This window comes from Anabrus simplex, chromosome 1 (assembly GCF_040414725.1).
Source record: "Anabrus simplex isolate iqAnaSimp1 chromosome 1, ASM4041472v1, whole genome shotgun sequence".
NCBI lineage: Eukaryota > Metazoa > Arthropoda > Insecta > Orthoptera > Tettigoniidae > Anabrus > Anabrus simplex.
The window spans coordinates 556987302-557131480 of record NC_090265.1 but is presented as its reverse complement, the minus strand read 5'-3'; the positions used below and the strand labels follow the sequence as shown (position 1 = coordinate 557131480).

At 40.9% G+C, this 144179-nt stretch overlaps 3 protein-coding genes across 3 annotated transcripts; all 3 read left to right on the top strand.

Moving 5' to 3' along the window:
- Positions 1-42191: 42191 nt before the first annotated feature.
- LOC136869406 (glucose dehydrogenase [FAD, quinone]) lies at positions 42192-53455 on the top strand. Its single transcript, XM_067144846.2, has 2 exons — positions 42192-42315; positions 51485-53455. The coding sequence occupies exon 2, from the start codon at positions 51495-51497 to the stop codon at positions 53397-53399; it is 1905 nt and encodes a 634-aa protein (XP_067000947.2). The 5' UTR covers positions 42192-42315; positions 51485-51494; the 3' UTR covers positions 53400-53455.
- Positions 53456-68961: 15506 nt separating this feature from the next.
- Positions 68962-102120, top strand: LOC136877433 (glucose dehydrogenase [FAD, quinone]). The gene is made up of 2 exons (XM_067151507.2): positions 68962-69070; positions 99564-102120. Exons 1-2 carry the CDS (start codon positions 69068-69070, stop codon positions 101481-101483), a joined length of 1923 nt encoding a protein of 640 aa, XP_067007608.2. The 5' UTR covers positions 68962-69067; the 3' UTR covers positions 101484-102120.
- Positions 102121-122347: 20227 nt separating this feature from the next.
- LOC137499359 (glucose dehydrogenase [FAD, quinone]-like) lies at positions 122348-141596 on the top strand. Its single transcript, XM_068227119.1, has 2 exons — positions 122348-122399; positions 138603-141596. Exon 2 carries the CDS (start codon positions 138627-138629, stop codon positions 140520-140522), a length of 1896 nt encoding a protein of 631 aa, XP_068083220.1. The 5' UTR covers positions 122348-122399; positions 138603-138626; the 3' UTR covers positions 140523-141596.
- Positions 141597-144179: the final 2583 nt, after the last annotated feature.

The window sequence follows — 144179 nt, the reverse complement described above, 5'->3', positions numbered from 1 at the left end:
TGACCCTCTGCAGTCTCCCCTTCAACTTTCGAATTGGGTGACTAAAGTTTCAACTTCCAAAATTTGAAAATCTTGTCTCGGCTCTTTAGTTTTCCACATTCTTTTTGCTAGTTGCTTTACGTCGCACCGACACAGATAGGTCTTACGGCGACGATGGGACAGGAAAGGGCTAGGAGTTGGAAGGAAGCGGCCGTGGCCTTAATTAAAGTACAGCCCCAGCATTTGCCTGGTGTGAAAATGGGAAACCACGGAAAACCATTTTCAGGGCTGCCGACAGTGGGGTTCGAACCTACCGAATACTGCATACTGGCCGCACTTAAGCGACTGCAGCTATCGAGCTCGGTAGTTTTCCACATTTAGTCATCCTTTTTAGTATGGGATTATCCTCTGTGTCATTGGGCCTTAAGTCCACTTAGGCTCTCTCCCTTCCCGAAATTTCCATAATGAGTGCTGGTGTTTTGCCTCCTTGCCTTTTGTCAATGGCCTGATACGTGTAACTTTTTCTTTTTTTTATTAAGGCCTTGTAGTATCGATAATTATGCCCCTGTGTATTCTTAATTGCCGGCCCCGTGGTGTAGGGGTAGCGTGCCTGCCTCTTACCCGGAGGCTCCGGGTTCGATTACCGGCCAGGTCAGGGATTTTTACCTGGACCTGAGGGCTGGTTCGAGGTCCACTCAGCCTACGTGATTAGAATTGAGGAGCTATCTGACGGTGAGATAGCGGCCCCGGTCTAGAAAGCCAAGAATAACGGCCGAGAGGATTCGTCGTGCTAACCACACGACACCTCGTAATCTGCAGGCCTTCGGGCTGAGCAGCGGTCGCTTGGTAGGCCAAGGCCCTTCACGGGCTGTCGTGCCATGGGGTTTGGTTTGGTATTCTTAATTATTCTTAGAGTACTGTGTCTTCGTTTTGGTTCGCTTTGGGAACAGTAATTAAACTTGTTGTGGAACCTTGCAATTGATAAGCCCACCACGGAGCAACCATGTATTACCACTTTGAAGTGGGGTCACCGTACGGGTTGCCTAGTGTAATTTACAGTGTCAAAAGCAAGTGATTGCCTTACGAGGCTAGACTCTTGTAATCTGGAGCTGAGACTCCCATAAAGTGTACCTGTCATGAGCAATTATGCTCTTTCGTATGTAATTTAGCGACTGGGAGTTCCTCCAAAGTTATTTTGTACCTGAATTAGGTCTTCTAAGTCCCAGCCATTGTTAGAGCTGATGAACTCGTTAACATAATTTTCAACTGTTCTTGGTTGTACTATTAACATTTCTCTCTCCCAATTTTTAGAAAGGAAAGAAATAAAATTTCCAAACATCTTATACGAAAAGTTGCTCTAAGCGATCACCTATCCAGCGATTCAATTCAGGCGCTTCCTATACCTGTGTGAGCTACGGGAAACCAGGAACAACAACAACAATAATAGTAATAATTTATGGGTTTTACATTCCTTTTAACTACTGTGGCATTACGGGCCGTGGGGTGCGGGAATTTTACCATGAAAGTGATCTATAACGTACGTAAGTAAATCTACTGGCACTGCTCTCTCACATTTAAGAATCCTCAAATGCCAACTGACTGCGCCAGGATGCGATCCCGCGTCCATGGGCACAGCATGCGAGAACGTTACCACTAGGGACTAGAGGCCGCATTTTGTGTTCTCCCTACCCCATTCTGTTAAGTTATATAACTATACATTTTAAGCAGTGGCGTGCGGTGAACACGTTCGTTACCCCAGTAAAAAAAAATAGATCAGTCGCAGCCGCATCACATTACAGTTTCCAACCTGGTTTTCACGGCACCATCACAACAAGAACTGAAGCAGATTTGAATATATTTCACTGTTTCACCCGGTGATGCTTCGTAATCGTATGGTCATGGTTTTCAACAGAAATATATCAGGACTTATTTTTTATTTTTAACTTAAAAAACCTAACCTAAACTGAGTGAGGAAATTTTAGCGGGTATTTTATCGTAGGCGAAGTTTTACAGTTCACTCGCTTACTGCATGCAGGTATAACAACGACAGATGTGGGAAAATATTCCTCACGACGAATAACTAAACTAAACCCATGGCACAATAGCCCTGAAGGGCCTTGGCCTGCCAAGCGACCGCTGCTCAGCCCGAAGGCCTGCAGATTATGAGGTGCCGTGTGGTCAGCACGACGAATCCTCTCGGTCGTTATTCTTGGCTTTCTAGACCGGGCCCGTTATCTCACCGTCAGATAGCTCCTCAATTCTAATCACGTAGGCTGAGTGGACCTCGAACCAGCCCTTAGATCCAGGTAAAAATCCTTGACCTGGCTGGAAATCGAACCCGGGGCCTCTGGGTAAGATGCAGGCACGCTACCCCTACAGCACGGGGCCGGCTCACGACGAATAACACTCTTATACTCATGAAGAATGCCACACAACTCACGAGAATTCCACTTATTATCCAAGAAGAAGACTATAAAAGTGGAAAATTCCTACCACCATTACGGGAAAATGGATTGCAATAACTCGTTAAAGAAATATGCGAATTGTGTAGGAGTAGGCAATATACAAAGGAACAAACACGAACACGATGATAAAAATGTGTACTTAACGTTAGTTTTATAAACGCTTGGTTCAAAGTGTTCGATGTTGGTGTAAGATGATCCAGTCAGCCTTCAGACTTAGCATGTAGACAGACGTTGAACCCTTGAACTTACCATTCCATCGTTGGTCGGCCACGGCTGCTACAGTAGAACAATATAGAACTCTTAAATCATGGGTCGTTGCAGGAATAAATTCGGTCACGATCTTAACCAAACGACGGGGTTCAGAAGAGAGCCTAACTACTTGAAATGAGGAGCAAATATGTGCTTACTAACTTTTATTAAACTCGAAATGGCACGACAACATTATTATTTTAATATAAATCCTTGAAAAAAATTATAAATCATTTATTATTCAATATTTCAAACGCAGTCACATTGCATAACGTTTATTTATTTCTCACAATGTCGAAGAGTTGCTTCGGAGAAATTAATACATTAATGGACAGCGAAACTGAAAAACTGAAAAAGGAAAGACCTGAAAACCGGGCACCTATTACTCCAAACGAGAACTGAGAATTAATCCACACGATCCATGGAAAATCTGACTTTCAACAAGTAGAACGCCTGATTTCCTCTCAATTAAGGTTATCCACCAGTCGAATACCCTTGCGGATACGGAACACCCGCCGAATGGACCCTTAATCGAACCAAATTCATTATCAATTGCTTTGGATAGGTTGCGAAATATTATGGGAAAGCATGGTGTTCACTACGAGTTAACAGCATCATTCACAATTGAAATAAAATTCCACCATGTATTTGTCATATCATGACACCCTTAAGTGATAAAATAATCCCGATGCTAAATGTGCATCACCCAAACAACTGTTCGGAAGGAACCAACAACAACATAATCCGCGAGGATCTTACGTTACGTCGTTCTGAAGGAACAAAACTGCGAAATGCAGGAAACACTTATTCATCGCGCATTTAGAAGAAATGCCAAACACTGAAGTTAATTAAAAAGTGGTAAATCACTTGAAAAGTATTATTATCAAACCGATTTTCAGGTTAGAAATGGTTATGTTACGCTTAATAAAATTACCAGTCCACATTGAAAAATACAATAAGTTTAAGGAATTCTTTCCTTTCTAAACAATGACTACCATTAGAGATCCATTTACTTATTGTTTGTCGCAACACACTACCTATAAAGTGATCACTTAATCGAATTCAACTACGTATAAAAATGAAAGAACGACAAAGATTGAAAATAAAATAATATTACCGGCTGACGAATCGAAACCACATTCGCAGCTCAAGTCTCACACTAATACATTGAGTGTCAATATGCACACTATCAAAACGAAACGGACGTCAGAACCACAAAACAATTAAGTCCGTAAAATAAAATAACATATCGAAGTCATTAACACTCAACACGCATGGAGAATTACAGTAAAATATTTAATCACCATCAGGTTGATATCCAATGTTTGGGCAACCCTCATTCGCCGATAACGGTCCCATATCTTGGGGAGCACCTTTCAGCTGTTGGAGCTGCGCACTAGTTGGCCTCATTATTACCGATCTAACCATCTTCATATTTCGTATTTTACTGTGGATGCTACCTTCGCCCCGGTCACTTCGCAAAAACAAAAACAAAACAAACATCTAATCTGAGACTTGAATATGTACAACTGACATCTCAGACCTATCGTCGGGCTCACTTAAAATCTGTACATCCTAACACCAATCTCTATGTACACGATACCTTCCTAATTCTGTCGTCGAGCGTGAACTAGGACGTCTCATCATCAGTATACTCCAAGGATAACATGTGACGTTCTAAATCTATTGTCGGGCGGAAAACTGGGTCGTATTACGCATCCCCTAGCATATCAGGTGAACTAGCAAATTCAAACAAACTCTGACATTTCAATTGTAAACTTGGTCAGACTAATAACACACACGGAACAACGTCTCTTACTATTAAACGAATGTAAGTCGGAAAATGCAGTAAGTCTTTATCTCGGTACAAAACGTGAACTCGAAAAATAAATATACGTGACGAACAATCCCCCAACTCAAACACGATCTCAGCATGCGCAATAAAGTTTTAGGGAAGAAATAATAATTCCCAACACCCGTCTACCATTTTGTGGATGTTGTCCAAAAATAATAATCATCACTACCGCATTGGAAACCCTCAAATCGCCTACCGTTAATTTCAAATATTTATATCTATGACTATCCAGTGAAACGAAATTCAATAAATTCACACGGTCACGCAACACCAACCATGTATTCTAAATGCTCTTTTATCCTTGAGGTCACATTATCTTAATATTCATACTACCAAGATTTTTAATCTTTAATAGAATCGTTTTCACTTGGGATCTTACTAGAAATCTACGGTGCCTCACACAGTAATCGTCTCAATTTTCGGATTGTTAGCGGAAAACACTACAGCCTGCCACAATACAGCCTGTCTCACAACTCCTTCCTCGGCAAACATGGCCTGTCTCAAAATTCATTCTCCTCGCCTTATCCCAGCGGTATTACTTAAAAATCCAGGCTGCCTTTCATCTTCAGTATTCCTATCACTCTTATCTCCACATATAAATTTAATTTCATGTAGTTCGTACAACGTGCAGACAATCTACAGCACAAATATTGGCCGGCAATTAAATATTTAATTTTATGTCCTACTTTATGCAAGAGGGTTTATTTCCCCTGTGGGTGTAGGCGGTAGAATAACGCCCACGGTAACCCTTGTCTGTCGTAAGAGGCAACTAAAAGGGGCCCCAGGGGCTCTCAACTCAGCTGAGTCCTGGCATTGCCTCCACTTATTTGTGTCAGGCTCCTCACTTTCATCTATCGTATCCGACCTCCCTTAGTCAACTGTTGTTCTTTACCGACCCCGACAGTTAGATATCGATGCCTAGGGAGTCTTTCATTTTCACGCCCTTCGTGGCCCTTGCCTTCCCTTGGCCGATACATTCATTTTTGGAAGTGTCAGATCCCTTCCATTCTTTCTGATTAGTGTTATATAGAGGATAGTTGCCTAGTTGTACTTCCTCTTAAAACAATAACCACCACCACAAAAGCGTTTTGAAAGAAAGCTATCTTCTGTGCAGGCCACTGTTTGTGCGGTTGAGAGTACATGGACAATTCTTTTCGCTTTCATTGAAAACTATCATATTAGTTTTATTTTTTAAAGTAATATGAGCTTTCACACCAGGCAAATGCTGGGGCTGTACCTTAATTAAGGCCACGGCCGCTTCCTTCCAACTCCTAGGCCTTTCCTATCCTATCGTCGCCATAAGACCTATCTGTGTCGGTGCGACGTAAAGCCCCTAGCAAAAAAAAAAAAATAATAATAATATGAGCTTATGAAGAGAGAGTAATTACGAAGCTGCCTAAAAAGGGGGACCATAAATGAGCTATAACAGTTCTCCTTGCCACATATTTCCTCGTGAATGGCTTGGTCGAGACTAAGTCTATGTGCATGTGTGTTACTGGTGACTCAACGAAATTAATAAAGCCAGCTTTTATACTACTTTAATTTATTAATTTTTCAAAGTAATCTTTTATTGTGTAGTTTAATGTAGTGCAATCCAAGGTAACGTATCCAATGTTTTCGCAAAATTCAGCGAAACAGTACGCACGACGTTAGGTTGTATTCATGTTAAGTCATATGCTCTCTGGGTGAGAGTGTATAATTATACAGAGTGTCCCAGGAGGAATGGTCAATATTCAGGGATATGACAGGAACGACCATTTGAAGCAAAAACCTCATATGGACATGTGCCCAGTTCCGAACATTTAACGTATATTGTTTCATTTTGGGCTAGTGACTCGCACGCATGCGCCTTACTCACCCAACCTCTTTGAGGTTTTATTTTAGCTCAACCTACCTCGTTGTTTTCAACCTCTTTGTTTGGGATGTCTTTCTGCCATTAAACTAACCCGTTGAACGTACAGTTGTCCCTGGTGTGTTGTGAGTCAGGTAGTGCGAGGGATTGAGGGTGCATCAGAGGGATTCATCGGTTAACTGTGTTTGTACACGAGCTGGCTAAATTTCACACAACTACAGTACTGAAGAATATGCAGAAACTTACGGCTTCTGCGATGGTAGTGTCCCTGCTGATGTCGAGGAATACCATCGGCGCTTTGCACTGCGTCGAATTCCTGATCATACAGTGTTTACCGGAGTTTTCAGCACATTGAGTGAAACTGGTAGTCTTCCAAGTTCCCATTTTTCTTCTTAACGTGTAAGTTCAACAACCAGTGCAAGAACAGCAACACATTGTTGAAATGGTGCAGCGTAGTCCTACTACCAGCGTATGGCAACTTTTTGCACGTACCAATGTCCCATGAACACGTGCATGTGCAAGGAAAACCTGTATCCACTTCAAAACATCAAACAAGTTGAGTGGGTACGCCACATACGTGCGCGCCATTTGCCCAGAAACAAATGTACATTCTCGGAAACTATTCGGAATAGGGCATATGCCCATATGAAGTTTTCTGCTTCAAATGATCGTTTGTGTACTATCTCTGAATACTGACATTGTTCCTGGGACATCCTGTATATCTAAATCAATAGTGTTTGTTCGGTAGCTGTAGGTTAGTCAAAACCACGCATCTCCCGCAAATTCTGGTTACGACTATTGTATGGTTATAGGAATTCCAAGAGAATAATATCTCAGCATCTGGAAGACAATCTGTTATGTTACTACTGAGCTTTCTAATGAGACACAGTTGAAAAATAAGCGTCCGTTAAGAGTGTTGTAATATAATGAGGTAGAACAAGGAATGGACAAGGTCGTTACAAAACATAAGTAGTAATCTCAGCTTCAGTGTCTCCGCAGACCTGCCACTAGGTGCACGCTGTTCTCACAGCGAGTCCTGGATTACTGATAAGTAGTATCTTGTGTAATGTAAGTTAATACCAATACGGACAAGCAATCTTCCTAAACTAATTTCAAAATTTCACTTGTAGATTCGTGTTGAAGCTTCTACGAAGTTCATCATCATCATCTGTTTACCCTCCAGGTTCGGTTTTTCCCTCGGACTTAGCGAGGGATCCCACCTCTACCGCCTCACGGGCAGTGTCCTGGAGCTTCACACTCTTGGTCGGGGGATACAACTGGGGAGTATGACCAGTACCTCGCCCAGGCGGCCTCACCTGCTATGCTGAACAGGGGCCTTGTGGAGGGATGGGAAGATTGGAAGGGATAAGCAAGGAAGAGGGAAGGAACGGCCGTGGCCTTAAGTTAGGTACCATCCCGGCATTCGCCTGGAAGAGAAGTGGGAAACCACGGAAAACCACTTCCAGGATGGCTGAGGTGGGAATCGAACCCACCTCTACTCAGTTGACCTCCCGAGGCTGAGTGGACCCCGTTCCAGCCCTCGTACCACTTTTCAAATTTCGTGGCAGAGACGGGAATCGAACCCGGGCCTCCGGGGGTGGCAGCTAATCACCCTAACCACTACACCAAAGAGGCGGACTTCTACGAAGTTACAAAATATAATTTGCCTTCGTTGAACCAAGCCGTAGTTTTTGAACGTTTATGTCGTTAATTTTGCCGCACAATCAAATATCGTAGTTTACTATAGCAACTTTTTCAATTTCTTTTACGTTGCACCATACAGGTAGGTCTTCTAGCGACGATGGGATAGGAAAGGCCTAGGTTTGGTAAGCAAGCAATCATGGCCTTAATTAAGGTACAGCCCCAGCATTTGGCTGGTGTGAAAATGGGAAACTACGGAATATCATCTTAAGGGATACTGACAGTGGGGTTCGATCCCACTATCTTCCGAATGCAACCTGTTAGCTACGTGACCGAAACAACCCAGCCACTTGCTCAGTAGTGAGTGGTTTGGTAGCCTAATTGCAATACTGGTCCTCTCGCGGTTTAGGGTTAGTATCTTTTAATACTAATTTGAGAGTTTGAATGGCCTTCAATCAGAATCGTGAGGTCAGCTGAAGAGCGGTTGGTATGACAGGCACCGCCGCCGGTGTCGGTCGTTCAAACAAAGTTGTACTGTTGAGGAGACGTTACAAAGTCTCCCCGTAATATCATCAAGCCATCGAACTGAGCTGCAGTCTTCATTGTAAGTCCATGTGCACTAAAGGCCACTGTGTTTTCTATTTGTTTAATGTTGCACCATCACAGACAGGTCCCATGGTGACGAACGGATAGGGCAGGTCTAGGACTGAATTGAGGGAATCTTTCGTGGCCTAAATTAAGGCCTCAGCGTGTGCCTAGTGTGAAAATTGGAAACCAAGGTAAAACCATGTAGGGGTCGAACCCACTGCCTTCCGAACGAAATCTCCTAGCTACGTGAATCACAAAACGTGGCCTACTCGCTCAGTGTTTTGCTATTTTTATAGGCACGACATTCAAGAGTTCTATTCTTGATATTGTGCCATGCATGGGGTTTGGGACAGTTTGATCAACAACTCCGCTTACTTGCAGTCTTTCTGGTGACCTGTACAACTGTATCACTTGTAGTGTTGGATGTATTTGTAATTAGGTGCTGTGTTATCACTTACCAGGAGTTTAAGTAGTAAACCGCAGGAATCCACTTCAAAGTAGCTTTAGAGGGATTTGTACCCATTCTTCTTATTGGTTAGTAGCGTTACTCCTGTACTCCACTACACGTAAAATTCGCAGCAAGTTTTAAAAAGGAAGTTCAAGGATAAATATACATTACCAATGAAATGGTCGTGTGATATAACAATTTTGTTGAATTTCCTGGTTTTTTTTAAAAAAGAATATTGCGAGGTATTAGTTTCTGAGGTACCAAATGTTGGTTACTCATTAATTCACGTCTAAATTCTTAATGCCTACTTTTAAACGTAACTTTTTTTTTTTTACATCTGTTTGCTTTTCATTTTCTTTCACAGCAGAGAACACGCAGCCTAGGCCACCTTTTCTGAAATTGACTATTCCAAGAGTATAATGTGTGGTGTGTTTGCTCGGCACCTGATTTGTTCGTAAGGAAATTCGTCTAAAGCCTGGCACTACGAAATTTAATGGCGTATAATTCCCAAATATTTTGTACCATAGTCACTACAATGTAAATGTGAAAAGATTCGTTGTAATGAAGGATACAGCGATACCAAACCGAAGCATAACAGTCGAAACTCTTCCGAATTATATTTCCCTGAGTACTTACATTTAGCATATAGGTGTACGTAAAGAAGAGACTAAAGAATTATCTCTCAAGAATTTCCTGGTACAACGAAGAAGAAATTCATCGGGCTATTGGTGAGTAACTGAAATTATTTTAAGTGTAATATTAATTTAATATCTTATGGTATGTTAAGATAACATTTAAAATAAGCCATTTTAGTAGCACGGGTAGTTACGTTCTTGTTTCCTGTGCTGAGGGGAGGGATCACCTCATCGCCCATCGTTCTTGAAATTCGAACGGTGCTTTTTTTCCTATTTGCTTTACGTCGCACTGACACAGATAGGTCTTATGGCGACGATGGGACAGGAAAGGCCTGGGAATTGGTAGGAAGCGGCCGTGGCCTTAATTAAGGTACAGCCCCAGCATTTGCCTGGTGTGAAAATGGGAAACCACGGAAAACCATCTTCAGGGCTGCCGACAGTGGGGCTCGAACCCACTATCTCCCGATTGTTGGATACTGGCCTCACTTAAGCGACAGCAGCTATCGAGCTCGGTCGAACGGTGTTTACCCCGTTCCATAAAAAGAAGCCACTTTTCCCTTTGCGAAAATCAATCATCATAAATATGTCTCCCTATCATGGCCACCCATCGACGGCTGTTAATTTCAGTAGGCAACCAGCCATAAGACATAGTCTACACGGTTGGTAGGTAACGTTATCTGGCCATCCATCCATACCTTACATAACTGCCTGCATGGTTGCTATGGTTGCACTTCGTCACACATTTTGTCGCATCACGCTACACAAACTTTCACATAGCACTCAGCCATATTTCAAAAGTACTGTACCGCGTACAGATTACATGGCGTGCGCTCGCGCTGTTGCCGGATTTCTACTACCGTTTAACGAGATTGAGGATTCAGGAGCTGAATTGAACTTCCTTGAATGATTACAGTATTGAGTGTATTATATAATATAACTAGAGATAGGAACTTAGGTGCAACATTTTGGTTGAAAAGGTGCAACAACGTGCGTTAGTATAGTAGAAAAGGGTACATAAAAGGAGCACATTTTAAATGTAAATATTCATACAAACATCACCAAGACCAGTTTTACATTATATAAAAGGACACAAATTGACTCATATTATTATGTACTAAAAATGCCTAAAACAAGTCTGAGAACACAATGTTACTAAAATCACATGTCCAGACAAATGTCAGACAGATAACATTTCAATGTTATTTAGAGCGAGATTGCATTTCCTGTCACTAAGTAAATACTTATACATAGAAAAGGAATGCTCAACGTTAACACACAAGTGTTGCATATTTTATAAATGCCTATTTGTTGCAACATCCTTAACATCAGGGTTTTTGGCTAAGCTCTGTTCTACCATCTGCTTTGCAATGCCACCCAGTGCTTCCTTCACAACCATCACAACAGCCCATTCAAGAAATTTCATATAGCCTCCTTATTCTTCACATGTTTTGCCCTAGCTATATACTGCAAAACATGACTGCATTGATGCTTTTTCTTGTATCGATTGTCATTGATATATCACAAACATTGCACCTGAGAACTAATCCATCGCTCTGAATACCATCAAGCACTAAACTGTTCAGCACTATCACGTATTTTCTCGGCGTTCATTTTCTGTTTCAGCATACTTGATACTGATACTACAATAATAGCAAATAGCTTTATATTACGCTATTTGATAACAGGACAAGGGAAGACACCATACGCATCAAAGAGTATTCTGAACCGTTACCTACGTAATAATAAGGCAGGCAGATAAGCAGCTGATGAAGGGCGGGAAGCTAATAGCTCAACAATCAGCACATTCGTACTTGTCCGGCCCCGCGGTGTGGGGGGCAACGCGTCCGTCTGTCATCCGGCGGCCCCGGGTTCGATTCCCAGCCGGGACAGGGTTTTTTAAAATTGTAAATGATTAATATCCCTGGCCTGGTGACTGGGTGAATATGTAGTCCTTAACGTTCCTTTCCTCACATTCAACACTTTACACTTCCGCAATCACAATTACAATAGGGAACATGCATGATCCGGGGTTTTAATTAAAAATATGCTAATCTGATTCAAAATTTCGTGCAGAATTCAAAAATGTGATCAGAATGTACAAATAATAACTCCAAACATGATAAAAATCTACGAAAATGTCACGTCACGCAAGTACGCGATCTCATTGGTCTGACGTCATCGTACAGGTTGACTGAATTAGCAGACGAAATAACACATAGTGCGCTGTGAGAAGCATGATACACTTCGCGTATTTCTACTTTACGTTAGTGTCTAGTATGATTAAATTCGAGGTCTATACATCGGATAATAATCTGAGTGGTATATTTTAGACTTAAAATGAATCCTGCGCAGACAGTGAGGCAGAAAACTTATAAATGGTGTAGAGTTCCGATGTGCAATAGCACATCGCATACCATACCAAACAAATTGTTTATACATGTTCCAAAGACGCTAAAACTAGGGAGAAATGGATTTTGGCGAGCCGGAAAAATGCTGGTGATATATAGGAAAAGTCTACAGTTTATTATTTTGAAGATTTTAACGTAAGATGAATTTGTTTGAATTTTCAAATCATGTTTCCATGTCAGCTGTTCTAATGGTAAAACTTTAAATTTTAATGTATGATGCTTTATTTAAATGCTTCAATTACATCTTGGAATATGAAAGTAATAAACAGTGCATTAAATAATGCTGATTATTAAAGTATTCTCCAAACCTAACCTATGTTTTGGGTGATTCATGTCAAGATAATAAATCAAAGGGGTTATGAACCATTTTGACAGCTGTAATTCTACCAATATATCTTGGCATGGGACAGTTATGTATGTCTTTATTGAAGAGCTTAATTGGTAAAGAAATTTAGGCTATATCTAAATAGTCTATAATGTAACAAAGAATAGGCGTGTACATCATGAAAGGAAACAACGTGAATTTAACAAATGTATAACTCTACACAAAACCAATGCTTGTTTGTTGGGGTCTTATAAGTTAACAAAGCTCAATTATAATAATTATAATAATATTAATGAAATAAATAACATAATTGCACACAGGTGAAAATAGTGATGTAGGTGTTTAAAATATTATCCAACTTAGCCTAAGTTTTAGGTTATACAAGCCAAGTTATTAAACCGAAGGGTAAAAATACCGCGCGAGTTGGCCGTGCGGTTAGGAGCGCGCAGCTGTGAGCTCGCATCCGGGAGATAGAAGGTTTTGAACCCCACTGCTGGCAGCCCTGAAGATGGTTTTCCGCGGTTTCCCATTTTCACACCAGGCAAATGCTGAGGCTGTACCTAAGGCCACGGCCGCTTTGTTCCCATTCCTAGGCCTTTCCTGTCCCATCGTCGCCATAAGACCTATATGTGACGGTGTGACGTAAAGCAAACAGCAAAAACAAAAACAAAAAAAAGTAAAAGTCACAGCACCCAAAGACATTCCTGTATTGAGCGACTAAAATGTCACCAGGACACTTTTCTTTCCTGATATGCTCAGCTTGTTAAAGGCCAAATGTAATTAATGTTATTGGCTTCACGCCCCGCTAACTACTTCTACGATTTTCGGAGACGCCGATGTGCAGGAATTTAGTCCTGCAGGAGTTCTTTTACGTGCCAGTAAATCTACCGACACGAGGCTGACGTATTTGAGCACCTTCAACTACCACCGGACTGAACCAGGATCGAACCTGCCAAGTTGGGGTCAGAAGGCCAGCACCTCAACCGTCTGAACCACTCAGCCCAACTTGTGAAAACTAGATGAAGTCATATTTATCTTTATCATGTTTAACTTTTTCCCTCCACAAAGATATTTAATTCTCTTTCATGGGCCCCGGAAGTGGGTAGGCCAGTTGCCCCAACCATAAATATATATTTTTTTAGAAATGATAGGTTATAGACCTACAGTACTATGATCTTTCTTTCTTTCTTTCTTAATCAGTTTATCCTTCAGGGTTGGTTTTCTCTCGGACTCAGCGAGGGATTTCACCTCTACCACTTCAAGGGCAGTGTCCTGGAGCGTGAGACTTTGAGTATGGTGATGAAACTGGTGAGGAGGGCCATTACCTCGCCCAGGCGGCCTCACCTGTTATGCTCAACAGGGGCCTTGTTGGAGGATGGGAGGATCGGAAGGGATAGACAAGGAAGAGGGAAGTAAAGGGCCCTGGCCTTAGGTGCCTGGAGGAGAAGTAGGAAAATGCGAAAAACCACTTCGAGGATGGCTGAGGTGGGATTCGAAACCCTTCTACTCAGTTGACCTCCCGAGGCTGAGTAGACCCCGTTCCAGCCCTCGTACTATTTGTTTTCAACTTTCATGGCAGAGCCGGGAATCGAAACCGGGCCTCCGGAAGTGGCACACATTAACCACTACACCACAGAAGCGGACTAGTACTATAATGCTACCTATATGTTTATGTTAGTGCTGAAATCCGATTTCTTACTTTACTAATGCTGAAAGCCCGAAAATGTAATGTTATTCTTTAATAGGGGAATCAGTCCAGAAGGAAATATTGAAAGTGATGTGATATCTATCCAGGTTCGTTGTTATCCTAATACTATGGGTTACAGTACATTGCGCATATATAAAAGACGCCACTTACAAACTTGCTTGTTATCCGCTAATTTCTGCGGCCACAAAAGTCACATTTTTCAAGAATGATGACATCTACACATGGTAGATTGTCTGACTGTGCTGTTTTGAACCTTTCTTCTGTCATTTCGAAGTTATTCGCGATCATGAATAATAAACGATCGGCTTTTAGCAACGGCTGATGCACAACGGCTGGTAGAGCTCCATGCGGTACTGGATCGTGACGTCACAGCGCGCCGCTTACGTCAGAGGCCGTTTCACTCGCCTTGCGGAAAGGCACTATTAAATATTTTTTTAATGGTAGAAAACAAGGCAACATACCACAATGTAATACGTTTACGTACTATTTCATTGGTGTACTTTTCAAAAAAATATTTTTGAAAATGATGCATGTTCCCAATTATACGCAGGTTCATAACATACGGTGGCAAGTAGGGGCAAAACATTTTTCGAGGTCGACGCCCCGAACAAATAACAATTAAAAAAAAAGCTCCTGCGATTTTAGCAACGAATTGAGGAGCTACACAGAACGTAGAACCGAGATTTACAGACAAATGTTCGGCTTTTCTTGTTTAATTTCTTTAGGAATAAAATGCGCCAACAGAACCAAAAATGAATTAAACAAGTGGAAAAATGGCACTGGCATTAAGAAAAGGTGCAAAAAGGCGCTAGCATTGAGGAAAGGTGCAAGAAGGTGCAACTAAAAACACACTGACGGGGTGTTCATTTCATATTTACTTTGGACGCCAAGCTAATTTGGGCATTTTGGGCATTTTAATAGCGGAAAAAAAAAGATGCAACACCTAAAATTCCTAGCTCTAAATATAATGTAATGCGTTGATGATGTGTAATTATTAGTTAAAGCTTTTGGAGTAGTGGAATATAGTTGGAAGTTTTAATTCACTGCGAAGAACACATCGTGAATTATTTTTTTGCTAGTGGCTATACGTCGCACCGACACAGATATGTTTTATGGCGACGATCGGATAGGAAAGGCCTAGGTGTTGGAAGGAAGCGGCCGTGGCCTTAATTGAGGTACAGTCCCAGCATTTCCCTGGTGTGAAAATGTTAAACCACGGAAAACCATTTTCAGGTCTGCCGACAGTGGGATTCGAAGCCACTATCTTCCGGATGCAAGCTCACAACCTCGTGCCACTGACCGCACGGCCAACTCGCCCGGTCTGTGAAATTTTAAAACGCATACAAGCAGTTAACGTTTTATATGCATTAAGATTAAGCAATATTATAAATTAGTTCATCACTAGAGAACCCGTGTTGCTACGTAGCATTCGTTAAAAGTAAGTCAAATAACGATTCTTCTTCTATGCGTTGCTCGAGTAAGTTTTTCGAATGTTTACTTTTAGGATTTGTATTACCTGTTAATCTTGTGTCAAGTGAATTTTTTACAAATTATTTCGTAGTTTTACAGTTATTTTGTTTTTAATTTGAAGTTTTAAATTTAGATTATTTTGTTTCGCGTGGAATTTTGTCCTTGTTGCTGCCGATATTGCCTAGGAAGTATAATAGAAATAAGTAATAATTGTATGTATTTACCCGTCGCGTTATAGATGTGATGTACACAATTTCAGCTGTCATTGGGACTCTCACCAATTAGCCTAGCGAACCCGGGAACTGTGGATTTAACACTAATCTCGGTAATTCTGGGCATTTTGAACCCTTCTAAATGGCATCAAGTGTTTATCATAATTCATTTCAGTGACCCCAAAAAAGTATGGATTCGGCTCTAATATCGATCGTTTTTGATTATTTTTACATGTCAATCCTTCCCAACCCTAGTACCGTAGGGGCGTCTTAGTCCCACAATACTTTTCACCAGTTAGTAAGTCGTATGTGTATTAAGTTTGGTTGAGAACTATGCTGGAACATACACACATACATCCATAATCTCGATCATTCTTGGACATTTGCGTTTTCCACCCCTTTTCACCCCAGTGTCGATGGAAAATGGAACAGCATCCGGAGTGCCAATATTCATCTCAGCCAGGCTGAGTGGTTCAGACGGTTGAGGCGGTGGCCGTCTGACCCCAACTTGGCAGGTTCGATCCTGGCTCAATCCGGTGGTATTTGAAGGTATTCAAATACGTCAGCCTCAACTAGGTAAATTTACTGACACGTAAAAGAACTTCTGAGGGACTAAAATACGACACCTCGGCGTCTCCGAAAACTGTGGAAGTAGTTAGTGGGACGTAAAGTCAATAACATTATTATCAGCTATTCATCTTAGCCACCCCGAATAATATGGATTCAATATTGATATTGGTAGTTTTTGATGATTTCTTCATGTCACTCCCTCCCAATCCCCAACCGTACGGATGCTATGGGTGTCTTAACCCCACAGTGTTTTTCTCCAGATAGTAAGTCATAGGTGTACAAAGTTTGGTTGATAGCTACGCTGAAACATACACACATACAGTACATTCACCACCTCGGTCACTTATGATATTTTCTTTTTCACCCCCAGTGCTGATAGATACTTAAATGACATCCGGAGTGTCACTATTCATCTCAGCGACCCCGTAAAACACGGATTCAAAACGAATATAGGTCGTTTTCAGTTATTTCTACATGTCACTCCTTCCGCTCTCCACCCCTATGATGCTGGGGTTGTCTTACCCCCCCCCCCTCCCTCACAGAATTTCTCTGAAGATATTAAATCGTATGTGTTTGATTATAGATGCCTGCCATTTTTAACCGTTTAGCTTTGCCTAATCTTTATGTAATGATATTGCTCCTGAACTGTGTGCAACCTACTAAGTACAGAATCCATTGCGAGTGTTGCGAGAATCGCAAAAGCAAGGGCACATCCGAACAGGCCATGAAGACCCTGGGAGGGGCAGGTAAAGGCTTCCACTATACGTAACCTAGGGGTAGAGCGATTAGCTGTGATTTTTCTCCCTTTCCTCCGTCCAGGCAGTTGTGGTTCTGAACTTTGGTTGATCAGAAAAATGATGTTTGTTCACCAAAGTTATAAAGCTAGGCCTGTCCCATATAATTTCACCTGTTATGCTGATTTCTTGGAGGTCTTTTTCAATTTTGATTATCCAATTATTCTTGACTTTTAGCGAGCAGGCATAATTAAATATCGCTTTAGTCTTTTATGGTTCATTCTATGAATATGGCCACAAAACTTCCATCGTATTTTTTTCTTATATTGTCTGATGTTTTCTCAGAATGTAGGTATAATTCGGGAGACCTCCTTTTCATCTACACCCAATCTATTGCGCGGTTCCCGCGTCCAGGCATGGACACAAGAGATCCTGACTAGCTCTAAATTCAATTGGTCCGATGACTAAGTTTTATGGGTGTGAGTTCCGTAATAGAAAAACGTCCAGGTCGGTTAATGGTAGATTCTAACTAACGTTGAAAGACGTCTCTTACTCGTAATTAGTTAGATACCATACTCTTACTAGCTCTTAGAGAAGTTGTCGTCAACTGAAACTACTATAGTCTTACAACTAATACTTATTCTAGGAACACATAGAAAGAATGTTGAGGTTTCACTATCCCATATTTATTCAAATATTAAATCAGACATTTAATAAAAATTATCTCAAATTTTACCAATGAATACTTCTTGAAGTGAGTGACTCATTGTCATTCCTACAGTCTATATCCGTCATCAACATTTCAGAAAAATTACGTCTTCCGAATTCATCATAAATATATGCCTCCTCGGATTACATTATTTCACTTAATAAGTCCATTGATCTCTCAAAATCATATAATATTAGAATAAATATTATGTAACATTTGAGAACTATTGAGAAACATGTGTTTTCATCCGTATGCAACTCACTTACGAAGTTGGGCGATAACGAATTAAATTAATGTGAATGAAATTAATTACATTTACATGAGCCGTACTGGCAAGAAAATAAACATTAAAATCAAGAATACTAAGAGTATAGGATGCATCCGTTAAGAAGAAAAATAAAAATTGTATCAATTACTATTTGCAATATCTCTGTCTATACTCTATTAAGAAATAAAGAACGCTTGTGGAATCGTCGAGTTAATGTTCAGTTGAGAATTGGAGTTCAAGTTGTCTGAATATCAGTTATTCTTGGAATAAATATGAAATAGTGTTCGTTACCACCTATTCCTTACTCTTTAAACTGACACATTATTTAATATTCACTAACTGTCTGTCTCGATGCAGGTTTAAAATTCTCAATAAAAATTATCACAAAATTTTCTTGACTTTGAATCGAATCACGAGATCTCACTTCGCACAACTATGACTATCTCTCTCGAAGAAACTAATAAATATGACCATCATAAATCACTATCATCCTTATACCATATCTATAACGCGTTAATTATTACACACATTTCACGTATAACAAATCTCTCACTTCATCATATTCAAATCACTTCCTTAAACCGCACTTCAACGTGCCGTGACATTCATAAAATGCATACTTTACTTCCTAGTGTCATAGTGCCAAATTTAACATCATAACTCTGAGTAGTCTACTGCCTTATTCCTTCATAAAACACTTCCTATATACGATCTCGCGCCGAGTGACTTTGATTAAAATAGGGCACACTGTATTAATGCCAACTTCACTCTTTACTCTTCACTGATAATAATAATAATAATAACTCTAACTATCTATCCTCACATATCACTGGAAACATTACGATCGGAATATCACTTGGTGACCACGCCTACTAATGGAATTGACATTTCATATAGATGAATACCTACTTCCAATCATCTCAGCTAGACGTTTATCTACGCACTGTCTTCGCACAAAACACACATATCAACATACAATAATAAAAGATAATATTCTCTTACTTACGAAAAACGACTTAGATAATGGACTTAGCTTTGTTCAAGGTGGTCTCGATGTCTTCTCATCTCCGGTCATCTGAGATTAGGATCTCTCCATCTGGTTCCTCCACAAGTGATCGGGTACATCGTAGCTCCTCAACACTGATTACTGGTCATCCGGGATAGCCAACATCGTATCGCCTCATCAGGATCCAAATAGCGTTGCCTTGCTTCTTTACAGGCTCATAGTGGAATCTCGTACGTATGTAACAGAATAATAACAAAATGTGTGATTCATTGCTGTCATTCTTCAACTAATATATCTCTTGTGAAGCTCAGATTGTATGGATTTCGTTATGGTACAGTTAATCCAATAAACTAGCTCCAAATCGACTAATATAGATGTTAAATATTTATTCCAATTTGAAAATGAATTTCTTTCCTCTATATTTTGGTTGGTGTGAATGCACTCAACAGCTGATCAGTAAGTTTCCTTCCCTATAAAGCGGTATCGGGCAAATTTATTGAAGCTCTGCGCCACTTCGTGACGTAGTTCTATTGTAATCTGTTTATTTCCTTTTTAACGTATTTAATCTTCCGCGCAGTGATTAAATCTTGATAACAGCTGTTTGGCGTGTAGTCGCGAATTATATTTCGTTTCCAAATTACAATATTTAGTTCAGCTGGATAATCCATTTCAATCTAGTCTTGCGTCTTCTTACTGCTTCGAGGTCAGATTATATAGTAGGTGATGAGCAAATTTTTCTCTTGAATAATAGGTTTAAATAATGTCCATTTGTCATTCTTTTCCTGCGCATTCTATACATGGTTATTTCCGTAACCGACTGATGAAAATACTTGCATTTCGGCCCGTACTGACGTTAAATGCATTTTATTTAACATTTTGATCGCAGAGACTCCATCTTTGTTCCTACAGCTCTTATAAAGAACTGTGAAATGGCACACTATGCATATTCGGCCAAATATTTTCCTAACGATTTCCTCTTCTTTCTTCTCTAAATGTTTAGGTAGTGATCTGCCTCCAATGATCAAGGTTTCTGATAGGTACAATGCTTCAGATTTAATTACCGTGTTATAGTGTTTTAATTTAGGATTCCCAGATATTGATTTTTGTCATACCTGTTCCATATGATTCTATAGGTTTTTTGTAATTTAGAAATTCTTTCTCTCTCTTTGCTTCAGAATGAATGAAGATGGCTGGATGATTCCCCTAAGTATTCGAAATTATTTACCTGTTTAAACTGACATCAGATTAGATGGCATACCGAATTCAAAGAGGGACTCGCAGGTTAGGACAATAAATGTTTTTGCTAGCGATTTGACGTCTCACTAACACATCGAAGTCTTTCGACGACGCTAGGGTGGGAAAGGGCTATGAATGGGAAGGTAGCAGCCATAGGTTTAATTAAGATACAGCCCCAGCATTTGCCTGGTGTGTAAATGGGAAACTACGGAAAAACAACTTCGAACCTACCAGCTCCCGAATGCAAGAATGCAGACTGGGTGGCACACCAGATTCAAAGCGGAAGTCCCAGTTGTCCAGCATTACTAATCCATGTCAGTAGTCTAGTTGGCATACCGAATTCAAAGCGGGAATTCCATCTGTCGAGCATTGCATATTATCATATGATTCTTAATCTGATCGCAGGCTATTCTGGCACATAAAATCCAAAGAAAATTCCTAGTCCTGAGGACTATTAAATGAAATAATTTGGGCTTTGTTATAATAATTTAAAATAGTAGGATTTAAATACAGAGAGACCACGTTGTGTCGTATCTGCCATCTGCTGCAATATCAGCAGGATTCTACTTATACTCTCTAGGCTGGGGAATTGCGGGTTGCTTATGTCATAACATTAAATTCCATCTCAGAATCAGGAGTAGAATCAGGGATTTTGTGGTCAGCTTTCAGTTTATGTAAACACTAGGCCAGGAGTGGCCGCCATTACAGAACATTTATTTAAACTGTGCCCTTTATGTACAACCAGATATGAAATGAAATGGCGTATGGCTTTTAGTGTCGGGAGTGTCCGAGGACAAGTTCGGCTCGCTAGATGCAAGTCTTATTATTTGACACCCGTCTCTACTATGGGATATTAATCGAAGAGTAGCATTCTACGTCTGATACACGGCACATCATAGCTTCACAGTTCTCGGTTCGAAAATACAACGTAACTCACGTACTTTCGTGCCGCGTCACAATCAAACTATAATTCACACATCGCTCTCACTCAGTTCAGATCTTTACTGATAATTCACATGGAAATTATACTTATACCACTCCCATTTACTGCACATTTATTATTCACAGAGCGGGAAAGTCCGACCACAAACCGACCGTCTGGTCACGCCATAGAGTCCCTGAAGACTGTCCTGCTACCCTCTGAAGTGCAAGCATATATGGATTCACATGGAGTAGGGGTTGAGCTGAGCTGAGGAACTCCTCCCCACCATAATTTTAGATCTCCAGATCCACTGAGTTTATGTAAATCAGCGATGCGGAAATTGTGTGGCCCGCCACTCAGAAATACAAGATGTAATGCGGAACTCAAAACCATCAGTTGTTTTATCATAATTCGGTCGTCTAAATCAGAGTGTTCCGGGGAATCCCTGTTGGCCGTCAGGTTTCATCGCTAGCGTGGGGAACACCTTTAAAACGTAACTTCAGGACTGATATTATTTTATTATCTTTCATAACTTTGTTGACGATCCAATATTCAGACTGTTTCTTCGCCGTGTGCATCGAGCTTAATTTCAGCGTTATTATGCCGAAAGTACATTCAAAATCACATCCTCATGTCTGCTTTACTGTAAGTCGGCATTTGTTTTAGGGTCGAAGTCAACAGAAACTATATTCTTTTTTGCCTTCTTCCTTCACGCGCGTTCACTTCGGGGGTTTTATAAGCCATCATCTGCGTGCGTTAGGCGCTAGACTGGCGAAAGGTATTGCGCCACATGATGCAAGTGAGCTTCCACACAAATAAAGAAGCTCCAAGCGTATATATTGCCCACATATTAATTTACGAATGACTATTCAATGTGACGATACGGTCCCAATACGTGTAAACTGTTTTGCCTACATTGTAAGTGCCAGAAGTGCCAGTCCAAGAAGTTATTGACTGTAGTACATGAGTGTACGCCGTATTGCATACACTGTAGGTGCCAGCCCACGAAATTATTGACTACAGTTGTAAATTATATTTGCGTTTTCGATTTGATGGTAATAAATAAGCTGATTATATTTAAAAGAATGTCAGTTTGCTCCTATAGCTGCTAAACATGCCGAGTAAAATTAAACATCCGTTCTGGGTTAAATTATGCCGAATTAATAGCATTTTATTGCCTAAAAAGTACTTTTTTCGTTTATGAGCGCCTACTTTGGGTTAAATGATTATATAAACGTCTAAAACGCTTTCAATGTTAAAAAATCGTTATATCTCATTCGTGGACAGAGGATAACAGGCCACTTATGGTTGTAGGAACAGACTGGCAGATAGCAACTGGCGCGAATGAAATTCCTGCAGAAACGGGCAAAGGCTTCAGAAGGTGATAGTGCCAATTTCTGGCTGAAGAAGTTCGACAGAAAATATCATTGAATCGTCTTACATTATCTTAACCAGGATTCCTTTGCAAATGGCCCTGTTTAAGTATTGCCTAACCACATCCATTGAGTCGAGATGACGTTCTCTCAATTTGGAAATATCCCGACTAAAACGAGGTTTGATTGTGTGTGTGATATACACTGGCGGAAAAATTTCCAAACAACAAGAAGAGCTTGTGCTAGATTAACGAACGTTGGCAGGCGTGTTTATACATCTGAAAGATGGCGTTGATTCAAATTTCCCAAAAATCGCATTAGCGTGGCGCTAGTAGCGGCCCCATGACGTTGTACATCAGGTTTGCTTTAAGTACGGGCTGTACTGTGCGAGAGCGTCACTTACCTGTGAGATTGGACGGAGTGATTGTGAGTGGGTCAAGAATATCGTTACGACGAAGAGACCAGTATCAACAGCTCGCTGCGGTTGAACGAGGCCGTATAATAGAGCTATGGCATCCGTGCAAGCAACACTGGTCACGAGAAGGCACGCTTGCAAGAAGACCGTGGCCTATGACTGTGGCGCAGCGGACTGCGTCTGCAGCAACAATTCGAGTGGCAGTTGGCACCACAGTGACGCAACGAACTCTTCAAAATCGGTTACTTGAAGGACAGCTCCGAGCCAGACGCCCTGTGACGTGCATTCCACTTGCCCCAAACCACCGCCGTCTGCGACTTCAGTGGTGTCAAGCGAGAGCTCATTGGAGGATGCAGTGGAGTTCAGTTGTGTTTTCCGCTGATAGCCGGTTCCAAATTGGTTCCAGTGATGACCGTGTGTTGGTGAGAAGGAGGCCAGGCGAGCGCCTGCATTCTACCTCTCTGCGGCGTCGAAAAACTGGACTTACACCGGTAGTTCCGGTCTGGTTAGCAATTTCCTATGACAGCAGGAGCAATCTTGTGGTTATCGCATGCACCCTGACTGCTGATGTGTACGTCCGTCTGGTGATTAAACCTGTTGTGCTGCCATTCATGAACAGCATTCCTGGGGGTGTTTACCAACAGGATAATGCGCGCCCCCCGCTGTTGTAACCCAATGTGTTCTACAGAGTTTCGACATGTTGTCTTGGCCTGCTTGATCCCCCGATCTGTCCCCAATCGAGCACGTATGGGAGATCACTGGACGAAAACTCCAGTGTCATCTACAACCGGCATTAACCGTCCCTGTATTGGCCGACCAAGTGCAACAGGCATGGAACTCCATCCTAAAAGCTGACATCCGGCAACTTTACGACACAATACATGCACGTTTGAATTCAACAGTTATGCGATTACACCGGTTATTAATGGACCAGCACGGCACATTTGCGATGGCTTTTCTCACGCGGATATTAACCTGTATTCTTGTACCTTTTGTCAATTAAATATGTTATCTCGACGAATGTATTGCCAACATTTCCGTACTCTACATTCCTTATTTCATGGTATTTGTATATTTTTCTCACCAGAGTATTTATACAAGACAGCAAAATACACCTTAGCCAACTGTGATATTGGTAGAAATTATTCGGTAGTTTCAGTACAGTTTCATTCTATCTTCACAAAATTGCTATCAATAAAAAAGCAGCTCTTCCGAATACAGTAAAATCCCTATTAAGATTATCCAAGAGATCATTTAAATTTTAGTGTGTAATACAAGTTTAACCGAGCGGAGTCTTCGCGCGTGTTAACGCGCTACGGCTATGGAGCCAAACTCTGCATTCTGGAAACGAGGTGTTCGAACACCACCGTCTGCTGTCCAAATAATGGTTTCTGTGGTATCCCATTTTCACTTCCAGGCAAAGAGCGGGACAGTTCTTATTCCGCTTTCTGAGCCCAAGTTCGCAGTTTCGATCCGGCTCAGTCCCGTGGTATTTGAAGGTGTTCAAGTACGCACAGAAACTCTTACGGGACGAAATTCTGGCATCTCGGCCTCTCCGCAAACAGTAAAAGTAGTTAGCGGTACGTAAAAGTAAGAAAATCATTATTAGTACCTATTCATAGGACAAAGTCGATTCTTTCCACTTCGTCACGAAGTTTCACTCACCATAATTAATTTTCGTCTTTATTTGCTCATGAACTGAGGTTAGCGTCAGGAAGCATACCCGGTCATAGAAACATGTCATGTAATTTCATCTCACCGTACGTCCCCGACCACGCATCAGGGAAAGGGACTAACAAGTCTAAACAAATTTTGATAGGAACTATCTAGGCTGCCTAACACATGAAATATTGTGCCTAAACGTTCTCATCTTAGTGATGTCTAATTTACTTATTAACAATTACGTGCAGTATGATGAAGTAACGGCTTAGATGTGCTGTAATGGTGGATCCCGTGTAATCTAGGTTATCTTACCTCTTGTTCGTTTACTATTTCAAGATTTGGGAGACTAAGTTAATTATGTCCATGTCTGTAAGGGGTCTGTGGATAATGTCATTATGTTTGTTTCTGTAGTGATCCTCCAAGGCTCACACCTTGCGCGAAACGTGTGTGGAACTCATCAGGACAGTTTTAGATTCGTGAGCCATTAAGATCCTTTTGTTTTCCAATATCTCATGTCCATCGCTGTCTTCAAGTAGTATTATCATTCTTCGAGAGATCGGAATTGCTCCTACTTGGAATAGTGTTTAGAAGGGCTAATAACCTGATTGCTTTGACCTCTAGAATAAAAGTCAGCAGCACGATTATTTTCTATGTTAATTGTTCTAGAATCAAGAGGATATGGGCAAGGATTCGGAAGGAATAAACCGTTTTTAGAAATTTTTTTTTGCTAGGGGCTTTACGTCGCACCGACACAAATAGGTCTTATGGCGACGATGGGATAGAAAAGGCCTAGGAGTTGGAAGGAAGTGGCCGTGGCCTTGATTAAGGTACAGCCCCAGCATTTGCCTGGTGTGAAAATGGGAAACCACGGAAAACCATTTTCAGGGCTGCCGATAGTGGGATTCGAACCTACTATCTCCCGGATGTAAGCTCACAGCCGCGCGCCTCTACGCGCACGGCCAACTCGCCCGGTTTTTTAGAATTTAACTGGAGTTGAAATGGAGAAATCATTTTAAGACAGCGTTACTGGGAAATGGAATCGTCAGCCTTCCAAATCCAGGAGTAGTCGCTACGCTGTGTTGAACCATCCTGTTTGGCACAATAAAACTAAAAGCCAAGATAACATTGATTTAACAATAGACAAAGAGTACAAATCTAATATAGACCGAGCGACCGACCGACCAACCAACGACTGATGTATCAATCAATATAAGAAACAGAAGAACAAAGAATTTAACAAACAAATTAATTACTAGTCTACACATTGAAGCAGTCACAAAGTCAGTGGATCCGTCCGCAAGTATTATGAGCCAATGAATATATTAAAAAATTAAACAAACAAACAAAAGCCTATTAGAACTATCGAACCAGCCAAAAAGCCAACCAGCAATCAAACAACGTAATTAACTCACCAACAATCTAAACCCACCTTTAGACCGCTAAAGCAATAACTGAATTGTGTACTGAGGGAGAAAACTTCATCATAAACAGCACTGCTCACGACGTTCGGTAAATATTTACACGTAGTGTAGTCTGTGTGAGGCTTGTTTATTAACTTCTATGTGTCAGGCGGGGAGTTGGCAAGCAATGTAGAAATTAATAACGTTACTGCTTGCCCCGAGATATGGTCAGTGGTTCAAGAGTCATTTGATGACAATTATTAAACAGCAGTATCTGTAACATGCTACAGTCTACCACAGTGAATAGCTTTCGTTCGCGGTAGAACTCTAACTATTAGATAGTGATCCACAAGGTAAAATAAGTGTTCTCGAAATTCTTAGAAATGGCTATACAGGATAGCCTCTCCGATGCTTGTCGTTTACAGGGGCTTAACATCGAGGTCATCGGCCCGGATAACCTCCCTTACAACAGTCATGTTCCCATGACGAAAGAGCTGAACATATGTCGGTCCACCTTTGGGATTCTGACAAGAACCGCTGTACGTGTGTGTGTGTGTGTGTGTGTGTGTGTGTGTGTGTTTCTAATAAGTTCGAAAACGTCGTCGTGTTTCTTTTTTTAGCACAGATGATACTAAGTTTACAAGGTGCAGAGTCTATCATTCGTCCATTCTTTATCATCTTTTATATAGTCAAGAACGTTATTCTTGTCGGGTTGAGTGTCTCAGGCTGACTTTCTAAGCCCATGATGGCTGGTTCGGTCCTGGCTCAGTTCATTGTATCTGAGGGAGCTCAAATACACCACCCTCCCATCAATAGATTTACTAGCACGTGAAATAACTCCTGTTTAAGAAAACTTCGGTACAATGGCGTTTCTGAAAACAGTAAAAGCAGTTGGCGGTACGTTAAATAAATAGGATTGTTATTACCCTCATTCTTTCTCCTTGAATTAAATTTAAGAGAGTTCGCCGACAACTTCGTTGAACCGGTCTCCTATAGCCAATTGCGTCAACCTTGTTTAACATTCGGCTAACCAGTGCGTACGCAAACGTGTTTTAAATTTAAAGACTGGTTACGAGGAATCCTGGAGCACCATTCTTAATCAATGATTACTTAAGCACGTTTAGTTGACAGTGTAATTAAACACTACTGTGAAGTTTTGTTACCGGACGAGTTGGCCGTGCGGTTGGGGGCGCACAGCTGTGAGCTAGCATGCAAGAGATAGTGGGTTCGAACCCCACTTTCGGCAGCTCTGAAGACGCTTTTCTGTGTTTTCCTATTTTCACACCAGGCAAATGCTGGGGCTGTATCTTAATTAAGACCACGGCCGATTCCTTCCCATTCCTAAGTCTTTCCTATCCCATCGTCGCCATAAGACCTATCTGTGTCGGTGCGACGTAAAGCAAATAGCAAAAAAAAAAAAAAAAAGGAAAAGATGTTTTGTTTGCGAACGGAGAATTATGAACGCGCTACGGTGATTTCGCGTTTCCCTTGTTAGTCGGAAGAATATTGAATTATTCATTGCTGGAAGTATTTATTAGCAAAACATAGAACAACGAAACATAAAAAGGTCGTCTAATTTTCCGATTTTGAAATCCATATTGTAACAGAATTCTTTATCAGACACAAAGACGTCATTGAAAATAGAAAGAGAGATGCAGTCACCATAAAACAGGAAGAAGAAACATGAAATAAAACCACAGATTGATTGCAGAAACATAATTATTTCTCCACTTTGGAAATTGTAGGCTATTTATATCGATTCCAGAAACAATGGAACTGTTTGTTGGGAGAAACGAAACCTTTCCACAAATTTTCTATGACTAAGTTCTTCAAAAGGATCGTCTCTCTCCACTATTATACCTTTGCACTCATTCCCATTCCGTTCCAGATATTCCAGAGACAGCAGTTTATCTTCAAAATCATCTCCAAATCTGGAAGCCATTTTACATTCACTGCTACTGTAATCACTGTTGTTTGTCTGGTAACCGCTCGAACTTGACTGTTTTACTTTAGCCGACAATAATTAGGGATTTACATGATAATCAAGAGTGACGCTCCGCAGCTTCATTTAAACACGGTTTAGGAAGAATCTTAAACGCTGATTACGCTAATAGGCTTCGTGCTATTGGTGTAGGATAACGTGTCTGCCTCTTGTCCAGTGGTCCCAGTTTCAATTCCAGGCTAGTCCAAAGGATTTCAATCCTCGACTGAGGGCTGAGACGGGGATTATTCAGCCTCGTTAGTTCAACTAAGGATATCTACATCTGAAACAAGAGGCTGAAACCAAGATCGACAAAATCACGCAAAACGGCTGAAGATGGCATCAATCTGGCCACATGGCACTCCAGAATCATCACGGCGTCTGATTGGATAGCGATTGTGCTGGTAGGATAAGACTCTCAATGAGATCTAAGAGCCATAATGTTGGTTACTACCTCGTTGTTTTTAACCTCATCTTAACATATCTTGCGATATAAGCGCAAAATATAAAGAAACTATCAGATTTTTCCAGTTTATTCAAACTATAAAATAAAGGTTTCTCCAAAATTTGGACCTTGGCGACCTAGTTAGTTCCCCAAGATAGGCCAGGAGACATTGTTCAACCATCCTGCGCCTAAGTTTGCTTGTAGGGCCTACTGTATTAGGATAGTTTTTTCCTTTCCCGTTTCTCATCTCGTCGACAGCTAGTAGACTACACATCAGAGATCTCACGGGATCCGATATTTCAACATGGCTTAATAATTCGGAATCGAACTATGATGTCACATTAGGCAAATGTGTACCTTATTAAGGTCATGGACGCTACGTTACCTTCGATGTGTTAGCTCGACGTTAAATCACTAGCAAAAAGAAACTAACGGACACGTAGTTTGAAGCGTTATGGTAGAAATGAGCATATAGAACTAAATGTACCGTTATATCAACAAAAATGAAAGATTATGCGGTGTAATGAACTATATAAACACTTCCAACGCGTTTCAAAAGGAACCTTGCCTTTCTTCATCAGTAGACAACCGATAAAAGAACATGACGCATCAAAGGTTGCTAGTAGAAAGCAACAAGGAACTTAAAATGGTGCCCTAAGATGTAATAGGGATATCATTTTAGCACCATGCTAGGGAAAACGAATGGCAACAGCATAGCATCATTTTATGGTGGATCTGATAATAGCCATGATTCACTGAGGTTGTAGCCTGTATCGCGGTTGAAATTATCTGGGTGTTTGCGTATTTCAACCGCCTCCCTGATGATTCTTGGGCGATACTGTTTCATACGAGCAAGAACATCCAATTCTTGGAACATGACATCATGACCAGATGTTAAGGCATGATCAGCAACAGCTGACTTGGTCGGGAGATGCAGAGTGGGTCTCGGCCCATAAGTGGCCACGGCTGGTCCGTGGTCCAACAGCTCCGCACGCTGAAGAGCCAACCGAGCAGAGGAGGAGTGGCCACGGCTCTACCGTGGCTCTACGCCACGGGACAGGGCTGAACCTTACGGTTGGCTCCAACCATCGGCTGATGGCTTTCTCCTGGCAACCTCTGATGCGTTGTTTCATTTTTCTGTTTCCTCCTGATGAAGAAAGGCAAGGTTCCTTTTGAAACGCTTTGAGAGTGTTTATATAGTTTATTACACGGCATACTCCCAAAATATACATCACAGGCCGTCTCTTGCTACGTATTTCTAATACTGTCCGTTGGTTGTGCTTCATTTGTGCATGTTTATTGAATTTGATCGCTAATCAATTCTACAACCGGGACTTCCTGCCAATATTCATTTCCATAAAAAGTGAAGGCCGTGAAAGTCTAAGCGATAATATAGGAATGAAAGGTTTTACGCAAAATACATAGACACCAGTGTCTGGCACTGAGAACTCTCAAATATCAGCGCAGACATATACAGAATGGATGTGTTATTCACACGGTTCAATTTTCGTATCTGGAATGTATCAGGACCCTGAGCGAAATTCACTTTTTATGGAAATGAATATTGGCAGGAAGTCCTGGTTGTAGAATTGATTTGCGATCAAATTTAATAAACATGCACAAATGAAGCACAACTAACGGGCAGTATTTGAAATACTTAGCAAGAGTCGTATTACGCGGTTATGAACGTTTTTACAATTATATCTTGAATATTGCTGTCGATTTCAATTCATAAATAATACTTGAATTGTTTTACCTGCGTCAGAAGACGACTGACTGACAACTTTATCAACGAGGGGAAGAATTAATAGTGAAATTTTGCACTTCGCTTCTTCGCGCAAATTGTGCAACCTCTACAAGATTACATCAGCTGTGCCATTCTCTTCCGGGCACTTATTATATTGTGTGTCCGACTCGTTGGCTGAACGGTCAGCGTACTGGCCTTCGGTTCAGAGGGTCCCGGGTTCGATTCCCGGCCGGGTCGGGGATTTTAACCTTAATTGGTTGATTCCAATGGTACGGGGGCTGGGTGTGTGTGCTGTCTTCGTCATTTCATCCTCATCACGACGCGCAGGTCACCTACGGGTGTCAAATAGAAAGACCTGCACCTGGCGAGCCGAACCCGTCCTGGGATATCCCGGCACTAAAAGCCATACGACATTTCATGTCATTATATTGTGTCATCTATTTTATCTTTCAGTTGGCGGGCACGATTAGCTCAGTGTCTTAGCTACTGGCTTCCCCACCGGAAGGTTGATACTAGAATACCGGTGGATCCTGGGTTGAGATTTTCATCTCCAAAAATCACGTGGTACGCCATCAGAAAGAAAATACGGACTTGAACACCCACCCCCCCCCCGGCGAAATCCCAAATGAGTCTGCGAGACCCTTGCAATCCCAGAAATAGCTGAGATACGGTGAAGAAAGTTTTGTCTGGCTCCGTAGCTGAATAGTAAGCATGCACGCCTTCTATTTTTCTCCTACCTAATACACGCTTTCAGTTTTTTACCCTCCGAATTTACTATCGAGACAATAACATTATCCGAAAGAATTTTCACGTGTTGTCGAACAGAAAATCTCGAGCTGTCATCGATGAATTCATTCACGTTCATTGAAAAAAGGAACACCGAAATACTATAGATAGAAATTTCATATTCGCGGGACATATTCATTAGTATGTTCTGCAGAAACGATTAGAATTTCAGTCACCTAGGTTCAGCATGTGTTCTGTTGCCTGGTAGGCACTGGTCCTCCATAAGTACTATTGGCTTGGACATTGGATGAGAAGTGATTGTTTACTGATGGATGCTATGGAAGGAACGGCGAATGGAAGAATATAAGAAGAGAACGCAGAAGATACCAAATGGTTGACAGTGCAGTATAAGTATAGATGACAATTATGAGAAGGCGAAGAGGACAGCAGGTGACATGATTGCATGGAGAGCTGCCATGTGAAAACCTGTCCTAGGGCAGACCACTGATGTTGATGATGATGTAGCTAGGCAACATTTCTACCGAGCGCTCACGGCCTTATGCTTGAGTAACGTCACCGAGTAGAGTAGGCTTCGTCTTAACAGCGGCTAGCTTTCGCTCTACATTCCCCACCGTCGGCTGTGCTGAGAATTGTTTTCCGCGGTTTTCCATTTTCCTGCAGTAAGGCGAATTGCGGGGCAGTTTCTAGTATAGGTCATGGCCGCCAACCCCCTCACCTTCTCCGTGTATCACCTTCACAGTTCAGGGTGCGGAATGAAAGCAATTTTAACAGTAGTTGAATGACATGCGGCATGAATCTGCTTCCCTTTCAGGGCTCGTTTGGTCATTAATGGCAGTGAAGAGTGTGTGCAAACTAGTAAAATTTGTCTGTGACAACACAAAGAAATCTACGGCAAGAGATATGAACACTGCTAAATGCCATAAGAATTGCCTGTTACAGCAGACCATGAACTATCGCTAGATATACTGCCCCTTTTTCACGTTTTTTCTTCACAGAGGGGTTGAATTTTTCCAAAATATTTCTTAGCTATTAACTATGACAAGAGAAGACTCCAACACCGAAAACCAACCTTTGGCAGTTAGGTTTACAAAAAGAGAGCAAATTGAATGCCTACGTAAACTTTAAAGAATTCACTGCCCAGTTAGAATGTTTTCTTCCGGCCGTGTGATATAGGCGTAGCATGACTGTCTCTTACCCGGAGGGCCCACGTTCGATTCCCGGCCAGGACGTTTTTTTACCTGGATCTGAGGCTGGTTCGAGGTCCACCCAGGCTACGTGAGATGGCGGCCCCGGTCTAGGAAGCCAGGAATACCAGCCGAGAGGATTCGTCTTACTGACCACATGGCACCTTACTGTATAATCTGCAGGCCTTCGGGCTGAGCAGCGGCCACTTGGTAGGCCATGGCCCTACTGGGCTGTTGCCCCATGGGGTTTGGTATGGTTAGAATGTTTTATTATTAATTTGTAGGATAGGTCAGGAACAGTAGATATTTCAAACAGACTATGATTTGAGATGGAGCAGTTGGTAACTCTCCTTCTTGTTTTGTTCTATTGGTTGAAAGTAAATCGTTGGGCGCGTTCAATGTTGCAAAATTTGTGATAACCCGTTATTTAAATAGAGTACAAATGTGTAAGCCTGTCCATGTGATGCTCACCTCTGCATTGTTCTCGTAACCCAGGCTATCTCATAGCTGGTCCGACTTTCAGCCTACTAAACATTCTCCTTTTAGTACCGCTGTGGAAGACGTCACAGCTCAGACTGCGGCCGTATTAATTTCCCACTCCAGCTAACTCAGCGTGGATCTAGGTGGCCGTACTCAGAGATTTATAGTTCGAGCTCAAGCCGATAGATCGAGTTGTGCAGAGCTATGCTCGCTGCATAATACAATCACTGCGTTGTAAGAAATGCATTTGTCTTCAAGAATTTCAAATATCATGGTCTCGAGAGGTTCGTTGTGTTTTTCATTTAAAGGAGAGGTAATAACCTATATCCGGTGACAATTTCAACTGTTAAAACGTTCTTATTTTCTCGATATAGCTGTGAAAGACCGACAGAAAATAGTATGTTATATAATGCTTTTGGAATGTGTATCTATATATAGGCACTGAAATAAATGCGAAATACCATTCACTCACAAACTCGATCACTTATCACAATATCTGAGGAACCACCAAAGAGTTCAGAGTGAAGTTTGCCGTAGAGATGAGGATTGAAAATGATGGGATAAAGGATAATAAATGAGCAACGTTAGGAGTTCTAGGTTGCGGGTTGGTATAATAGTGCCCTTTTTATATGTCTCTACGTTGTGGCAGGAAGAATAGATTTTGAGATTGAGAAGTTGGTAACTACTATTGTTTGTTCTGTTGGTTGAAGTGAATAATTCTACGTTTTAAATGTCGCAAAAATTGTGATGATCCATGTGAGCCGGTGGAATACGTATTTATTGACGGAATAGTGGTTCCTCACTATATGGGGACTTCGCACACCGGAAAATCTACCAAATCGAGGCTGACGTTCTTGATCATCTTCAAACACCACCGGACTGGGGCGGTATTGAACTCGCCACCTTCGGTTCAGAAAACAGCGCTCTTTCGTGTAACCCACGAAGGCCAGCAATATTGCGCTCGGTAAGATTAAGGAAGAGGGCCAATGATAATTAAGTATACTTTGTCGAAATTCTGTGCACACTGGTTTAAGCAAATATCAAATTTCTACTGGTATAATAATAATAATAATAATAATAATAATAATAATAATAATAATAATAATAATAATAATAGACCGAGCGAGTTGATCGTACGTTTACGAGCGCGCAGCTGTGAACTTGCATTCGGGAGACAGTGGGTTCGAACCCCACTGTCGGCAGCCCTGAAGATCGTTTTCCGTGGTTTCCCAATTTCACACCAGGCAACTGCTGGGGCTGTACCTTAATTAAGGGCACGGACGCTTTCTTCCCACTCCTAGCCCTTTACTATCCCATCGTCATCCTAAGACCTATCAGTGTCGGTGCGACGTAAACCAACTTGTACAACTAAACTAGCCCTCGCTATAAATGAAATGAAAAGCCATGTACACGTGGTTTAGATACCACGCAAAAGCGGACGTCCCATTTTTTTAAATCATCATATAATCAACAATCATGAAAAACGACGAGCTTTTCTCGTCTGTTCGTTTTGCACATTATCTCCCCTGTTTAAAGATCTTTAGAGTAAAATTATATTGCATTTAACAGAAAAGTTTAACACTTTTATCACATTAGGTCCATGTGCCGAAAATTCAATGCACTTTTTTTATATTGATAGTTATTAAATAAACTTGTAAACATTGTAGTTTCTACTAATCATAGTATATTATAGTGTATAATAACTAATTCAACATGCAATATAGTTCCTTGAAGGAATATGATTAATTAAAATGCATGTAATTGGCTATTCAAAAATTCTACTGTTTGTTTCAGTGAAGTAAAGATGGAAGGCACCCGTGGACCCACCAATTGTAGACCACAGTCTGGTATGACAGGCGCATGCAGTTTTATTCTCTTATCAGCTCTCTTATGGAGGCTCAAACCCTCAAGATACTAGGCTATCAGCCTACTTCCACAGAAGGCCTAGTTTGTAGGCGGAGGAACAGCAGGAGCTACTGTGGCTAGCCGAGTCACTGAGGTGGACCGACGGAACGTCCTACTGCTAGAAGCAGGGTGTGACCCACGGATAAGAGAGGAATGCATGATCTCTATATATTTTATTTTAATTTACGATTAGTTAGATGGGATAATGAGGGAGTTGTTAGGATTATTTTGTTGTTATATTATGCATGATAATTAGCTTAGTATTATTCCGTTTTTTCTTGTATATTAGTGATAGGAGGATTAGATTGACAAGATCATCCAATTTCCGAGTTAAACACTTGCTACGTTGAGAGTAAATTCAATTTAATTTTGGTCATTTAGAAAGTTAGTAACACTTAGATTGCATGACGCATGGTATTTCAGAAGCTGACACGTGTGGAGCTGCATAGCAACGTTGGAGGCTCAAGCCAAGGCAGAAGATACTACAACCCTCAAGATACTAGGCTATCAGCCTACTTCCACAGTAGGTCTATGACTTCGTACTTTGTAGGCGGAGGAGCAGCAGGAGCTACTGTGGCTAGCCGACTCATTGAGGTGGACCGACGAAACGTCCTTCTACTAGAAGCAGGGTGTGACTCAGCTTCGATATCTGACATTCTACCAATTTTCTTTACACTTGAACGTACAGATGTTTGATGCTCTCGTTCTGTTACGTTTGAAAAATATATTAAAATAAAACATTAGGCCTAATGCAAAGGTAAAGGAGTTCAAAATGCCTAACAAATTGAACTCATCACACTGGTGTCACTTTCATTGGTTCGTTCCTTACCCTTCGGGTCTGGTATTAAATACCTGCCTTTCAGGAACCAGAAATATACGTATGGTAAGGGTTGAAAAAGCAGAAGGCCAACTATCGATTCTCATAGAATACTTCAAACTTTAATTTTCAGCGTCAACAAAATAAGATGACAGCACTAGACTGGACTATCCAAAGATGACGCTTGATTTACGATATCAATGACAATTTAAAATGAAGGCAGTCCTAAATTTAAAATACATTCAACCCCCAATATAGTGCCCCCCACCCGTCAGTTAATTGCCACCCTCGCATTGTGCCAAGTATCTGCTTGTATGCTAAATACACGAGAAAATTCGTTACTGTACCTATTCACTTAGTGCCAACATACAGTAAGGGTATGTCATGTAAATGTTACAAAATATGGCAAGTGAAATTTCCTGGAATTGGTAAAGAACTGACAACAGTGGCTATCAAGGGCATCAACTTTATTTATTTTATTATTTACTTTTTTACAATTTGTTTTACGTCGCACCGACACAGATAGGTCTTATGTTAACAATAGGACAGGGAAAGGCCGTGGCCTTAATATGGCACACTCCAACATTTTCCTAGTGTGAAAATGGGAAACCACGGAAAACCATCTTCAGGGCTGCCGACACTGGGGTCTGAGTCCACTATCTCCCGAATGAAAGCTCGCAGTTGCGCAAACCTAACCGCACGGCCAAATCTCTCGTAACATTAATTAAAAACTGTGAAGTATATTTATTGTCCACAGCAGAGCAGTTAAGTATGCAGTACTATTTGGTAGGAACACGTGTACGATAGTTTGAAACCTAGCTAATGCCATTTACAGAATTGTTCACTGTAAATATAATAAACACTTAAAGATACATCTCATGTGATATATGATATCAATTATCGTACTGATATACTGTATGTGGACTCCTACATAAAATGATTTTGTGATAAAGTCAACAATAATTATGAAATAAATTTGATATAGACTACAGTAACCTACCAGGAAATTGAATATTCTAATAAGTTTCATTTTTCATAGCCTTGCTTATTTCCTCCTTGACATCATTTTTTACGTTTTTGTTGCAGTAAATTCCGTGGGTCTTGTCGTATTTTTGAACTAAACTGGTAAGTTCTTCCGTATTAATAAGTTGAATAAACTATCACAAAACCGAACGTTCCCGACCGTATCCAAGAAACAGCTGAATTTCCAACTGAAGCTGATATATATTTGACCCCAAATGGTAATCTGAAAGATCTCGACCTGACCGTTTTACGAAGTTGCACGAATCTTGACAATTTTGTTCGATTCCGCTCCGCTAATCGAAAAATATTCTTGGCAGAGAATAGTGTTCCGTTCGGTAAGATTCGGTTCGACTTGTGGCGATCGTCATCTCCGTCTCCCGTTTAAATGCATGTTTAAAACAAATTCTGTTGGGTTCGATTCGATTTCATTCCACTAGATAGGAGTGGGCCTAAACCTTCTGCTCCAAGCTTTGGACTTTCTGAATTCCTGCTCACTGTCAAGGTTACAGGTTTATTTATGACTAGCATTTGTACCCGTTCTTTGCACGGGAATTTGCAATGGATTACATGTTTCCTTATGAATTTATGCGAAGTAACATGGCTCTATTCACACGTTAATGCGGCATGTTAATATAGTATTTACCAACGAAAGCGCGTGGCAGTAACGTGAAATATGACGAAGCTGACCAAAGTTGAGGGAGAATGAGGACGAGTTCCGTATTTATTGTACGGTACAATTCCTGGTCCGATGTTGTGCGAATTTCTCCTTGTTTCTCAGGTAATATGTTGTATCTCTGACAACTGGCGTGGCGCTCTGACATTGATGATAGCTCCCTTAATGTATGTCCTATCTTAAAGTGTAAAATGGCTCTTTAGGTTTTCCCGTTAACCACCGTGAAGTGACATGCACGACATGTCTCACGGGACTTGGAATAAAAATGCAATTTTTCGTAATCATCTGCTTTATTATCCATCGTATGAAAAATACGTACATGGCATAAATGAACTGAAATAACTAGGGCTCGGATGTTTAAGACCTAAAAATAGCCCAAATAAGCAAGCAAATATGATCTCAACAGTGGTAAAATATGACCTCAAAAGTGACGAAATATGACGTAAAATTACAAAATATGACCCGAAAATGATTAGGCCTAATCAAAATATGATCATTTTAAAATTTATCAATCGAAATGGCAATTCCTTTGATACATATTTGTTAACTAAATTTTTAATTCTTACTTTCATATTAATTTTCTGAGTCGCCATAAGACCTATCTGTGTCGGTGCTACGTAAAGCCACTAGCGAAATAAAATCTGAGTATACATGTTTAGCACTTATTCACAGTGTATTGTCCTTCATTCAATTATCAAGCATTTGTGAATACATACCTATAAAATTCTAAGTTCGCTAAGATTATCAGATCACACAATATTTTAAAAGTCAAGACATGTTTGCACCCTACATTGGTGGTTTGAAATTCGAGAAACTAGAAACCAATCTATTTTTAAATATTTTGGAACGTTTAAATCCAGATTTCATTAATATTACTCAAATGCGTTAACCTCTAAATTGAGCACCACGAAATGAATTAAGTAGATGTCTTTCAATACATTATGGTAGGGCGGCAGGGCAATTAGTGCAAACTCGCATACCTTTTTCATTCTTCCCCGCGGATGGAATTGAGTGTGTGACAAGATTCATATTCAAAGTATAAGGCACGAAAGACCTCCGATTATCACTTAACACATTATTGTAAGAAGAAAAGCTCCTTTCTGTTAGTAAACAAAAAAGGCTTAAGATAGCATACGTAGGTGCAAGGAGTATTCACACATTATTTAAGCAACAATGGACGCAATTTGTACTCTACTGTCCAGTGTTCATTCAGTTGTTACAGTACTGCACTGTCATTGGGAATTAAAAAGAAGAGATCAGTCACATCCCTTCAAGAGAAACGTGGTTTGTGAATAGAGTAAACAGTTTCCAAATATTAATCAACAAGCTACGGCATCCCATTTTTCCATTACTTTGGGGAAAGACTGTTAATCGGTAACATTGTGAATGAAAAATATTAGCGGCTTAAAGAACTTTCCTCTGCTAGTGCAAAACGCCTTAGGCCTGGAACACATGAAGAGGTGGAGGATGCCGTAACTCAGTGGATAAGCGAGGTTAATGTAAATCATGAAACAGTGACGGACGCTGAAATTATCGGAAAAGCAAGAGAGTTTGATGACAAAATGGGAATAAATGATTTTCAATACAGTAACGGATGGTTGGCACGTTTTAAAGAGAGGCGTGGCCTTTCACAGTACGGTCGGTAAGGTGAAGCAGGTAAAGTGGATGATAAAATTCTGTCTAACGGAAGGAAAAGACTGTGTGACTTAATCAACAAATATCCGTTGTTAAAAATGTTTACAACATGGACGAAAATGGTTTATTTTTCGGAATGCAGCCTGATAAGACAATTTCTTCTGCACCTGTAAAATATTCCAAGAAACCCGAGTATTATTCTAGTTTCTTGCACAAATGCTGATGGCAGTGACAAAAGAAAATCAACTGTCATTGGCCACGATGCTTCAGCGGGTTTAATCCTAATTTGCATATCTTCTATTGTTACAACAAAAAGGCATGGATGACTGCGATTGAATTTATGACCTGGTTACGGGACGGAATTTCAATGAAGCCATGAAGGGGGAAAAGAGGCATGTCTTACTTAACCCTGATAACGCAACTCGTCACATGACAGAGCCGCTCGGCAATATAACGATTGAATTCGTACCACCTAACCGCACAGGATTCCTTCAACCTCCAGATGCTGGAGTCATAAAATGCTTCAAAGTACATTACGGCCGCCATCAGGTCAAACACATTAAAGAGTGCATTAATAATGATGTGCCAATCAATCTGTCACTTCGCTCTGGATCATACGGCGTTCATGGTATGAAATTACATCAACAACTGCTGGAGCCATACAGGTTTAATCGTTCCTCACAGGATTTCTTTAGATGATGGCAATGCTGAGGAACTGCATTAAAAGACTTTGAAACCTGTGCCCTCTTGAACACCCTTTAACAATTGAGGAATTCATATCTATAGAGAATCAATTGTCTACCTTCGAGAAAATGAGCAATGAAGACTGCACAGTATGATGAGGATTCGGACTCGGAAGATGAGACTGACTATAAGAACTTTCCATTTCCACCAAGTACAGAAGTTAAGGAAAGTTAAAAATATACGGGTGTATTTAGAGAAACATTCCAGTGATTGTGCTGTGATTCATCACCTGGGCCTTTTTTCGTAAAATTAACTAATAATATTAGAACTCATAAAAATAATTATTAGTTAACCAAATTCTGTTTCATAAAGACTAATAAAATATCTTCACTAATAATATTAGTTCATTAGTCAGCTGATACAAATGAAGGTTAGAATCGGTCTGTTGCATATGTTCTTGGTTTAGGTTTGTTCCTAGCAGTAGGCTAATGCTCGACTACAACCGACTATTAATCCATATGTTCAAAAGACTCACTTGATATGTTCATTGTTGTGACTTTGATACATGTGAAAGTGGATAAAAGAAGTGAAAATAATGTGAGAGAAGAAAATTTCTTTGCGGAAAGTGATTGAGTTAAAGCGTCAACTATTCGCAGCCTTTTGCACACTATAATTCTCCTTGTTCCTTGTACTTTTTTATTTCATGTGCTCTTAAAAAATCTCTGTTGAGATGGACTGGCAACTTTGTTTACTACCCCCTGTTGGTGGGGGCGGTAGAATAACAGCCACGGTATCCCCTGCCTGTCGTAAGAGGTGACTAAAAGGGGTCCCAGGGCTTTCAACTTGGGAGCGTGTGTTGGCGAACATGGGGCACTGAGATGAGTCCTGGCACTGCTTCAACTTACTTGTGCCAGGCTCATTTTCATCTACCCATCCAACCTCATTTGTTCTTTTCCGACCCTGACAGTATTAGGTTGCGAGGCAGAGAGAGTCTTTCATTTTTATGCCCTTCGTGGCCCTTCTCTTTCATTGGCCAATACCTTCATTTTTCAAAATGTCAGATCCTTTACATTTTTTCTATCTGATTAGTGTTATTATAGATGATGGTTGCCTAGTTGTAGCATACTTCCTCTTAAAACAATATTCATCACCAGCATCGTCTTGGTTTACTGGTGATATAAGCCAAGATTTTAAAAGATACTTGGAGTGTCCGAGCAGAACTGCTCTAGAGAAACATAATGATACTGTGCATCACTACCAACCGGTGGAGTGCAATGCGAAGCTGCTATTTTAAGGTTATGCTTCATTCCTTGCAGTGGAACGTTCTGTTACCTACCAATCATATCAAGCAAATACTCAAAATAATTTAATCTAACCCAAATCTCCCATTGTACCGGTATTCAAATGTTTGTTACATGTCAGTACAGGCGGTTTTTGACGTAACAATTATTGAACGGTGAATACCTACACTCGTTCCTTATCACTATTTGAATCAGAGTCGACCATTTCAGTGATCTTCATGATTTTATGCCAAAATATAAAAATACTGCTCACTTTGGTTTCACTAATAATAAGAATTATGAGTCAAAATACACTCATGGAAATAATCCTAACAATATGAGTAACTGTTATTAGTCATGTTGTCTATGAAACAATTTACTATATTATTAGGAACATCTACTAATAATTTTGACTCATAAACTAATATTATTAGCTAATAATTTCATGAAACATAATACTAATATTATTAGTTAATATTATTGGTTTCTTACTAATAATATTAGTGAAAGATGTTTTATGAAACAGGGACCTGATCGCTGTGACTCAATTGAACAATGACATGAAAAGAAGAACCAGCAAGGAAGCAAGCAGCGATCACAGATTTCTTCCGCAAGGACTTAAGTTTAAAAAAAAAGCACTAACACTGTAGCTTCATTTTTCATACACTACTGCATTAGTGTGCTATCGTAATAAAAATAAAGTTTTAGCGTATTATCCTCTTACTTAACAAAATAATAAAATTGTCCTTCAATAAAGTCTCTGTTACAGTATCTTACAATAATAGATTTTAGGCAGATATTTAACGTCACGCTTAAAATTCGCTCTAATGCCACCCTCGCTGTATGCCAAAAAATATTATTCAACGGATGGAGGCACTGTATCGGGGGTTGACTGTAATTATAAAATAAGTGTTTGGGACTTTTTAAGTTCTGTAAGTTTTACCGGAACGCGTTTCACACCGTTCTGGCTGAAATAAATCCTACTACTTACAGACAGACATACAGAAACTGAACCAGTGATTTATAAGGGTTCTATATTACAATAAAGGTTTCTTGGTGAAAGAGAACGATCATTTTCATAATGTATAGGAAAAATGTAAATTTTATTTCCTGAGAAGAGTATCTGCTTCAGAGTTTCGTGATTTTCCATCAACATCACACAAATCTGACTAAACTCATGTTTAGAAAACATGAGATACTTCATATTGGAGGTATAAAAGCAAAGTGCATACCATACCTAACATAATATAATGCAAAGACACCTGATCGTCTCAACACACGATCCGTACTTATCTTTTACCAGTTACAGATCTTATTGTGCCCTTGGGCCAAAATTATGCAGTTTCATTGTTCATCCTTTCAACATGTGAGTTAAAAAAAAGCCTGCATTTTTGTGAACTGGTGACCCCTATTCAAATAAAATAGAGATAAGAGATAACGAGTTTATCAACTTTGTTCCTCTCTTCTCCAGAGCACACTCGAGTACTCCTCCCTAGCATGTCATAGAGAAGCTGAACAGAACCAAGGGCCGTGTTCGTACCAGCGGGAGACACCATCCTAGAAGCATTCGTGCTTCCTTTCCAGGTAAATAAACAAAAACTATGATACAGACTTCACACAGTTACTAAAATAAGTAGAAAGCAAGCAGGCAAGTTTGTAATTTTGGGGGGATGTTAATGTCTGCGAAAAAATAAGCCACACACTTACTAATTTTGAATGTAATCCGAAGTACAAAGTTGAAAATTTCACAGGAATTGTCCAAGATTTGAACTGCGGGCGACATGCGGTGATTGTTGAGATAACCATACCCTGCTAGTTACATATCCCTCTGATAGATAGTCTAATTAAATTGTGTTACAACATTTTGATTTACATCTAAAAATTAACAATGTAATTTTGTCCGTAGCCTTGAAATTATTGCCACATAGTTAGTATCTATCTCGGATTAGGTATACAGATGTCAAACATACATTCAGTTCAATATTGGTTCGTGCTCACCCGACTTTCAGTCCTGTTGTAGCCTCCTTCGGTATTTTCTGGAAGAAATACCTAGTCTGGAGGTACCCCAAATATGCTAAAACATCATCAGCATGTACACAAAAACAGGCTCGCCGCGAATGAGAGAGGAGTCAATATTGAGAGAGTGTCGTCGTGGTAGAGTGTTAGAGTGGTTTCGAAGTTGAGAGTTGTTGTCGTTGTTTAGTGGTTGGTACTGAGCTGCGCTGTGTAGTTGTCTTCCGTAGTGATTTACGTTGAGTAATTCAGTGTGTGGAGCAATCAAGTGAGTAGATTGCGCAAGTTATCGGTCTTGTCTGGAGTCAAGCCAAGTGAACAGCATGTGAAAATGAAAACCTACAGCCTGTTTTCCAGTGATTGACCGGGTCAGGGATGAAATGAATGAAGCACATATAGGCTATTAGTACGATGGGGTCGCCACTCCCAAAGTGATTTATTAATGACTGATAGATGCTATGAAATGACAATGGAGAGTGTTGCTGGAATGAAAGATGACAGGGAAAACCGGAGTACCCGGAGAAAAACCTGTCCCGCCTCCGCTTTGTCCAGCACAAATCTCACATGGAGTGACCGGGATTTGAACCACGGTATCCAGCGGTGAGAGGCCGACGCGCTGCCGTCTGAGCCACGGAGGCTCCGTGAACAGCATGTACGTTGTGATAATCCGGAGACATGTATTCTAACCCAGCTATACGGACTGCTGGCTGGAATGACTGGTGCGTGCGAAGTGAAAGGCGAGACCTGCCAATCATGATTACAGAGGTATCGTCCGCTCCAAGTAAATACTAGCAAGCCACAGACCGGCTGTGAGGACCAGAACAGTAATTATTTAAGTGTTTTTATTCACAGTATATGTGTGTGTGTGTGTGTGTGTGTGTGTGTGTGCATGTGCTTGCTGACTGAGTACCCTAAATCTCTCTCTATATGTACGGTATATATAAATAGACGTGTATGTCCATATATTTCACCTTGCAGCCAAAACTACTCACAACAGACTACTGGTGTTTGTGTGCGGTAGTAGCATGGAGTCTCCTATCGTGCACTGCAGTTGTTATGTGTCGGTAGCTGTGGTGGTGTGAGAAAAGGGGGGTTGAAATAGATGTGTGTGTTCGTATATTTCAGCTTGCAGCCACAACTACTCATCGCAGACCACTGGTGTTTAGGTGTATCAGTAGCCTCGAGCCACCCATAGTTTCAATATAACAGTAAGGTATGTCGGTAGCTGTGGTGGTGTGGGATATGTGGGGGTTGAAAATGGCCGACTACCTATATATATATAAAATAAGAGTTTTGTCTGTACATTGGTTAGAATTTGAAAATAATGATGTTTTTGTATCGGCCGTGTCCACGGTGACAAGGAAATGCACTGTTTAATTGGCCATCATTTCTGTCTGTCTCTCTGCCTGTCTGTCTGTCTGTCTGTCTGTCTGTCTGTCTGTCTGTATGTATGCATGTATGTATGTATGTATGTATGTATGTACATACGGGCATCATGGGAAAATAGCTGAAAATAATTTAATGAAAATCGATACGTAAATTGGGGAATGAGGCACGACAGTCTAGGCTATAAATAATGCTATTCACGCTGCGTGAAATGGTAGTTTGGGGAAGGCCTGACATTTAATTTTCAAATGTCTATGTAATTAGTGGTCCTGTCGATAAATTCGCATGACTAAAGTTATATAGAATTACACTTTCGTTCATTTAGGTATGCCTTATACATTTGTGCCGGCCCCGTGGTGTAGAGGTAGCGTGCTTGCCTCTTACCCGGAGGCCCCGGGTTCGGTTCCCGGCCAGGTCAGGGATTTTTACCTGGACCTGAGGGCTGGTTAGAGGCCCACTCAGCCTACGTGAATAGAATTGAGGAGCTATCTGACGGCGAGATAGCGGCCCCGGTCTAGAAAGCCAAGAATAACGGCCGAGGGGATTCGTCGTGCTGACTACACGACATCTCGTAATCTGCAGGCCTTCGGGCTGAGCAGCGAGGCGCTTGGCAGGCCAAGGCCCTTCAAGAGCTGTAGTGCAATGGGGTTTGGTTTGGTTTTGTATACATTTGTACCGTACCGGCTATGATAACTGAGAAATTGAACAATTTCCATGTTTGTTGCTAAGTCCATATCAGCACCGAGCCACGAGAAAATGGGTGAACAGAATTTAATAGAAATAGGTATATTAAGTCGGGGAAAAAGGCACTACAGTCTAGGCTATAAATAATTTTATACACGCTGCATGTAACTGTAGTTTAGAGGAAGGGGCCTACAATTTAATTACCTGTCATTGGTCCTATCAAACAGTAGCTACTACGTGAGAAAAGTTATAGAGAATACAATTTCCGATCATTCATCTCTTAATACAGATTGTACCAACTATGATAACAGAATTCATGATTTTATACGTTTGTTAATAATAATAATGCTATTTGCTTTACGTCCCACTAACTACACTTTTACGGTTTTCGGAGACGCCGAGGTACCGGAATTTTGTCCCGCAGGAGTTCTTTTTACGTGCCAGTAAATCTACCGACACGAGGCTGACGTATTTGAGCACCTTCAAATACCAGCAGACTGCGCCAGGATCGAACCTGCCAAGTTGGGGTCAGAAAGCCAGCGCCTCAACCGTCTGAGCCACTCAGCCCAGCAATATACGTTTGTTACTTAGTCCATATCAGCGCCAAGCATTGCTAAAATGGAAGTGTTGTTCAATCGTGTTAACTGACTATGGTTTTCGTCGTGATTGTCTTAAGGTGTGAAATCGCGTGGTCATCGGTCCATATCAACAAGGAAAAATGTTAAGATGATTATTAAAATGAGAAAAAATCTTGAAAGAATGATCCCTTGAAGAATAAGACAAAAGGGAGTCAGGAAAGAAGGGAGAACTCTCTTTACATTTCATGCCTTAATATCATAGATTACCGAGTTCGATAGCTGCAGTCGCTTAAGTGCGGCCAGTATCCAGTAATCGGGAGATAGTGGGTTCGAGCCCCACTGTCGACAGCCCTGAAGATGGTTTTCCGTGGTTTCCCATTTTCACACCAGGCAAATGCCGGAGCTGTACCTTAATTAAGGCCACGGCCGCTTCCTTCCAATTCCTAGGCCTTTCCTATCCCATCGTCGCCATAAGACATATCTGTGTCGGAGCGACGTAAATCAACTAGAAAAAAAAAAAAAAAAAAAAAAAAACGTCTTTACATCTGATGCCTTAATATTATAGATTCGGAAGAAAATCAAATATGAAGGCCTACAATATCGAAAGCTCTTAAACTTGATCAACAATAACAATGCATTGACCATTGTTTGTTGTGGGGTGTATTGTCTCTTCTGCTGCCACTCATCTCCGGTACATGGGGTTACTGCTGCGTCCCGAGTAAAACACTTGCCTGAATATTGGCAGGAAGTTGCTGGGGAGTTAGATAACTTTGCGTCATTTTAGCATGCCGTTCCTCTGGTTCATATATTTTCTGATAACTATACACACTGGTTCATCATAGTATGTCAGCTAGTCAATCCCAACTCTGTGGCGCTGATTGGAATGAACAGTGTGCAAACTTAACCGAGTACGGGAGAGGAGTGCTTACGGCTGTCTTCGGCCTGCTCATTCCGTAGCGTCCGACTCGTTGGCTGAACGGTCAGCGTACTGGCCTTCGGTTCAGAAAGCCCCGGGTTCTATTCCCGGCAGGGTAGGAGATTTTAACCTTCATTGGTTAATTCCAGTAGCTCAGGGGCTGGGTATTTGTGCTGTCCACAACATTTCTGCAACTCACACACCACACATAACACTATCCTCCACCAAATAACACGCAGTTACCTACACATGGCAGATGCCGCCCACCCTAATCGGAGGGTCTGCCTTACAAGGGCTGCACCCGGCTAGAAATAGCCACACGAAACTAATATTAATGTTAAGGGGGCCTAAACAAGGGAAATTCTCTGTTAATATTAGTTGTATAGAAAAACTGTTGTTCAAAATATAACCTCGAAACTTTATGTTTCATGTATTTTTACCCAGCGGGTGATAATAACGGAGATATTCGCAATTAAATTTTCAGAGACTTCCCAATATCTCAGGAAATGTTAGTCCTACCAAAGAAATGTAACAATCTTCATCTTCCTCTTCTTGTTCTGCTTCTTCTTGCCTTACAGCACTTTTCTCACACACTGGTGGGGTCGCGGTTATGAACTGTGTCGTACATTTTATTTGGCTTTGTTTAACGGCCGGATGACCTTCATGACGCCAATCCTACATAGAAGGATGTATTACAATTTTCGCCTCATAGTTCGTATTTATATCGATCACAGTCCGAGAAATTAACCAGACGTGATAGAAATTTTCAACCCAGACAAGAATCGAGCCCAAGACCCTCTCAACAAAACGCCTCGATGATGCCCATTGAGCCATAACAATAACAGACAAAAAATTAACATACAAACATGTATATCTGAAGCGCTCTTTAAGCGAGCTATTATTATGGAATCATGGAGATATTCAAGAACTAGCTGTAGCACCCGTTGTTGACAGGACGGTCACTTAGGATGTGCATGATGACATTTCCTTCCACTCCTCCCACTGTTCCCCAGATTCTGAGGCGCATAAGTGGGCATGCCTCTCCTTGTCAGCGGTTTGTCGTGACGTGTTCATTCCCTTGCTCTCTGTGGTCCTTTACAGTTTTTTCTTTATTTTTTACGTTATTTCTCATCTTGATTTGATCTCCTCTATCTCATAGATATAAAAGAAAGCCAAGTATCGGGTTCATATTGAAAAATACTGACAGCCTTTAAAGTGCATCCAGAACGAGCATCATATCAACTATCTTTACATTGGTCTCTTGGTCTTAAACTTTCACGTGACTGCCAGTGATATTTTCCTTATTTTTTTACTGTATTGGAAAAAGATATGGGATAATAATTCGCCATGAGCTATTTTCGTGTAAAATCAACCATGCGAGATAAACATCGCGTTTTATGCTTCAGGCCCCTTCTGAAGCACAATATTTTGGACAACTAATAGCTGAGATCCAGTCCGACTGCCTGGCTGAATGGTCAGCGTTGAGGCCTTCGGTCCAGAGGGTCCCGGGTTTAATTCATTCCCGGCCGGGTCGGCAATTTTAATCGCATCTAATTAATTGTTCTGACGTAAGTCCTTAAGGAAGAAATGTGTGATCGCTGCTCGCTTGTTTGCTCCTTCTTTTCATTTAATTGTTCAACGGCATCAGTCACAACGATCACGTTATGAATCACAGTACAATCACTGGAATGTTTCTCTAAATACACCCGTATTTTGTGTTTGTCCGAACACTCTCCTGTTCAAACTCAGGCAACACACTACGCCACCAACCACCACAGAAGCACGCAATAGTGGTTATATCGCTCTACTTAGGGTTTGCGTCAGGAAGGGCATCCGGACGTAAAACAGAACCAAATCCAATTGTGCGACAATTTCGCACCCGCGACCCCGCAAGCATGGGAAAAGAGGTAGAAGAAGAAGTAGAAAAAGAAGAAGAAGAAAGCTACAATTCTACTCGACCTTGTTCTAAACTGAAATACCAAGTTTCACTAAAATCAACCGATCCATATTCCCGTGATACTGTAAGTGGTGGTGGTGGTGATTATTGTTTTAAGAGGAAGTGCAAGTAGGAAACCATCCTCAACATAACACTAATCGGAGAGGAAAATGGAAGGGATCCGACACTTCGAAAAATGAAGATATCGGCCAAAGAAAGACAAGGGCCACGAAGGGCGTAAAAATGAAAGAGACCTTAGCCTTCAAATGCTCTAATAGTACAGGGGTCGGAAAAGAACAAGAGTTGACCAAGGTAGGTCGGATAGGATAGATGAAAGTGAGGAGCCTGGGACGAGTAAGTGGAAAAAATGCCAGGATTCAGCTAAGGACCCCGTGGTTGCCAACCCATGCTCCCAAGTTAAGACCACCTGGGTGTCCTTTTCGGCGCCTCTTAAGACAGAGAATGCATTGGGTGTTATTCTACTTCCCCCACCGACAGAGGTTCGTGATGATGTAACAGATAGACGGATATCAAACTGAAACTCGACATAGGTCATAACAATTTATTCATTCATTCATTCATTCATTCATTATTAATTATCATAAACCTTTACTGTATCTATGGAAGGCCAGGGGGAAAGGACAGGTCCCCTACACGTAGTGCCACCTGACGTCAGTTTTCTTGTCAAAATACGACTGGAATATCGCGGTTAAAAGCAATATTGTCATATGAAACACGGATAAAACCGCGGATATCCGCATCCGTGTACAAAATGTAACTGCAATTCTATTTGAAGGGACTATACATTCCAGTATCTGACTACAGTAGAATTTGAAATTACGGTTGTCTCTTGCTAACTCATGAACAGACTAACATAAAAGATAACGTTTACCAAGGAATTCATGCTTTTACGCAGTCCTAGTCCATGGAAACCAATAACATTATTATTATTATTATTATCATTATTATTATTATTATTATTATTATTATTATTATTATTTCTCTGCCACATTTCATTCAGATTTCCTCTTTATATGGCCTTACTACCAAAATAATGCGTGCACAAAATTAGTTTTTACTTTTTTCTTTCTTGGTTTGCATCACAGCCACTCAGACAGCTCTTATGGCAACGACGGGGAGAGGACAGGGCTAGAACTGGGAAGGAAGCGACCGTCGTCTTAATTAAAGTACAGCCTGGTGTGAAAATGGAAAAATATAGAAAACTATTTTCAGGCTCGACGACAGAGGGGTTCAAGTCCACCATCTCCCGAATGCAAGCTACATGGTTTCGAAGTACGTAGACACCACGCCCAGTAAAGAAAGTATCCTGAACCTCTCCATGTTGTTGTAGTTCGGTCATCAGTCCATATACTGGTTTGAAGCAGCCTCCATGCCATCCTATCTTGCACTAAATTTTTCGTTTCTACGCAACTACTCCATCCTGATTCTACTCTAATCTGTTCGTCATATCCATGCCTTGGTCTATCCTTACAGTTCTTACCACCTACACTTCCTTCATAAACTAACTGGGTAAGTTCTGGCGATCGTAATGTGTCCTATCTTTCTATCTCTTTTTCTGTTAACATTTTGCCAAATCTTTCCCCTCTCACCAATTTGATTAAGTTTCTCTTCACGTTGTGATTCGATCCACCCACCTCACCTTCAACATTATTCTGTAACAACACATTTAAAAAGGTTCTATTCTCTTTCTTTCTGTGCTAGATTTGTTTAATTTCATTGCAATGCCACGCCCCAAACGAAAGTTTTCAGGAACCTTTCTACTGTCTGTATCAATGTTCGAAGTGAGAAAATTTCTTTTCTTAAGAAAGACCTTCCTTGCTTTTGATAGTCAACATTTTATTCCCTCCTTACTTCTGCCATCGTTAGTAATTATTAGACCTCGGATTTTTAGGTGGTAATAGGTTAGAATGCAAAGTAATTTGGTTTGTAGGAAGTGTCATGCAACCCGTTGTACCATAATGTAGGAAGAGTAGCATCAATTCAAGGAGTTCTATAGGCTGTACTCCTAATATCCATGCAAATCTCATAGCATAACTGTTGTACAGTGTAGGGTATACTTGTTACTGGCTAAAGTACTGTATGTTTGCATTCTAACCTATCAGAACCTAATAATCCGGACTCTAGTAATTATACTTCCTAAGTGAAAATAAGAAAACTTATTTACATTACGGAGAGAAGAAAAACGGTTATGAAAACGTAGTCACCTCAAAACAATATGAGTGGGAGCTCGAGAGGGTTTGGCACTCTCTATCCCAATTTGTACTTAAAGATACAGAATTTACCAAATGTCTATTACATTTTAAAGATAGGTTACATGAGAAAAGTTTTCGAACCTGCCCCGAGGGTTAAACTGCTGAGCTAGCGAAAAATGAAGTTATTAAACTGCCATTACTTTGTAGCTGGACTGCTGCCCGAAGAAAGAGGCGCTTCCCGCCCCCTGCTACAATAATCACTCACTAAGCAAGATGTCGATGAAGTGGCCCCGAGACCAGAAAATCAGCAGTTTATATACCCTCGCGGAAAATTCGAGACGTTTCATGAATGATTACAACCCGCCCACAAAATTTTATTGGATAACACCAAAAACCCATACACCAGAGGAGGAAGAAACACCTTATTGGTGGAAAATTAATTACAGAAATTCCCGATTGGTTACATTCAAAACAGGCGTAAAGAAAGGATTATATTGCCAACTCTCAAACCACAGAACAAAATTTAGCAAAAACAAAACTTATGAATGATAAATTTCTTCAGGAAAGTTCATTCCATTACACCAGAGTGCGTTATCAGTTTTGGTAGAGACATCTGTTAGAGAATGTTCAAATTTCTTGCTATGGAGCAAACAAACACGAATCGAAATAGACATAGTTCAGAACACTTCAAAATTTACAGTAGAGACATCTCCTGAGAAACCTTAGAATTAATTTGGTTGTTAAAGTTCAGGCTTTCTCCTGTAGAGGAGTCTCAACTGGCGCAATGTTTGAATTAGCGGCGTGGAGGTGTACCGCCTGGTACAATTATTATTATTATTATTATTATTATTATTATTATTATTATTATTATTATTATTATTATTATTATTATTATTATTATTATTATTATTATTATTAAAATTCCAGTAATATTATGATGGCGATGTTTTAATGTGCAATATAACTCTACTTAAAAAAGGAATCTAATAAATTAATATACACACAATAATGTCAATGTTTGTTTCAGTGACGTAAGAATGGAAGGCTCCTGTGTAACCACGACGTCCCATTGGACCACGTCGAGCTGCGAACCACAGTCTGGTGTTACAGCAGCAGGTGCAGTTTTGTTCACCTCCCTCCTCAGCACCCTCGTTGAGGCTCAAACCAAGATTGGGGATACGTCAATCTATCCTCAAGACACCACCAAGCTACTTCCAGAGTACGACTTCATAGTTGTAGGCGGAGGATCAGCAGGAGCTACTGTGGCCAACAGACTCTCAGAGGTGGACCAATGGAACGTCCTTCTGCTAGAAGCAGGGGGTGATCCACCTCCGATATCTGACATCCCACCAATATTCTTTTCACTTGAACGTACAGACGTTGATTGGCAGTACAAGACAGAACCGGAAGATACCAACTGCAGGGCTTATATAGATCACCGCTGCAGCTGGCCACGAGGAAAAGTTCTTGGAGGAAGCAGTGTACTTAATGGAAATATTTACATCCGTGGACACCCATGTGATTACGACAGATGGGTGTCAGATGGTAACGTTGGTTGGTCCTACGATGAACTACTAAAGTATTTCAAACGATCTGAGGACATGCGCTACGACGAATTAATTGCGGACAAAAAATCGTCCAAGTATCATAATACTGGGGGATATTTAAGTGTAGAGAGACTTACAACGGACAATTCACTAGCAGATGCTTTAGATGCTTCAGCAAAGGAATTGGGATTTAGGATGATAAAGGATTTCAACGGGCAGGACATGTTGGGCTTTGGTGAATTACAGGCTACCTTAAGAAATGGGACGCGATGTAGCACTGCTAAAGCCTTCCTCGCTCCAGCAAAGGAGAGGAAGAACTTACACGTAGCTAAGTTTGCTCACGTGACCAAGATATTGATTGACCCTGAATCAAAACAAGTGCTCGGGGTGGAATTTCAAAAGAAGGATGTCGGTGTGCAGACAGTACGAGTGTTAAAAGAAGTTGTAGTTTCAGCCGGGGCTATAAATTCTCCACAGTTGCTGATTCTTTCCGGTATTGGTCCGCGAAAACATCTGGAGGAACTCGGAATTAGTCCTGTCATCCAAAATCTAAGAGTTGGAGAAAATTTACACGACCACTCCTTGTTTCCAGGAGTTCTTCTTACAGCTGGTCATGATGAACGGCTCACACCCACTCATACATTGGACGCCACGTATGACTATTTAATTCACCGGAAGGGGCCCTTATCCAATTTAGATATCCTATGTAAATCTGCTTTCATTGATACCAAACTGCCACCAGAAAAGCAAGAGCAGAGCAATTGTCCTGATATACAGTACCATAATTTCTACTTTCCCCGGAATGATTCGACTGTTCTAGAACCATATCTTAATGCACTGGGGTTTACGGAGGACCTTATGGATCAATATAGAAGGGAAAACGAAAAATCAAATCTCTTCATCATTGCCCCAATACTTATGTTACCGAAGAGTAGGGGGAAGATTTTACTGAGGAATAAAGATCCTCTAGCACAGCCCCTAATATATCCTGGCTATTTTAGTGATGCTGAAGACGTAGAGAGGTGTGTGTCGGGAATTGAGGTTGCGGTCAAGTTATCACAGACGAAGGTAATGAAGAAACGCGATGTAAGATTGATAAAACTCAAACTGCCAGATTGTGAACAATTTGAGTTTAATACTCGGGAGTACTGGCGGTGTGCAGTACGTCAACTTGCAACCACTACCTACCATCCCGTTGGTACTTGTAAGATGGGACCTTCCTCAGACCCAAGCGCTGTAGTGGATCCGACGCTCAAGGTTCACGGTGTGAAGGGTCTCAGAGTTGCAGATGCGTCCATAATGCCCACAATAGTGAGTGGGAACACCAACGCTCCATGCATTATGATTGGTGAAAAGGCAGCTGATTTAGTGAAAAGTGAGTGGCTGAAGACCTGACTCTCAAAACTCAGTTCGGATGTGCTCTAAAGCACTATTTATCGCTAAAAAATGTATTGGACTATTTTAATTGCAAGGGGGTATCTTAAGCAATGGGCAAATTGAACTATATCACCTGGGTACTGCACCGCATTCCTTAAAACAGCAGGGCTGGTTATGTCATGCACGATTAACATAGGCCGTCGGGTAAACAATATAAAGACTGTTCAAAACCTCTTCAAGATTGAGTTACCGGATCTGGTGTTACTGAAGGAGAAATCTTTCTGATCTTAAAGACGTTTGATTGTTCTATATTTAGTTTCTTGTCAACAAGGCTTTAAATAATTACAGACGAATGAAAGTATAAATTTGTTATTGATCTCAGTTGTTGAGGAATGTTGTTAGTAAGTTACCAAAAGAAAAATAAATAGTTCTAACAACGTGAAGCTTTTAATAAGAACATGTCATCACTCTAATTCATTTTGGCGAAGTGAAAAAATCCTACCATACCAAATTAAATAGATTTCTCAACAACTGAATCATGAAGGTATACTCTGTGTAACGAGCAGATTCCCATTTATAAATTCGATATCCTTTTAAAAGGTCGTCAGGCCTCGGGAGGTTAACGAAAAGTACCCTTGACCAGCCGAGTGCCTCAGACTCCCGGCTCAATCCGGTGCTTAAATACGAATTAGCCTCGTGTCGGCAGATTTACTGGCGCCCAAAATAAGTCCTGTGGGACAAAATTCCGCCACGTCGGTGTTAACGAAAACCATAACAGTAGTTAGGGGAATGTAACAAACCTATATATTACATTTTTTAAATGAAAACTGAAGTCAGTCAGTCCGGCCATTCTGTCCGGTCGATTTCCTTCATTCTTTTTTAACTGAAAGGTATTCATGCACAGATTTGTCATCAGGTACTATAAATCACTTAACTTCCGCCTTCCTCAAAATATTTGACTTTTTCCATTTTTTGTATATTTGAAGCAATCATATCTTTGGTTCTAATTGAGGTACTGAGTTCGTTTTGGCCTAAGAACACTCAGTGGATCAGGTTCTTTCATTTCAGCTCTTAACTATTCAAATTGGTTGATTCTAAGGAAACTTATGAGTGCACATTCAATTTGACGTCTCATTTCTTCAACATTTTTTTTTTCTTTGAAGCAATCATATCTTTCGTTCTAATTGAGGTACGCAGTTCGTTTTGGTCTAAAAGCGCTTTCTTTTGAGGTAACAACTACTTAAATTGGTAGATTCTGAGAAAAGTTATGAGTAGATTTGTCTCCATGACGAAGATCTTTGAAAAGCTTTTTAACAGTTCGGCGCGTAGTGTTGTTCCAAGGAACGTTTAATTCAATTTATTTGTGTGATGTATTTTCAAATGTTTTGTTATGATAATGGCGTGTGGCCTCCGAAGAGGCCGAGTGCAGGTCTTTCGAGTTGACGCCGGATAGGCGACCTGCGCGTCTATGAGAATGGGGCCCTACCTGTAATGAATTCCAATGCTGAAGACGACACACACACCCAGCCCCCGAGCCATTGGAATTAACCAATGAAGGTTAAAATTCCCGACCCGGCCGGGAATTGAACCCGGGACCCTCTGGACCAAAGGCCAGCACGCTAATCATTTAGCCATGGAGCCGGAGTGTTTTGTTGACATAATGTTACATTCTATTACCACAGCAGATCATGTGCCTTATTTCATTAACTCGAAACTTTGCAAATACATTCGTGAGGATAGTAACGAACAACACCATATTTTATACATTGCGGGCGGAGCCAGCGGGAAACTGCTAAAAAATTATTATTATTATTATTATTATTATTATTATTATTATTATTATTATTATTATTATTATTATTATTATTATTATTATTTCCAGCTCCTAGACTGAATGATCAGCGCAGTAGCGTCCGTTTCCCGGGGCCCCGGGCACGATTCTCGACTGGTTTGGAATTTTTAATCTTAAACGGTTAATTACCTTGGTTCAGGGACTGGATGTTCGAGTTAACATAGTAGTTGAAGAGTATGAAGCTGCCCTCAACATCCCTGCAACGCATACACCACACATTATACTATCCCCCACCATAATTACCTGCAGTTTATCATACACGGCAGATACCGTCCACCCTCGTCTGCACCAGGCTAACAATAGCCACGCGAAATTATTATTATTACTATTATTATTATTATAATAATTATTATTATTACAATTGTACGGCTAATCGAAAGTTCCGTGATTATAAATTCAGATTCTGGCAGTGTTTTATACTTTTTTACTCTTTTGCTAGTGGTTTAACGCCGCACTAATACGCTGAAGACCGGGCGAAATGGCCGTGCGGTTAGGAGCGCGCAGCTGTGAGCTCGCATCCGGGAGATAGTGGGTTCAAACCCCACAACTGGCAGCCCTGGTTTTCCTTTTTTCCCCCATTTTTACACTAGGCAAATGCTGGGGCTGTACCTTAATTTAGGCCGCGGCCGCTCCCTTCCCATTTCCAGGCTTTTCCTGTCACATTGTCGCCATAAGACCTATCTGTGTCGGTGCGACGCAAAGCAAATGGAAAAAATGCACACTGAAGGGTTTCGTCGACGCAAGGTTGGGAAAGGGCTAGGACTGGGAAGATAGCGGCCTCGGCCTTAATTAAGGTACAATCCCGGCATATTTTCCTGGTGTGAAAATGGGAAACTACGGAAAACCGCCTTCATTCCTGCAGCCGGGGGTATTCGAACCACTACCTGCGGAAGGCAAACTCACAGCTGCGCGGCCCTGATGGTACAGTCACCTCGCTCGGTTTCTGGCTATGTTCCCTGTAAAACGGAAGCTGGCATAAATAAAGAAGGCGCAGTACTACTGGCCACGGAATGAATATTATCTTATACTGAACAGTTTGTCGAGAAGTAGTTGAAGCGTTTTTCTATGGTTTCCTGTGGTTTCTCCTCGTTCCCTTATTTAACTGCAGGCGAATTTCTGTATGATACACTTCCTGACACAGAAAGTGATTGACTGAAATATTTTAAGTCCCCGAATACAAGCACGACGGAAATGAATGAGCACAGTATCTATAGTAATATAACATGAGTTCTAGAATTCATCTGAAGAGGATCTGGAGCTCGAGTTGTATGTATTGTGACTATTTAGCGAAAAACTACAAAATTAAATAAGTACTGATAATGATAATAGAAAAGTATAACTATAAAAGAAATCAAATACAAAGGTATTCACAAGCTTTACTGAAAACAAAACCTTTGGTACGGAAGTCACTAATTTATTTTTGTATTTAAACTCTTTGAGCTACAGTCTCCCAATATGTCGGCTATCAGCTTCATGAGAATAACACAGTTACGTCCTGTAGATTGTACGGTCAGTGGTCAAATGTATTACTGAAGATGTTTCAATGCAATATTGTTATAAATTTATAAAATGGACGTAATAACACGAAATGATAAAACTGTGACAATAAACAGCTGTAGACGTTTCTGATTTACTGGATTGGTCATTGGAGTCGTAGGTTAAATACTCATAGATATTTCTTACCTAGCTGTTGATGTTGATGGTGACACCTCCGCCAAACCAGGACATTAAATCTTCAGCAAAACCCTTCATGTTTTTCGACAGGAGTAAGCTAAATGCCGACACCGGGTTTCAACATCCTCCCACCTCATTATTATCTAACATTACACGAGACCCTTTGATAAAATCCCTGCAATGTGCTCTACTGCATCAAGGAAAACATGTTGTGGACAAATCTTGTACAGGTAAGGAATTGGTCTGTGAATAAAAGTGAACTTACTAACTTATATTCTGGCAATTCATGTGTTTCTCGAATTCGATAGACTTTGAAAAATGTGTAATGAGTATATTTTATTATTGATCAAATATGAATAGCATTAATAATTGCAATTCAGTGTTTAATTGGAAAGAAATACACGTGTAAAATAATTATTCGATGCACGCAGTACAACCCCGGCCGGGTCGGGGATTTTAACCTTAATTGGTTAATTCCAATTGCTCGGGGGCTGAGAGTGTGTGGCGTATTCAACATTAGAAATCATCCTAGGTATGGCCCTCATCTTCTTCACAGACATGCAGGTCGCCTAATAGGCCGTCTACTAGAAAAAGACCTGCACCAGGCCTCCCCGGAGGCCATACGCCATTATTATTATTATTATTATTATTATTATTATTATTATTATTATTATAGTACAATATGTCCCGATCCCAGCGGGGCCGACATGCACTCTCCGAGCGGTGAATTCATAACCTAATGCTGACTGACTGCATAGCCACGAGGCGTTCAGTTCTCGAGTTCGTGTGCCGTGGGAAGCCGTGAAGTGATACGTTTGTTGCAAGAGCACGTGTGGCTGAATTACAGGAGAATTAACTAGATTAATTACATTATTACACCGTTGAAATGCCAGTGAAATTCATACATGAACAAAGAGTATTTATGTATGACACACATGTAACATACGAATCATGTAGAGAGGTGTGTAGGCCATTTCAGGAGAGACTTCTCGGAGTTTCAGTTCCAGGTAGATAAACTGTTAGATTAAGAACAACTGGGTCACGTAAAACTGTAATTCCTAAACCGAAACGAAGGGTTCTATCGGAAGAAAAATATCGAAGACATAATTACACCATTCGTATGATCTCCCACTAAATATGTACAACGTGTTGCACAACAAGACGGTATCCCAAAATCCTCAGTGCAGAGGGCTACTAAAAAATTGAAATTGAAATCTTCAGAGTGACTGTCATCCACCAATTACGACCCTCTGATGATGAAGCCAGAGTACATTTCTGTAACTGGACGTTGCAAAAATATTGCTGACTGCATTGCTGACCCACATTCAATAATTATCTCACATGAGGCCTGGTTTTATTTCAGTGTTCATGTTTCTTCACAAAGCACTAGGTATTGGAGCACTGAAAATAATCCGCGATTAATTCACAAAGTTCCTTTACACGACCAGAAAATGTGTATATGGTGTGCTGTAACTGCAGAACGGATATTAGGCCCCATATTTTTCAACAATACCATAAATTCCGAGAGATACTGCACAATTATTCTCGCACCATATTTTCAAATGTTGACAGATAATGAGATAAGATATAGCTATTTCCAACAGGATTCTGCCACAGCTCATACAGCACACGATTCTTTGCAAGACATAGAGGCGGTCTTTATACGATACGATCATATAGAGAACGTTATGGCCCCATCGCTCTCCCGATCTTACTGTGTGTGACTTTTATTTGTGTAGAACCCTTAAAAATAAAGTTCACAGAAGTAATCCTCACGCCGTAGATGAACTTAAAAACAATACTTAAAAACAGTACTTAGAACAATTACGCAACAGAAACTTATGCGTGTTGTGAATAGCAATTTCACTTAAGATGTCAGGAATGTTTGAATGCTGAAGGACACCACTTTCAACACCGCCTGTAAAATAAGGTTAGCATTAATTAGCATTAAAGGCTATTAGGCGCATAAATAAGCAATAAATGTAGTGTAGTAATATCGGTAACAGGGAGGTTATGAATATACCGCTCGGAACATGCAAGTTGTCTCCCGGTTCCGTTGGAAGTATGACACACTGTCTTACTGCAAGTGAAATGAAATAGCGTATGGCTTTTAATGTCGGGCGTGTCCGAGGACATGTTCGGCTCACCAGGTGCAGGTCCTTCCAATTGACGCCTGTAGGCGACCTGTGCGCCATGATGAGGATGAAATGATGGTGAAGACGACACATACATCCAGCCCCCGTGCCAGACAAATTAACCAATGGTGGTTAAAATTCCCGACCCTGTCTGGAATCCAACCCGGGACATCTGAGACCAAAGGCCAGCACGCTAATCATTTATCTATGGAGCCGGACATTACTCCAAGTAATGGAGCATGCTATAAAGAACATACATACATATATATATACATACATACATACATACATACATACATACATACATACATACATACATACATACATACATACATACATTTCCAATCATGCGACCGTGTCAGGAATGGAATGAATGAAGCCCCAACTAACGGCGAGGACAGAATTGTGCCGGCTGCCGAAACCTGTCGCACTCCTCTAGGGCAGCGATTAATGACTCAAAAATGAAACGGAATGATATTGGAGAGTGTTGCTGGAAAAGAAAGATGGCAGGGAAAATTGGAGTACCCGAAAGAAAACCTCTTCCACCTCCGCTTTGTCCAGCACAAATCTCACATCGACTGACCGGGATTTGAACCACGGAACCCAGCTGTGAGAGGCCAGCGTGAGGCCACCTGAGTCACGGACGCCACAAGCCTGTTGTTACAGAGACAGGGTGAAAAGTCAAGCTGTATGTTTCACCAATAGGAGAAGCCCTCTCAGATTTATGCACTGTGTTGATGGGGTGACAGTAACTCATGGGGATCGTTGTAAGTTCCTGAGATTTAATATAAGGAAAAGATTTTCATTGGGGTAATCACATCAGCGGGGTTATAAATAACGGTTACAGATCTTCAGGGCTGCCGACGGTGCGATTCGAAGCCAACATTCTTCCGAGTGCAAGTGTACAGCCAGATGAGCCGTACTGAGGTCACTCAGAGTCTTATTTACAACATATATATATATAGGCATCACATTCGTTGAGGTAAAACTTCACATACGGTACATCAAGTATACGGGATTGATGTTAAAGTTTCTGAATCATTTCACATGAATCAATATTATTATTATTATTATTATTATTATTATTATTATTATTATTATTATTATTATTATTATTATTATTAATGAACATAGTTCCAGATTAAGAAATGCCGAATGAACGGACGGAGGGAGTCCTTGCCCCACTCTGTAATAGAGGGAGTTATTCAAGTCAGTGGCAAGTATAGAGGAGGTAAGTTGGTGAGCCACGCGATGAAGGTATAGGAGTGAGTGGTTGAACAAAAACCGAGACAAGAGATGGAAATCAGCGACGAGTGGTTTTGTTTCACACGATGCAGAGGAATAACAGATGCTGTAGCCTATTTGTCCTGAGATAATTGGTAGAAAAGTACATGGCAGGCAGTAAGGGATCGTCTATATTATTTACTGGCGTTGAAAAGGCGTATGATGGTGTGCCAAGGGAAGGGACAGGGAAATGCCTATGACGAAAGCCGGTGCCAGAGAAATCTGTTCGCCTGATTCAAGGTACACTGCTCAAAATAAAACGTATCACAACTTTGGTATGAACTAGCGTACACACATGCTGTTTCACATCCATGGTGCTCTGCAGGATTGTTTTGTTTATCCCTTGGTGACATTGAAAATGAAAACCTACAACCTGCTTTCCAGTCATTAACCGGGTCAGAAATGAAACGAATGAACCAGATATAGGCTATTATTACAATGGGGTCGCCACTCCCAAGGTGGTGATAATGACTGATAAATGCTACGAAATGATAATGGAGAGTGTTGCTGGAATGAAAGATGACAGGAAAAACCGGAGTACCCGGAGAAAAACCTGTCCCGCCTCCGCTTTGTCCAGCACAAATCTCACATGGAGGGGCCGGGATTTGAACCACGGTATCCAGCGGTTAGAGGTCGACCCGCTGCCGTTGGTGACATTAATGTGGAGAAATATTAAAGCCAAGTACATAACCCTGCAGTCGTAGCAGTTATCTTTGTGACCGCACCCCAAACAGGAGCGGTTCGTGACGTACGGCATGGTCTCTCAGTGCTGTGTGAGCTGTCGTATTGGTAAGCAGCACAGGCAGGATAGAGACAAGGTATGGGAAGGCATTTACCATCAAAAAGTCATGCGTTCAGTAACCCTCTTGCAGGCAGGACGCACGCAGCATTACGTGGCAGAGCGGCTCGGAGTGTCTCAGTCAGTCATCTGCAGATTGTGGCAGCGATATCAAGAGCTACACAATGTCAAACGGTGACCTGACTCAGGGAGAAAACGGAAAACAACGCCAGTTGTGGACCGATTTTGTTGTTTAAAGGCCCTCCGAAATCGCCGCAGTACAGCCAGGAACCTACGAGGTGAGCTAATTAATGCATATGGGATTGTGATAAGTACACATACAGTCCGCAATAGATTAAGGGAAGGCCAGCTCAATTCCGGGAGACCACTTAAAGTGGCCCGGTTGGCCCCTCATCACCGAAGATGCCGTCTGCAGTTTGCACAACAGAATGTCAACTGGCAGCTCCGACACTGTACTTCAGTATTCTTTGCCGATGAATCCAGATTCCAGCTTTCTGGGTCAGATGGTCGTATTCGAATCTGGCGACGTCAAGGGTCCCCCAGGATGCAATACGGAGGCTTATCATAAGCATACCACGCATGAGTACTGCTGTGCTACGAGCCAGAGGTGGGAACACAGAGTACTGAAAAGGGTTAACTGTAAGTTTAAGTTTGTTTTTAGTCGGATTCAAGTTCAGTGACTTTCGGTTTTGGACCACTGTGTCTGTTTGGGACAATCAATAGTAAACTTGTGTGTATTTTTTGCTCAATTTTGGTTTCTGTACAAATAAATGAACATGTTTTGGTTTTGTATAATCTCTGTACGTCTGCAAAATAAAGGCGCACAAAATATTATAGCCGACCAAAAGTTTGATACGTATTCTTTCGTGAGTAGTATATGTACTAAAAATAGACGAACGGTTATTAAATGTGCTCCTGGAACGACTACTGCATTTCCCGTTAAAGTAAGAGTCAATCCAGGTTGTGTTCTCGGTAAGTTACTGTTAGTTATTGCTATGGATGTGTTAAACGAGGGGGAAAAGACAGAGATACCATTGTCGATGATAAACGCTGTTTATGTGGTGTTTTGTACAGAAACAAAGAAAGAAGCAGGGAAATGGTTGGAAGAATGGAAAGAAGCACTGGAAAGAAATGCGGCTAAGCAGAAGCAAGACTGAGTTAATGAGCCTGAGAGAGAAGGAATCAGGTGTGAAGAAGAATGCAGTAGAGATTCCAACATCATTTACCCAAAAGGTGAATTGGAGGTAGAAACAAAGAATCGGATACAATCCGCAGGGTGGAACTGGAGGAAGGTGTCCATTGTGTTTGTATGACAGAAAGGTGCTAAGGGAAGACGCACAAGACATTAGTCAGGTGAGCTATGACTTACGGAGCAGAAACATGACCAATGGCAAGAAAATCGTTGACAAACTGGATGCATCATAGATGAAAATAGTGCGGTTTGCAGCTAGACATACAAGGCTGTAAAGTAAGGTAGTCGGAGGAAGGTTGAAACTGATGCATGTATCTGAAGCAGTCAGGGAAGCTGTACTCAGATGATAAAGGTATTACTAAAGAGATCTATATAAATAAAGTTGTAGGGGGTCCGATGTTTGTAATTTCTTTTGTTTTGCCAATTTTTCAGATATTTATCCGTTTTAGGTCAACTCAAGACCGAATCGGTGGTTTTTACTTTTCGTGTCTGTTTGTCTGTTTGCCTGTTTCACCATCACGTCGAAACGGCTGGATATACCTCAACCAAACTTCATATTTAGAGTATACTCATCCCGGGAAGGTTTCGATATGCATATCATTTTAAAATCTTTGAATAGACGGGGGTTTATAGGAAAACCAGAACGGTTTTCCTCCATTTTCTCTTATACTATTGATTTTATGTAAACTCCGTGGACCGTACGTGAAACGTCTCTTCATTATAAACAACTTTCGTTATGTTCATAATTTACCTTACTCTTCACATGACGGAAAAATGTACTACTTTCTGCGGGTATCATGCTCTGCATTGAATGACCGACAGGCCGACAACGAACCTACAGGTTACCATGGCAACGTCTCTGACTGCTTGCCAGCAGGGTAGTAACGTATTGCCATTTTCCTCATCATACTTTTAAATTCGTGGTTGTTCCTTGGGTAGAAGGCAAGAGAGGCGTCAATCGGCCTATCTGGGGAATATTGGCGGAATATCGTTGGACGTTATAACCGCCCTCGAATAGATTAAGTAATAACACCATTAGTCATCTTCTTATCTGTTTACCTAAGAATCATTGCGCCTAAATGTATCCTCTGTTACCGCTCTGTTGTCCGACTCGTTGGCTGAATGGTCAGCGTACTGGCCTTCGGTTCAGAGGGTCTCGGGTTCGAATCCCGGCCGGGTCGGGGATTTTAACCTTCATTGGTTAATTCCAGCGGCCCGGGGGATGGGTGTTTGTGCTGTTCCCAACATCCCTGCAACTCACACACCACACATAACACTATCCTCCACCACAATAACACGCAGTTACCTACACATGGCAGATGCCGCCCACCCTCATCGGGGGGTCTGCCTTACAAGGGCTGCACTCCGCTAGAAATAGCCACACGAAATTAAAATTAACCGCTTTGTTATATCCATAACTCACATCAGCATAATTTATTGAGGGGCATTTGATTTTTCAATACATTCACTTGGCATTTACATATTTGTGATTATCCGGCTGTCCTCAGTTATAATTCATTTTCTATTAATTTCAACTTTCTTAACTGTATTATTTTCTTCCTTAAATTCTCCGTATGTACGCGAGTGCTAGAATCTACTGGATATATTTCCACCAAACTTCAAATTTAGAATCCACCTGTCCTTGCATAGGTTTTAGGGCAAATATTGTTTCTAAATCCCTGAACTGACAGGAGGTTTGATGGACAGGTTTTAAGGCAAATATTGTTTCTAAATCTCTGAACTGACTGGAGGTTTATACGAAACCGAAACCGTGATTTTGCACTCCCACAAAATATACACAACCAAACTCAATGGAAATCTACCTGCCTTAATGGAAATTAATTTCTAAACCTTTTTTCTCATGTGCATCATTTCGATACGAGGATTAATAAGGGAGATATCATTAACCGACCGTTTTTCAGTACAATTCCCATCGGACTTAACTCAAGAGCGGGTGCCTTTAAAGCGTATTTCTTACAACTTGAAAACTACTGAAGATATTCGAATCAAACTTTATATTTAGCATCTACCTGCCCAAAGGTAGGATTTAAAGGTCAATAACATGTCATGTTCCCGGAATGGTGATTTTACTCTTCCACAGTATATACAGTACAAGACCAACCGGACTGGAAATCGACCAAACGTGATGGAATTCCATCTCTAAAACTGTTTTTCATGTGCATTTTTTCGTCAGGAGGATTAATAAGGGAGATATCATGAATGGTCAGTTTTGCAGGTTAAGTCCAGCGGACAAAACCCAAAAGGTGTTGTCCGTGGAGCAGATTCCTTATCTACCTTCTATATAAATAAAATCGTAACGACTGTGTGCCTCTAAATTGACTATTTTGGCAAAATTTTCGCACAGCTACCCGTTTAAGGGGTAATAATGACCATCTGCATATTTTTGGTTTAGTTTCCTGAAAGTCCTAATTTTTACCCTCCTCGCCCAATATCCAGATTGCGGCATAATCTGCCAGACGAAAAAGAAAATTGAAATTTGACTAAATTATACGTTTTAGCCTGTAACGGACGGGAAATTTCCAAAATCTTAATTTTTTTCTTTTTATCCCCGAAGAATATCGAAATACTGAGGCAAATTTAATGATGGTGCAGACCTTCGGGAAGTCCTATCACATAACGGATTGTACAATCTCCGTTCAATTTGGAATGATGTACAACCTTGGTCTCATTATATTTTGTCGTATCTGTATCCCTTTTAGGTTTGATTTTTCTCTATTAATCGATTTTAAGTAAATTTGGACTTTTCACATGCATAATTCATACTTTTAATCACTCATAGGAAATATAGAATCATCGAACTCTTCACAAAAATTGGCCCACCCAGTAGCCATTGTGAGCCAAATGCTATGTATGTAGCTGTCACATAATTATCCGTAAAGTAACGCAATGTGAGATAATCTTACAAAAAATTACCCTATTCAACGTTTCTAACTCAATCTGACCCCAGAATAGATGAGATATCATAGGACCAGCCGTTTAGGCCACTAAATCCGGCGTCTTATGGTACAATCCTTTGTCGATATGACGTACGTTCAGCAGCAGTTAATCTGTAAATTAAAGTCTGCAATATTGTAAACACGCATATACTTACGCATGTCGATCTATATATATTCACTGATGTCGATTTGTAGCGATCGAGAAGGACTGTGTCTGCTATTGTAATCAGTACTCCCCACACGGACTTTGACTAGCAGTAGGAATGGGGTCCTTCTCCAACTCCTGTGTAACTGGCATTAGTAAGGAAGGCCTACCATTGTAATGAATAGTTCACTTCTCGAATTGACTTGCAGAAGGCAAGGGAACCCGAATGTGTTTGGCAGTAGGCAAGGGTGCCCGCAATTATAAACAAATGTCGTCATCGAAAATGTGACTGGCATTAGGCATTGTGGCCTGCTATTTTGATGGAAACTCAAAAACTTGGTGTGACTGGCAGTAAGCTGGCTGGCGGCAGGAAAAGAGGCCTGACATTATAATGATAACTGCACAACTCAATTTCGACTGATAGTAGGTTAGTTGCCTGCATTATAATAGAAACTCCTCAACTGTTATCTGTCTGGAAGTAGGAAGGGGGCTGCCATTGTAACGAAAACTCCCCAAATCGATCGTGACCGCGCAGTAGGCAATGGGGCCTGCAATTATAATGTAAACTTCGCAACTCGATTGTGAATGGCACTAGGCAAGTTAGCCTGCCGTTATATCACAAATCCGTAACAAACACTTTACATTGGAAACAGCGTATGGCGACCTCCTCATGCTGTTTCTCGGATAACGCTAACAGACGTGTAATTTTAAAACATTCTTATTTACTGCATGTACAGTATTTACTTCGATATTCGAATATAATGTAGAATACCGTAGCGAAGCACGGGTACATTTGCTAGTCAGCGATATGTAAGAAGGAGGATGCAGGAAATGCTGCCAACGGGAAGGAAGAGAAGCCGGCAGGGCATCCCAGTAAACAATGGATGGACAGTATTCAAGGCAGCATGAACGTGCGCGGACTCGTAAAGCAAATGTAACATGACAGACCCGTATGGAATAAGAAAATTAGCTTCAGTGAGCCCACGTAGTGGGGCTTATTATACTGAAGAAGAAGAAGTGTTGCTGTTGTACGACAGGTCTACGATATAGAATATCAACCAAGAGGGAAATAAGCTACTGGATTTGGCTGATCTCCAACAGCAGAAGAAGTATCCAACATGATTTATTATATAAATATCTGTTGCACCCGTCCTTGATGGGTTAGTTGTTGTTGCTTTTAGTCCAAGGGACCCCGATTGGGTCGATTATTTTAACCTTCATTGCTTAATTCCACTGGCTCGGGTGCTGGGTGCGTGTGCATTCTTCGACATTAGAATTCACCTAGGTAGAGCCCCATCCTTACAAATGCATACGTCGCTCATTGGCGTCAGCTCAAAAGACCTGCACCCGGCCTCGCTGTGGGTCGTGTGCCATTAAATTTAGAAGTCCAAGGAGAGTCCGGCTCTTCGCCTGAACAGTAAGCGTCGATGTGTACGGTTCGGAGGGTCTCATTTTAGATTTACGGATATATTAAGCCACCAGGGCGTGTGGAAATTTGCAGAAGAAGGAACAAGTACAAAGGGAATTGGATAAATTCAGGTACCAGTTCTTTACTACGCCGTTCTTAGATGACAGAGTGCACCACCGGAGTTGTTTAACACGCCAAAATCATTACAATTATTACAAAGAGGCTCCATCGGTCAGTAGATGATGTCCATTTTCCTATTATGAATAGACAGCTGCTTGGCCGGTTCCCATATTATATGCTTTAATATCTCCCACCTCCAACTTACGAATACACAGTCATGTTACACAAACATACACATGAAAAATAAATTTAGTGCCTTCCCACTGCGAAAAAATATTTTATCAAATTAATTGGCGAATAACTTAGTGTTGCTATTTCTAGCCAAGTGCAGCCGACGAGGGTGGGCGACATCTCCCATGTGTATGTAACTGCGTGCTCATGCGGTGGAGGATAATGTTATGTGTAGTGAATGGGTTGTAGGGATGTTGGGGACAGCACATATATATGCAGTCCCCGAGCCAAGAGAATTAAGCATTTAAAATCTACGTTCTGGTCGGGGATCGAATCCGGCGTCCTTTGAACTCGAAGCCAATAGAGTGACCATTCAGCCAGGGAGCCAGACCATCGGAAAATTACATTATTTGACTTTTAATGGCTTTTTAACGGATAAGGCGATATCTCTTGCCTGTCGTTAGATGCAACTAAAGAAGTAACAGCCTGGGACTCTCATTTTGTCTACTTAAAAGAAAATGCTTTACGTCGCACCGACTAGGTTTAATGGCGATGATGGGATAGGAAAGGGCTAGCAGTGAGAAGGAAGCGGCCGTGGCCTTAACTAAGGTACAGCCACAGCATTTACCTGGTGTGAAAATGGAAAACCACGTAAAACATTTTCAGGGCTGCCGACATTGGGGTTCGAACCCAGTATCTCTCGAATACAAGCTGACAGCTACGTGCCACAAACCATACGGGACTGCCATCTTTACAGCGTGGGTTGAGAGCCTCTGTGTCCCTACCTAAGTAGCCTATAAGCATTACTTACTGTACGTCTGCTAAGTTCGTCACTTTCATCTTTCCTATCCGACTCTCTTGGTCTACTCTTGTTTCTTCCGAACCTGTCGGTATTAGGTTTGCGTTGGCATACGTCTTGTATGAACAGTCCAAATCATGGGCAGTCTTTCATTTTCACCCCGTCACGGCACTTTCCCAACTTTTGTCGAGACCCTATTTTATTTTCTTATTGACATTAGATGTTGACAGACCGGTCAGCCAGCCTGGTGAATAAACGCTACATAATTAAGTGTACTTAAGATATCCAGTTAACACTGACACATCCGTCCAAATAACTATTAATAGTTGTATTTGCTTTACGTCCCACTAACTACTTCTACGGTTTTCGGAGACGACGAAGTGCCGGAATTTAATCCTGCAGGAGTTCTTTTACGTACCAGTAAATCCCCCGATACGAGGCTGATGTATTTGAGCACCTTCAAATACCACCGAATTGAGCCAGGATCGAACCTGCCAAGTTGGGGTCAGAAGGCCAGCACCTCAACTGTCTGAGCCACTGAGCCCAGCTCCCAGATTATTAGATCTGTTTGGATGTTCTAATGATATAGTTACAATCTGCTACTGTTGATTGCAAGATCCATGATGTTGCTGCTTCGTAGCTGCTGTTGGGCGCCTACAAGAGATAATATACTGTAGTATTTTACTATGTATAATAATGTGGACAGTTGAAAATTAGATGACATATGTCTTGTATGAACAGTCTATCTCACGTGCAACCCTCATTTTTAGGACAGGACCTCTTCTATTCTTTCCCTCATTAGTTTTAAGAGAGGATGGTTGCGGAGTTGTCTCTCAACAATAGTCACCACCGCCACCACAACCACCACCGAGCAAGACGCAATAACCCGAGCAACATCACAGTTTTACGACATATCACGTCGCGTCAGACGTAAATAAATGCAACTTAGAAATGAGATAAGATGTTATGTAAAAAATGATAAATATTCCTGTCAAGTGATGGATGGGCGTTCAAGGTGACGATGCTTCTAGATTTGTCCTCCTTGCCTAACAGCGGAGTCTCAACACAGCGTCCAAACGCAGAGGAGTCTCAACACAGCGTCCAAACGCAGAGAGTGCATTGTGCAGTGTGTTCTTTCTGTCTGCGATTGATGGTAAGTTTAATAGAGTAGTAAAACTAAATTTAGAAATACAAATCTATATAGTAAAAAGAGCAATTTTTCAATTGTAGGGGACTGTCAATGTTATGATCATTGTTCAGGGAACCTAGAGTATTTCCGGAGCACATAAACACATCGTATCACTTTAGATATCTGAATTGTCAGCGTTAAGGACTTCAGTTCTGAGGATCCTTGGTACCATTCCCGGCCCGGTCGGGGATGTTAATCGCGTCTGGTTCATCCCGATGACTCGGGAATTTTATATGTGTTTGTCCCAACACACTCCTTTTCATACAAAAACATCACACGACACTACCAATCACCAAACAACACACAATAGTAAACACATCCCTCCACATGGAGTTGGCGTCAGGAAGGGCATGAGGCCGTAAAGCAGGACCAAGCCCACATGCGTGACAGTCTTCATACGCAAAACCCTGCCGGAGTGTGGACAACGTGGTGGAAGAATCCCAATTAAACGTAAGAAATTATTATTATTATTATTATTATTATTATTATTATTATTATTATTATTATTATTATTATTATTATTTCACATAGAACAGCTAAAGACCACGATATTCAGCTATTATTATTATTATTATTATTATTATTATTATTATTATTATTATTAGACACCGGTAGTTAGTCAAAATGCCTATGTTTTTTTACAGATACTCTTAAGATAAGTTAATTTCGTTGGTTAGGTTTGGATAGCCTACAGTTAAGGTAATTCTACCTATTTTAATGTATAATGTGTATAAATGCCTATTTATATCCCTTTTAAAACGAAATTAACACTGCACTGCATTGAAAACTCTCAGAATGTGCTTTCTAATTTTCGAAATTAAGCGACACCCCCTCACTGCAAAAATGGGACACCTGTACATTTTTCTTGAAGGTTCGGTTGCTCCGTTGCTGTTCGAAAGGATGGGACGTGTTCAGTCGTCGTCGACCTGCAGTCCCTCATAGAGAAAGTGGTACTCGGCATCTGTGCCCTTTCTTACGCATTGTTAGAACGAGCCGCAGAGGTTTTAAGCAAGGTGTGTTCTGAAGAATTTTCTCAAGCATATTTTCTACACCGTCTAGTCAAGGACGGCAGTAAACGAATAATAATAATAATAATAATAATAATAATAATAATAATAATAATAATAATAATAATAATAATAATAATAAGACTAGATCTTGTCCAGAACAGATACACAATCTTAAGACAGTTCTCAATTACAAAAGCCGAGGTGGACATCCCTGGGTGGTGGTCCTAGTAGATTTTCAGAAAGCTTATGACTCTGTGGACAGAGACACCCTTTTCTCCATACTATGGGAACTTGGTCTGGATGGGAAGACCCTACGATTGATTCAAGCCACTCTGAGGAATACGACGTCCAAGGTCAGGTTCAGAGGTGAACTATCTGAAAGCTTTCCAATCAGAACAGGAGTTAGACAGGGTGATGGTCTCTCCTGCATTCTCTTCAACTGTGTCCTGGAAGAGATCATTAGAGAATGGAGAACTATGCTACCACCGGGAGCTGGACTGAAGCTTGGGTACAAGAGAGACAACCTCATTGTCCCGTGCCTAGCCTTTGCCGATGACCTCATTCTACTGGCAAATAATATAGAGGAAGCTACCTACAACTTACAGAGTCTTTATTGTGTAGCAGTTAAGACTGGTCTGAAAATCAGCATCCAGAAGACTGAATGTATGACCAATATCAAGGAGGCCCCTTCTACAATTCCTCTCACAGACGCTACCATACGAAAAGTACCTGCGGTTAAGTACTTGGGAGAATGGATCTCTGCGAATCAGAGCGAGAACCCAGCCATAAATGCCAGATGTATCAAGTTTGAAAGGGCTTATCACTCGTGTCGTAGTATCTATTCATCTAAGTGCCTCTCCAAGAACCTCAAGCTCAGACATAACAACTCGGTAGTCAAACCATCTGTTCTGTATGCTTCTGAGTGCCTTGTAATGGCTAGGAAGGGCCCACTCAGAAAGCTGGAGTTAAAAGAGAGGAAGATCCTGAGGAGGATATTAGGACCAATCAGAGAGGAAGGAGGCACTTACAGAATCCGCCATAATAATGAACTGTATGAACACCAGGAAAGGCGCCTGACCTTTTATGGACACTTGGCCCGTCTGGATTCCGAAAGACTCACCAACAGGATATTCACAGTAACAGGAAGAGGCAAGGCTTCTAAGAACAAATGGATCACGTCAGTTAAGTTAGATATGGAACAACTAGATATCCCACCGGGACAAACTCATGACCGACTACTGTTCCGTCAAGCCATCCGACACGGAGTTTTCCCAACGTCCCTTACAAGTAAGAAGACTGCAGGAACTAAGTGGACCGAGGAGAGAAAGCTGGCTCATAGTCAGCAAATGAAGAAGTATTGGAAGAAGAAGAAAGCAACAACTTTACCCAAGAGTAGATACGAGCCCCGTGGTCCTCAGTAGGCCTAAACGACAAAGAAGAAGAACTAGCAAATGTACCCGTGCTTCGCTACGGTATTCTACATTGTATACGGATATCGAAGTAAATTACTGTACATGCAATGAATAAGATTTTTGTATATCTCTTAGCGTTATCCATACGCTGTTTCCAATGTAAAGTGTGAGTTGCGGAGTTGTGATTAAAACGGCAAGCTCACTTGCTTACTGCCATTCACAATCGAGTAGGTAAGTTTTCATTATAATGTGAGGCCTCATTATCTTACGCGGTCACAATCGATTTGGGGAGTTTTCTACTTCCAGACAGATTACAGTTGAGGAAATTTTATTATAATAGCAGGCACCTTCCCTACTGCCAGTAAAAATTGAGTGGTGCTGATATCATTATAATGACAACCTTCATTTTTTAACGACGGTCACACCGAGTTGGTGAGTTTCCATTATAATAGCAAGGCCACTATGCCTAATGTCTCTCACATTTGAGATGGGTAAACTTGTTTATGATCGCGGGCACACTTGCCTACTCCCAGACACAATCAGTTAGGGGAGTTTTGAACAAAACTGCATGTTCCCTTGATTTCTCGCAGTCAAATCGAGAAGGGAGTCATTAATTACAATGGTAGTCCCTCCTTACTAATGCTGGTTACAAAGGAGTCGGAGAAGGATCCCATTCCTACTGCCAGTCAAAGTCGATGTGGAGAGTAATGATTACAATAGCGGTCGCCCTCCTGCTGAGAGTGACTATCGATGTAAAATATTAGCTGTAATGGCATACACACCCTTCCTACATCGCAACAAATCGACTTCAATATATATATATATCGACATAGGAAATATATGCATGCTTACAAAATCTCAAACCTTCATTTGCAGATACATCATATCGACAAACGGATTGTATCATAAGACGCCTCATTTAACGGTCGAAATGGCTGGTCTCTAGATATTTTCTCCTGTCACATCTATTTATGGGCAAAATTGAGTCAGAAACGTCGAATAGGTGAAATTTGGGTAAGGTTTCCTCACAGTGCATTACTTTTGGATACTAATATGACAGCCAAAAACATATAATTTGGCTCACGTATGGATACCGTGTGGGCCAATGTTCGTGTAGAATTAGATGATTCTACCTTTAGTATAAGTGATACGAACTACGAATTATACCTGTACAAAGAGAAAAATTTAGGTATAATCGAGAAATAGAGGCAAATCTAACATATAAGAAAAAGAGACACGACGAAACGTCATGGGACCAAAGTCGTATATCACTGCAAATTGAACTGAGATTGTGCCATCCGTTTTGCGATACGACTTACCGTTTAGCCGCGAAATATCTCGAAACGAAGGTCTGCATCGACATTATCACAATATTCCGATATTTTTCGGGGCTAAAAAGGAAATATTTTGTTGATCATAGTCTAAGACATAGTTTTGCCAAATTTCAATTTTCTAGTTCGTTTGGCAGATTGTGCCTCAATCTTGCTTTGGGGGAAGGGAGCTGTGTAAAAATGAAGATTTTCAGGAAACTAAACCCAACAAATATGAAGTTGGTCATTATTGCACTTGAAACGGATAACTGTACGAAAATTTCGCCAGAATAGTCGATGTACAGACACACGGGCGTTACGATTTTATTTATATGGATATAAGTTTTTCTGCTCTTCGTACAACACCTCTTGGGCTATGTCCGCTTGACTTAGCCTGCAAAACAGACCGTTAATTATATCTCCCCTATTAATCCTCCTATCGAAAAAATGTACATGAAAAAAGTTTTAGAAATGAATTTCCATCAAGGTTGGTCAATTTCCAGTCAGCCTGTTCTTGTATATACTGTATTGCGGGAGAGTAAAATCATTATTTCGGTTCCGTATGAACCCCCAGTCCGATTCCGGGAATTTGAAATGGTACGGACCTAAACAGTTACCTTCCGACAGGAGGATGCTAAATATGAAGTTTGGTCGACATATCTCTAGTACTTTTCGAGTTATATGAAATACGCTTTACACGCACCCGTTTTCTAGTTAAGGCCGATGGGACTTGTATTGAAAAACCGTTCGTTAATGATACCTCCCCTATTAATCTTCCTATCAACAAAATGTACATGAGGAAAAAGTTTTAGAAACGGATTTCCATCAAGGGTGGTCGATATCGAGTCAGGCTGGTCTTTTATATATTCCGGGCTAGTAAAATCACTGTTTCGGTTCCCTATAAACCCCCAGGCGATTTCGGGAATTTGACATGGTATGGACCTAAAACTTACCTCTGGACAGGTTGATGCTAAATGCGAAGTTTGGTCGAAATATCTCCAGTAGTTTTCAAGTTAAAATAAATACGCTTTACACGCACCCGTTCTCGAGTGAAGTCCGGTGGGACTGGGTCCCGGGTTCGATTCCCGGCCGGGTCGGGGATTTTAACCTTAATTGGTTAATTCCAGTGGCACGGGGCTGGGTGTATGTGTTGTCTTCATCATCATTTCATCCTCATCACGACGCGCAGGTCGCCTACAGGAGTCAAATAGAAAGACCTGCACTTGGCGAGCCGAACCCGTCCTGGGATATCCCGGCACTAACAGCCATACGACATTTCATTTCTGTACCGAAAAACCCGGTCCGTTAATGATATCTCCACCTATAGAAATGATGCACGTGCGAAAAAAGGTTTAGAAATTGATTTCCTTTTAGGCAGGTAGATTTCCAGTCAGTTTGGTTGAGTATATTTTTTGGGAGTGCAAAATCACGGCTCGTATAACCCCCAGTCAGTTCAGGGATTTAGAAAAAACATTGTCCCTAAAACCTACCCAAAGACAGGTGGGTTCTAAATATGAAGTTTGGCAGAAATATATCCAGTAGTTTTCAAGCTATAGACAAACAGACAAACAAACAGACACCAAAGCTAAAAATATGCAGATGATCACTATTACACCTGAAACGGATAACTGTACGGAAATTTCGACAGTCAATGTACAGACACACGGTCGTTAAGATTTTATTTATATAGACAATAATAATAATAATAATAATAATAATAATAATAATAATAATAATAATAATAATAATAATAATAATAATAATAATAATAATAATAATTGTTACGGATTTTTCCGTGGTAGGTAGAGGTGAAAGAAGGTGCGGGTGTGAATAGGTCTCCAGCTACGAAAGCAAAATTAATTTAAAATTTAACAAGGTTATATTTTCTTTTCAAAAACAAAGAAATAACAAGCATGGCAGGTACAAAGTAGCAAATCAAAAAGGGTAGTTATAATATTTACAGGAATTGGGCTTCGCGCCCTGATTTTATACTGCTTGGGCAATCAGCTCAGTTTTACCCCAAACACGAGTTTTAACAGAGGGGCAGAAAACCCCATTCATACCTAGGAGCCCTTGTTCCAAATTACACAGAAAAGCCTCCACGAGGCATACAACACTCAATTTTCAAAAGAGCCACTCGCTCTCAAAATTTAAGCCTCTCCCAGGCCACACCAAACTCCACCTTCAAGTTGTCCTCACTGGACATAGACACAGGGGTAAAATACCCAACCTACTGAGGTCTATTAAATAAAAATGGGCAATTACATGACCTCTAAAATAACAATTTGAGAGGAGGCAATCTGCACTCCTAATACACTTGTTCTTAAAAAACCTAATCTGGCTCTAGGCCACTAATGCAAGGGCTAATCCCATACTACCGAGGTGACTTTAGAAAAGAGCAATTTGTTTTACATTAACGAAGAATAGGTTGAGAAAATAACTTCACCTCAAGACAATGTGAGTGGGAGCTCGAGAGGGTTAGCACTCTCTATCCCAGTATGCAGCTTAAAAGAGAATAGAAGAAAAGATCGTTACATTTTAGGAAAAGGTTACATGGAGGAACGCTTCGCACCCGCCCCGAGAGTTAAACTGCTGAGCTAGCAAAGAAAGAATTTATTAATCGGCCATTACCTTATTGATGACCGCTGCCGAGGAAAGAGGCGCTTCCCGCCTCCTGCTATGTACTTTATACACTGAAAGATGGAACAGAAGTGGCCCGGAGACCCTAAAATCAGCAGTTTAAATACTCTCGCAGAAGGTTCTAGGCGTTAGGGGAATGAAAACACCCTCCCGCGATGATTTTATTGGTAGATCAATAAACCCCCTACACAATACTAAGAAGAAACACATAATTGGTGGAAAATTAATTCAAGAAATTCGGGATAGGCTAGATTTAAAACAAGGGGAAAGAAGGGGTTAATATTGCCAACTTAACCAAAGACTGAAAAAAAATTAGCAAAGAACAAACATTTGAAATAAAAATTTCTCCAACAAAATAGTTCTTTGACTCCGCACTAGGTTGCACTATTGTTGATCTTCAGTAGTGTCCTCTAGAAGAGAAAGTTCACACTTCTTACTTCAAGCGAAACAAAACCACATCAAAAATGACACAGTTCAAAAACTCAAAATTTTCCACGTGGTGACATCTTCTGAGAAAGTAGAGAATTAATAGCGTAGATAAAGTTCAGACTTCCTCCAGCAGAGGAGTTTCAACTGGCGCACATTTTAAATTAGCGGAGTGGAGGTGTACCGCCCGGTACAGACCTCCCCCCCCAAAAGTTCCTCCCGGGGTGACACATGAAATTGTTTGAAAACAAGGTCCAAGTTTTGATGTAGATATGGAGATTAATTGCCAAAAAAATTTATAAGATTTTCTTAATTTGGTTTGATTTAGTTTCAAAATTTTGTTGTTGCAGATGAAGAATAGTTTTTAAGTTTGTAGAAGTAGAATTCTGAGGATAAACTTTTAATACTTAAAGGTGATGAAAAATTTTGCAATGTCCACCAAATATTGCTGTTGAATTCCCAAGTGTAGTCATTGCTTATCGTAACTGTCCATGTAGTTGATGTTGATGAAGTTGGATGGCCAGACCGGCCGTTGCAGCTTGCGTCCAAAGGAGGCCGCTCGGACCCCTCAAGTACCCTGAGATACCGCTCGCCCGCACTATGAGGGGAGCAGAGGTGTTGAAACACGCCGCGCCCGCGGTGAACATACACAGGCTGCGGGCAAGTAGCAGGTCGTGCGCCGCACATCAGCCTTGGCCGGGAGGAGAGCTCCGGCTCGCCGTGCACATGTCGTCCTCGCTGGGGCCGAGGGGGCCCTTCCTCAAACCCAGTTGCGGCACGGCGCCGCGCGGCTGCGGGGGCACTGAAACATTAAAGCTAGGCGGCAGAATTGTGTTGGACCATCATGTTTCTTTTGAGGGCACAGGCATGTAGAGAGATTGAGGGGCCAGCGGCGTGCAGATATCCATGGCATTTCAACTAAGCCAGCCACTGTGTGTAGTGGAGCAGGAGACGGGAGCGTGGTAATGGCCGTGGCAAGGACAGGATGGCAGTTTAACAAATCGGGGGAGGTTTCACAGAAATGCTTACATATAAACAAAACAGAAGGAGCAGAATGCCTTAAGAGTGGAACTCATAAAAAATATATAACCTTCATATTCCTATCAAATTATATGAAGCAAGTTGACACAAAATTTACACCGGTTTCACCTGGGACAGGTGAACCCTAAATATCCTCTCGGAGGCTGGATTGCTTACTAACAATGTAACCGGCGTAAGAAAATCGAGAATGATGCATGGCCCATGAAATCTGGGGGCAAGCTTGCCCGCGGGAACAAAATTCTTGACCATCACCTGGTCACCTACCTTCAAAGTGGTGGGTCTCCGTCCACGATCATACTTTTCCCTAACCTTTTCATGAGATACCTTAAGATTGGCTTTAGCCTTCTTCCAAAGATCTTTAATATTATCCGGATCTATTGTCTCGGGTAGAATGTCACTCAGAGACCACAGGTTAGAGAGCGGCGTGTTGGGAACAAACTTGAACATCAAGGAAGCTGGAGTGAACTTATGAGATTCATGAACCGCCGAATTCAAAGCAAAAGCTAACCAATGCAGGGACGTGTCCCACCTGGAATGATCTTCATGATGATAGGCAATAAGTGCGGACCTGAGATTACGATTAACCCGTTCAGCCAGAGATGGTTGAGGGTAATAAGCAGAAGTAGTTACATGAGAGATGGATAAGTCAAAACAGAATTTACGAAATAAGTTAGATGTAAAAGCCTTAGCATTATCAGATACAATATATTGGCACGGACCAAAAGAAGCAAAAATAGAATTTAGGCAAGTAATGGTAGACTGAGCGGTAGCCAGCTTAGTCGGAAATAACCAAGAAAATCTGGTAAAACCATCTACACACACAAGGATGAACTTGTTGGCATTACCCTTTGACTGGGGGAATGGTCCTACATAATCAATATACAGGCGTTCCATGGGGCGCGACGCTTGCTGAGAAGACAAGAGGCCTACCTTGGTGGACATGGTCGGTTTACTAAGCAAACAGGATTTACAAGCCTTTACTAGTTCACGGATTTCACCGTCAATACCTTTCCAGATGAACATTTCACGAATCTTTTCACGAGTTTTAAAGATACCAAGATGCCCTCCTAATGGGGTCTCATGATAATACTTGAAGATCATAGGTACAAGAACCGCTGGAACAACAACTTTCATCATCTTATCATGCCTCGAAGGGCAACATAGAACACCATTCCTCAGAACATAAGGGACAACATGTTCCCCAGAAGAAAGGGTTTCCATTATCGAAGCCAGCGTCGGATCTTCACGTTGGTATTTCTCGATATCCCTAAAGAGCATGGGAGCATCTGTTAGGATGGCATTAACCTTAGATAGTATGGACTCGGAAGGTGATGAACTGTCGACCGGTTCGTGGGTCTCGACGTCGTTAGAAAACATACGGCTGAGTCCATCAGCAACAACATTTTCGGTACCTCTGATATGTCTAACATCAAGCTGGAAGGCAGAAATACGGATGGCCCAGCGGGCTATACGACCAGTACGACGCGGCCTACCTAAGACCCAGCTTAAGGCTTGATTATCTGTCTCCAGGTCGAATTTGACATGTTCCAGATAGAGACGGAACTTCTCTAAGGCGAATAAGACTGCCAAACCTTCGAGCTCATAGATGGAATACTTGGCTTCTTGAGCCGACAATATCCTAGACGCATAGGCGATGGGGCGCCTCCCTAGTTCAGTCTCTTGAAGAAGGACTGCAGCTACCGCTGACGACGATGCGTCGGTTTGGACAATGAATTTCTTCGAGAAATCAGGCATAGCAAGTACAGGGGCATTACAAAGAGCTAATTTAAGGTCTTCAAAAGCGGCTTGTTGAGAAGGTCCCCACTCGAATTTGATGCCTTTCCTACGAAGAAGGTTTAAGGGCGCCGCTCTATGAGCGAAGTTAGGAATAAACTTCCTGAAGAAATTCACCATACCAATGAACCTGGCGATACCTTTAATGTACTTGGGAGGTTTAAAATCACGGATGGCCTGTGTTCTAGAATGATCGACCGCTACACCATCAGGTGATACAATATGCCCTAGGAAAGACATAGAGGGCTTAGCAAAGGCAACCTTGGACAACTTAACAGTTAACCCAGCTTTACGAAGGCGATCGAGAACTTCTCGCAGATGATCTAGATGTTCTTCAAAAGTCTCTGAAAATACGACGACATCGTCCAAGTAGTGATATAAGTACTCAAATTTGATGTCGGAGAAGACCCTATCTAGTAGCCTAGTGAGTACAGCTGCTCCCTGGGGGAGCCCGAAAGGCACGCGGTTGTATTCGTATAAATTCCAGTCCGTGGCAAACGCTGTAAGATGTTTAGACTCTTCGGCAAGGGGAATTTGATTATAGGCCTGATTCAAGTCCAAGATAGTAAAGAACTTGGCCTTACGAAACCATGAAAAACAAGAATGAAGGTCGGGAAGGGGCACAGATTGTAACACCACCTTCCGATTGAGAGCCCTGTAATCAATGACAGGCCTGAAGCCTCCTTGGGGTTTCGGGACTAAAAAAAATAGGCGAAGAATACGCTGACCTTGAGGGCCTAATAATACCGTCCTTCAACATCTGATCGATGATTTCTTTTAGAGCCTTCATTTTAGGTGGAGATAGCCTATAAGGTGGAAAACGGACAGGAATCGAATCCGTGACCTCAATTTTGTATTCAATAAGGTCAGTAACACCAAGAGTATCAGAGAACACCTCGGGAAACGACTGACACAATTTGCGAATACTATCAGCCTGCTCCTCAGGTAGATGTCTAAGGTCTAACAACATCTCATCCTGGGTAGGCGAAATAGAAGAACATGATGCAGAATTACACTTTAATAGAGGGATATTACAATTAGAGGCAAATTTGAAAGTGCAAGATCTACTCTGAAGATCGAGCACAAGACCAGTGTGAGAAATAAAGTCCGCTCCCAATATAATGGGGCAAGACAAATGCTTGGCCACAAACAATTTAACTTTCCATGTGAATTGAAAAATACGAATTTTTACATATAAGGAACCGAGAATTTCTAATGGAGAGGAATTAGCCGAAACGTATTGGATCGCCGACAAACAATAGTTAGGAAGCTTACAAACAGATTTCAATTTTGAATACCAATCAGCCGAAATAATAGAACAAACACTACCTGAATCTAAGAGAGCTGTTATAGGCTCGTTATTTAACTCAATTTTGAGAAAGGGGACCGGTGCGGGGGAATCCGCCGCAATCCTAAGACACTCTTTGGGACCTTCAAAAGATGAATTTGAAAATTGCTCGTTCACTGAATTTACAACCTGTTTACCCGGGGCTGAGTCTCGGGAAGGTGGATTAGTCGACTCAGCCGAAGCCACTAGTCACTTTTTATTATTGGCATAGGTGGAATTTGCACCAGAAGTTGAGCAGGAGGGGGTGCTATTCGAATTGGGACAATTCTTGGCGATATGTGAGAAAGCCCCACATTTAAAACAGCCTTGTGCTGAACCAGCTCCATTATTTGCCCTACTAGTTTTGACCAATGGACATTTATTGCGAAGATGGTCAGGCGACCCGCAAGCATAACATTTACGGGGTGTGACTGGTCGGCGAGGTGGAGGCCGAGTATTATTAAACGAAGGAGGGGGTTCTTTCGCGACACGCAAAGAATCAGCGTATCTAACTCCTTCCGCTGAGACGGCCAATGCTTCAAGTTCCGAGAAAGTTTGCGGGCACGCCGCGAAACACAAATATGACCTGTAGGGTGGTGAAATCCCTTCCACAATAGCTTGTACAATCTGATCCTCAGGGAAATGAAGAGCAAACACCCTAGTATAAAACTTAATGTCCTGTATGAAATCAGCCAAGTTTTCATCCAAGCGTTGCACACGGTAATAGTACTTCTGAATAAGGGAGGATCTGGCCCTAGCCGGGATGAAGTTAGCTAGCAAATGGGCATGGAAATCCTCAATAGATGATTGCTCGGCAATGGCTCTTACGATTTTATCTGAGAGAATACCAATAGCATACGGATAGATAATTTGCAAAATTTGACATGGAGAAAGAGAAAACACAAGGGCATGATCCTGAAATTCAACTAGAAATCTTAAAAATGAAATTACATCACTGGTGGTATTAACGGAAAACTTAGAGATACCTCTGAGCAACATTGCCAATGGATGAGGCAAGCTGCTAAACCCGGGTGACATAGTAGGTAAAGGTTTCAATGGCAAGGAAGTTAATTCAGAACGGATGTTACTCAATGATGCACGACGTTCAGATTCATTGTCCAATGGGGCAGGGATAGTTTGAGCAGCAACGGTTATCCTATTAACTTCTCCCTTGGGAGGCGCTTCCTCACTACCTGCATTCACTATGGTGGGTTGATCAGATTTGGGAGGAACTTCCCCAGTTAACAATTGAGTGACCTTGCTAGATAATTCAGACATATTTTCAAGCAGCGTACTAGCTTCCTTCTTCTGAACGTCATTCAACTTTAGAGACAAGAGATCGTTAACTCTATTTGAAAAGTGATATAGCCTGGCTTGCACACGCTTAATTTGATTAGGAGAAGGATCATTTTCATCAAAAAAACTAACTACAAAAGCTAGCCCAGTAATATTCTCCGTGATCGTGGAAAGAGAGTCGTCAATTTCTTTCTCTCCCAAATTGGGGATGGAAATGGGCAAATCTAGGGACTCTCTAAGCTTGTTTGTGTCTACTGCAACCGTGCCTCCAGATTGTACATTTCTAATAGTCAATTCATAGATCAACTCCTCCTTGCGCAAATAGTTAAGATGGAGAACATCGCGAGGGCCGGGCATGGTGACAGAACAATTTTGAAAAACTCAAAAAATTCCAGCAACTGGGAAAATAGTTAGAGTTCGGAACAAACAATGTTTAGCCGTCAAAAGGGGCTAAATTGAGACCCATTCAACCACGCTCTGCTACCACTTGTTACGGAGTTTTCCGTGGTAGGTAGAGGTGAAAGACGGTGCGGGTGTGAATAGGTCTCCAGCTACGAAAGCAAAATTAATTTAAAATTTAACAAGGTTATATTTTCTTTTCAAAAACAGAGAAATAACAAGCATGGCAGGTACAAAGTAGGAAATCAAAAAGGGTAGTTACAATATTTACAGGAATTGGGCTTCGCGCCCTGATTTTATACTGCTTGGGCAATCAGCTCAGTTTTACCCCAAACACGAGTTTTAACAGAGGGGCAGAAAACCCCATTCATACCTAGGAGCCCTTGCTCCAAATTACACAGAAAAGCCTCCACGAGGCATACAACACTCAATTTTCAAAAGAGCCACTCGCTCTCAAAATTTAAGCCTCTCCCAGGCCACACCAAACTCCACCTTCAAGTTGTCCTCACTGGACATAGACACAGGGGTAAAATACCCAACCTACTGAGGTCTATTAAATAAAAATGGGCAATTACATGACCTCTAAAATAACAATTTGAGAGGAGGCAATCTGCACTCCTAATACACTTGTTTTAAAAAAACCTAATCTGGCTCTAGGCCACTAATGCAAGGGCTAATCCCATACTACCGAGGTGACTTTAGAAAAGAGCAATTTGTTTTACATTAACGAAGAATAGGTTGAGAAAATAAGTTCACCTCAAGACAATGTGAGTGGGAGCTCGAGAGGGTTAGCACTCTCTATCCCAGTATGCAGCTTAAAAGAGAATAGAAGAAAAGATCGTTACATTTTAGGAAAAGGTTACATGGAGGAACGCTTCGCACCCGCCCCGAGAGTTAAACTGCTGAGCTAGCAAAGAAAGAATTTATTAATCGGCCATTACCTTATTGATGACCGCTGCCGAGGAAAGAGGCGCTTCCCGCCTCCTGCTATGTACTTTATACACTGAAAGATGGAACAGAAGTGGCCCGGAGACCCTAAAATCAGCAGTTTAAATACTCTCGCAGAAGGTTCTAGGCGTTAGGGGAATGAAAACACCCTCCCGCGATGATTTTATTGGTAGATCAATAAACCCCCTACACAATACTAAGAAGAAACACATAATTGGTGGAAAATTAATTCAAGAAATTCGGGATAGGCTAGATTTAAAACAAGGGGAAAGAAGGGGTTAATATTGCCAACTTAACCAAAGACTGAAAAAAAATTAGCAAAGAACAAACATTTGAAATAAAAATTTCTCCAACAAAATAGTTCTTTGACTCCGCACTAGGTTGCACTATTGTTGATCTTCAGTAGTGTCCTCTAGAAGAGAAAGTTCACACTTCTTACTTCAAGCGAAACAAAACCACATCAAAAATGACACAGTTCAAAAACTCAAAATTTTCCACGTGGTGACATCTTCTGAGAAAGTAGAGAATTAATAGCGTAGATAAAGTTCAGACTTCCTCCAGCAGAGGAGTTTCAACTGGCGCACATTTTAAATTAGCGGAGTGGAGGTGTACCGCCCGGTACAATAATAATAATAATAATAATAATAATAATAATAATAATAATAATAATAATAATAATAATAATAATAATAATAATAATAATAATAATAATAATAATAACTGTTACTGAGTTTTCCGTGGAAGTCAGAGGTGAAAGAAGGTGCGGGCTGGTATGGGTCTAACTACAAGTCCGAAAGATGAATTTAAAATTTAAATAAAGGTTATATTTTCAATAGACAACAAGAGTTAACAAAAGTTTACATAGAATTTGAAAACATAACAAGTCAATCAGGTACAAGACCAGAAAAGCAAGGATTTAGATACAAATTAATGATCCGGGCTTCAAGCCCCACCTTTTTCAAACTCTGAGCTCTCAGCTCACAACCTCAAAATACCAAAGGGCAGAAAACCCTTAATTACATGGAGCATTAGCTCCCAACTTTACATCTCAAGCCTCTCTAAGGCACTTTTACCACAACACCGTAAAGAGCTGACCCGCTCTCGATCTTTCAAGCCTATAAAGGCAATAACAGACTTTTACACAAACTGCCATCAAGGAATAATAAAGAAACAGGGGTATCTCGTACCCAATCTACTGGGCCTTAGTGTGCAAAAACTAGGTTAATTTAAATGGCCCAAAACAAAAGGATGGAGGCGTGAATTTGCACTCCTAATGTACATTTTAAACCCTAAGTGGCTCTAGGCCGTTACACAGGGGCTAATCCCAAGCTAGGGAGGTGACTCGTATGAGAAAACCTTAATACATGAAGGAAGAGAACAAACGGTTACGAAAACGTAGTCAGCTCAATTTCAAATGAAGGGGAGCTCGAGAGGGTACAGCACTCTCTATCCCCGAATTAAAGTTCAAGAAAACTGAAGTTTACCCGGAAAAGGGTTTACATGTTTAATAGTTTACGTATTAAAGGTTTCGAACCCTCCCCGAGAGTTAAACTGCTGAGCTAGCAACAAATAAAGATATTAAAAGGCCATTACCTTGTTGAAGAACTGCTGTCTGAAGAACGAGGCGCTTCCCGCCCCCTGCTACATATTCACACACTACGCTAGATGTTACTGAAGTGGCCCCGAGACAAGAAAATCAGCAGTTTTTATACCCTCGTGGAAAATTCGAGACCTTTCAAGAATGAGTAGAACCCCCCCCCCCAACTTTATTGGATAGCTTAGAGCAACATATCCATATCGAAGAAGACATACATTATTGGCTGAGAATTAATTAAAGAAATTCGGGATTGGCTAAATTCAAAACAGGCGGATAGAAAGGATTAATGTTGCCAACCCACAAACCCCAGAACAAAATTTAGTAAAGACAAAACTTATGAATACAAAATTTCTTCAAGAAGGTACATTCCTTTACACCAGAGTGCATGATCATAGTTTTTGGTCGAGACATCTGTTAGAGAATGTCCACACTTCTTGATCACTGAAAAACAAAAGCAAATCCAAAACACACAGTGACATCTTCTGATAAACAGGAGAATTGATTCAGTTGTTGAAGTTCCTGGTTTCTCCGGTAGAGAAGTTTCAATTGGCGCAAGATTTGAACTTGCGTCGTAGTGGTGTACCGCCCGGTATAATAATAATAATAATAATAATAATAATAATAATAATAATAATAATAATAATAATAATAATAATAATAATAATAATGCCGGACTGAGTGGCTCAGATGGTTGAGACGCTGGCCGTCTGACCCCAACTTGGCAAGTTCCATCCTGGCCCAGTCCGGTGGTATTTGAAGGTGCTCAAGTACGTCAGTCTCGTGTCGACGGATTTAATGGCACGTAAAATAACTCCTGCGTGACAACATTCCGGCACCTCGGCGTTCCCGAAAACCGTCAAAAATAGTTAGTGGGACATAATTTTGTTTTGGAGACGCCGAGGTTCCAGAATGTTGTCCGGCAGGAGTTCATTCATGAGGCAGTAAATCTACCGAAACGAGGCTGATTTATCTTTGCAACTCGAAATACCACCGGACTGAGCTGGGATCAAACCCACCAACTTGAGCTCAGAAGGCCAGCGCTGTACCACCTGAGTTTTCTTCTTGCACTGAAAGCTGGTTTTTCCATAAGTACTGCGACAGGGTTCAGTAGTTTCTTCTTGATATTTACAGGGCAGATATTTCATCATACGTAAAGAACCGGCCACATCGGAAACCAAACAAAATAAATTCGTTGAAAAATTCGGTGGTGATGTATTTCTGACTGGTGAGAAATTTATACTCTGTAAAGTGTATGAAACCTCAGTGAATTGGGCGAATTATCACATTCCGCAACATGTACTGTAGAAACTGCGGAACATACATAAACTCTGAAAATGAAAACCTACAACCTGTTTTCCAGTCATTGACCGGGTCAGGAATGAAATGAATGAATCATATATGGGCTATTAGTACGATGGGGTCGCCACTCCCAAAGTGATTTTATTAACGAGTGATAGATGCTATGAAATGTGAACGGAGAGTGTTACTGGAATGAAAGATGACAGGGAAAACCGGAGTACACGGAGAAAAACCTGTCCCGCCTCCGCTTTGTCCAGCACAAATCTCACATGGAGTCACCGAGATTTGAACCACGGTATCCAGCGGTGAGAGGCCGACGCGCTGCCGTCTGAGCCACGGAGGCTCATGCATAAACTCTGTGATACGAAAAAAAAACACTACAGGAGAGCAAATAATGATTTCACTATAGTTCAGTCCTTATGAGTTTTGACTTGATATTTGAGCCCTGCCTTTTGGCGGAGGCTAAGTGAATTAGTAAACAGCCAATCATAGGCAGCCTATTGCTCCTATAGAGCACGTTAGACTCCAGTTCCGGTTACCAGTGTAGTCGATCTGTGGTTTATTGTAACCACGTGTTAACAACTGTGCGTTGTAACGTGTTCAGTTCTTTTCGCGGTCTTAGTCAGTTCACTCGGTCATTTTTGTCAAGGAACCAAGGCGAGAAATAAAGAGTTGATTGAGTGGTTGAAGGAGCAAAATACAGTATTTCGGCTCGCGATGACCTAGGGAAGTGGGGACCTCACGCATCTTGTGAAACAAAACAATCCCTAGTACCCAGTTTACGTGGTGGATGAAACAGCCAGGAGGCATGGGCATGACGTTGTTCGCCTTACACCATACCATTGCCATCTTAACGCCATAGTACTGATTTGCAGACTCTTCACAATTTTGGAACTTTAAAGACTTCTTTGGGAAGCCGTAGGCTGTGTAAGTACAGGTTGTGAGGCACAATCCGGGATAGGTGGAGCTTGGAAGAAGGAAAGTATCACAGACAGACGATAATGTTATTATCTCGTTACGGTCAAGCGAGAGTGAAACCTAAACAGACGATGACAATGCCGATAGTGACTCAGAATGAGTGATGTATTCCCATTATATGTTTTCTTTCATAGGAGAAATTGAATCTGTCACCAATGCGAGCTTTTCTAGATGGTGAGTAGAAATTTAACTTAATTTTTTCTTGCGTTATATCTGTTGGAGCATTGATCTATTTTTATCTTATAACCTTGTCCTATGAGAGTGTCTTATGAGAGTTATGATGTTGCTGCAAAGAATAATTGATTCTGGATATATATTCAAGTATACATTTCCTTTCGTGTTGTGAGTCGTGAATCAGCTCTTTGTACTCCTAACAATTTGGCACCAATGTCTGATTTACGATTAACTGTCAAGTCGAAACTCATAGAAACGGAACTATAAACTTCTGCAAGGCGTTTATTTAAGCCGGTATTACTTCATGAAAACTTGGAAATTAAAACCTTAAAGGATTGTAAGAAATAAATTTAGTTCTGGAAGAATTTCAGTTAAAATTCACATTGAAGTTTACTACTTGTCCGGTTTCTTGGCTGAAAGGTTAATGTACAGGTCTTCGGATCAGAGGACCCCGGGTTCAATTCCCACCGAGTTAGAGATTTTAGCCGGGTTTGTATAATTCCTCTGGCTCGGGGATCTACTTACAACATATCATACTAGAAACTACAATGAAAACATGTAATAGCGAATACATCCCCCACAGACGTTTGGAGTAAGGACGGGCATTCTGCCGTAAAACTGGGCTCAGATAGCTGTTCCCAGAAAACTGGGGGAAAGGTCAACAAAAGAAATTTGAAGGATAGTACTTACTTCAATGCCCATTTTAAATATTTATAGTACCTGTTTGCCTGCCTATGTTTCATGTCTGTGCTCTAATTATTATTATTATTATTATTATTATTATTATTATTATTATTATTATTATTATTATTATTATTATTATTATTATTCCTATCGGTTTAACATCACGCTAAAACATCTAATGTCTTCGGCGACGCAAGTTAGCAGCCGTGGCCGTATTAATGTATGAAAATAGGAAACCACAGAAAATCACTTTGAGTTCTGCCGATAGTGGGATTCGAACCCATCATCTCCAGAATACTAGCTCACAGCTACGCGAACGGAATTCCGCACCCAACTTCCTCAATTTTTCTTCTTTCTTTCTTTCTTTCTCTGTTAGTGTATTCTACGGACCACGTGCTAATTTCAGTGCTTCATCCTTTGTTGTTCCTTCTTTTTTATCCGAAACTCCTCCTTCAAACTATGTCCCCTTTTCCTCTCCATGGACCATTTTAAGACTGTTCTTTTTCCCTTCCGGCCTTGGAATCCTTCCATTTTCAACACTTTCTTTCTAAAATTCTCTCTCTCCATGTTGCGTCTTCTTGTTCTTCTATATTGTTCCAAAAATTTCTTGACTTCAGGAATCCAGGTTGTTGTTGACTTCCTGTTCCGAAGATATTGACCTGTTGTCATCCATTCTGTATAAATGCTCAAAAATATCAATCGCCTCTTCCGTATTGTTTCTGTTATGTTTTCCATATTTTATCATTACTTCTTGATCTACAGAATTCTGTAGTTCGTAGCGAACCGAATATTTTCTGTATAATTCGTCTTTTACAATACTTCTAATTTAGGCATTCCGGTCTGACCACTGTGTAGTAATGTTGTATTTTGAGGTTTTCAGATAAACACTTTTTGTTGTAGATATTCCGAATTATACCGTATGCTCTTTCTATCTCGCGTATCCTTTCTTCCACAGAGAATGTTCCTAAATCGTTTTCTTTAATTGTTTCTCCCAAATATTGGAATTTCTTCACTTCCTTATTCGACCTGACTACACCGTACTGTAGGAATGCATGTCTGCATGACGTATTTACCCACTCCTAGAGTGTGATGTATTTAAGGTCCATTTTCCTTTACACACGCGCATAGGAAAATGAACTCAACGAAAATTGTTCTGATGGACTGCATATCAATATGTGACTGGGAGGCGTGACCAGTCTTAAAGGAAAATATTGGAAAGGAAGAGTATTATCACATTCGCGGGTTTGGCATAGGAGCGACGATATTCAAGCTGGGCTGAGTGGCTCAGACGGTTGAGGCGCTGACCTTCAGACCCCAACTTGGCAGGTTCGATCCTGGCTCAGTCCGGTGGTTTTTGAAGGTGCTCAAATACGTCGGCCTCGCGTCGGTAGAGATACTGGCAGATAAAAGAACTCCTGCGAGACTAAATTCCGGCACCTGGGCGTGTTCGAAAACCGTAAATGTTGTTAGTGGACGTAAAGGCAATAACATTATTATTATTATTATTATTATTATTATTATTATTATTATTAACGATATTCATTTTCATTAGTATGTCTGAATTTTAAAATATATCATTTTGCTGATGAACGTGGTCCTATGTTCGACTACCGTTTGTAATCGTTATCGTAAACTTGACTATTTGAATTATCATCAATATATTAGCAAAGGCAACATTCATACAAAACGTTTTAGCTGTGTATTTCTTTCCCAAACGTCAGCAATTTGCTTAATATGTCCACGTTGCCCCGCCTTTGCCTCTGCTGTGAGATACGAAACAAACCAGTCGCTTCCTCAGTAGAACAACTATGATTTACGCAATAATTCTGAAAGGTTTTTATTCACTCTACCCCTTATTCTACTGATGAAATAAAACCCCGTTCGTCAACAAATGGTTCACACTTCACCATTATACACAGATAAGTGGTTTGTGTCACCACATTTGCTGTATTCTTGGCAATGAGGTGGGCAAACAGAAATGCCAAGGTCACGAAATAGATAAAAGGGTGGGCATATTCATTAAAAATAATAAAGAGCAGTGTCTCTTAGTCTATTTGTCTGTTGAGCTTCTTATTTTGTATTTTCCTACATCGCTGCAGAGAAATTACTTATGTATATCACCGACGCGACGGAAGCCCTGAAAATAGGTTTCCGTGGTTTCCGATTTTCACACCAGCTAAATGCTCGGGATGCATCTTAATTAAGACCAAGGCCGCTTTCTTCCCACTACTGTCCCTTTCGCCGAAAACCTTCAATGTGTTATGTGTTAGTGCGACATTAGACCGCTTTCAAAAATAAATAAATAAATAAATAAATAAATAAATAAATAAATAAATAAATAAATAAATAAATAAATAAATAAATAAATAAATAAATAAATAAATAAATAAATAAATAAATAAATATTGTCACAGACATGGATGAGGCTGGGACTTCGGTGGAAGCTACAGTTTGCTCTGGCTTGTGCCAAGAGATGGGTGCAAAAGTACTGCATACATCAAGAAATGACAGTAGGCAGGTTCTACATATGTGGTTAAAAAAAAAGTACGTAAATCTTAATTTCAATTTTAAAATTTCTCCCAAATATATTTTAGAAAGCTCACTTTACGTTTTAAAGTTTGCGTAAGCTCATATATTTATTATTGGCATCCCCTCGTGCTGGATCACACAAGTTGTCACCAAGTTTCAGCATTTTTCCACAGCTGTGGGCGTTTTGCTACTTTTCCCCGTGATACACTAATTAGTTACGCCAGACAGAATGTTTGATATTATAAATAAAATATTCTGAGCTTTAATGGGTTAAGGCACAGTCCCGGCGTACAAACTGTACAGTAAAATCGGTGGACTAAACAATGACACTTAACGATCCAGCTGAAGATGAAGAATAGTATTAATTAATAAATATATAAAAACAAGTGAGTAACGATAACAACTGAATTCCAAACCTTCCGCATCATTTACTTCCGAGAACTTTGTGGAATGTTACGTTTTGCGGTGGTTTGTCTTTTTTTTTTTTTTTTTTTTTTTTTTTTTTTTTTTTTTTTTTTTTTTACAATTGGCTGTTATATATCATCGACACAGATAGGTCTTATGGCGACGATGGGATGGGAAACAGATATGAGTGGGAAAGAATCGGCCGTGGCATTAATGAAGGATCAGCCCGGACATTGCCGACAGTGTTTTCGAACCCACCGGGAATCAAACCCAGTGCCCTCTGAACCGAAAACCGCTATGCTGACCACTCAGCCAAGGAGCCGGACGTAACACACACCGACAGACACTCACTCAGGTGGTTACACTATACACCAGCGCATCGTACTCCTGGTCTCCAGCATGATCTCCACAGCACAGTGTCGTTCCAGAACATTTCACTTCACTTCACTTCACAACTCATTGAATTCCGCGCAGCTGTCTGACGGACTCACTCGTCAAGGACTGGCGAACGTCTTGCTGTAACTCGCAACAGACGCACACAAGACTGGCTCCTTCGAGACTGACTAATGTGAGCCAGCCTTTATATAAAGGCCTGCAGAAGATTCACCTCTAACCCAGCACCCCCTCCCACCCAAAACCTGCCAAGTTTCGACAATTCCACCCTCATCAACTTGCTCCTTATCCAGTTACTTTCGTCCCTCAACCAGCCCATGCCAAGCCGCCAGCTAATTATTAGCTAATCCCCCCCTGTCTAAACACCGCCCTGTTCCAAGACGTTCAACTCCTCATCAACAACCCCCTGCAGCACCTACACCCACTCCGACTTCCCCAACTTTCCTCCGACAATTATGCTCACATTCCACAACTCATATTGAGACAGCAACATTGGGCATGGTCACCTATTGGATGGGTGACCATCCACCCGATATTGCCTACCCCCTCTCCGTTGGCCTCTAACATTAGAGTACCAACACCCCCCCCCCCAACCTTCGCTCTTCCAGGGCACCCTCCGCCCCGCAAGGGGCACATGCCATATTCTGGCCAGTTCGACCCCGCAATAAGAATACACCTTCTACCACATCCGTTATGTCCCACTACATTAGATTCAGAAATAGTACTCAAGGCCTGAAATAACGGCCGATGGGCTATAATCCCTCACTGGTCCCCAGGGACCTCTGAGTATGGTGGTCTCTCTCTCTCTAGTAGTTCTCACATCCAGATCAATCTAGGCGCCTCGTGCTCTGTTGAAGAGCATCTAACTTCTTCTATAAGCTCCCTTATGACAAGCCTCACCAAATGGCTGGCGTTATTGTTTTGCTAGCTACTGGCCCCACTCACATTGTCGCTGCGCGCACTTACCATCTGGCGCTGGTATTATTGCCAGCCGCCTCGTACTCGGCCTTCATTGTATTATTATTACTAACCGAAGACAACCCGCTTCGCTGAGATTGTTTATATACGTGCGGTTTTGTCTATATAATACGGAAGACGTGCTTTAAAAGACCACTCTTTTCCTGTTTCTCCTTCTCTTTCGGGGTACATACAGTATATATCTTACATTCTACAGTAAGTCGTTTATACAGTATATATCTTACATTCTACAGTAAGTTAATTAATGAAAATACATTCCTATACACTACATTTCATGTCTTGTTGTCTGGCGCATGCACAAACAGATTTTCTGCTTGTCCGACACGAGAGAAAGCAACATAGAGTTGGCAATGTGTGAAAGAGGAATCCTTCAGATTAACAACGCAGTTGTGGATCTATTGAACCTGAGCCTTATTGATAGTCATACTATAAGCTAATCTCACTGGAGATTGTAATCGTTTGAAACAAAATGTCAAATCGTTTGAGATCAATGAAATTCTTGGAATGAGAACCGATTTTCCTTTTTCTTTGCCGGTTAGGATTAAAACCTCAATGATATTATTCAGGAGCTGTTTCAGTAAGCATCTGCTTTATATCAAGGATTACAGAAAATACTCACAGATGTACTCTGAGATCACCATACTTCTGCGAGATGAATCAATATGGTATATAAAACCAAGGAGTACACATCACAGCCTTCTAGAGTGCATTCTCACTCCGACCCTTCCAGTATATTCTCACTCAATTTAATACACTGAATGACGAAGTCAGCCAGTTTCATGCCTCACATCTCCCACACCACCACAGCTACAGACACACAACCCCTACAGTGCACGACGGGAGTCTTGAGGCTACTACCACACACAAACACCATTGGTCTGTGATGGGCAGTTGTGGCTGCAAAGTAAAATATACGAACACACACGTCTATTTTTATACATAGTCGGCCACTTTCAACTCCCTCATTTCTGACACAGAACCACTACAGTTGTGACTTCCCCTCTCGGAGAACAATCATCAAACGAGAAATGCAACCAAGCAAGCAAAGGGCGCCAATCTTTAAGTTGAGGACTTAAAGATAAAATTTATAATCAAGCTTGGACAGACTCTTATCACATTCCACAACTCATATTGAGACAGCAACATTGGGCATGGTCACCTATTGGATGGGTGACCATCCACCCGATATTGCCTACCCATTGCACTAATCATTAAGCAGGAGAATTAAAAATCAAAAGGCTAATTAAGTCGGATTGATTAAAGTGAACAAGAAAAATACTATTTATTATATTTAATATAAATGACGACGGTTTAACGAGAACTGAATTAAAAATATAAAATGAATTTAACAAAAAATTGAATGACTCTACTTCGCGGAAACTTGCAATATCTTTAACTCGCTTGCTCACCATGTAGTCTTGTTCTGCTGGTCCTGGGAAAGTTTCCATCCTCGTAGCGGGAACATCATCGGTCGTCTTTGAGATCTCTTCAGCTGCAGCTAAGTACCATTCCTGCCTTGCCAATTGCACCCACCACTAATTGGAAGATGACTTCAAAACTAACACTCCCTATTATGCTTTATCCCATATATTGGAGATAAGCCCTAAGTCATAGTTAGCAGAACCACCTTGGGTTATTTGGAGAGGATACTCAATTAAGAATCCTTCCAACTTTACTGAAAATGTTCTCTGAAGTTTCATTTCTATCTAGATTAAAACTATCTATTGACTTCGACTGGTTCAAACCGGTCTTGTAGCCGTGCTGTACGTAATTCCTGATGAGAGTGGCTATACACCCCTCATTCAGAATTTCTAAGTACCGAGACGAAGAATCAAGTAGATTATCACGTAGAAGATCAAGTAGCGAATGAATACGTAGAATAATGTAGAGAGAATCGTAGAAGATCAGAAGATCAGTAGAAGATCATAAGATCATAAGAAGATCAAGCCAGGAGCTCCAACACGCCCTTTTATAACCTTCTCTCGCGCTAATTACAGGTCGCTACACGTGGTCCAATCAGATGACACGTCTCTCCCCACTCCAGATATTAGAGTTGACGGGCCATAACCAAGATATCAACTGTTCTTCTATTCGTCCTTTCACTCAGTATCCATGGCAACATGACGCTCCTTTGAAAATATAGGCGTTGATCCGTTTGAATAATTCTGGTCGAAATACGGTAGCTTTCGTTGGGACGCGTGAACACGTGCTCGCTTTCCCAGAACTTGGTGTCTAAATTTGTCCTACCTCCCTCCTCGGTGATGTGGCAAGATAGCGGAAATCTACTGCAAGTTAATTTTAAACAAATGTCGCAAGAATCTAAGTGAATATTAGGATATTCAGCCCTCGTTTATAAGTCGTAGTTACAAAGTAATGAAATGATAGTGAGCAAATGATTAAACATGAATTATAATACAATTACATACCAAGATAAATATCATGACGTTAAATTCCTTAATTAATTACACATAATAAAATTAATATAATTACACTGTAACGTCTGGAACGTTACACAGTGCACGATGGGAGACTCCAGGCGATGGGAGACTACTATCACACACAAACACCAGTGGTCTTCGATGGGTAGCCGTACTGCAAGGTGAAATATACGGACACAGATGTTTATTTCTTTATATAGTCGGCTACTTTCAACCCCCCACATCTCCCACACCACCACAGATACAGACACGCAACCACCATAGTGCACGACGGGAGACTCGAGGTTACTACCAAACAGAAGTATGAGTGATCTGCGGTGGTTAGTTGTGGCTGCAAGGTGAAATATACGAACACGCACGCCTATTTATATATATAGTCGGCCTATTTCATCCCCCATATCTTCCACACCACCACAGCTACCGACAGGCATCACTATAGTGCATGATGGGAGACTCGAGGCTTCTAAAACAAACAATCGCCTGTGATGTGCGGTTGGTATTTGTGGCTCCAAGGTGGAATATACGGACTCATGCATCTGTTTTCTATATATAGTCAGCCACATTCAACCCCCACGCCCACCACATCACCCCAGCTACCGGCGCGCAACCACCATAGTGCACGATGGGAAACTCGAGACTATTACCACACACAAACACCAGTGGTTTACGGTGGGTAGTTCTGGCTGCGAGGCGAAATATACGGACCCACACGTCTGTTTTGATATATATATAGGCTACTAGCTGAAGACAACCCGCTTCGCTTGGTTTTTTAGTACAACCATGCGGTTTGCTCTATGTAATACAGAAGACGTGAATTAAAAGGGCACTCTTTTTCTGTTTCTTATTTTTATTCTTTCCTCGCGGCACATAAATGGTATCTTACATTCAAAGTCATTTCATAAAAATTCATTCTTATACACTACATTTGATGTCTTGTAGTCTGGCGCATGCACAAACAGATTTTCTGCTTGTCTGACACGGGAGAAAGGAACGTAGAGCTGGCCATGTGTGAAACAGGAATCCTTCAAATTAACTCCACAATTGTGGAACGTTGGACCCTGAGCCTTACTAATAGTCATACTATCAGCTATTCTCACTGGAAATCGTAATCGTTTGAAAAAATGACAAATCATTTGAGATCAATGGAATTCTTGGTATGAAAACCAATTTTCATTGTTTTTTGCCGGATAGGATTAACTTACTGCCTCAATGATATTGTTAAGGAGCTGTTCCAGTATGTATCTGCTTTGCACTAAGGAATTACAAAAAATGCTCACAGATGTGCTCAAGCAGCAGTTCAGTGATTACCATACTCCTTTAAGATAAATAGAATGAAATCAAGATGGCATATAGAACCAACGAGATCTCTCACACCACCACAGCTACAGACACGCAATCCCTGTAGTGTACGATGGGAGAATCGAGGTAAATCCCACACACAAACACCAGTGGTCTGCAATGGGTAATTTTGACTGCAAGTGGAAATAAACGACCACACATGTCTATTTGTATTTATAGTCGGTCAGTTTCAATCCCCACACCTTCCACACCACCACAGCTACCGACATGCATTAAAAGTGCACGAAGGGAGACTTGAGGCTACTACCACACAACACCACCAGTGGTCTGCGATGGATAGTTGTGGCTGCAAGGTGAAATATACGAACACACACGTCCATTTTTATGTGTAGTTGGTCACTTTTAACCCAAATAACTACCACACAACCACTACTACCGACACGAAACTACCATAGTACACGATGGGAAACTCGAGGCTACTACCACACACCAACACCAGTGGTCTGCGATGGATAGTTGTGGCTGCAAGGGGATATAAACGACCACACATATCTATTTGTATTTATAGTCGGTCAGTTTCAATCCCCACACCTCCTACACCACCACAGCTACCGACACGCTTGCATTATAGTACACGAAGGGAGACTTGAGGCTACTACCACACAACAACACCAGTGGTCTGCGATGGATAGTTGTGGCTGCAAGGTGAAATATACGTACACACACTGAGCCCATGCTGGCGCGCTCATGAAAAGATAAATTTATAGATATTGAGGTATGTGAGGAGAATAATTGTAGAAGATACGTGCTGTGATTGATAGTTATGAGACCTAAGGATTTAGAAGGGCCAGACCAGTGACGGTCAACAGTGGAAAGTTGAAGCTTTGTCGGACATTGACAATGTCGCTATAAAACTTGAGGGTCAGTCCAAGACTTCTTTAGAAAACGTCGAGACCTCATCGAGGATAGGCACATCGTGATGAGAAATAAGCAAATCCTTCGGCTAAGTGATCAAATATTCGACGGTTAATTATGTTCGTAGTTTTGAGTGCACATATATATTGAATTCCAGACATTTGGGAGATGAATTTGAGTGCAATTCTATTCGTTGTATGCCATGAGTTTCGGTCGTAATTATAATATGTTTTTGTCAAATTAATTGCTTTGATTTTCTTTTGAATAAATTAGAGTAAATTTACCAAAGGTTGCCATTATTTTAGCATAGCTCCAACCTTATTCATGTCTGTCAGTGGAAGTATATGTTTCCCGAAATCTCAGCCTAGTACCATTAGGTACACGATCGCGAGAGGGCGTGAACCGGTCACCCCCGAGATACTGAGCAAAAGTCGGAGCAAAACCAGATTTTGGTGGCATATGGGGACAACACGTCCCTTTTTATGTGTAGTTGGCCACTTTTAACCCAAATAACTACCACACAACTACTACTGCCGACACGGAACAACCATAGTGCAGGATGGGAAACTCGAGGCTACTACCACACACCAACACCAGTGGTCTGCGATGGATAGTTGTGGCTGCAAGGTGAAATATACGGACAGATACCTCTATGTTTATTATTATTATTATTATTATTATTATTATTATTATTATTATTATTGCAAGCAAATGTACCCGTGCTTCGCTACGGTATTCTACATTGTATACAGATTTCTCCGTAAATTACTGTAAAGGCAGTGAGTAAGGAAATGAAAATCCTCAGCCTGTTTCCAGTCATTCGATCGGGTCAGGGATGAAATGAATGAAGCCGCTATCTACCGGCGAGGATAGGAATTGTGCCGGCTGCCGAAATCTGTCGTACTCCTCTGGGGCAATGATTAATGAATGACAGATGATATGAAGTGATATTGGAGAGTGTTGCTCGAATGAAATATAACAGGGAAAACTGGAGTACCCGGTTTGTCCAGCACAAATCTCACATGAAGTAACCGGGATTTGAACCATGGAACCCAGCGGTGATAGGCCGACGCGCTGCCACCTGATCCACGGAGGCTTTTGCAGTGAGTAAGATTATATTAAATTCCATGCCTCCAGCGCTATCCTAGAAACAAAACAGCGAGGACGCCATATGTTTTTCCGATATAAGGTAGGCATTGGAGAAATATTGAGGATAATGGCAGGCCACATTTCCTACTGCCAGTCACAATCGAGTTCGGTAGTTTCTACTATAACGGCAGGCTCACTTGGCAACTGAGATTCACAATAGAGATAGAGAGTTTTCATAATAAAGACAGGCCCTTTTTTCTAATGCAAGTCACAATCGAGTTCCAAAGATTTGATTACAGTCGAGAAATGCAGCGCTATCTAACATATCAACAATCCAGACACGACTGAAAGTCATAGGACCAAAGTTGATGATCTCCCCCCAAATAGAAGGGCGATTGTGCTACGTGTTTTGTAATACGACTTACCGTTTAGAAAACAATTATCCCGAAACGAAGGCCTGTACCGTCATTGAAATTTCGATATTTTCCCGGACCAAAGGTTGTAGATTTTAATATCTTGGAATTCTTGCTCGAAGAAAAGAGTGTCCAGGTTTAGTGATTAGCACTCGCATACATACAGAGTAATTATGGAAGAAATTAATACAGTCAAGAAAGTTGAAATTAATAGGAAATGGACTTATAACTGAGGACAGCCTGATAGGACAAATTCATAAATACCAAGTGGATATATTGGAAAATGGCATGTCCCTCAAATTATGGTGATATGAGTTACGGATATAAGAAAGCGGTAACAGAGGAGAAATTTAGGCATAGTCAGAGACGTTGCTATGGTAACCTGTAGGTTCGTTGTCGGTCTGCGGTCACTCAATGCAGAGCATGATACCCGCGGAAAATAGCAATTTTCCCCGTCATTTGAAGATGATGCTTGTTGTTTAAAGTGACCCAACATCTAGGTCATTGGTCCGTCATTTGAAGAGTAAGCTAAATTATTTACATAACAAACCTTATTTGTAAAGAAGAGGCATTTCACATACAGTCCATGTACTTTACAGAAGATCGATAGTATAAGAGAAAATGTAAAACTGTTCTGGTTTTCCTATAAACCCCCGTCTATTAAAATATTTTTAAATTACATGCATATCAAAACCTTCTCCGGGATGAGAATACTCTAAATGTGACGGTTGGTCGAGCTCTATTCAGCCGTTTCGCCGTGATGGTGGAACAAACAGACAAGGCACGAAAAATAAAAACCACCGATTCGGCCTTGAGTTGACCTAAAGCGGATAAATATCTTAAAAATTTGAAAAACAAAGTAAATTACAAACAGCGGAACTCTACAACTTTATTTATATAGATTTTAATAATAATAATAATAATAATAATAATTATTATTATTATTATTATAAGGATTTGACTCATGGTCCCAAATTTGAGGCTGAGATGGTCAATTTTTGAAGGACTATAAAAATTCTTAACAATCCCTGTCATTGTTCTGGGTATGTGAAATATCTCTAAGCAGCATTTTCAGTGTCACCGGACGAAATTATATTAATCCAGCCATACGAACCAGCCAATGGAATCCAGCTGTTGTTTCTACACATAAACATAATCGAAATGTCAAAATTGGTAGACAGGCTGCTTTGATGACATCCCATCAGAGAGTGTACTAGTCGGTAACACAAGCTATTCAGTAATAATAATAATAATAATAATAATAATAATAATAATAATAATAATAATAATAATAATAATAATAATAATACATCTATAACTATCTCCATCATCACCATAATTAATTAACCCAGTTTGCAAGTACCGTATGTAGGCGTTTTAATTTCACGCCACTAAGGTTCCCTGTATATCAATTTCGATAACAGCAGACAAATCAGAAGTCTTTTGGACGGCCTATGGCTGAGTTTTAATTTTGTCAACGGTGCCTAGATCCACTATCTTGGGATCCGGAGGCCGACACTCAACCACTGTTCCATAGAATGAGCTCCTTATATCGTAATATTAATACACATTTCTAGCACAATATGACTGGATTTTAACTTATTGTTTGAGTACATATTCTTGGACATTATCTTCACTAACAACATGTTTTTCTTCTCATCAGACAAACACTCCAGACTTGAACTTCATGGAAGGTACGTGTGGGACTAGTACGTCTCACTGGACTACCTCGACATGCGGCGGTGGAAACTCAGGGTTGTCCGGTCCAGGCGCTATGCTCTTCACGAGCCTCATCACTAGCCTCATCGATGCTCAGTGCAAGCTAGGAGACCCGTCCATCTACCCTCCAAGCACGGCCACTCTGCTGCCAGAGTATGACTTCATTGTGGTAGGCGGGGGCTCGGCAGGTTCCGCACTAGCAGGTCGTCTCTCTGAAGAATCCAGCTGGAATGTGTTGCTCCTGGAAGCAGGCAGTGATCCCCCTCCTGATACGGATATTTCACCCTTATGGTTCGCATTTCAAAAAACGGACATTGACTGGGGTTTCAAAACAGAACCAGAGGATTACAACTGCTTAGCATATGAAAATCAAAGATGCAGTTGGCCACGTGGCAAAGCTTTGGGAGGAACAAGTGTTCTCAATGGAATGGTATACGTCAGAGGCCACAGGTGTGACTATGATAACTGGTCAGCCAATGGAAACACTGGATGGTCCTATGATGAAGTTCTTCGACACTTTAAAAGTATGGAAGATTTTATCTCAGAATCAGAAGCCGAGAATGAACTTTATGGAACTGGTGGGCAATTAACTGTACGGGAGGAAACGAGGATAAATCCTCTAATGCAATCAATCATGGATTCTGTTATCGAACTCGGCTATCCAAAAGTGAAAGATCACAATGGAGATGAACCAATCGGTACTGGTCTATTGAAAAGAAATATGAGGAATGGTACAAGGTGCAGTTCTGCAAAAGCTTTTCTCAGTCATGTAAAAGAAAGAAAGAATCTCCATGTAATGAAGCATGCGCATGCGACGAAAATATTAATTAATCCCGAAACAAAACAAGTGACTGGAGTTCAGTTTAAGAGGAAGGGAAAAGAAGTTGAAGAAGTGAAGGTATCTAAGGAGGTTGTTCTTTCAGCGGGAGCCATCAATTCTCCTCAGTTATTAATGCTATCTGGTATTGGCCCACGGGAACACCTTCAGAAGATTGGCGTTAGTCCCATTATACAAGATTTACGCGTTGGAGAAAACTTACAAGATCATATCGTGTTTCCAGGACTTCCGGTGCAAGTTGTCGAAGATAAAATTGATCCGCCGGTTACAGCACTGCTTGATGATATCTATCAGTTGTTCATTCATCGCAAAGGATCTTTCACAGAAGGAGGTGTAGTAAGTGTGACAACATACATTGATACAGAAACGCCTGTAGGGAGGGAAGATAGGAATACATGCCCTAATGTGCAGATATCCAATTCTGAATTCCCCAAAAATTCTTCATGGGCCATGGGAAAATACGTTGATGCACTTGGATTTTCGCAAGATTTAAAGGAACAATTCTTGAGAGCAAATGAATTGTCACATATTATATTAATGATGCCAAGAATAATGTTACCCAAAAGTAAAGGGAAGTTATTACTCAAAAACTTAGATCCTCTAGAGAAACCTTTGATCTATTCTGGACACTTCAACGATCCCCGAGATATTGAAACGTTAATAGATGCAATAGAATTCGTAGTAAAGCTAACGAAGACCAAAGCACTACAGAAGCACAATTCAACATTGTTTCACTTAAAAATCCCGGCATGCGAACATCTGGATGTCAATACTCGTGACTACTGGCAGTGTATGGTACCCCAGATATCACTCACTGCGTATCATGCAACGGGCAGCTGCAAAATGGGCGTGGATCCTCAGGCTGGAGCGGTAGTAGACCCAACACTGAAAGTGCACGGTGTAGGAGGACTGAGAGTAGCAGATGCTTCAGTTATACCAACTCCATTAAGCACACCAACTAATGGAGCGTGTATGATGATTGGTACGAGAGCCGCAGAGTTTATAAAGAAGGAATGGTTAAAGTAGGGTGATTGTGTTCAACAACTCTGAACAAGGTAAGAGCCATAATATACAAGGTGATCCAACAGTCTTTCAACATTTGACGAGGCAATACTTCACGGAATATTGGAGGTAGCGGGGTAATAATTGTATTTATTATTTAGTACTTAGTATTATTGAACATAACAGGCGTTCAGCGCCAATACATGTTCACAATGCAAACAACTAGCAACAAAGGAACAAAAAAAAAACACTAGACCTCTTGGGCACGCCATGAGGTTCATCAGATACTCCAGAAACGTGGCACTCCCTAGGGAGGTTCACCATGTAAGACGCCAACTAGAATATGGTTCAGTGTATGGGACCCTCACCAGGAATACTTGATTCAAGAACTGGAAAAAATCCAAAGAAAAGCAGCTCGATTTGTTGTGGGTGATTTCCGACAAAAGAGTAGCGTTACAAAAATGTTGCAAAGTTTGGGCTGGGAAGACTTGGGAGAAATAAGATGAGCTGCTCGACTAGGTCTAAGTGGTATGTTCCGAGCTGTCAGCGGAGTGATGGTGTGGAATTACATTATTAGACGGATAAGTTTGCGTGGTGTTTTTAAAAGTAGGAAAGATCACAATATGAAGATAAAGTTGGAATTCAAGAAGACAAATTGGGACAAATAATAAACCATAATAAAATAATGAACTGCTCCCCACTCCTCCCCATGGCACTACAGCCCTTGAAGGGCCTTGGCCTACCAAGCGACCGCTGCTCAGCCCGAAGGCCTGCAGATTACGAGGTGTCGTGTGGTCAGCACGCCGAATCGTCTCGGCCGTTATTCTTGGCATTCTAGACCAGGGCCGCCATCTCACCGTCAGATAGCTCCTCAATTCTAATCACGTAGGCTGAGTGGACCTCGAACCAGCCCTCAGGTCCACGTAAAAATCCCTGAACTAGCTGGGAATCGAACCCGGGGCCTCCGGGTAAAAGGCAGGCACGCTACCCCTACACCACGGTGCCAGCAAAATAATGAACTACTGTATAATAATATAATCAACCATAATACAAACGTAGTGTTCACTCAGTCCGTACATCCCTTCTATTGCAAAGGTGTACTGAAACGTTCTAGAGTAAGGAGCAATCAATCAGTCACTATTGAGCTGCATTTAGGGCAGTCGCCCAGGTGGTAGATTCCCTATCTGTTGTTTCCCAAGCCTTTTCTTAAATGATTGCAAAGAAATTGGAAATTTATTGAACATCTCCCTTGGTAAGTTTTTCCAATCCCTAACTCCCCTTTGTATAATCGAATATTTGCCCCAGTTTGTCCCTTTGAATTCCAACTTTATCTTCATATTGTGATCTTTCCTTTTTTTTTAAGACACCACTCAAACTTATTCGTCTACTTATGTCATTATTGATTACTGTTCATTATTGAAATTATCCACTTCTCATTATTATCGCTACGTAATTATAAAGTACTCAACATCTGGTATGTATGTATGTAAATATCGGTGTTCCGTTTCAACTCAAGAAGGGCTGGAACGATTTTTCTTCGGTTTCCGGTGTTGTCTACAGATCTTCTGAGAAAGGTATTCGTGCATTAAATACTGAATTATGTAAGGAAGCCGAGCAGTAGCGGTTTCTGCGAAACAACTCGAAAACTGTGATGGCACGCGAAAAAATTCTCGACCTACGGTGCCTAAACCATTAAGGAAATCAACAAACTGTAAGCGTCAGAATAACACAGCATAAAATGTTCTACAAGAACGTTCTCGGGACAGTATATCTATCCTAATAAGGTTGCCCACAATAACAGTCTCTTACCGCTGGTAGCCCTGAAGATGGTTTTGCGTGGTTTCCCATTTTCACACCAGGCAAATGCTTGCGCTGTACCTTAATTAAGGCCATGGCCGGTACCTGCCCTTTCCCATCCTTGCATCGCCAAAAAACGTCGATGTGTTAGTGCGACGTTAAAACGACTAGCAAAAAATACTTGCTGACGGCAGAAACCCTGTACTAGGAACATGAACATTTCTACGAGTCGGCTTAACGCTGCCCAAACCATTAAGGGTCAAATACTTTCTCGACTTATCTTGCCTAAAACCAAACGAAACCCCATGGCCCAACAGCCCCAAAGGGCCATGGCCTTCAAGCGACCGCTGCTTGGCCCAAAAGCCTGTAGATTACGAGGTGTCGTGTGGTCAGCACAACGAATTCACTCGGCTGTTATTCTTGGCAACCTAGACCGGGGCCGCCATCTCAGCTTCTCAATTATAATCACGTAGGCTGAGTGCACTTCGAATCAGCCCTCAATACAGGTTGGAATCCCTGACCAGGTAGGGAATCTAACCCGAGGCCTCCGGGTAAGAGGAAGGCACGCTACCACTACACCGCGGGGCCGGCCTATGTCGCCTAAACCGTAAATGATATCCACAGACTATATGCGTAGAAACTGTAAAGCATAAAATGTCCGCGGGACCACATACCTAAATCTTTATCAGGTCACCCACAATAACAGTATTTACACCATGTGTATTAACAGCAGATACCCTGCACTAGGTATGGGAAGAAGCTCGGCTAATACTGCCTAAAACGTTAAAAATATCCTCAAACTGTAAAAATTATCGAGTATGAAAAGTTCTACGAAAAAGTCAGCAAGACCACACGTGTTCTCAAATAAATAGTTATATTTTTCCACGTTTTCGCCCATGTAAATGAAATAAATTTGCGAATCTCTGTTTTAAGACAGTGATGGGAAGAACAGCCTAATTATTTCTATGAAATGGAGATGAGGACAAAAGCTAATATTAATAAGCTGCAAATAATACAATTCCCACTTCTATGTTTCCGGAAATGTATTAATTCGTCATTTAGTGACATACGAACAAACTGAAACAAAAACAGATGCTTGTTTTTAACACTGGTCGGTACTGGAAGTAATACTTTCCAGAAGATTTCGTCCAACCTCAGGCAGTGAACGTTTACCTAATTATTATTCAAATCTATTTCCCTGCAATTGCTGTAGATGGTACACCTTTTAAGGTGCATTTAGTGATCAGTGAAATCCAAAGGGCGCAGTTGTTTGGATTCGTAAAACCTGGTCGCCACAGTTAAAACCAGTACTAAAAAGTTAACTCTCTGACAAACAATCCCAACAAATTCCTGGCCGTTTCGCCGTTAGTATTTTCTGAACGGAAACTTGCTTACCGTCGCACCGAGACAGATAGGTCTTATGGCGATGATGGGGCAGGAAAGAGCTAGACATGGGAAGGAAGTGACCGTGGTCTTCAATAAAGTACGGTCCCAACATTTTCCTGACGTGAAAATGGGAAATCACGACATACCATCTTGAAGGCTCCCGTTAGTGGGGTTCGAACCTACTATCTCCAGAATGTAAGTTTGATACCGTTTGTATTCCTAAATTCTTATTTTGTTAAGTGCGTACTTCACAGTGAAACAGTTCTTTACATATATCGAAACCTCACTTCTTGGGATAGATATCTGGTAATTAATTTACCGCGCTCAACTTCCGTAATTTATTCAGAAGGTTGTTCTCCTTTTGTATTCTCAAAGGAAGGTCTGTAAGTGAGTGCCACTTGAACACGAATCCCAGTGAAGATGTGGAATCAAAAGGGACAGTCTCAAGAGTCACGACGTCCTCAAGTTGTTGTTGGACATAGGGTTGCCAACTCTCCCGTATTATAAGAAAACTGCCGTATTCCTCTGGAGTTTCAAGGCTACTCCCGTCTCCCGTTTCGATTTCGTCCACGAGCGCGTATCTCGCGTATTGCAGCCAAAAGAGAAAATGCATGTTACTTAAATCTATCCCGATAAATAATTATCGATAGCAAAGACTGGAAATACCCCACTGTTATAGTCGATAGCGACCGACTATTACTTCTGGATCTAGACGTTGAAATCAGATATTCTAATTTCTCTCGCCATTTTACACACACTTCCAAAAGGGATAAAAGTAAATATTCTAGAAAATCTTAGAAATTTATAAGACATCAGTTAATAGATCCTCAACACATTCTCAATGTAAAATTTGAAAATGGATATTTAAAAACAATATTAAACTTTAGCAGTTACTGTATTTCATGGACGACATACACACATAACTGACGCAACACAGATATTATAAATTCATATTGCAGATAGCCCCTTCTCTTAAATTAAGTAGGTTAATATTCTTTGGAAACAGGTACTGTACGTATTGGGTAGAGCAACAATTGCATGTCAACATTTCGCCACCCGTCGATGGATCCTAGACTCTGAAACGCACTGTGAAGAAAATTCAATAAAATGTGTGAGTGTTAACGCATAATATTGCGATGGAAGCTGAAGCAGTTTTCCCTGACATCACTAATTTGGAGAACTCAAAGAAATACAAGGTGTTCTTATAAATGCAGAATAAAGGACAGGTTTTATGTTTTATTATTTTCTTAAAGGTTCATTTTTGTAATTCGTGAATGGCTTTTCTATGTCTCAAACTGTGCCATTCACACACCATGTTCCCCTCCATATCTTTCCCACTTACCCACTCTCTCTCTCCTTCGGGACTCGCTCACAGCCCGGACAGCTGAGGCCTGCCCTGGTCCAAGCATAGGGCTGTCCTCTTGGAATGGCCTGTCCAAAACTACAGTAGGGTGGACTGTGTCAAAAAAATCACGAAGTGTGGATTCCGATGTCACTAAAAAATATGCACCTTGGCAGAACAAAGGCAGAGTCATTTGTTAAGATTGTACTTAACCAAAGATATGTATGTGAATTTTAATATAGATAATAAATGATCTAGAAAACTGTATGACTTTTTCTCTGTTGTTATAGATGAAAAAAGATGCTTCCTTTGGTAATAAAGTATTTTGACCCTATCCTCGGTATCCAGGACAAAATGTTAGGTTTTGTTGAACAGGCTGGAGAGGCAGTTTCTGGTATTCATAACTTGATAAAAAGTGGTCTACAACAATACACTTTAAATGTAACTTAAATAACATTTCAAAGGATGCTCCAGGCTAAATTTTATATGATTTAATTTAATTTTTATTATTATTATCAGTTTATTTTACCGATGTTTTGATTCTGCTTATTTAAAAGAAGCACCAACGGCGTAGCCATGTTGAAAGACTGGATCCTGTGAGAACTCCACAGTTTGGCCTTGGTCACCTCCTGGATGTGTACCTCACATGTCGTTGGCTAGAGGAGGAGCTAAAGTAATCTCCGGCTTAGAATGCTTAATCAGTGGCCTAGCTGCAGGCAATGACTACGTCGTCAACGACCAGGTTTCGATATGGTACCTGGTTATCTATCTTGTTCTAACATACACAAATGAATATTTGTTTGTTCGTTTCGAATAGACTCAAAAATTACTGGACCGATTTCACTGAAAATTTCATAATTTGTTCTTATTATTCCTGAGAGGATATAGGAAGTTGTTTGAACGAAATCCTTTACGTAGTTTTATTATAATAAGTAATTTTATGTAATTAATTAAATCACAAAGCCGACGATAGGAACACGCAGCCATGTTTTATGAAGTACCTTCCAATATCTCCTCCTAAACCACTGGAGAAATTTTCAAACAAACTTGGGACACTTATGACTTACTATCTGGAGGCAGACACTGTGGGGCAAGCCATCCCTAGCACCCTTAGGGATGGGAGTGTTAAGGCTGTGGCATATAAAAATAATCCAAAATAGTGTCGAATCCATAGTTTTCGTGGTCTCGATGCCGTTTAATTCAAAGTTCAGATCTCCGCCGGCACAGGGGTTGAGAACAAGCTGTCCAAAACACAAATTATGAATGCATGTATGTTCCACCATAGCTCTCAGCCAAACTTTGTACAAATATAACTTACTACCCGAAAATAATAGTGCGGGGGTAAGACACCATTACTACCCACAGAGGTTGATATGTACAAATAAGAAATAAAGACCGATGTTAGTTCTGAACAATGGTTTTCGGGGACGCTAAGATGAACTGTGACACTCTGGATACCGTTTAATTTCAAATTCAGCATCCATTATCATGGGGGTTGAAAAGGGATGAAGAAGAATATGTAAAAAAATGACCGACATTTGTGTTGAATCCACAGTTTTCGGGGTTCCTAGCCTGACTGGTTACAGTCCCAGTGACAGTTGGAATCGTGTAAGTCATATCAACTGCGCGAGGCGAAAATACGTACAGTTATAACTTACTTTCATTATTTGTTTGAAAGTGTACCAGGGGTACACCTTCTCCGTCCCGTTGAACTACGCGCCTTCTAGAAGGCCATCTGTACTATGAATCTTGAACTACTGTAAAACAAGATACTTGGACCTTCAGCCATTAGATGTCTCTACAATCGGTCTACGTGCCACCTATGGCGGGATAATGGACAAATAATTTTAGAAGGAATTTCAATTTTCAAAGTTTGTTAACCTTAGTTTTGGTAGATTGTTTTTTTTTTTTTTTTCGTGTCATAGTTGTCAACACTCCTGCGGCTTCCTTCTCCCTTAGTTATTAATCAATCAGGAATTTTGTGCATATTTCTCTAGCCAATTATAATTGGGGGTGTGTTCTGGAAACTTCCCCTTGAAAATGTTAACAAAAACTGGGCGCTTTAGGGCCGTGGTATCATCTTTATCGCACCGGTCTAGTGAGTGTGGCGTTTTATTAGGAGGCAGGGATTGCCTGCCGTCGTTCGGAAGGCCCAACTACTCAAGGTAATAGCAGAAATTTCTTAACATGTGATGGCTCCAGGCAGATAACTTGAGAGGAAGGTTTCAAACTTCTTTTAGTAATGTAAATTTATTGTTTAAATGTAAATTTTCGGCAAGTCTGGGGACTCTGTTCAAATCCCTGCTGGGAAACATGTAAATTAATGGAACAAAGAATGTTCTCACCCTTGTTGATTCCCATTCAACTTGGTATTGGGTGACTAAAATTTTCTAAACCTATAAATTGTTAAAATAATTATTGGTATTTAATATTTCTCCTTTAATCATCCCTCTGTAGTACGTATATTTAATTCACCGGAAGTGGCCCTTAGCCAATTTAGATATCCTATGTAAATCTGCTTTCAATGACACCAAACTGCCACCAGAAGAGCAAGAGCAGAGCAGTTTTCCTGGTATTCAGTACCATAATTTCTACTTTCCTCGGAACGATTCAAGTGTTCTAGAACCATATCTTAGTGTCCTGGGGTTTACGGAGGACCTTATGGATCAACATAGAAGGGAAAACGAAAAATCAAATCTCTTCATCATTGCCCCAATACTTATGTTGCCGAAGAGTAGGCGGAAGGTTTTACTGAGGAATAAAGATCCTCTAGCACAGCCCCTAAGATATCCTGGTTATTTTAGTGACGCTGAAGACGTAGAGAGGTGTGTGTCGGGAATTGTGGTTGCGGTCAAGTTATCACAGGCGAAGGTAATGAAGAAACGCGATGTAAGATTGATAAAACTCAAACTGCCAGATTGTGAACAATTTGAGTTTAATACTCGCGAGTACTGGCGGAGTGCAGTATGTCAACTTGCAACCACTAACTACCATCCCGTTGGTACTTGTAAGATGGGACCTTCCTCAGACCCAAGCGCTGTAGTGGATCCCACGCTCAAGGTTCACGGTATGAAGGGTCTCAGAGTTGCGGATGCTTCTATAATGCCCACGATAGTGAGTGGGAACGTCAACGCTCCATGCATTATGATTGGTGAAAAGGCAGCTGATTTAGTGAAAAGTGAGTGGCTGAAAACCTGACTCTCAAAACTCAGTTGGGAGGTGTTCTGAAGCACTATTTATCGCTAAACAAAACAGTACAGGACTTAACAAGTATATCACTATGTTAATTCCAAGGGGGTAACTTAAGCAATGGGCAAATTGAACTATATCACCTGGGTACTGCACTGCATTCCTTAAAACAGCAGGGCTGGTTATGCCTTGCACGATCAACACAGACCGTCGGGTAAACAATATAAAGACTGTTCAAAACCTCTTCAAGGTGGAGTTACCGGATCTGGTGTTACTGAAAGAGAAATCTTTCTGATCTTAAAAATGCTTGATTGTTCTATATTTGGTTTCTTGTCAACAAAGCTTTTAATTATTACAGGCGTATGCAAATCTAAATTTGTTAATGACATCAGTTGTTGAGGAATGTTGTTAGTAAGTTACCAAAAGTAAAATATATAATTCTAACAACGTGTCATCACTCTAATTCATTTCGGCGAAGTGAAAATCCTACCATACCAAAGTAAATAGATTTCTCAACAACTGAATCATGAAGGTATACTCTGTGTAACAAGCAGATTCCCATTTTTAAATTCGATATCCTTTTAAAAGGTCGTCAGGCCTCGGGAGGTCAACGAAAATTACCCTTAATATATATATATAATAATAATAATAATAATAATAATAATAATAATAATAATAATAATAATAATAATAATATATATAATAATAATAATATTATATATATTATTATTATTATTATTATTGTACGGTTAATTCAAATTTCCGTGATTATAAATTCAAATTCTGGTAGTGTTTTATATTATTTTTTTGCTAGTGGTTTAACGCCGCAATAATAGGCTGAAGACCAGGCGAGTTAGCCGTGCGGTTAGGAGCGCGCAGCTGTGAGCTTGCATCCGGGAGATAGTGGGTTCGAACCCCACTGTTGGCAGTCCTGAAGATGATTTTCCATGGTTTCCCATTTTCACACCAAGCAAATGCTGGGGCTGGACCTTAATTTAGGCCACGGCCGCTTCCTTTCCATTTCCAGGCCTTTCCTGTCACATCGTCGTCATAAGACCTAACTGTGTCAGTGCGGCGTAAAATAACCAGCCAATATATAGCCTATATATATATATATATATACACTGAAGGGTTTCGTCGACGCAAGGATGGGAAAGGGCTAGGACTGGGAAGATAGCAGCCACGGCACATTTTCCTAGTGTGAAAATGGGAAGCTACGGAAAAACGCCTTCAGTGCTGCAGACGGTGGTATTCGAACCACTATCTGCGGAATACAAACTCACAGCTGATGGTACAGTCACCTCGCTCGGCTTCTGGCTGTGTTCACTGTAAAACGGAAGCTGGCATACATGAAGAAGGAGCAGTACTGCTGGCCACGGAATGAATGTTATCTTATACTGAACAGTTTGTCGAGAAGTAGTTGAAGCGTTTTTCTATGGTTTCCTGTGGTTTCTCCTGGTTCCCTTATTTAACTGCAGGCGAATTTCAGTATGATGCGCTTCCTGACACAGAAAGTGATTGACTGTAATTTTTAACTCCCCGAATACAAGCACGACGAAAATGAATGAGCACATTATCTATAGTGATGTAACATGAACTCTAGAATTTATCTGAAGAGGATCTGGAGATCGAGTTGTATGTATTGTGACTATTCAGCGACAAACTAAAAAATTAACTGCCGGGCTGAGTGGCTCAGACGGTTAAGGCGCTGGCCTCCTAACCCCAACTTGGCAGGTTCGATCCTGGCTCAGTCCGGTGGTATTTGAAGGTGCTCAAATACGACAGCCTCGTGTCGGTAGATTTACTGCCACGTAAAAGAACTCCTGCGGGACTAAATTCCGGCACCTCGGCGTCTCCGAAGACCGTAAAAGTAGTTAGTGGGACGTAAAACAAATAGCATTATTATTATTTAAAATTAACTAAGTACTGATAATGATAATAGAAAAGTATAACTATAAAAGAAATCAAACCGGGCGAGTTAGCCGTGCGGTTAGATGCGCGCAGTTGTGAGCTTGCATCCGGTAGATATAGGGTTTGAGCCCCACTATCGGCAAACCATAAAGATGGTTTTCCGTGGTTTCCCATTTTCAAACCAGACAAAATACTGGGGATGTACCTTAATTAAGGCCACGGCCGATTCCTTCCCACTTCTAGGCCTTTCCTCTCCCATCGTCGCTATGAGACTTACCTGTGTCTGTGCGACGTAAACCAAGTTGTAAAAAAATCAAATACAAAGGTATTCACAAGCTTTACAAAAAACAAAACTCACTGATTTACTGATTTATTTTTGCGTTTAAACTCATTGGGCTACAGTCTCCCAATATGACGGCTGTCAGCTTCATGAGAATAACACATTTTCGTCCTATAGATTGTGCGGTCAGTGGTCAAATGTATTACTCAATATGTTTCAATGCAATATTGTTACTGGGCGAGTTGGCCGTGCAGTTAGGGGCGCGCAGCTGTGAGCTCGCATCCAGGAGATAATGGGTTCGAACCCCACTGTCGGCAGTCCTGAAGATGGTCTTCCGTGGTTTCCTATTTTCACACCAGGGAAATGCTGGAGCTGTACCTTAATTAAGGCCACGGCCGCTTCCTTCCCATTCCTGTCCCATCGCCGCAATAAGACCTAACTGTGTCGGTGCGACGTAAAGCAAACAGCAGAAATAAAAAACAATACGGTATTGTTATGAATTTATAAATTTGACGTGATAACACGAAATGATAAAACTGTGACAATAAATAGCTGTTCATTTGTTGAAGTTCCTGATTTACTGGATTGGTCATTGGAGCCATGGGTTAAATAGTCATGGCTAGTCTATACACGAGGTTTATCTACACTTTGTCAATAAAATGGTGCACTTGCATGCTTTTGGAGTAAGTTGAAATGCTTGCCGCTTTTCTAACATACGCCACCTGGTGGCGTCAAGACTTTTATAGCCTGACACTGTGGATAGACAGTTCGAGTCCCGTTCGTTGAAAAAGTTATCTGCATTAAAATGTTGGCCGGCACGGTAGGAGAGGTTGTGGTATACAATTCCTAATCACGAGGTTGCAAGCCAAAAATGTGAGTTCAATTCCAAACCGCTTCACAGTGCTCATATCGAGTGAGAGCATATGAAGCTGTTGGTAGTGAATCGTCCGCCAAATGAGGACAATAAACCTTCGGCAAAACCCTTGGTGTTTTTCGACAGGAGTAAGCTAGATGCCGACACCGAGCTTCAACATCCCTCAATCTCATTGTTATATAACATTACACGACACCATTTGATAAAATCCTTTCAATGTGCTCTACTGCATCAAGGAAAACATATGTTGTGGACAAATCTTGTACAAGTAAGGAATTGGCCTGTGAATAAAAGTGAACTTACTAAGTTATATTCTGGTAATTCATGTGTTTCTCGAATTCGATATACTTTGAAAAAATGTAATGAATGTGTATTTCATTAGGATATAACTACTGATCAAATATGAATAGCATTAATAGTTGCAATTCAGTGTTTAAATTGAAAGAAATACACGTGTAAAATAATTATTCGATGCATTTAATACAACGTGTCCCGCTCCCAGTGGGGCCGGCATGCACATGCACGCTCCGAGCGGTGTATTCATACCCTCATGCATAGCCACGAGGCGGTCAGTTCTCGAGTTCGTGTGCCGTGGGAAGCCGTGAAGCGATACGTTTGTTGCAAAAGCACGTGTGGCTGAATTACTGTAGAATTAACCAGATTAATTACATTATTAGACCGTTGAAATGTCAGTGAAATTCATACATGAACAAAGAATTTTATGTATGACGCACATGTAACAACCGAATTATGTAGAGAGGTGTGTAGGCGATTTCAGGAGAGACTTCAGGGAGATCCAGTTCCAGGTAGAGAAACTGTTAGATTAAGAACAACGGGGTCACTTAAAACTGTAATTTCTAAACCGAAACGAAGGGTTCTATCGGAAGAAAAAATCGAAGACATAAACACATCATTCGTACGATCTCCCACTAAATGTGTACAATGTGTTGCACAACAAGACGGTATCCCAAAATCCTCAGTGCAGAGGGCTACTAAAAACTTGAAATTGAAATCTTCAGAGTGACTGTCATTCACCAATTACGACCCTCTGATGATGAAGCCAGAGTCCATTTCTGTAATTGGACGTTGCAAAATATTGCTGACTGCGTTGCTGACCCACATTCAGTAATTTTCTTAGATGAGGCCTGGTTTCATTTCAGTGTTCATGTTTCTTCACAAAGCAATAGGTATTGGAACACTGAAAATCCGCGATTAATTCACGAAGTTCCTTTACATGACCAGGAAATGTGTATATGGTGTGCTGTAACTGCAGAACGGATATTAGGCCACATATTTTCAACAGTACCATAAATTCCGAGAGATACTGCACAAATATTCTCGCGCCATATTTTCAAATGTTGAGAGATAATGAGATAAGATATGACTATTTCCAACAGGATTCTGCCACAGCTCATACTGCACACGATTCTTTGCAAGACATAGAGGCGGTCTTTTTACGATACGATCATATCGAAAAGGTTATGGCCCCATCGCTCTCCCGATCTTACTGTGAGTGACTTTTATTTGTGGAGAACACATAAAAATAAAGTTTACAGAAGTAATCCTCACGCCATATATGAACTTAAAAACAATATAACAACAGTGCTTAGGACAATTACGCAACAGGAACTTATGCTTGTGAATAGCAATTTCACTAGAAGATGTCAGGAATGTTTGAATGCTGAAGAACACCACTTTCAACACCTCCTGTAAAATAAGGTTAGCATTAATTAGCATTAAAGGCTATTAGGCGCATCTTCTTCTTTAAGACGCCGTCTCCGAACGGAGGTTGGCGATCCACGTAACTAGCTCTGATCTTGACAGCGCAGAATGGAATGCCATTTCTGAAGTACAGCAGTGCCATCTTCGAAGGTCTTTCAGCCATGAATTTCTTCTTCTCCCAACAGATCTCTTCCCCTGTATCTTTCCTTCGATAATAGGCGCATAAATAAGCAATAAATGTAGTGTAGTAATATCGGTAAGAGAATACGAGGGAGGTTATGAACATACCGCTCGGAATATGCAAGTTGTCTTCCGGTCCCGTTGGAAGTATGGCACGCTGTATTACTCCAAGTGAAATGAAACAGCGTATGGATATTTTTGCCGGGAGTGTCCGAGGATATTTTCGGCTCGCCAGTTGCAGGTCTTTCGATTTGACGCCTGTAGGCGACCTGTGCGTCATGATGAGGATGAAATGATGGTGAAGACGACTCATACATCCAGCCCCCGTGAGAGACAAATTAACCAATGGTGGTTCAAATTCCCGACCCTGCCGGGAATCGAACCCGGGACATCTGAGACCAAAGGCCAGCACGCTAATCATTTATCCATGGAGCCGGACATTACTCCAAGTAATGGAGCATGTTATAAAGAACATACATACATACATACATACATACATACATACATACATACATACATACATACATACATACATACATACACACACACACACACTACATACATTCATCTCCAATAATCTATAGAGAGAGCAGAAACACTTTGTTATGGAAATTAAAGGAGTGTTATATAATAATATCCACAGCCTGTTTCCAGTCATGCGACCGTGTCAGGAATGGAATGAATGAAGCCCCAACTAACGGCGAGGATAGAATTGCCGGCTGCCGAACCCTGTCGCACTCCTCTAGGGTAGTGATTAATGATTGAAATATGAAATGATATTGGAGAGTGTTGCTGGAAAAGAAAGATGGCAGAGAAAACTGGAGTCCCGGGAAGGAAACCTCTTCCACCTCCGCTTTGTCCAGCACAAATCTAACACCGACTGACCGGGATTTAAACCACGGAACCCAGCTGTGAGAGGCCAGAGTGATGCCGTCTGAGTCACGCACGCCACAAGGCTGTTGTTACAGAGACAGTGTGAAACGTCAAGCTGTAAGTTCCACTAATAGGAGAAGCCCTCTCAGATTTATGCACTCCGTTGATGGGGTGACAGTAACTCATGGGGATCACTGTAAGTTCCTAGGATTTAATATAAGGAAACGATTTTCATTGGGGTAATCACATCAGCGGGGTTATAAATAACGGTTACAGATCTTCAGGGTTGCCGACGGTGCGATTCGAAGCCAACATTCTTCCGAGTGCAAGTGTACAGCCAGATGAGCCGTACTGAGTTCACTCACATTCTTTCCAATAGTGGTCCCCCCTTATTAAAAAAAGTAACAATATAGACATCACATTCGTTGAGGTAAAACTTCACATACGGTACATCAAGTATACGGGATTGATGATAAAGTTTCTGAAACATTTCACATGAATCAAAATTATTATTATTATTATTATTATTATTATTATTATTATTATTATTATTATTATTATTATTATTATTATTATTATTATTATTATTATTAGCAAATGTACCCGTGCTTCGCTACGGTATTCTACAATGTACACGGATATCGAAGTAAATACACTATTGTGCGTGCAGTAAATGAATTGTTTTAAAATTGCATGTCTCTTAGCGTTATCCAAGAACCAGCATGGGGAGGTCCCCATACGCTGCTTCAAATGTAAAGTGTTTGTTATGGATTTGTGATATAATGGCAGGCTCACTTGCCTAATGCCTTCTCAATCGAGTTGGGAAGTTTACATTATAATTGCAGGCCCCATTGCCTACTGCGCGCTCACAATCGATTTGGGAGTTTTCGTTACAATGCAGTCCCCTTTCCTACTTCCAGACAGATAACAGTTGAGGAGTTTCTATTATAATGGCAGGCAACTACCCTACTATCAGTCGAAATTGAGTTGTGCAGTTATCATTATAATATCAGGCCACTTTTCCTACTGCCGCCAGCTTACTGCCAGTCACACCAAGTTGGTGAGTTTCCATCAAAGTAGCAGGCCACTATGCCTAATGCCAGTCACATTTTAGATGATGACATTTGTTTATAATTGCGGGCACCCTTGCCTACTGCCAAACACAATCGGGTAGGGGAGTTTTAAACAAAACTGCATGCTCCCTTGCTTTCTGCAAGTCAAATCGAGAAGTGAACAATTAATTACAATGGTAGGCCATCCTTACTAATGCCAGTTACACACGAATTGGAGAAGGACCCCATTCCTACTGCCAGTCAAAGTCCGTGTGGAGAGTACTGATTACAATAGCAGACACACCCATTCTCGTTCGTTACAAATCGACATCAGTGAATATATATAGATCGACATACGAAAGTATGTGCGTGTTTACAATATTGCAGACATTCATTTACAGATTAACTGCTGATAAACGTACGTCATATCGACAAAGGATTGTACCATAAGACACCGGATTTAGTGGCCTAAATGGCTGGTTCTATGATATCTCATCTATTCTTGAGTCAGATTGAGTTAGAAACGTTGAACAGGGTAAAGTTTTTGTAAGATTATCTCACATTGCTTTACTTTTCGGATAATTATGTGACAGCTACATACATAGCATTTGGCTCACATATGGCTATTGGGTGGGCCAATTTTTGTGAAGAGTTCGATGATTCTATATTTACTATAAGTGATTGAAAGTATGAATTATGCATGTGAAAAGTCAAAATTTACTTAACATAGATTAATAGAGAAAAATCAAACGCAAAAGGGATACAGATACGACAAAAAGACATAAGACCTAGGTTGTAGATCATTCCAAATCGAACGAAAATTGTGCAATCCGTTATGTGATAGGACTTCCAGAAAGTCTGCACCATCATTAAAATTGCCTCCATATTTCGATACTATTCGGGGATAAAATGTGAATAATTTAAAGATCCTGGAAGTTCTCCGTCCCTTACAGGCTAAAACGTATAATTTTGTCAAATTTCAATTTTCTTTATAGTCTGGCAGATTATGCCGCAATCTGGATTTTGGGCGAGGAGAGTAAAAATTAGGACTTTCAGGAAACTAAACCAAAAAAATATGCAGATGGTCATTATTACCCCTTAAACGGGTAGCTGTGCGAAAATTTCGCCAAAATAGTCAATGCAGAGGCATACAGTCGTTACGATTTTATTTATATAGATAAGTAATATGCTCCACGTACAACACCTTTTGGATTATGCCCGCTGGACTTAACCTGCAAAACTAAACATTCATGATATCTTACTTATTAATCCTCCTGACGAAAAAATGCACATGAGAAAAGTTTTAGAGATGGAATTCCATCACGTAACAGAAGGAGATATTCAAGACTGTGGCAAGTATAGAGGAGGTAAGTTGGTGAGCCACGTGATGAAGGTATAGGAGTGAGTGGTTGAACAAAAACCGAGACAAGAGATGAAAATCCGGGACGAGTAGCTTTGTTTCACACAATGCAGAGGAATAACAGATGCTGTAGCCTATTTGTCCTGAGATAATTGGTAGAAAAGTACATGGCAGGCAGTAAGGGATCGTCTATATTATTTACTGGCGTTGAAAAGGCGTATGATGGTGTGCCAAGGGAAGGGATAGGGAAATGCCCATGGCGAAAGCTGGTGCTAGAGAAGTATGTTCGCCTGATTCAAGGTACACTGCTCAAAATAAAACGTATCACAACTTTGGTATGAACTAGGGTACACACATGCTGTTTCACATCGATGGTGCTCTGCAGGACTGTTTTGTTTATCCCTTGGTGACATTAATGTGGTGAAATATTAAAGCCAAGTACATAACCCTGCAGTCGTAGCAGTTATCTTTGTGACCGCACCCCAAACAGGAGTGGTTCGTGACGTACGGCATGGTCTGTCAGTGCTGTGTGAGCTGTCGTATTGGTAAGCAGCACACAGACAGGGTAGAGCACAAGACATGGGAAAGCATTCACCATCAAAAGAGTCATGCGTTCAGTAACCCTCTTGCAGGAAGGACGCACGCATTGTTACGTGGCAGAGCGGCTCGGAGTGTCTCGATCAGTCATCTGCAGGTTGTAGCAGCGATATCAAGAGCTACACAATGTCAAACGGTGACCTGATTCAGGGAGAAAACGGAAAACAACGCCAGCTGAGGACCAATTTATTCGCTTACAGTCCCTCCGAAATTGCCGCAGTACAGCCAGGAACCTATGAGGTGAGCTAATTAATGCACATGGGACTGTCGTCAGTGAACAGTCATTTCGCAGTAGACTAAGGGAAAGTCAGCTCCATTCCCGGTGATCGCTTGAAGTGGACAGGTTGACCCCACATCACCGAAGAGACCGTCTGTAGTTTGCACAACAGAATGTCAACTGGCAGCTCCGACACTCTGCTGATGAATCCAGATTCCAGCTTTCTGGGTCGGATGGTCGTATACAGTCTGGCGACGTCAAGGGTCCCCCAGGATGCAATCCGGTGCCTTATCAGGAGCATACCACGCAGGAGTACTGCTGTGCTACGAGCCACAGGTGGGAACACAGAGTACTGAAAAGTGTTAACTGTAAGTTTCAGTTTGTTTTTGTCGGATTCATGTCCGTGACTTTCGATTTTGGACCACTGTGTCTGTTTGGGACAATCAATAGTAAACGTGTGTATATTTTTTGTTCAATTTTGGTTTCTCTACAAATAAATGAACATGTTTTGGCTTTGTATAATCTACACCTGAAAAATAAAGACACACACAATATTACATCCGACCAAAAGTTTGATACATTTTTTGAGCAGTATGTGTACCAATAATAGTCGAACGGTTATTGAATGTGCTCCTGGAACGACTACTGCATTTCCCGTTAAAGTAAGAGTCCATCCAGGTTCCGTTCTCGGTAAGTTACTGTTAGCTATTGCTATGGATGTGTTAAGCGAGGGGGAAAAGAGAGAGATACCGTTGTCGATGATAAACACTGTTGACGTGGTGCTTTGTACAGAAACAAAGAAAGAAGCGGAGAAATGGTTGGAAGAATGGAAAGAAGCACGGGAAAGAATGAGGATAACAGAAGCAAGACTGAGTAAACGAGCCTGAGAGACAAGGAATCAGGTGTGAAGATGAGTGGAACAGCGATTCCAACAACTAATTCAGGTACCTTGGTTCATTTACCCAAAAGGTGGATTGGAAGAAGAAATAAAGAATCGGATACAATCCGCAGGATGGAACTGGAGGAAGGTGTCCATTGTCTTGTATTACAGAAAGTTGCTAAGGGAAGACGCACAAGACATTAGTCAGGTCAGCTATGACTTACGGAGCAGAAACATGGCCAATGGCAAGAAAATCGTTGACAAACTGGATGCATCGGAGATAAAAATAGTGCGGTTTGCAGCTAGACATACAAGGCTGTAAAGTAAGAAATAAGGTAGTCGGAGGAAGGTTGAAACTGATGCATGTATCTGAAGCAGTCAGGGAAGCTGTACTCAGATGATGAAAGACTTTCCTAAAGAGGAGATCAGCAATATGAAGGAAGGAGGATGCAGGAAATGCTCCAACGGGAAGGAAGAGAAGCCTACAGGGCGTCCCACTAAACGATGGATGGGCAGCATTCAAAGCAGCATGAACGTGCGCGGACTCGTGAAGGAAATGTAACATGACAGACCCTTATGGAATAAGAAAATTAGCTTCAGTGAGCCTATGTAGTGGGGCTAATTATAATGAAGAAGAAGAAGAAATGTTGCTGTTGTACGACAGGTCTACGATGTAAAATATCAACCAAGAGGGAAATAAGCTACTGGATTTGGCTGATCACCAACAGCAGAAGAAGTATCAGAAATGATTTATTATATAAATATCTGTTGCACCCGTCCTTGATGGGTTAGTTGTTGTACTATTGCTTTTAGTACAAGATGTCCCGATTTCGATTCCCGGCCGGATAGTGTCGGATATTTTAACCTTCATTGCTTAATTCCGCTTGCTCGAGTGCTGAGTGCATGTGCATTCTTCGACATTAGAATTCACCTAGGTAGAGCCCCATCCTTACAAATGCATACGACGCTCATGGGCGTCAGCTCAAAAGACCTGCACCCGGCCTCGCTGTGGGTCGTGTGCCATCAAATTTAGAAGTCCAAGGAGAGTCCGGCTCTTCGCCTGAATAGTCAGCGTCGAGGTCTACGGTTCGGAGGGTCTCAGGTTCGATTTACGGATACTTAAAGCCACCAGGACGTGTGGAAATTTGCGGAAGAAGGAATTAGCACAAAGGGAATTGAATAAATTCAGATACCAGTTCTCTACTCCGCAGTTCTTAGATGACAGAGTGCACCACCGGAGTTGTTTAACACGTCAAAATTATTAAAATTATTACAAAGAGGCTACATCGGTCTGTAGATTATGTCCATTTTCCTATTATGAATACTCAGCTGCTAGGCTGGTTCCCACATTATGTGCTTTAGTATCTCCCACCTCCAACTTACGAATACACAGTAATGTTACACAAACATACATATGTTGAGAACTAAATTTAGTGCCTTCCCACTGAGACAAAATATTTCATCAAATTTATTGGCGAATAATTTTGTGTTGCTATTTCTAGCCTAGTTCAGCCCTTGTAAGGTAGATCCTCCGACGATGGTGGGCGACATCTGCCGTGTGTAAGCAACTGCGTGTTATTGTGGTGTAGGATAATGTTATGTGTAGTGAATGGGTTGTAGGGATGTTGGGGATAGCAGAAATATATCCAGTCCCCGAGCCAAGAGAATTAAGCATTTAAAATCTACGTTCTGGCCGGGGATCGAATCCGGGGCCCTCTGGACTCAAAGCCACTAGAGTGACCATTTATCCAGGGAACCAGACTATCGGAAAATTACATTATTCGACTTTTAATGGCTTTTTAAACGATAAGGCGGTATCTCGTGCCTGTCGTTAGATGCAACTAAAGACGTGACAGCAGGGACTCTTATTTGTTCTACTTTCATAAAAATTTGCTTTACGTCGCACCGACTAGGTCTTATGGCGATGATGGGATAGGAAAGGGCTAGGAGCGAGAAGGAAGCGGCCGTGGCCTTAATTAAGGTACAGCCCCACCATTTACCTGGTGTGAAAACGGAAAACCACGTAAAAATATCAGGGCTGCCGACACTGGGGTTCAAACCCAGTATCTCTCGAATACAAACTCACAGCTACGTGCCCCAAACCACGCGGAACTGCCATCTTGACAGCGTGAGTTGACATACTTACGTCTGCTAAGTTCGTCACTTTCATCTTTCCTATCCGACTCTCTTGGTATACTCTTGTTTCTTCCGAACCTGTCGGTATTAGGTTTGCGTTGGCATACGTCTTGTATGAACAGTCCAAAACATGGGCAGTCTTTCATTTTCACCCCGTCACGGCACTTACCCAACTTTTGTCGAAACCCTATTTCATTTTCTTATTGACATTAGATGTTGGACAGACCGGTCAGCCAGCCTGGTGAATAAACGCTACATAATTAAGTGTACTTACGATATCCAGTTAAAACTGACACATCCGTCCAAATAACTATTAATAATTGTATCTGCTTTACGTCCCACTAACTACTTCTACGGTTTTCGGAGACGACGAAGTGCCGGAATTTAATCTTGCAGGAGTTCTTTTACGTACCAGTAAATCCCCCGATACGAGGCTGATGTATTTGAGCACCTTCAAATACCACCGAACTGAGCCAGGATGGAACCAGCCAACTTGGGGTCAGAAGGCCAGCACCTCAACTGTCTGAGCCACTGAGCCCAGCTCCCAGATAATTAGATCTGTTTGGAAGTTCTACTGATATAGGTACAATCTGATACTGTTGATTGCAAGATCCATGATGTTGCTGCTTCGTAGCTGCTGTTGGGCGCCTACAAGAGATGATATACTGTAGTATTTTACTATGTGTAATAATGTGGACAGTTGAAAATTAGATGGCATACGTCTTGTATGACCAGTCCATCTCACGTGAAATCCTCATTTTTAGGACAAGACCTCTTCCATTCTTCCCCTCATTAGTTTTAAAAGAGGATGGTTGCGGAGTTGTCTCTCAACAATAGAGACCACCGCCATCACAACCACCACCGAGCAAGACGCAATAACCCGAGCAACATCACAGTTTTAAGACATATCATGTCGCGGCGGGCGTAAATAACTGCAACTTAGAAATTAGATAAGATGTTATGTAAAAAATAATAAATATTCCTGTCAAGTGGTGGCTGCTAGCTGGGCTGCCAGCAGACGGGATGGGCGTTCAAGGTCACGATGCTTCTAGATTTGTCCTTGCCTAACAGCGGACAGTCACAACACAGCGTCCAAACGCAGAGAGTGCATTGTGCAGTGTGTTCTTTCTGTCTGCGATTGACGGTAAGTTTAATAGTGTAGTAAAACTAAATTTAGAAATACAAGTCTATATAGTAAAAAGAGCAATTTTTCAGTTCTAGGGGACTGTCAATGTTATGATCATTATTCAGGGAACCTAGAGTTTTTCCGGAGCACATAAACACATCGTATCACTTTAGATATCTGAATTGCAGCAAGCAGGATTCGAACTGCGGCCATCTGAATGAGAAATCAGTGACTATCTAACAGTAATGACCCAACCTCTCTGAGGTTGAGATGGCATGACGTCGGTCGTTCACCGTTGTGCCTCAGGTTCGAATACTGATAACTGCATGGAAGTGTGTACAATGGTTTAAATAACGCGGTTAACAATTACACTCAGCAGTCCGGCTCATTGGCTACATGGTCAGCGTTAAAGACTTCAATAGAGGATCTTAAGTACCATTCCCGGCCCGGTCTGGGATGTTAATTGCGTCTGGTTAATACCGATTACTCGCGGAGTGAGTATGTGTGCTTGTCCCAACATACTCCTTTTTATACAAAAACATCACACGACACTACCAATCACCAAACAACACACAATAGTAAACACATCCCTCCACATGGAGTTGGCGTCAGGAAGGGCATACGGCCGTAAAGCAGGACCAAGCCCACATGCGTGACAGTGTTCATATGCGAAACCCTGCCGGAGTGTGGACAACGTGGTGGAAGAATCCCAATTAAACATAACAAATTCAAATTATTATTATTATTATTATTATTATTATTATTATTATTATTATTATTATTATTATTATTATTATTATTATTATTATTATTATTATTTCATATAGACAAACTAAGGAGCACGATATTCAGCTATTTCGTTTCTGGGGTGGGTTTTGAGGATTGCCCAGGATTTGCGCATCCTCTGTTGTTCCTTCCTTTTTGTCCTGGAACCTCATTGTTTAGACTATTATTATTATTATTATTATTATTATTATTATTATTATTATTATTATTATTATTATTACTAGCAACATACCCTGTTTTGCTATGGTTTTACACTGAATCATTGAAACTTTAAAACTTTGGGAAATCCATTGTCTGCTGATCCTGTAAAATGCACCCTCAGTTCGTTCGTCAAACAGTTTTGCAGGAATGATTATTTATTTTCGGATCTAGAACTAATTTCAATCCCATAGAATTGGAATGCTTTAAAACCCTACCTCATTTAACATCTACGACGCGGAAGTGATCACCTGCGAAACGTTGAGTTGTACGTTGAACAGTATTGGAGGGGTAGATGGTTTTATCTAGGACATAGAAGAACAACTTGCATGTAAAATTTCAAGTTCGTGCGTGACATGTACGTAATTGACATGTATGACCTCAAATTGTAAAATTACAACTATGTACGTCAAACGGTATTGAAGGGATGAACACTTTCGTTTATGGAGCTAACCCCATTTTACAACTTAAGGGTGGAATGTTTTAAAATATTTCCTGTATTCACACCTAGGATTTAAAATATATACTGCCATTTGGAATTTTTTCTTCCTACATTAAATGGTTTCGGAGGAATGAATATTTTGTCCTCTATCTTAACCACCAAACAACTCCTTGAAGGGTTAATTTTTTTTACAGATCTTCTGTTATTTAACACCTACGATATCATTTGAAATTTTAACTTCGTAAGTCATGCGGTTTCAGAAATATTAATATTTTTTTCATCAGGCCTCATCCCCCAGTCAAAAACCCTTAGGGTTTTAATGTTTTGAGACCAATTCGTATTTAAAATGTAAGACATAGAATTTTGTTTGTATAGAGCGCACAACCAATTACTCTAAAAATAATCGAGATCATACCTCTTTTAATATTTATTATATGTATTATTAAGCTGGTGAAAATTTGATTAGTAATTAGAGAGGTTTGATTCTTAGATTCTTTCAAAATACAGAGATTTAATGTGAGCAAGAATACGTAGGACCATTACTGGTATGGAGTCTCAAAAATGTTTCCTCCAGTCACATCAATGAGTTGACCCTTTACGTGAAAGTACATCTCGATCATGGCCTATATTTCCGTTTACTTTTCAAGAAATGAAAGATTTTCCTGTACTATTGAGACAATTTGTGGTACGAACCGTACCTTTTAACTCCCTCTGGTTTAAGAGCTTAAGTTATGTGAAACATACACGTAAGCTTTATATATTATTATTATTATTATTATTATTATTATTATTATCTTTTTTATTATTATTATTATTATTATTAATATTATTAGACACCGGAAGTTAGTAAAGATGTCTATGCTTTTTTACAGATATAAAAGATACTCTTAAGATAAGTTAATTTCGTTGGTTAGGTTTGGATAGCCTACAGTTAAGGTAATTCTACCTATTTTAATGTATAATGTGTATAAATACCTATTTATATCCATTTTAAAACGAAATTAACATTGCACTGCATTGAAAACACTTAGAATGTGCTTTCTAATTTACGAAATTAAGCGACACCCCCCTCACTGCAAAAATGGGACACCTGTACATTTTTCTTGAAGGTTGAGTTGCTCCGGTCCTGTTCGAAAGGATGGGACGTGTTCAGTCGTCGTCGACCTGCAGTCCCTCATAGAGAAAGTGGTACTCGGCATCTGTGCCCTTTCCTATATATTTTTAGAAAGAGCAGGAGGGGTTTTAAGCAAGGTGTGCTCTGAAGAATTTTCTCAGGTATATTTTCTCACACCGTCTATAGTCAATATCAGCGGTAAACGAATAATAATAATAATAATAATAATAATAATAATAATAATAATAATAATAATAATAATAATAATAATAATAATAATAATAATAATAATAATAATAATAATAATAATAATAACTAACAAATGTACTCGTGCTTCGCTACGGTATTCTACATTGTGTACGGATATCGAAGTAAATTACTGTGCATGCAGTGATTAAGATACTTTTTAAATTGCATATTTTTAGCGTCATCCAGAAACAACAGGGGGAGGTTCCCATACGTTGTTTCCAATGTAAAGTGCTAGCCGTGGAGTTGTGATGATAACGGCAGGCTTACTTGCCTACTGCCATTCATAGTCGAGTAGGTAAGTTTTCATTATAATGGTAGGCCCCATTACCTACTGCGCTGTCACAGTCGATCTGGGGAGTTTTTGTTACAGTGGCAGGCGCTCTTTCCTACTTGCAGATAGACTACAGTTGAAAAGTTTTATTATAATAGCAGGCACCTTCGCTACTGCCAGTCAAAATTGAGTTGTGCTGTTATAATTATAATGACAGGCCTCTTTTTTAATGACAGTCACACCGAGTTGTTGCGTTTCCATTATAATAGCAAGGCCAGTTCTAATGTCAGTCACTTTTTAGATGGGTAAATGTGTTTAGAATGGCGGGCACAATTGCCTACTCCCAAACACAATCAGTTAGGGGAGTTTTGAACAAAAGTGCATGCTCCCTTGACTTCTGGCAGTCAAATCGAGAAGAGAGTTATTAATTATAATGGTAGTCCCTCCTTACTAATGCTGGTTACAAAGGAGTTGGAGAAGGATCCCATTCCTACTGCTAGTCAAAGTCGATGTGGAGAGTAATGATTACAATAGCAGACGCCCTCCTGCTGAGAGTCACTATCAATGTAAAATATTAACTATAATGGCAAACACACCCTTTCTACATCGCTACAAATCGACTTCAGTGTATATATACAGGGTGGCCCACTTAAATCTTTCACCGCAGATATATCTGGAACAACAAGAGATATTGAAAAATGACTTTCGCGGGCATGAAGGCAAGGAAGGGGCTAATTAAAATTAATACTATGAGCCAGTCAAAAACGAAAAAAATAGTATTTTGAACATCAACTTAGGTTTTTTAAATAGACACCCTGCATTATTTCGTGCGCAATCGTTAACATGAAAAATCACATAAGTAATGGCGTTTGTTTCATCGCAATAGGTCAGTTACATCCCATGATATTGCAACGTCAAGTTGACGCTTGAGATAGACGAAACACGCGGCAGTTACACATCCCGAGAGTCAAGCGCGAACCTCACGGTCCTCTTACTCGCGATGAGATTGCCGTACTACAATGCGACAGGCGCTGTACTTAATGCTATTTGCACTGTTATCAAGATGGATGAAAATAAGAGAAGGGTTCCTGCCACAGCAATAGGATATGTAAATAACGGTTTGTCTCTTGCGTGTTTTATTTACCTACACAGTACATTGCAGTACTCTGTATTGTACTACTTCAGGACGTACATAATTCGTACAGCAAAGTTACTGTAACGAAATTCTCTTATTTTCATCCCTCTTGATAACAGTGCAAACAGCATTAAGTACATCGCCTGCCGCACTGCAGTACGGCAATCATATCGCGAGTAAGAGGACCGTGAAGTTCGTGCTGGAATCTCGGGATGTGCAACTGCTGCGGTTTCGTCTATCTCAAGCGTCAACTTCACGTTGCAATATCTCGGGATGTAATTGACCTATTGCGATGAAAAAAACGCAGTTACTTATGTAATTTTTCATGTTAACGATTGCGCACGAAATAATACAGGGTGTCCAATTAAAAAGACGTCAGTCGATGTTGAAAATACTATTTTCCTACGTTTTTGACTGGCTCATAGTATTAACTTTAATTAGCCCCTTCCCTGCCTTCATGCCCGTGAAAGTCATTTTTCAATATATCTTTTTGTTCCACATATATCTGCGGTGAAAGGTTTAAGTGGGCCACCCTGTATATAGATCGACATTGGAAGTAAATGCATGTTTATAATATTGCAAACCTTCATTTACAGATTAACTGCTGCTAAACGATACATCATATCGACAAACTGAATGTACCATAAGACGCCTCATTTAGCGGTCTAAATGGCTGGTCTTTAGATATTTTCTCCTGTCTCATCAATTTATGGGCAAAATTGAGTTAGAAACGTCGAATAGGGTGAAATTTGGGTGAGGTTTTCTTACAGTGCATTATTTTTGGCTACTTATATGATAGCTACAAACATAGAATTTGGCTCACGTATGGATACCGTGTGGGCCAATGTTCGTGTAGAATTAGATGATTCTACCTTTCGTATGAGTGATACGAACTGCGAATTTTAGTGTACAAAGAGCAAAATGTAGGTACAATCGAGAAATAGAGACAAATCTAACATATGAGGAATAGAGACGCGACGAAACGTCATGGAACCAAAGTTGTATATCACTCCAAATTGAACTGAGATTGTGACATCGGTTTTGTCATACGACGTACCGTTTAGCCGCCAAATACCTCGAAACGAAGGTCTGCATCGACATTAAAATTGCCAAAATATTTCGATATTTTTTTGGGATTAAAAATGAAAAACTGAAAGTTCTTCGAAGTTTTCCGTGGGTTACAGGCTAAAACGTACAATTTTGCCAAATTTCAATGTACTACCTCGTCTGGTCGATTGTGCCGCAATCTTGATTTTGGGGGAGGTGGATAAAAATTAGGACTTTCAGGAAACTAAAGCTACAAGATATGCAGATGGTGATTGTTACCCCTTAAACGGATAGCAGTACGAAAATTTTGCAAAAATAGACAATGTACAGACACACGCGTGTTACGATTTTATTTACATACATAGATAAGGAAACTGCTCCACGTGCAACACCTTTTGGGCTATGTCCGCTGGACTTAGCCTGCAAAACCGATCGTTTATGATATCTCTCTCATTAATCTCTCATTAAAAAAATGCACATGAGAAAATAGTTTTAGAAATTGATTCCTTCAAGGTTGGTCGATTTACAGTCAGGTTGGTCTTGTACATATTAAGGGAGAGTAAAATCATTATTCCGGTTCCTTATAAACCCCCAGTCCATTCCAAAAATTTGAAATGGTACGTACCTAGAAACCTTTGGACAGGTGGATGCTAAATATGAAGTTCGGTCGACATATCTCCAGTAGTTTTCATGTTATAAGGAATACGCTTTACTTTTTTTTTTCCAAAGTGGCTTTACGTCGCACCGACACAGACAGGTCTTACAGCGACGATGGGATAGGAAAGACCTAGGAGTTGGAAGGAAGCGTCCGTGGCCTTAATTGAGGTACAGCCCCAGCATTTGCCTGGTGTGCAAATGGGAAACCACGGAAAACCACCTTCAAGGGCTGCCGACAGTGGGATACGCTTTACACGCACCCGTTCTCGAGTGAAGTCCGGTGGGACTTGTACTGAAAAAACCCGGTCCGTTAATGATATACCCCTTATTAATCCTCCTATCGAAATGATGCACATGGGAAAAAAGGTTTAGACATTGATTTCCATTAACGCAGGTAGATTTCCATTCGGTTTGGTTGAGTATATTTTGTAGGAGTGCAAAATCACGGCTTCAGGACTTTAGAATCATAATTGACCCTAAAACCTACCCAAGAACAGGTAGATTCTAAATATGAAGTTTGGTAGAAATACATACAGTAGTTTTCAAGCTATAAACAAACAAACAGACAAACAAACAGAAACCAAAGATAAAGAATATGCAGATGGTCACTTTTACACCTTACACGGATAACTGTACAGAGATTTCGCCAAAATAGTCAATGTACAGACACACGGTCGTTACGATTTTATTTATATAGATAATAATAATAATAATAATAATAATAATAATAATAATAATAATAATAATAATAATAATAATGCCGGGCTGTGTGGCTCAGACGGTTGAGGCGCTGGCCGTCTGACCCCAACTTGGCCGGTTCGATACTGGCCCAGTCCGGTGGTATTTGAAGGTGCTCAAGTACGTCAGTCTCGTGTCCGTAGAATTACTGGCATGTAAAATAACTCCTGCGGAACAAAATTTCGGCACCTCGGCGTCTCCGAAAACCGTCAAAAGTAGTTAGTGCGACGTAGAAATCTGTAACATTATTAATTTTGTTTTGGAGACGCCGAGGTTCCGGAATTTTGTCCCGCAGGAGTTCTTTTTCTTGTGGCAGTAAATCTACCGACACGTGGCTGATGCATCTTTGCACCTTCAAATACCACCGGACTGAGCTGGGATCAAACCCACCAACTTCAGTTCAGAAGGCCAGCGCTGTACCACCTGAGTTTTCTTCTTCCACTGAAAGCTGATATTTCTATAAGTACTGCGGCAGGGTTCAGTAGTTTCTTCTTGATATTTACAGGGCAGATATTTCATCATACGTAAAGAACCGGCCACATCGGAAACCAAACAAAATAAATTCGTTGAAGAATTCAGTGGTGATATATTTCCGACTGGTGAGAAATTTCTACTCTGTGAAGTGTATGAAACCTCAGTGAATTGGGCGAATTATCATATGACAGCAAAAAATGCAACTCCCATTCCTGGATATATTCAAGTATATATTTCCGTTCGTGTTGTGAGTCGTGAATCAGCTGTTTGTACTCGTAACAATTTGGCACCAATCTCTGATTTACGGTTAACTGTCACGTCGAAACTCATAGAAACGGAGCTATAAATCTCTGCAAGGCGTTTATTGAAGCCGATACTGGCTGAAAGTTTAGTGTACAGGTCTTCGGTTCAGAGGATCCCGGGTTCGATTCCCACCCAGTTAGGGATTTTAGCCGGGTTTGTTTGATTCCTCTGGCTCCGGGATCTACATACAACATATCATACTAGAAACAACAACGAAAACACGCATTAGCGAATACATCCCCCACATACGTTTGGAGTCAGGATGGGCATTCTGCCGTAAAACTGGGCTCAGATAACTGATCTCAGAAAATTGGGGGAAAGGCCAAGAAAGGAAATTTGAAGGATAATACTCACTTTTATGCCCATTTTAAATATTTACCTGTTTGCCTGCCTATGTTTCATGTCTGTGTTATTATTATTATTATTATTATTATTATTATTATTATTATTATTATTATTCCTATCGGTTTTAACGTCACGCTAAAAACCCAATGACTTCGGCGACGCAAGGATGGGAAAGTGCTAGCATTGGGAAATTAGCAGCCGTGGCCGTATTAATGTATGAAAATAGGAAACCACAAAAAATAATTTTGAGTTCTGCCGATAGTGGAATTCGAACCCATCATCTCCGGAATAATAGCTTACAGCCACGCGAACGGAATCCCGCACCCAACTTACTCGTTTTTTCCTCTTTCTTTCTCTATTAGGGTATTCTACGGACCACGTGACAATTTCAGTGCTTCATCCTTTGTTGTTCCTTCTTTTTTATCCGAAACTCCTTCTTCAAACTTCCTTTTCCATTTCATGGACCATTTTTTCTTTTTTCCTTCCGTTTTCAACACTTTCTTTCTTTCTTTCTTTCTAAAATTCTCTCTCTCTTCTATATTGTTTCAAAAATTACGTGACTTCAAGAACCCAGGTTGTTGTTGATTTCCTGTTCCAAAGATATTTATCCGTTCTCATGCATTCTGTATAAATGTTCAAAAATTATCAATCGCCTCTTCCGTATTGTTTCTGAATTATTTCCTCCCAAATATCGGAATTTCTTCACTTCCTTATTCGCCCTTACTACACCGTCTGTAGGAATGCATGTCTGCATGACGTATTTACTCACTCCTAGAGTATGATATATTTAAGGTTCTGATGGACTGCATATCAATATTATAATAATAATAATAATAATAATAATAATAATAATAATAATAATAATAATAATAATAATAATAATAATAATACCAGGCTGAATGGCTCTGGCCATCTGACCCCAACTTGGCAGGTTCGATCCTGGCTCAGTCCGGTAGTATTTGAAGGTGCTCAAATACGTCAGCCTCGTGTCGGTATATTTCATCACCATTATTAGTCGTTGTGCTCATTACTGAGCGTCGTGACCTCATAACTCCATCATTTCCGTGTTGCAGCCTTGACAAGATGTCTCCATCCCGAGCGGTTTTTATATTTAGTTAATATGATCTGAAGTGGTAGCCCAGTGATCTTCTTTGCCTGATCTATCCGTCGGTAGATTTACTGGCGAGTAAAAGAACTCCTGCGGGACTAAATTCCGGCACCCCGGCGTCTCCGAAAACCTTAAAAGTAGTTAGTGGGACGTGAAGGCAATAACATTATTATTAACGATATTCATTTTCATTAGTATGTATGAATTTTAAAATATATCATTTTGCTGATGAACATGGCCCTATATTCAACTACCGTTTGTAATTGTTATCGTATACTTGACTATTTGAATTATCACCAATATATCATCAAAGGCAACATTCATACAAAACGTTTTTATTTTTAGCTGTATAGCCTATTTCTTTCCTAAACGTCAGCAATTTGCTTAATATGCCCACGATGCCCCGCCTTTGTCCATGCTGTGAGATACGAGACAAACCAGTCCCTTCCTCAGTAGAAAAATCATTATTTACGCAATAATTCGGAAAGGTTTTAATTCACTCTACCCGTTATTCCACTGATGAAAACGAACCCCGTTCATCAACAAATGGCTCATTCTTCACCATTACACACAGATAAGTGGTTTGTGTCACCACATTTGCTGTATTCTTGGCAATGAGGTGGGTAAACAGAAATGCCAAGGTCAAGAAATAGATAAAAGGGTGCCGCTGCCGAGAAATTACTTTTGTTTACCACCGACGTGACAGAAGCCCTGAAAATGAGTTTCTATGGTTTCCGATTTTCACACAAGGTAAATGCTGGGGCTGCACCATGGCCGCTTTCTCCCCAATCCTGTCCCTTACCCATTCTTACGTCACCGAAAACCTTCAGTGTGTTATGTGTTAGTGCGACATTAAACCGCTAAAATAAATAAATAAATAAATAAATAAATAAATAAATAAATAAATAAATAAATAAATAAATAAATAAATAAATAAATAAATAAATAAATAAATAAATAAATAAATAAATAAGCACGAGCTATTACTATATATTGTACAATTTTTCTTTATGTCACACTGACACAGATAGGTCATATGGCGACGATGGTATGTGAAAGGGTTAGGAGTAGGAAGGAAGCGGCCATGGGCTTTATTAACCCATCGGTGCTCAGTTGCAGCTTCATCCCAGTAGTAAACTTTCATTCTAAAGTCATTTGTTGTGTTGTGCAGATGTGATATATTCTGCAGTATGTACGATTTGGAGAGTATCTACGTAAATGGTCTGACTGCTAGGACATAAGCCCAGAGGCTGGTAGGATCCTCAAACTGAACCACCAAAGGCTATGCAGATATAGCAAAACCTCAAAAACCAATGGAAGCACCAAAACAAGGTGTAATAGGCAGCTTCCATATGAACACAGCCATGGATGAGACTGGGACTTCGGTGGAAGCTATATATTGATTTGGCCTGTGCCAAGAGATGGGTGCAAAAGTACTGCATACATCAAGAAATGACAGTAGGAATGTTATAGCCTAAAATTGTTAGCAAATCTTAACTTCAATTTTAAAATTTCTCCCAAAGTTATTTTAGAAAGTACACTTTACGTTTTAAAGTTAGTGTAAGCTCGTATATTTATTATTGACATCCCCTGATGCTGTGAATACACAAGTTGTCAACAAGTTTCAGCATCTTTCCCCTGTTGTGGATATTTTGCTACTTTTCCATGTGATTCACTAATTAGTTACGACGGACGAATGTTTGATATTATAGATAAGAAATTCTGAGCTTTAATTGGTTAAGGCACAGCCCCGGCATACAAATCGTATAGTACAATGGGTGGCCTATTTAATGGCACTTAATGATCCAGCCAAAAGCGCCCATACCCGGGGGCAAGGTGGGGCCACGGCCCCCCTCTAGCTCTCAAGAAAAGGCCAAAATCTAGTCTAGTCAGGTGTTTTCCTTTCAAGAAAATGATTTAAAAGTCACTATTACGTAGAAGCGGTAGTACCGTTCCCCACCAAGAGGCAGGGAACACCGTGGGTTATTCTACCACATAATACAAGTGGCCATTTATCTTCCAAATATTAAAAATACTACGTACCCCCAGGTCGCACCCCCCCCCCCCTACAAACTGTCATATGGACGCTGATGGATCCAGCTGATGGAATTAATTCATAAAATACTTTTTTTTTAAAAGTGAGTAACGGTAAAAAATGAATTCCAAACCTTGTGGATTGTTAAGTTTTGCGGCAATTTGTCCTTTTTTTTTCTACAATGGGCTTTTATGTCGCACCGACACAGATAGGTTTTACGGCGACGATGGGATATAAAGAGATAGGAGTGGGAAAGAAGCGGCCGTGGCATTAATTAAGGTTCAGACCCGGCATTACCGACAGTGTGTTCGAACCCACCAGGAATCAAACCCAGTGCCCTCTGAACCGAAAACCACTATGGTGTCCATTCACCCAAGGAGCCGGACGTAACACACACCGACAGACACTCACTCAGGTGGTTACACTATACACCAGCGCATCGAACTCCTGGTCTCCAGCATGATCTCCACAGCATAGTGTCGTTCCAGAACACTTCACAGCTCATTGAATTCCGCGCAGCTGCCTGACGGACTCACTCGTCAAGGACTCGCGACCGTCTTGCTGACACTCGCAACTGATGCACACAAGAATGACTCATTCGAGACCAGTGTTGCCAACCCATAAATATTTTCTCCTCTAAATTTTAGTTGAAAATCCGCTAAATTCCGCTAAATTTCGAAATGAAGCAAAAGTGCATATACCAGCTGTTGTAATAAAAGAGATTAACTCAACACTTACGAGTTTCAGAACAGGAGTTCATCATCTTCTCCACCGCTCACTATACGCTCTGAAGCAGATGTGCTGAGTTGAAGTCCTACGGTTTCATATGAAGCCACATGGTACTACTTTTTTAAAAAAGAATATGCTAGCAGTTCGCAGCAGCAAGACTATACGGAAATTTTCACATCTATTTCGAAAGTTATTTTCACATTCATTAGTGTTTTCATTTTGATACGCGCGGAAAGAATTCGTGTCAAACAATTTCGCATTTATGTTGCACTGCCAACAGACACACCGTCCATATTTGGGATCACTGGGAAACTCAACCAACTAGTCTTTTAAAGTTTAATTGTTTAACCACTATTTACGAAATATCTGACTACTTTTTAACCTTTTCTTTCGACATATTGACGTACCAAAAAGAACCTGATGTCAAAAGAAACACGACACTACCCGGCTCATCAAGAGTACAGTAACGACTGTAACAGTTACTGACTGAGGCTGTGGACCAGAAGTGGTCTAGAGAACGACTGGTATTATGTAGCATAAGTTCAATACGACGGGAATAAGTGGACTATTATGCCGTACTAAGTTCTATATTGTTTTTTTTTTCCTCCTGGTGATGAAAGGTGATGTCGCTACCGCTGAAAATCGCTAAAAGAGGTTTGAAAATCCGTCAAAAATTCCGCTGTCCGCTAAATGGAAAATTTATCCGCTGTTCCGTTTAAGGGGGGAGACCTAGCTTAACACAGGGAAAATAGGCCAATATTCATTCGATTGTTATATATGCTACAAACGTAGTTGACAAATGCTGCACATATCCCAGTATTGGCATGCTTCAGAGCAATCAGAAGCAACTTCAATAATGTCAGAATTCTAATTATAACATTTTAAAATAAAATGTTCAAAATTTCCCGCCTTTTTAACGATTTCCTTCATAATTCCCTTACTGTTTCACGGATAATTATGTTTTTTTCAGAGTTTCCTCCCATAGTGTTGTACTACAGTCTGTTACTCATTCAGATCAATGGGATTTAAATTAGATTTTATATAACATATTTATTTACAAAAATATTAATATTTTCTGGTGCTCGGAATAAAAACCCAACCAAAAATCCGAATTACAGTGTATGTTAATGATTGAGGTTCATTTTGTAGCTGGAGGTTTGATACACACTTTAAAAAAGGAAAAGTACGAAAATTCTTATAAACTTGGAATTTATAAGGGAAACAGTGATAATTATATTGTTAAAAAAGCGGGAAATTTTGAACTTTTTATTTTAAAATATTAAAATTATTAAAATGCTGACATCATTGAAGTTGCTTCTGGTTGCCATGAAGCATGCCAATACTGGGATATGTGCAGAAATTGTCAACAACAATTGTAGCATTTTTAACAACCGAATGAATATTAACCATTTTTTTCCTTTGTTAAGCTGGGTCTTCCCCCTTAAATATCCGCCAAATTTTGCGGAAAATCCGCTAAGTTGGCAATACTGTTCGAAACTGACTGATGTGAGCCCGTAAAAGATTCTAATAGTTCTCACATCCAGATCACTGTAGGCACCTCGTTCTCTGTTGAAGAGCATTTAGCTTCTTCTGTAAGCTCCCTTATGGCAAGCCTCAACAGATGGTTGGCGCTATAGTTTTGCTAGCTGCTGGTCCCACTCATATTGTCGACGCTGCTCGCAGTTACCATCTGACGCTGGTATTATTGCGGGCCGCCTCGTACTCGGCTTTCATAGTCTTATTATTATTGACTGAAGACAACCCAGTTCGCTGAGTTCTTTGTATATCCGTGCGGTTTTGACTATATATTACGGAAGGCGTGCTTTAAAGGACCACTCTTTTTCCGTTTCTTCCTTTTCTTTCGGGGTACATAAATATCTCACATTCTAAGTCATTTCATGAGCATACATTCCTATACACTACATTAAATGTCTTCTTGTCTGGCGCATGCACAAACGTATTTTCTGCTTGACCGACACGGAGAAAACAACGTAGAGGAGTCCTTAAAATTAACAACGCAGTTGCGGAATTGAAATTTAGGATCATTGCAAAACGGCCGTATTAGAAGACAGTCTTGTAAGATGTCCGTCTATGGAAAATTCTGTTTATGAATACTTTTCACACACAAAATCTTTTACACCATGTGTATTTGCACATTTCTCATGACACCATATACTGCACTTCACACAACACACCCAGATTTGTCCTTCGTGATCTTCGCTGAAGAGTCCATCATAATATCCACACCTGCTTTCATCAGTGTTTCGTGCGGATCAATTTTTAGTTTTCGGGTACATTTTCGCCATTTTCTTTGCTCTTCGTTCTCTTATGTGTTGTGAGAAAGTCAAAATTGTGGCTTTTTGACTTCTGCCTGTATTGTTCTTCCTTGGTACAGAAGCGTTGGGCATAGTTGCTGCAGCTGCCAGGTTGCCGGCCGTGTTACAAGACCATACACTTCCAAATAATTCACGACCTATCTCACATATGGCAACACTAATCTACCGTAACAAACTAAGCTTCTCTTCACTGAAGGCCATGCTTTAACATACAACGTTCACCTTTTATAATTTAAATCTCATACTGCTACAGTGAATTATATTTCAAGAACACGAAAAATAAAAATGGCTTCGTCAGTCTTAACTTTAGAATGTGGATGTTAAATATTCACTCGTAGAAAAGCACAAAACAGACATATGACAATAGCAGACAACTGAACGGAAGCCGATCAAGTATGGCAATGATTTTAACACACTCTGTCGGGTTCCTGTCCAGATAGGAAGGCGGTAGATTTGAAAGAACGAAATATGGCCGTTTTGCAAGAGCGGCCGTTTTACAAGACTTGACCCTAGCCATATTACTGGAAATTGTAATCGTTTAAAACAAAATGACAAATCATTTGAACTCAATGGAATTCTTGGTATGAAAACCAATTTTCCTTTTTCTTTGCCGATTAGAATTACTGCCTCAGTGATATTGTTAAGGAGATGTTTCAGTAAGTATCCACTTTATATTCAAGAAATACAGCAAATACTCACAGATGTACTCAAGCAGCAAACTGTTATGGTTCAGTGATCACCATACTTCTGTGAGATGAGTCGAAGATAGTATACAAAAACCAAGGAGATCTCCCACACCACCACAGCTACAGACACGCAACCCCTACGGTGCACGGCGGGTAGTTGTGCAGTGGTCTACAGTGGGTAGTTGTGACTGCAAGGCGAAACATGTGGACACACACATGCATGCATACACAAGCGCGTCTATTTATATGTGTAGTCGGCCACTTCCAATCCCCATATCTCCCACACCACCATAGCTACATACACACAACCACTATAGTGCATGATGGGAGGCTCAAGGCTACTACCACACACAATCACCAGTGGTCTGCAGTGGGTATTTGTGGCTCCAAGGTGAAATATACGAAAACAGAAGTCTATTTTATATATAGTCGGCCACTTTCAACCCCCCCCCCCCCACTTCTACCGCACCGCTGCAGCTACCAACACGCAACAACTATAGTGCACGATGGAAGACTCGAGGCTACCACCGCACACCCAACGCAAGTGCTATGAGGTGGATAGTTCTGACTGCAAGGGGAAATATACGACCACACACGGCCATTTTTATGTGTAATTGGCCACTTTTAATCCAAATAACTACCACACCACCGACAACACCACACAACTTCCGACAGGGAACCACAATAGTGCACAATGGGAACACAAGGCTACTACCATACACAAACACCATGGTTTGCGGTGGGTAGTTTTGTCTGCAAGGTGAAATATACAGACACATGCCTCGATTTTTATATATTATTATTATTATTATTATGATTATTATTATTATTATTATTATCTGCCATTGTGCGCCGGAGGTAAAGAGTCTGACTCATGGTCCCAAATTTGCGGCTGAGGTTGTCGATTTTTTAACGATTATAAAAATTCTTAGCACACCCTGTCTTTGTTCTCGGCATATGAAATATCTCTAGCAGCAAATACAATGTAACCGGACAAAATTATATTCCTCCAGCCATACGAATCACCCAATAGAATCCAGCTTTTGTTTCTACACGTCAACATAATTGAAATGTCAAAATTGGTAGACAGGCTGCTTTGATGATATCTCATCAGAGGGTGCACTAGTCGGTAACTCACGCTATTTGGTTGTAATAATAATAATAATAATAATAATAATAATAATAATAATAATAATAATAATAATAATAATAATAATAATAATAATAATAATATAACTTCTATGACTATCTTCATCATCACCATAATTAATTAACCCAGTTTGCAAGTACCGTATGTAGGCGTTTTAATTTAACGCCACTTAGGTTGCCTGTATATCAATTTCGGTAATAGCAGACAAACCAGAAGTCTGTTGAATGGCCTATGATTGAGTTTTAATTTTTCCTTGGGATCCGGAGGCCGACACTCAACCACTGTTCCATAGAATGAACTGCTTATATCGTAACATTAATACATATTTCTAGCACAATATGACTGGAATTTAACGTAATGTTTGAGTACATATTCTTGGAAATTATCTTCACTAACAACATGTTTTTCTTCTCATCAGACAAACACTCCAGACTTGAACTTCATGGAAGGTACGTGTGGGACTAGTACGTCTCACTGGACTACCTCGACATGCGGCGGTGGAAACTCAGGGTTGTCCGGTCCGGGCGCTATGCTCTTCACCAGCCTCATCACTAGCCTCATCGATGCTCAGTGCAAGCTAGGAGACCCGTCCATCTACCCTCCAAACACGGCCACTCTGCTGCCAGAGTATGACTTCATTGTGGTGGGCGGGGGCTCGGCAGGTTCCGCACTAGCAGGTCGTCTCTCTGAAGAATCCAGCTGGAATGTGTTGCTCCTGGAAGCAGGCGGTGATCCCCCTCCTGATACGGATATTTTACCCTTATGGTTCGCATTTCAGAAAACGGACATTGACTGGGGTTTCAAAACAGAACCAGAGGATTACAACTGCTTAGCATATGAAAATCAAAGATGCAGTTGGCCACGTGGCAAAGCTTTGGGAGGAACAAGTGTTCTCAATGGAATGTTATACGTCAGAGGGCACAGATGTGACTATGATAACTGGTCAGCCAATGGAAACACTGGATGGTCCTATGATGAAGTTCTTCGACACTTTAAAAGTATGGAAGATTTTATCTCAGAATCAGAAGCCGAGAATGAACTTTATGGCACTGGAGGGCAATTAACTGTACGGGAGGAAACGAAGATGAATCCTCTAATGCAATCAATCATGGATTCTGTTATCGAACTCGGCTATCCAAAAGTGAAAGATCACAATGGAGATGAACCAATCGGTACTGGTCTATTGAAAAGAAATATGAGGAATGGTACAAGGTGCAGTTCTGCAAAAGCTTTTCTCAGTCATGTAAAAGAAAGAAAGAATCTCCATGTAATGAAGCATGCGCATGCGACGAAAATATTAATTAATCCCGAAACAAAACAAGTGACTGGAGTTCAGTTTAAGAGGAAGGGAAAAGAAGTTGAAGAAGTGAAAGTATCTAAGGAAGTTGTTCTTTCAGCGGGAGCCATCAATTCTCCTCAGTTGTTAATGCTATCTGGTATTGGCCCACAGGAACACCTTGAGAAGATTGGTGTTAGTCCCATTATACAAGATTTACGCGTTGGAGAAAACTTACAAGATCACATCATGTTTCCAGGCCTTCCGGTGCAGGTTGTCGAAGATAAAAGTGATCCGCCGGTTACAGCACTGCTTGATGATATCTATCAGTTGTTCATTCATCGCAAAGGATCTTTCACAGAAGGAGATGTAATGAGTGTGACAACATACATTGATACAGAAACGCCTATAGGGAGGGAAGATAAGAATACATGCCCTAATGTGCAGATATTCAATTTTGAATTCCCCAAAAATTCTTCATGGGGCATGGGAATATTCGTTAATGCACTTGGATTTTCGCAAAATTTAAAGGAACAGTTCTTGAAAGCAAATGAAATGTCTCATATTATATTAATGGTGCCAGCAATAATGTTACCAAAAAGTAAAGGGAAGTTATTACTGAAAAACTTAGATCCTCTAGATAAACCTCTGATCTATTCTGGATACTTCAACGATCCCCGAGATATTGAAACGTTAATAGATGCAATAGAATTCGTAGTAAAGCTAACGGAGACCAAAGCACTACAGAAGCACAATTCAACATTGTTTCACTTAAAAATCCCGGCATGCGAACATCTGGATGTCAATACTCGTGACTACTGGCAGTGTATGGTACCGCAGATATCATCCACTACGTATCATGCAACGGGCAGCTGCAAAATGGGCGTGGATCCTCTGGCTGGAGCGGTAGTAGACCCAACACTGAAAGTGCACGGTGTAGGAGGACTGAGAGTAGCAGATGCTTCAGTTATACCAACTCCATTAAGCACACCAACTAATGGAGCGTGTATGATGATTGGTACGAGAGCCGCAGAGTTTATAAAGAAGGAATGGTTAAAGTAGGGTGATTGTGTTCAATAACTCTGAACAAGGTAAGAGTCATGGTATACAAGGTGATCCAATAGTCTCTTATCATTTGACGAGGCAATACTTTACGGAATATTGGAAGTATGGAGGTAATAACTGTATTTAGTACTTACTATTATTGAACATAACAGGCGTTCAGCACCAATACATGGTCACAATGCAAACAACTAGCAACAAAGGAAATAGAAGAAAAACACTAGACTCCTTGGGCATGCCATGAAGTTCATCAGATACTCCAGAAACGTGACACTCCCTAGGGAGGGTCACCACAGTAGTCATACTCAGTCCCCACATGCCACGTCCAACAACCTACTACTACTAATGCTGCCCGGTCGTGTCATCACCCCTGGTGAGAAAAAGGCCGCCCTCCCTGTGATGACACGACCGGCCCTATCCGTGGAGCCCCGAGGAAGACCCCAACAAAGCCTACCAGATGACATTGCAGCTTTCTCACCCTTCCTTTTGCGGCCGGCCATGTGAGGCTGAAACCGCTCTCTTCCTGTACCCCGCCAGAGAGGTAATAATTGACACACATGATTGCCATGACATGGGGTTTTGTTGACACCGACAATGAGTGAACAAACAGGGCAACAAATGGCACTGGAGAGCAACACGTCAGTGATGTCGCATGAGACCGTGTATGATATAAAACGAGTTGTCGTGAGAGAGGTCGTCAGATGCGCTTGCAATTGCGGCATATCAGGCTTGAACCCCAGCCCAGTCCCACGACCTCAGTCCGTGGGGCTACCTGAAGTCGCCAGTCTACCACTATCGTCCGACCTCATTAGGGATGCCAATAGACAACATCCGATGGCAATTTCTCACCATAGGTACCTACATATATGCTGTACAGGACTGTACAAAACATTGTCCCTCGACTACAACAGGTATTGTTGGAGAAAGATGGCCGACATGTTGTGCATGTGTTATCATTGTTTTTGCTTGACCTCGTTTGTTCTGCTATTATTGCTTGTGTATCGTATGAAGCGTCATCTGTTGTTCATTTTGTGAACTTTATTTTGGTGACAATAAAACCCCATGTCATGCCAATCATGTGTGTCAATTATTGCCTCTCTACCTCCAATATTCTGAGAAGTATTGCCTCGTCAAAAGTTAACAGACTTTTAGGTCACCCTGTATATCGGTCTAGTATTTTGCTTGTGCGTAATGTTGGGTATCAGTTCGCTCCTGTAATTTAAAAGAGATACAATAAAATTATATACCAGTCTTCTCAAGGAGTATTGTGTAATCTTACTTATAGTAACAGTTAAATTAGAATGCATTAACTAACGTTACACGAAAACTGGGAATTGTATCGCTGAGAGGTCTGAAGTTCGAATCCAGGTGCAAACTGTCAATTTTTCTCTCACTGTAGATAAATGCTAGGAAAACACCTCAATTCGGGTCTTACGGCACCTGTTATAATCTTTAAACGAATAGTGAGAAGAAATCGTTATAGTGAAACGTGGATGTTATTGCAACCGTTTGAAATTCACACAAATAACAACAATCTGGATTAATTAGTTTGGAAACAATCACAAACGACAATGGAAACGTTCATCGTATGGCCTTCTAAACAAATCCCTCCACGAAATAATCCGGTTAACCACAAAATCACCGAGCGAGTTGACCGTGCGGTCAGTGGTGCGAAGCTGTGAGGTTGCATTCGGCAGATAGTTCGAACCCCACTGTCGGCAGCTCTGAAGATGATTTTCCGTGGCTTCCCATTTTCACACCAAGCTGTACCTTAATTAAGGCCACGGGCGCTTCCTTCCCACTCCTAGCCCTTTCCTATCCCATGGTCGTCATAAGATCTCTCTGCGTCGGTGCGATGTAAAGCCACGTGCAAGAAAAAAGTCAGAGTTCACTACAACTAACAAGGACTTAGGACAACTGCGACTAGGGCCAGTGAACTTGTACAAGTGGAAACAGATAACCTGCATTACTGCACATTTAATTTATGTTGTTGTTGTTTTAGCCTACGTCGCACCGACACAGATAGGTCTTACGGCGACGATGGGACAGGAAAGGGCTAGGAGTGGGAAGGAAGCGGCCGTGGCCTTAATTAAGGTACAGCCCCGGCATTTGCCTGGTGTGAAAATGGGAAACCACGGAAAACCATTTTCAGGGCTGCCGACAGTGGGGTTCGAACCTACTATCTCCCGTATACTGGATACTGACCGCACTTAGCGACTGCAGCTATCGAGCTCGGTCATTTAATTTCTTGCTTAGTCTGAGATTATAACATGTACTCTGAAACTTACACTTGACCTTACAGACAGCAGCCGTCCTGTGGCTTTGAGCCTCCGAATGTTGGCGGAGAAATCCGAGAACTTGAGAATCTTGGCGCACTTCATACGCGTTGTTAGGAGTCTGCTCGTAGCATTGTGATCAATGTTTTTTGAGAAACTAAACACGTTGTCAGTAGCCTTCTCATATTATGGTGGTGAATGTTTTTTAAATGCAGTGTGGTGAATACTTTTAATGTGTACACTCACATGACTGCTCGTGCTTGACCAGTATTCTTCGCAATATATCGTAGTTTAATATATTTTTACCGTAGTTTAATATAGTTTCAATATGTGACTACAAAGTGTTAAGCGAAGAATTGTTTTACTAGTATGAGTGAATCGAAACATTGCGTGTGTTCTGAGTGCGTTAAAAGATATGATTACAATAAGGATTTAAGACAACACGTTTCCAAAGCACATTCCTAAAAGTTTAATGTTATCGTGTCTGTACTAAGAAGTAAACATTCGTACGCCTATCAGTGTGATATTTGCAACAAGAATTTCAATTATGAGTACATCAGCGGGACTATCATGGCGAGGAGTCAGTTGCAAAGAGATCATTGAATTGCAGCCTGTGTCATGGGCACCCGCAGGATCTTTTCCAGGGGGGGGGGGCACATTGACAATTTTCTTGAATATAAAACCAATATAACGTCAGCAACATTAAATTGTTTACAGAAATTTCCAGTTATAACAGATGCTAGATGACTGTCAGTAAGTTCAGTTTATGAAATAATCTGGTATGATATTAAACAATTGAACATCAACATTTTTAGAATTCCAGGGGGGGGGGGCAAATGCCCCCCCTTGCGGGCGCCCATGGCCTGTGTAGTTATGATGGAACCACAGACAACTGTTTACTTGAACATTTAGAATCAGTACATGAAATACCTATCAAATCCGAGGAACTACAGTTCTCATCCTTTGATGACTTTAAGACTTGTAAACAAGACACTGAAGAGACAACACTTTCATTCTTTGTTAAAAATCATGGGTATCATGCGGCTTCTGATAGTACTATAAGACATTATTATGAATGTCATCGTTCGGGGAATTTCGTCTCTAAAAGTAAAGGTGTTCGACATTTAAAATTGCAAGGAGGCAATAAAATCTGTGGACTACGTCCTCCAAAGATAAAAGTTAGTCAAGCCGAAGATGGAACATGCTGGGTCAAATTTATCTCTACTCATGTCGGTCATCAACATGACTTAAGTCACTTAGGACTGACAGAAAAAGAAAGGGTCAGTATAGCTGCAGACATTGCTAATAACATCCCTTTCCAAGCCATACTGTACAGAATTCGAGATTTAGTATTTGATTCTAAATTAAAAAGGATACATCT

Coding starts and splice junctions, on each gene's coding strand:
- LOC136869406 (XM_067144846.2), top strand. CDS start 51,495: ATGGAAGGCTCCTGTGTAACCACGACGTCCCATTGGACCACGTCGAGC.
- LOC137499359 (XM_068227119.1), top strand. CDS start 138,627: ATGGAAGGTACGTGTGGGACTAGTACGTCTCACTGGACTACCTCGACA.